Consider the following 117,126-nt stretch of genomic DNA (forward strand, 5'->3'; position numbering starts at 1 on the left):
AGGAAAGCAGGAAAATTGGACTAGGGCTACAACCTATTACTGAACTTTTGAGAGCATCCACAACCGTGCTCTTGCCAGTGGCATGGTTGTGGGCCCGACCCCACTTTTTATGTCTGCTCTTTGGCAAGAGCACAACACCCACAGCTGTGCTCTTCCGCAAGGACGGACACAATTAATTTAAAATTCAATTAAACAAAAACATTTCCATAATACTAAAATTCATTAAAAAACCACAATAAATATTACAAATTACAAATAAAATAAAAAATACATAATTAAAATCCTAAAAATTAAAAATTACATAATTAAACTCCTAAAAATTAAAAATTACATAATTATTGGCTAATATTACCCGAGGAAGACTACTCATCCGGCAGTACTAACCCCAACTATCCGGACACCGCTACGAGTAGGAGCCGGCGGAGTTTGGGAGGGGGCGGTCGGCCTAGGCTCCGGTGTCCACCCGTATCGCCCTTGGGAGGCACCTTGGTCGTCGATAGGGCATGGCCGGTAGCCACCCGGAACGGCCGAATCTTGGGTTTGAGGAGGGGCCGAATATTCCGTTTCCGGACTAGGAAACGGTTGTCCACCAAACCATTCGGGGTTCCAACCGTGAGAGGGAGGGTGGTCATCGCCTTGGCCGGACATTGTTATGTTGTAGGGTATGAGAGAATGAAGATGAAAATGGATATGGGAGAATGAAGATGAGAATGGACATTGGAGAATGAAGATGAGAATGGACATTGGAGAATGAAGATGAGAATTGTGTAGTTTGATGTGAATTTTTGGGTGTGAAAGTGGGGGTATTTATAGATGAAAGTGTGTATTTTTTGGGGAAAAGAATAAAAAAAATTAAAAAGGTGTAAAAAATGGTAATAAACGGATATATTTTTTTTGGGAATTGAATTTTTTTTAAATTTTTATCGATTTTTTTAATTAAAAACCGATTTTAAATATAAAAAAACATTTAAAGGCAATGGCTATGCCGTTGCCCAATCACCCAACGCCACGTGTCCTGCTCGCTGGCGCGGCGCTGCTCGACGCTGGCGCGAGCGCAGCAGCGGCGAGACACCACCGTGCCTGCGGCGCGGACGGACGCCGGCTCTTCCGCCACCGTTGTGGATGCTCTGAGTATCAAAAGTGAAGCAATACTATCAAGCAGAATATCATACTTAATCGTTCTTAAAAGAAATTTGACATTGTGTGAAAAAATGAATGTCACAAACAACCGAATTATTGATCTTTAGAGCATCCACAACGGTGGCGTCCGTCGCCACGGCCGTCCGCGCCGCTGGCACGGACGCTACCCGCCGCCGCTGCGCTCGCGCTGCTGGCACGGCGCTGCTCGATGCCGTGCCAGCGAGCAGCTGACGTGGCGCGCTGGGATTCGTCAACGGCATAGCCGTTGTGTTTAAATTTTTTTTAATTAAACAATCGGTTTTTAATTAAAAAAACCGATAAAAAAAATTCACTTCCCAAAAAAAATATATCCGTTTATAACCGTTTTTTTCCACTTTTTAATTTTTTTTTTCATTTTTTTACCCTAAAAATACACACTTTCATCTATAAATACCCTCAATTTCACTCCCAAAAATTCACATCAAACTACACAATTCTCATCTTCATTCTCTCATATCCATTTTCATCTTCAATCTCTCATATCCATTTTCATCTTCATTGTCTCATTTTCATTCTCTCATACCCTACAATCTCTCATATCCATTTTTAGGAGTTTAATTATGTAATTTTTAATTTTTAGTTTTCTAATTATGTAATTTTTAATTTTTATGATTTTAATTATGTAATTTTTAATTTTTAGGATTTTAATTATGTCTTTTTTATTTTATTTGTAATATTTATTGTGGGTTTTTAATGAATTTTAGTATTATGGAAATTTTTTTTTGTGTAATTGAATTTTAAATTAATTGTGCTCGTCCTTGCGGAAGAGCACAGCTGTGGGTGTTGTGCTCTTGCCAGAGAACAGGCAGAAAAAGTGGGGTCGGGCCCACAATCGTGCCGCTGGCAAGAGCACGGTTGTGGATGCTCTTAGATATCCTGGACATCTTCCATCACCACACCAGGTGAGATTTAGATTTGGTATTCACAAATCCAACCAAGATTAGTACAAAAACTACCTCGTAATCAAATTGTGCCTTCTCAATCGAATTGAATCCCTAATCTCAGTTTTTAAAAACTGAATAAAACATAAGGAAAAGGAAGGATGATCCGAGATTAATGATATATAACGTTAAACATAACTATTATCTATGACTAGGATGTTGGGAAACAAGCAAAAACAACTACTTTCTTTCTAAAGAGAGAACTGAAATTATTATATAAGAACGATGAGCTATTTAATTTATTATCACTAGATGATTAGATGGAATTTAATACAGTATCTGAGCGGATCGCAACTATAAGAGTATTCAAATATAACTGATATAACGGAGGAGGAGGGAAAAAAATAGTTGATCCAACAATATATTCGAAACTTCGAATTTGATTCATTCACCTTAAAAGATTTTAGAGGATTGGTCCAACTTTGATAAGTAATAAAAAAAGTAGTGATACCTTAGAACCATTATATAAGTTACATGGACTACTTCATTTATCAAAGACTACTGTTTGCACTAGTGGTGGGCTTAATTTATACTAATAATTTAGTTCATTAATTAGTAATTTGTCGAATTCAATCCATGAATATTATTATGTCATTAATAGCAAGCATGACAACATCACGAATTGGAGCAGATAGATGAGACAAATAAGCAAAGAAATAAATATGAATTTGATTGATGGTTAAAAACAACTAAATACAGAGAAAAAAATGTGAAGGAACAATCTGAAGAAATGGATATTGCAGCTGTCAATGAATCTTCAACTTCACTAAGTAAATCTTGTCCCATCTTCGACTTGGAGATATAATGAGAATCATGTGTAATAAAATAGGAAAATAAGAAGATGCAAATTGGTTCAACATGAACAGTGAGAAGCCTTCCACTTCATGTCGATCCTTATTGAAAAAAAATGAATCATAGATCACCATACTCCTCGAGATATCTTCTTTTATTTGGTGTTGTGGATTCGATGCTGCAAAATGATACACATTGTGTGAAATAATGGATAAGTACATATGTTAGTGATGAAAAAAATTATTATTGAGATGGTTACTTACAAGGGTGCTCGAGGGGCGTTAGTGATGATGTGGAGCTTAGTAATGTGTTGGTGGAGGCGGTGAGGCGTAAATGTATGCCGGTGGTGGAGGTGACTTCACAGGTGGTGGTGGGGACGTGTAGACGTATGGGGGTGGGGGAGATGGGGATGGGGGAGGTGGTGATTTGTAGACGTATGGGGGTGGGGGAGATGGCGATGGTGGTGGGGGAGATTTGTATATGTATGGAGGTGGGGGAGATGGCGATGGTGGTGGTGGAGATTTGTATACGTATGGAGGTGGAGGAGATGGCGATGGTGGTGGTGGTGAATTGTAGACGTATGGAGGTGGGGGTGATGGGGAAGGAGGAGGTGGTGAATTGTAGACATATGGAGGTGGGGGTGATGGGGAAGGAGGAGGTGGTGAATTGTAGACATATGGAGGTGGGGGTGATGGGGAAGGAGGAGGTGGTGACTTGTAGACGTATGGAGGTGGAGGAGACGGCGATGGTGGTGGAGGTGACTTGTAGACGTATGGAGGTGGGGGAGATGGGGATGGTGGTGGAGGTGATTTGTAGACGTAGGGAGGTGGGGGAGACGGTGAGGGTGGTGGTGGTGATTTGTATACGTATGGAGGTGGAGGAGATGGGGACGGTGGTGGTGGTGACTTGTAGACGTATGGAGGTGGAGGAGATGGCGATGGTGGTGGTGGTGATTTGTAGACGTAGGGAGGTGGGGGAGATGGGGACGGTGGTGGTGGTGATTTGTAAATGTATGGGGGTGGAGGAGACGGCGATGGTGGGGGTGGTGATTTGTAGATGTATGGAGGTGGGGGAGACGGGGAAGGTGGTGGTGGTGATTTGTAAATGTAGGGAGGTGGGGGAGATGGGGACGATGGTGGTGGTGGTGATTTGTAGACGTATGGAGGTGGAGGAGATGGTGATGGAGGAGGAGGTGATGTGTAGACGTAGGGAGGTGGAGGAGATGGGGACGGAGGAGGTGGTGATTTGTAGACGTATGGGGGTGGAGGAGATGGCGATGGTGGTGGTGGTGATTTGTAGACATACGGTGGTGGAGGAGGGGACTTGTAAACATAAGTCGGAGCCGGAGGAGGTGGGGACTTGTATACATAAGGAGGTGGAGGTGGGGATTTGTAGACATAAGTGGGAGTCGGAGGAGGTGGGGACTTGTAATAGTACGGAGCCGGAGTCGGCTTAGGCTTGGAACATTCCCCATAAGGAGTCTTGGATGCATAAGCAAAAGGCTCAACATACAACACAACTTCATAGTGATTCTTGGACTTCACTCGAAGCTCAGCACCCTTTACTCCCCAATGAGTATTAGTAGCAATGCTACACTTTGAATGCTTAGGTGCTGCATGAAGCTTAGCTATGCAAGCCTTTGCTCCATATTTGGCATATTCAAATCCTACAACTGGAATACTATATTTTCCATTTCTCTTTGTTTTGCCATATGCAACTACTTCTTTATCTCCTGCTTTGCATGTCACTTTCACCACGGCACCTGATAAATATTTATATAAATTATTAGTTCTTGAAATTGTTTCAACTGCAAAATAGGAGTATATTTTTATTTAATTCTATAGTTTCCCTATTTTGCAACCTCCTAGTATTTAATGATGCGTGTTTAATTAAATAGATCCACTATATCAAATAAAATGCTATGTTACATGTGCATATAAATGAAAGAATAAAATTTTACTTGTTAACAGTGACACACATGATAAATATTTATGAAAACTAAAAATAAGAAAATAGTAGTATTACTATGAGAAAGTAGTAGGTTTGTATATACCTTGGAGATGTTTCTTGTTATGGGATTTTTCTGGGTGAGTCCAATCGTAGCATTTGTAGCAGTAAACTTTTCCGGTCACCTTAACTACCAACTCGTGGTGGTGGTGCGGTGGGTAGTGAGGAACCGGTGCCGGCGGTGGGGGAGAGGTGTAGTGGTACGGTGGAGGAGGAGATTTTGCCGGTGGTGGTGGCGAGACGTAATGGTAGGGGGGTGGTGGTGAGGGGGAAGGAGGTGGTGGGGATTTGTAGTAGTATGGTGGTGGTGGGGATGGGGAAGGAGGTGGTGGCGATTTATAGTAGTATGGTGGTGGTGGAGATGGGGAAGGAGGTGGTGGCGACTTGTAGTAGTATGGTGGAGGAGGAGATGGAGAAGGTGGTGGCGGCGACTTGTAGACGTATGGAGGTGGTGGAGATGGGGATGGTGGTGGGGGAGACTTATAGACGTATGGAGGTGGTGGAGACGGAGATGGTGGTGGAGGAGATTTGTAGACGTATGGGGGTGGTGGAGGTGATTTGTAGATGTATGGAGGTGGTGGGGATGGGGATGGTGGAGGTGGCGACTTGTAGACATATGGAGGTGGTGGAGATGGGGAAGGTGGTGGTGGTGACTTGTAGACGTATGGTGGTGGTGGGGATGGAGATGGTGGTGGTGGAGACTTATAGACATATGGCGGTGGCGGGGAAGGGGAAGGTGGTGGGGGTGATTTGTAAACGTAAGGTGGTGGCGGGGAAGGAGAAGGTGGTGGGGGTGATTTGTACACGTAAGGTGGTGGTGGAGATGGCGATGGTGGTGGCGGAGACTTGTATACATATGGTGGTGGCGGAGATGGTGATGGTGGTGGTGGGGATGTGTAAACATAAGGAGGAGGTGGAGATGGTGACGGTGGTGGTGGAGATTTATACACATAGGGAGGTGGTGGAGACGGAGACGGTGGTGGAGGAGATTTGTAAACATAAGGCGGAGGTGGAGACGAGTACACATAAGGATCAGCGGAGACCAAACTAGAAGTTGCCAAGGTGGCCAATGCCACCAGCAGGAGCTGTGGCAGAAGCCCACCCTTGGCGGCTGAGCCGCGGCGGCGAGTAGTCATTCTGTGGCCGGAAAACCCCACCAGATCGGAAGGGGATTGGAGTGAAGATTGGGAGGAGAGATGATTGAAATGGGTTGAATGAGGTAAGTATATATAGCGAAGGATTGTTTGAATGAATCAAGATTCAATTATTTTATTTTCTTAGATGTAAGTTGGATTGATGCATGACATTATAATTAACAGCTGTTTTATTATCATATAGCATTTTTTATACCCACGATGAGACCATTTTGAAATTTCTCTCTACCTATTTCTAAAATTGGACTAATTCATTAGCTGCTATAGAAATGTGGAGTAGTATTAAATTTGATATATAATTAAGAGCATTCATCTCTGTCTCTATAAGATTCGTTCACATTAATTTATACATTATTTATGAATAAATCTATTTATGCTCTTAAATGACATTATATTTTTGTGTATTTTAATACTATATGGATTTTCAAATATCTCTGTGGTAACAGGCTGTAACTCGGAAGGAACGCAGACAGTCAACTCTATTTAAAAATTAAAATCTAATTTTTTTTCTCTATTTTTGTTATAAAACGACGTGAGTAAACTTTGAATAGTTCTTGGTTTAATCATTTCTTATTATGTATGTGTATTTTTTTCTATTTGGGACACAGCCTTCATATATAGGAATAGTACTTTTGTTACTTAACCAATTTAAGTGGTAGAAACTAGAAAATGCCCAATTTGCAAAAATATCACCATCCTTTAGTAGTAGTAATTGTTTTTAAGAGCATTTGTTCATGCATTATGTAGTAAAAATGCAAAAAATATGCTATATTACTAATTTTAATTAATTCTTATAAAGAAAGTTCTTCATTTCTGTTATATGGTAAAAGTAAGATTTCACTTTAATATTCTTAAAATCAACGCATTGCTCTATTTTGAGAGAGGGAATTAAATGTGTGCTGTATCTTACCTTGTTTACTTATTCAATGGTGTTTTTTTACCTCTATTCTCACTACTCCGAATAGAAAAGGTAGTGTTTTTATATATTTTAGGAAATATATGTAGACTTCATTTAAGTTGGTAGCACTCTTTTATTGATTACTTTTTCTAAAGCTAAAAGAATCAGATGTATTGTCTGGAATTTGAAGAAACAATCTCAACAAGCTCTTAATTCCAAAAAGTTGATGCAAAAAGTTGTTTTGATAGGAGCTATATATTCTAAATTTCAAATTTGAAATTTCTTGATAGTAATTTTGCATATTGGATGGAGCCGAAACATCTTAAGAAAAATGTGTTACATCGACGGTTGAATTAGCAATTTCACAAAGATGTGAGATCACTTATATGCCATATATTGAGTTAATAATACCAAGGAAGGTTTAAAGCATAGTGAAAATTAATTAATTAAATTTAGACAATTATATCTTTTGTCAAAAAATAGAATATGAAGTTCATATTCTCCATTTCTATATCTCTAAATTAAGAAGGAACATTGGAAAAATAAGAAAAGGAGAAGGATATTTTGTTCGGAAATATTTTACTATTTTGTATGTCTTTCTATCTTGTTGGATTTGTCGAAATGGTCCACAATAATGTTGGCGTACATATTTGATCATGGTCTATTTTTCATTAGCATTTGGTGTTACTTGATAATTATTATAGTTTCCTTAAATAAATTGTTTTCACATGGAAAAAGTGACAAGTTGTGTGCTCTATGACACACAATTGATTAGCTGCTTTAATTTAAAGTTTTAAGAGCATCTCCAATAACCGGCGTCACCACCGCGACGCCGATTTTTCGCCCTCGCCGGTTTGACGCCGAACCATTGGAACCGGCGTGGGTGAAATCGGCGTCAAAATCGGCGTCACCATGCCGATTCCCGCGCTGACGCCGGTTCCGACGCCGATCCTCACGGGCGCCATTGTGCGTCCCGGATCGGCGCCAAATCGGCGTCGGATTTAAAATTTTTTTTTTGTTTTTCGAAAACACTATATATACGCGCGTTGAACCTCATTTTCATTCGCACCACTTGTTTTAACGAGTACTCTCTCTCTACCTTACTTTCTGTACAAGATCAATAACGAGCAATGGAGAACAACTACGAAGGTACTCCAGTTAATCCCGGGGGATGGTCTCAGACTCCCCCGCCTCCCGGTGTAGGGTCTCAGACGCCCCCGACTCCCCGGGGCAGGGTCTCATACTTCCCCGGCTCCTGGGGGAGGTGGTTGGCCTCCGATGAGCGGGTACTACAACATGTACCCGTGGCAGCATATGATTCCAGGGTGGGCACCCGGCATGCAGCCCCCTATGCAGATGATGCCGGGGTGGGCACCCGGCATGCAGCCACCGGCGCAGCAGATGATGCCACCGGCGCAACAGATGATTCCCCCGGCGCAGGGGATGCACGGGGGGGGACAACGCCTATCGGCCGACTTTTGATTTTTCCACCGGTTCTTCGCACACATCGACCCCAACGGATGCACAGTATACGGAGACCTTCTCCTTAGCGGACTTGGGTTTTGATATTAACGAGGTTTCGGAAACTCTCATTCAAAGCCAGGGAGTAGGGCGGGGTAAGAAGAAGGGCAAGGCGAAGAAGGTCGGCGAGTCGTCGCAGCCCCAACCCGAAATCCGTGGCCGGAGGAAGTGGACAGACGCGGAGAACGTTGCGGTTGCCAAGGCGTGGGTGAGTGTCTGCGACGATCCTCTGGTTTCGAACAACCAGAGGATCGTCAACTTGTGGGCCAAGATAGCCGCAGCCTACAGGGCATATTGCCATGAAGGGAGACCGTGCACCGGGGAGGAGGTCCGGAAGTGCTGGGACCGAATCAGGGCTGGCGTCTCTCGATTTTCGGGTTTGTACGCCAACGTCCTCCGCATGCAGACCAGTGGCCAAACAGAGGAAGACTGCAGGAGGATTGCGGAGAGAGCCTACCCCGATCCGGATAAGAAGTACTATGAGTTCACCTACTGGAACTGCTACGTTGTGCTCAACGAGTCGGACAAATTCCGGGCAGGCGTCGACGCTGGCTGGCCGAAGAGGCAGAGACTGAACTATACCGGAGATTATAGCGGCAGCAGCGGTGGTTCGTCAGACCTCCCTGAGACGGCCCAGGAGGTCCCGACTCCTCGATCGTTCGGTCGCCGACCTCGCCCGGTTGGGCAAAGGCGGGCGCAGCAGGTTGCGAGGGGGGGCACCCCGAGTTCCCAGGACGTCCATTCGGCATCCCCCCTCGGCAGGTCTACCGAGGAGCTCAAATTCTTCGCGCGCCAACAAACGCGCGCTCAAATGGTGAAGACCTTAGCCGACTTCCAAGCGGCGGTGGACCCCGAGGTGAAGGATTTTCTTCGTGTATTGCTCCAGAGCCAGCGTGAAGAATTGGAGGCGATGAGGAGGGACACCGGCGGGAATAGCCGCGGCGTAGGTGGCGACGGAGGCGGCGGCGACGACGGTGAAGAAGCGCTGGGCGACGACGGAGACGAGGACGGCGGCGATGAGTGATTTTGTTTTACTTTTTTAAATTAATGTACTTTTTATATATTATTGTACTTTTTTTTAAAATTAATGTACTTTTTAAATTTTAATATTATTATTCGAATTTTCCGTATTTGTCTTGTAAATTAAATTCCGTATGTTGATACAAGTGTAAATTAAATTATATAATTGTTATTAGTGATGTGGATAGGTAGTGTGAAGGCTATGTGAGGGCTATTTGATGTCCAGTTGATGTGGCAAGCTGATGTGGCAGGAGAATTGTAGTGCTGATGATGTGGCAGTGTGAAGGCTATTTGATGGCTATTTGACGTCCGTGCTTATTGGAGATGCTCTAAAAGGAGAAGGTGTCAATATAATACGCGTATCAAATTCTAGTTATTTCCACGACTTTAAGAGCATCCACAACCGTGCTCTTGCCAGCGGCACGGTTGTGGGCCCGGGCGGTACTATTCATGCCTGCTCTCTGGCAAGAGCACAACACCCACAACTGTGCTCTTCCGCAAGGACGAGCACAATTAATTTAAAATTCAATTAAACAATAACATTTCCATAATATTAAAATTCATTTAAAAACCACAATAAAGATTACAAATGACAAATAAAATTAAACATTACATAATTAAAATCCTAAAAATGAAAAATTACATAATTAAAATCCTAAAAATTAAAAATTACATAATTAAAATCCTAAAAATTAAAAAAACCACTACTCGTTGCCGAATTTCGCCCACATGTGGTTGATTAGGTCTTCTTGTAGTTGATTGTGGATTCGAGTATCGCGCATTGTGTGTCTTGTCTCGATCCTCTGGCCAACCGTCGTATGCTCGCCTCGGCGTAGGGGAGACCTCGCTGTTGAGCTTCCGGCTTCGTCCTCGTCATAGAAGCTAGCCGCCCTCGGCCCTTCGTCGGCTATAATCATGTTGTGTAATATAATACACGTGAACATGATGTCGGCGATATTATTCACGTACCACAGCCGAGCCGGGGCCTTCACAATGTTGAATCGAGCTTGAAGGACCCTGAAGGCTCTTTCGACGTCCTTCCGCGCTGACTCTTGACGCTGCGCAAAAAGAACCCCGTCTCGGGTCATGCGGGTTGTGGAGCGTCTTCACGAACGTCGACCACCTTGGGTAGATACCATCGGCGAGATAGTAACCCATGCGGTATGTATTTCCGTTGATGGTGAAGTCGATCGCCGGTGCTACACCATTCATCACATCATTGAAGAGTGGTGAAGAATAGAGCACGTTCAAGTCGTTGTTGGATCCGGCAATGCCGAAATATGCATGCCAAATCCATAGGCGATAGTTGGCGACCGCCTCAAGGATAAGTGTTGGGCCGCCGCCTTTGTGACCGCATGCAGTCAATGCTGCCAAGCATTCCGGGAAAGCCATGGACTGATTCGTGAAGACGAAGCAACCGTTGGCAATCATCGGTGGTGGGTGCCCGAAGGAATTCATCCCCAAAAGCAGAACGAACGCCCTCGCAAAAATTCTTTAAACAAAGGATTCCAGTGGACTCACCGATATGCAAATACTCGTCGAAGATGTCGGCCGTTTGCCCAGTAGCGAGTTGTCGGATGGCACACGTACACTTCTGCAACGCCGTGATACTTTGCCGGCCGGCTGCATCTACACCTGTTTGAAAGTATTCAACACGTGCGGACAATGTGTTGACAATTCGCATGAACAAGCGCTTTGACATGCGAAAACGGCGCCTGAAGTAATCTGCCGGAAACCGCAGATGGTCGGCAAAGTAGTCAGCAACGAGCCTTTCGTGGGCTCCCTCCCGGTCACGATGGATGTAGCGGCGATTTGATCTAGTGCGTTGAGGAGGATGAGCGGGGGTATTCGCCGCGACATATGCTTCGTAAGCGGCACGATGTTGTTCGTAGTATTCTTGTTCTTCGCGCTCCGCTTCCGCCATGAGATGAGTGAAATCCATTTGATGTTTTGAGTGAATGTTGAATGTGTTGATAGTTTGTATAAGAATTATGAATGAGAGATGAATGAGAGATGAATTGATGTGATAAATGAGTGATGAATGTGTGTATTTATAGAAGATTTTGGGGGGAAAAAAATCAAAAAAATTTAGAAAAAACGGGAAAAAACGGCCATATTTTTGGGATTTGGAAAATATTTTTTTTTATTTTTAGCATTATTTATAATTAAATACCGATTTTTTAAAAAAAAATAAAAAATGTTTAAACACAACGGCTATGCCGTTGACGAATGGGAGCGCGCCACGTGTGCGTCCGCTGGCACGGACGTGCTCGATACATCGAGCAGCGCCGTGCCAGCGGCGCGGACGGCGGTGTCGACGGACGCCACCGCTGCGCATGCTCTAAATATTAACAATAAAAACTAGTACTATTAATTTAACATTTTTCTATAACAAAATATTGTAATTTTTACCTATAATATGTTTTTGAGTTAGCACAAGTATATTTCAAATTAATGGTGCAACCAAGTTATTTGCCAAGTATGTTGAAAACATGATAATTATCACATACAGCCTCAACTCGTAGAATTTTTGGATTTTACATTAGTTATAATTTTCCCTTATATAGACTCTTTGGAGTAGTAAAATTCATACTCCCTATTTACTATTGCTTTTTTAAATGCAGAACATGTCATAAAATATTCACGTTCTTCCTTTACAATCACAATATATATGTAGAGTTATTATAATTATAATTATTTATTACTAATAGATATCCTAGAAGATCGTGCATTTTCTATACAAAGTAACACAAATTAATAAAAACTGAAACACGAAAATTAGAATTCGAGGCAAAATTTTCGAAATCTACCCTTCCAACTAATGAGAGAGACATTAGACCAACCGCAATCCCAAAGATATAATAGTACTATAAAAATTGCAACGGCAATCAAACCTTTTGAATTGCAACGGCAATCCCGTAAGCAATTTACATAGTTCCCGTTCCAAACCGTGAACCGCTAGGTCCAGTTTGCCGGTTTTTAAACCAAACATTTTATAATGTTGTATAACTCATAATTATAACTTACAAAATTTGAACAATATAATGCATAAATTAAATTTGAAGCAAGTCAACAATCAATAAAACTACAATTTATTGGTTTGAATATACAATACGAGAATATTTACAATTTACAAATACGATTGAACAATAAATTAAATTAAATTAAATATACTCTTAGTATAAGAATAAGATATCTTAGTTGATTAAATTTCTTTTGTGATATTAGGTTTGATTGGTGCACCAAATAAGTACAAGACATATAATGTCGACTCATTTTAAGTAAATTCTCGTAATACTATTATCTAATTGGTAATTTCCTATTATTTTACTAGTTCTAAACGTAAAAAAATGAAATTGTGTTAACTTTTAATAAAGTTGCTTAAGATATCTTTAATTTGATCTTCAGTAGTTTATTAGCACATCTATGCCACTTCACTTTCAAGAAAATGATATGAGACCAACCTTGTTTGCTTTTATGAATTCTAGATTTAGATTTTCTAAACTTTTCGAGTGCATCATTGACTTCTCATTTGATTCTTTTTCTTTTTCTATATTATCTAAGTTGGTAATTTTTTTTTATTTACTTACAAAACCCAATAGGGAGAAGGCTTGAAAATGTTAAAGAAAGTTTAACTATTTAATATTAGTGGGTGTAGCTATCCCACGCATTAAATTAAGATATTAGAGTTTTGGAAGATTCCATCTAGACATTTATAAAGCTTTGTAATCAAATTCGAAACGTCTTATTTATAAAAAAAATTTAGGTCGGCTTCAAATACGGAGTTATTGGCTTTTAGATTAGAGTTTAATGTGGGATGATGATGTGAAATTGAGAAGTTTGAAATACAAAATTTTGGGTTGTTTCACAGTTTAAAATTTTGAAAGATACTTTAAAAAAAATTTCAACTGTCTCATCAGATAAAAATGGGAGAGGTTAAAGCTAAGTTGACGAAGATAAAAGTTTTCGTGAAAAGATCACCCTACAAACGAGACAACGACATATTGTCCAATGCGAAACGATATTATTTCACTTAACTTGAACCTTCATCCTCCATTCAACAACGCCAAAGCATTACTCAGATTTTCGATCCTCCAAGCCTCAGTAATCTTCTACACTCAATTTTCACCGATGAGCTATCAACTAATATTCAATTTTTTTACCAATAGCTCACTCAAACCTGCTAGGAAAAAAACTTCTAAGGATTCAAATTTTAAAATGTGCATGTTGTATTAGAATTTAATCAAACTTCATGATTTTACCAATGTGCATGTTCCACAGTAATAGAGGCATTTCATTTTAAGAAATACTATTCTCTGTCTTATTTTACTATTTCTCTACTTTAACCATTTATTATCATTTTTTTTAAAACGAGTGCTTAAAATGAAATGTCTTTATTAGTGTTGAACGAGGGAGTAATAAATAAACTCTCTTTACTAGCCTTCATTGGCTCTGAAGGGACAGTCCATATTTGATGTCGCCAAAGATATTCCCAGTTGAAAAAAAGGGGGAAATTAATGATGATAACATGTGACCACTTCATACCCATTTTGTGTTATATATGTAATATATGGTAATTCGCTATATAAATAGAAGCAATAATTCATATATCATGTGGGTTTGTCTCTCTTCATTTACATTGAGATGCATGGATTTTTTGTATAATTTTTTGTTATATTTCAAACGGTGTTATGTCGTGGATCGGATTTCACTATTTAAATCCAAATGTCTACTTTCTAAAATTATTAATTGGATAGGAAATTTGGGACTAATCTTTTTTGCTTTAATCTACCAAGTTGCTGTCGAGAACCTTCCTAATAATAATTTAACTATTTCCTGGTTGTAATTTATTCCAATCAATTTTGCCATTTTGGATTACACGGTTTGGAGCTGGAGTTCCACCGGTCAAGGTAAGAATTAGCCTAAATATTTGTATGGGTTAAAAAAGTAGTAGTATAATATTTTTGACTTTTATGTAATTAAATTTAAAATTAAAATAACATTGAATTCAATTCTAAATCACTGTGAGTAGGAATTCTTATACCTGAAAATGCTCTGTTAAATTGTGTGATGGAAATTGTGATTTATGTGATCACAATTCTTTACAAGAATGAATTATTACTAGTTTCTATGAAGCATTTTTATACTTACCTTAATGTTTTATTGTGTTATAACATACTATGTCAATTATTATTTTATGTTCACATTTTTATTAAAAATATATACTACATGCTTCTCCCAACTTTGAAAATGTAGTGTAGTGCAAATGCCATAGTACAATTTAGTCATAGACTCATAGTAGTAGTATAAAAGTTGATAATTGTAATTGGGCTGGTCAAATCACATTAATCAATTTGGGCCTCTCCAGACAGGCCCATTCTGGAATTTAGGCTTGGAGTTCAGCATCAACAAATTTCATTTAATCTGAATGATAAATTTTTGGACAGAATCTATTTTGCAACTTTTAAAATTAGCTAAAAAAATAAAAAGTTGAGTTATTCTCAATCATCGCATGGCGACTTTATTTGGTGATTTATGAAATACTACTATTTGATATGAATTAGGGGATGAGTTTTTTTGTAATTGTATTGATAATTGAAAACAAATCCAAATTTCACTATTTTTTTAAATTTATTTTAAAAATTGGGGGAGCTGATTTGAAATTAATAAAACTTGTGTTTTTTTGGCAATACGCTCTTAAAGGCATCCTAAAATAGTGGAGCCCAAGTCCAAGGCCAAGCCACCAAACTTGGCTACGGCCACAAAACTTGGCCGGGCAAAAAAAAACTTGTTCACACAATAGTGGACAAGCCCAAGCCACAAATTATTATTTTTTTCATTTTTACTTATATTTTTATTTAACTAGAATAATAGTTAATGAACTATAAAATAAAAATAAATTTTTTGTAATTTAATAAAAAAAATATTCAAACCAAATCTTCGTTGTATTATATGAAGGGGAAAATTATACAACGAAAATTTTATAAAAACACTAAAAAAAACACCGCCACCGCCGCCTACTCGGTGGCGTCATCAGAATCCGACACTTCTTCTTCACCACCTTCGTCATTGCCGCCACCACTTCCCCCGCCGCCTCCTCTTCCCGTCTCCACACGCTCGGACGTCGGGGTCTCCAGTGTCCCCATCAACTGTTCCCATGTGAATCTATCAGATTCAGACAGAGGAGATTGTGTGGATTGGAATTGAGAGGATTGGAAATGTGTGGAATGGAATTGCTGAGAAGGGGCGTTGATCGCGTCCATGTTAGGCCGGTAGTCGCCGAACCCCGATTGGGGACGACCCACGTTCCTCTGCTGATGAGAGGAGGACTGACCCCGATACTAGGGTGCATGTTGTCACAGCGGCGGCGATTACGGACTCCACATTTGGTTTGGAAGGGGGGTGGGACTCGATCTCCACGGTTGAGAAGATGGAAAGTTGTCATATCCCGAGTCTCCATAGTCGGGGGAATCATCATCTCCACCTTGCATTTTTTAGATTATAAAAATTGTAGAGAATGGAAATTAGGGTTGTCCAAATGTGCGTGAAGTGAAAAATGGGTGGAAAATGGAGTACATATAAACAATTTTCGAAAATATTAAAAAAATAAAAAAATAAAAAAAGGATTTGGGCGGGCGCCGCGGCTCGCAGCAGCTACAATAGCGTGCCGCGGCCTTGCGCCCAAACGCCCTGACCCGGCCAGCTTGGTGGCGCTGAGTTGGGTGACCCCGCCGCGGGCCTCGGTGGCTCTAGCAATAGGGAGCCACTGCCCAGCCACACCGGGCCGTGAGCCGCGACTCCCCTATTGTGGACGTCCTAAGACTATATACGCGAAATCCAAAGGTTTTACAAATTTCCTATAAATTTGAAATGACAAATTGAGATTCGACTGCTGATCATTCGTCAACCCGTTTTCTGAATTTCTATCTAATCATGAATACTTAGAAGCATAATTTGATATAGTCCTCTGCAAGTCGATTTACTGTCAACATTTGCTTTCGCTTTGATTACAAAAGGCGAAATACGCGTCCATTCCCAGCCCTCACTCTTTCAGGTATTCGCTTAATGTGTGAATTAATTTGGTGAATTCTTGCTGTTTTAAAGGTAATTTTTTGCGCATCTTGTCACAGAACAATAAATCTCGGATTAGCTAGGTTGGATTGACAGGATGGCGTATGAATTGAGCGAACAGAAAAGTGAGTGATTAATTATTTTGTGGTTAATCTCTCTAGGTTTATTCATTTGGCTTGGTGTTAAATTTGTATGTGCGTCTCTGTAATGACCAGTTGTCGAATAGTATTGGGGTTGGGATTTGAATTTTCATGAAGTCTGTTTATACTGTTCTATTTTTCATTCTCATCCATGAAATGGATATTTCTCAACTGTAGTTTAGGATAAATATGTTCTGATACTCCTACTTACATAAACTAGAGGACATAGGCAAGAAAGGCAATTTGCTAATATTTCAGAGTTAATAGGATTGTAGTTTCCTTTCTAGGTCTAATTGATACAATCCGTGAAACATGAGGTATAGATGAATAATCTATGATCGTAGCACGATGTGGGTTTTTCTGCTCCTTTTGAATACTATTTTACCCTGTTTTTTGTTTGATTTAAGCAGGGTTCAATGCTACTTGTTTTCCTGTTTTATCTGTGTCATCATCGTAATGATACTTAGACCAGTTTGCTAAGCTATCATACTATCATAGTGGGAGTTAGTTCTCTTCATGTTTGGTGATGTTGATGTTCCACAAGTTTTTTAAGGCATATAACTAAACTAAATGTTTAATTGTTTTATGTAGGAAGCAAGTCACATTTTTCAGTGCCCAAAGGGTAAATACCTAGAAATAATCAACTTGAGCGTATTATTTGTTCTGAGTTAGAAAATAAAGGGGTGTAAAGGCATAGTCACTGCCTCTGCCTTCTGTTGAATCAGTCTTCTCGAAAGATCCCATAGCATATCAGAGAGGAGATTAGAGAATATTTGGAAAAAGGAAATAAGTAAAGAAAAATAAAAGAATGGATCATATGATTATTCAATGGATTTGTGAATGATATAGAGATAAAGAGACGAAAAATGGGAAAAAGAATGTGTAAGAAAAGGCAATGAGTATAAGTAGGATAACAATGACTTATGACATGGTTATGTGATGATGATGATATATTTAAGGTTTGAGTATATTGATGAATTCAATTAGGTATTCTGTTAGTATACTTAGGTAGGCAGGCTATTAATATTAAAACAAAATGGAAATAACAATTGGTTAAGCTATCTAGGATATGGTCAGTCGACACCGTATGCAAAGGTATCTTTTGGAGTGAACTATTAGTAGCATATAACCTTTTGCATAATTCAGAGATTGGGTGTGGTAGTCAAACAGATATAAGAGAGATCCATTAGCCAATTTATGCATGCCTGAGTATTTTTACCAGCCGTTTTGTTCGAAAAATGCTTATATAATTCAAATACATTAACTGTATATTGTTGTTGACATTCTGTGATTTACTATGCATCCGTTAAGTCCAATGCAATACTGATTGATAAGCTTTTTCTTTTAATTCATAGTTGATTCTAACTGAGATCTGACGCTACATTCTAATAAAATATTCCGCAGAGATTGGTCTTGGTCTGATTGGGTTTGGTATATTCTTCACCTTTCTTGCTGTAATTCTGTTTTTCGACAGAGGTTTGCTAGCTCTTGGAAATGTAAGATACTTTTGTTTTTGTTCATTAAGCTTCCTCAAATCCCCCTCTTCCGAAGGCATCTATTTATTTATTTTTTTCTTTGTCTTTGCCATCAGATCTTTTGGCTGACTGGTGTAGCCATTTTACTAGGCTGGCGATCAACATTGCAACTCTTCACAGACCGGAAGAATTATAAGGTACATGCTTCTGGAGAATGAAGACTGAAAAATATTACTAGTGTTTTTGCTTATTTTGGTACCCCAATCCTGTAGAAATACTAGTGGATACTGATAGAGTTAGTAATTGTTTGCAGAAGATAAATTGTCGTATTTGGTTTCAGTAATCCATATATTACCTGTTTTTCTCAATATTCCCTTATGTTTATTAATATATTTATGTGGATTCTGTAAAACAGTGTAAGTCCCCATAAGATTTGGGTATCTTCAGAAGGTACAAAATATACAAAAAATAATCATCCTTGATGAAAAAATGTAGTACATTTTATATACTCCATAATAATACTATCGCTTTGAGTAATTGACTATTAAATACTATCTAACAGGGTTCAGTTTCCTTTCTTCTCGGGATATTCTTTATATTTGTCCGATGGCCAGTAGTTGGTATACTTGTGGAGATCTATGGCTGCATTGTTCTTTTCAGGTATGCAATTGTCTTGATTTTTTCCCTGTTCTCTTTGTCTGTTTTTGGAATGGAGTCATTTGTAATATTTGCTTGACCTGGTCTTGACTCAAATTTTATCGTTCACTGTCCAGTGGTTTCTGGCCCTCAATAAAGGCATTTCTTTACCAGATTCCAGTAATTGGTTGGATTTTACAGTATCCCGCACTGGTGAGTTGATACCTACTTCTAATTATTTTTTGAAAAACGGATTTTGGGTTTTCATGGGATGAATATAGTGAACATGTGAAACGTCTTGTTAGAAAATGGTAAAGCTTTTCTTTCGTGATTGGAATGCAATGCAGAACCTGGAAGCTGGTCTTGTTCAGGTCTTGTATTTATGTGTTTTGCTTATAAATACTACCTCCGTCCTCGAAAAATAGAAACTTTTAAATAGACACGAGTTTTAATGCACAATGGATAAAGTAAGAGAAATTTGGTAAAGTAAGAGAGAAGAAAAGAAAAATGGGTAAAGTAAGAAATATGAAAAGAAAAATGGGTAAAGTGAGAAATATGAAAAGAAAAAGTAGTGTAAGTAGTGTAAGTGGTGTTATGAGGTCTAAGTCTAAAATAGAAAGATTCAAAAGTTTCTATTTTAAGGGACGACCCAAAATGAAAATAGTTTCTATTTTTAAGGGACGGAGGTAGTATAACGTGAGAACGATTGCAATGTTTGAACACTTTTGGCCTTTCTATATGTTGAAGTCTTTGTTAGAATCTGAATTTCATCGTCCTAGCTGATGCAAGTATTTGAACATCTAAACTTTCTGCACAGTATGCATAAGATGTCGACAATTCAATCACCTCAGTATCTCGTGAATCATTACAAGGCCAAATTATTGTTATGTCCTGAATCTGGAAATTGCTTTCTTCGTATTTCATCTAAATTTCAAGCTCGTTCTTTCTTTCTTTCCTTCCTTATGTGATGCATTTCATCTCTGTAAATGGCTATGCTGTACATGGTCACGTTATATCACGATATCCTGATTACTGATGCCTTGTTCAACTTGATTTCAGCTTATTAATCAGTTCACAAAGAGGTCTGCTTGACGGTTTTGATCAGTCCTAAAGATTTCGAGCAGTAGGATCATTGTGCACGGTTAGGTACTTAAATCTCTTCTTTCGATCAATCTTCGGTTAAATGACTCTACACATGTTGCTTCGTCACACTGTCAAAAATATGAGCTTTTTTAGGTGACTTGAAGAAAACATAATATTCAAACATTTGTAGTGGTTATCTGGTTGTGTCGATTAATGAAATTAAATTTGGTAGTTACAAACTGTACTGCCTGCAAGAAATAATGAGGGAGTGAATGAGGTCTGTGATGTTACATTTAATGATCTACATATAAAAATTAATATCTGTTGAAATAAAATACCCCATATACATTTATATATTACAACGTTTATATGAGAGTGTCCACAATGGGAGAGCCGTGGCCCGCGGATCGGTGCGCGGCCCCCAATTGTAGAGAGCCGAGAGGCGGGGCGCATGGCCGAGAGCCGAGGGCGAGCCGCGGCCCTCCACTGCAGCAGGCCGCCGTTCGCGGCTGTGCCGCGGAATTTAATTTTTTTTTTAATTTCGAAAATTATTTATAAAATACTACACTTCCATTCCATTTTTCCAACTCCATTTTACTTCCATTTTCCTCCAATCTTTCCAATATTTCCTTCCAATTTCGATTCAACCTTGCAACTATGGATTCCGACGATGAATAATTCCAACAAGCGGTAGATCTGGAGTTCCAAAACCTTGTTGCAGCGGTGCAAGGCGAAGTCGACGATGCGGAAGATGCGGCGGAGGCGGAGGCGGCGACGGTGGTAGTCCCTCGGCCATTCTATCATCGGCGGTATTTTGACCGTGATCATGCCGGGGCTGACCACCGGTTGATGGAAGACTACTTCAACGAGAACGCCCGTTATCTGCCAGAGGTTTTCCGTAGGCGATTCAGAATGTCGCAAAATCTCTTCGTCCATATAGCGACGTGTTTGGCGCAGCGGTTCAAGTGCTTCAACTTGCGATATGATGCCACTGGTCGACCCGGCTTGTCGACATACCAGAAGTGTACGATGGCAATTAGGCAGCTTGCCTATGCCGGGCCCGCTGACATGTTCGACGAATACCTACGGATGGGCGAAACGACTGCCCTACAGACGTTGGTGCAGTTTTGCAGGGGCATTAAGGATATCTTCAAAGTGGAGTATCTACAGAAGCCATCGGCCGATGATTGCCAGAGATTGATTGATATGCACGGGACTGCACATCATTTTCCAGGGTTGTTGGGGAGCATCGATTGCATGCACTGAGAGTGGAGGAACTGTCCGGTGGCTTAGAAGGGACAGTTCACTTCTGGTTTCAAAGGCAGACATCTCACGATGATTCTGGAAGCCATTGCTGATTACCGCTTGCGAATCTGGCATGCATATTTTGGGGTCGCTGGATCGAACAACGACATCAACGTTCTACGATCGTCACACCTGTTCAATGACGAGAGCCGAGGTAAGGGTCCGCAAGTTATATTCATGGCCAACGGCACTCAGTACAACATGGGGTACTATTTGGCCGATGAGATATACCCTCGCTGGCCCGTGTTTGTGAAGACTATCCGACAACCCGTTGGGCCGAAGCAAACCTACTTCGCGAAAAAACTAGAGGGTGCTAGGAAGGATGTTGAGCGAGCTTTTTGGTGTACTCCAAGCACGATGGGCCATTATACGGTGCCCGGCTCGACAATGGCACGAAAATGATGTCGCAGACATCATGATTGCATGTATCATATTGCACAATATGATAATAGATGACGAAGGAGTTGCTGCAGAGCGATGGACACCGGAAGATGGTGCTAGTTCGAGCTCGGGTATTGCCATGGAGCCCCTGCAGATGGGTGTACCACGTAGTAATGAATACTTGATCCAGCGGTACACCGATATGCGGAGCCAAATATCACATACATCACTGCAGGCTGATATGGTTGAAGAGGTCTGGAACCGTAGAAGGGGCGCCACAGAGTGATATGGGTTTTCGGGTTGTTGTTTTTAAATTAGAAAACTTTCGTTGTATAATTTTCCTATTTTAATATAATACAACGAAGTTCTTGTTACATTTTGGTTTTAGGTTGTGAATTTTTTATTTACAATCCAAATTATTTTATTTTAATTAAATTTATAAATATCATAAATTTAAAGTCTAATAAAATTTAATATAGTTAAATTAAAAATAACATTAAAAAAAGAAAACAAATTAAATTTTTTTTATAGAGGCATATTTGGTGGCCCTTGTTAATTTTGTTAATTTTGTTACTTTATCATTGCGAAGGGCCACATGAGAGCCACGAATGTTGGCCAGGCCACATTTGATGGTCTTCAAGGGCTACCATTGTGGACACTCTGATGGTATATAGCATAAAATTTACTACTAACATTTAATAAATGGGATGCCATTCAAAACTGGGATAATAAATGCAATCACGCCACAGTGCTGAAACAAAGTAATGAAGGTGGTAGCTTCATTCCCCATGCAGTTTCTGTCATTATGGTTTAGGTTGATTTTTTATTCTTGATATCTTCTTCCCAACTAATAGTCTTGTTTTGGCACTATGGATCGACCACAAAAATTAGTCACCTTTTTCACTAATAATACTTTAAATTTATTTTTTTTTCTGTTTGTTATTTTCACCGATTACATGTGTTGATTAAAAACATGTGCTGCTCATCAAAATAAGTCACTTATGTTTATCAAACACCTTTTTAAAATTTAATGACAATAACAAAGTTTCAAAAATTCTTATTTGTTCCTTCTAATCGATTTGGGAAAATTGAAACAGAGTTGATGGAAAAAAAAGATCTAAATGATTGCGGTGGTCAAGCAACGACATCGCGAGGAGTGAAAAGAGGAATTCATTCGACATTTTTTAGAAGCTATGTTTAATCGTCAACATTGTCACATTAATACAACTATAGTACTACTATTTATCCACACTACCAAAACTTCACCTAGTGTACCAACTTAGCATCGCATTCGCCTTCAAAAAATTATCGTGGGACAATTGCAATTTTCGAAACTTGGTGATATGCATTTAAATTTTAAAAGGTGCAAAACAAACTAGAATTCAACCAAATTTTGTAATTTGTGCGATATTATTACATTATTATTATTAGTCGTCACATTATTTCAACTATTAGTAAAGGATGATTTCCTTTGAGATTTTTTTTCTTTTGTTTCCTATAAACTAGTAATTCATTTTCATATATAGTTAGTTAACTCTAAATTTATGATTCATTAAATGAAGGAATTCTTTAGTAGGCACACCTATAAATTTTGCAAGGAGTAAATGCATAAGTACCCAAAAATAACTCTCTTTTATTTCTTCCCTCTGTGGAGGGGAAATTAAATGTCACTTGGATTTTCTCGATGCTTCGCTGAGAATTTGAGCATTAATTTACCATCTCTTAGTATAAATATAATATCCATACACTCATAAATAAATGTTATGAAGCGTATTTGGATCTTTTTTCTTACTCTGATTATAATAGTATATCATGTTGTATTTATTTATTACTACGCCGTTTGCGATTTAAATGAAGGAATTTAGACAGTTTTATAATGGAATGTGAGTGCAGTGGTTTTAGTAGATTGTGTGGTTCACATATCCAAAAGAAAAAAAATGAACTTTTAATTCCCGAAGCAATGAAATGGCAAAGTGAGCATCTTATCGCGGGCAGAGGGATTATAATGTCTTCCGCGAATGAGTTGGATTACTGAACATTCAATTTTATCTGAGGTGGCCAAATCTGCTAATATTATCTACTAAAAATCGTCATTTGGGACTGAAATCGATTTCGATTTCAATACAAAGGCCGAATTTTTCCTAAAATTGATTAGCAAAAGCAGATAAAATTGAAAGTTGAGTAATTGTGCAGTAAGTATATCTAACAAAACAACTTGATGATAGCCACATTAAATTCAGAGGTTTCTGTTGCTCAATATAATGAGAAGAAGTGTTATAAATGCAGTTTTTATGAGACTCAGTTGTTGGATTTAGGCATTGAATTGACATCTACTTGTCACCATTGAATGCTTTGGCCTGCCCCTCTTTTTTGTTTTAATTAATCTTCCAATCTCAATATATATACATCATCATCAACAACACATATGTTTGCATGCTGCCCTACCATATTTCTGTTGTTTAAAATGGAATTCACTCAGCTGTCTCTAGCCGGAGGGCTGTATGAAGATGGCAAAAGTGGCGGTGGTGACGGAAGTGGCGATGGTGGAATGAAGAGGAAATGGAACACAGAAGCTTTCCCAAACACAGTTGATCTTCAGCTTAAACATCCTTTGCCTTCTGACTGGGAGCAATGCCTTGATCTTCAAGTACACTCTTTTTTTTACCCTCATTTGTTTTTTCAATTTTGATAATATTCTTGTTTGGGATGGTTATGTTTTGTTAGAATTTTTTCTGATAATAGGTAATTCGATTATTTGTCGTGAGATCGTCACTCAATATTTGGACAATTTTAACATATAAGATTTTCTAAAATGAGAAAGTGGCTTGCGGGGGCTCGAGCCCCCCCAACCATCCTGGTGTTGGTTTGTCAACGGTATTTTAGGGGTGCTAGATTAACTCCGGACAAAAACCGAGATTATATTAGTATTGGTTTGATACGTTGTTTGGTAGATAAGATTAAAAAAAGTGAAATGTTTGGTAGCCTATATTATTTCGTAGATTAAGATGTAAAATTATGATACAAAATTTCCATCGACCAATTTCCGGCCAAAAATCCACAACAATGATAAAAAAAAATATCTCGGTTATGCATCGTCCAACAGTGGACCGGGTTATCACTCGGGCTATGACGGACAACCAGAGTGACAAAATTGAACGATACTTGAATAATGGTAGAGAGTAGGGATGTCAATCGGGCCAGCCCACCGGGTTTCGGGCCAACCCTATTCGGGTTGCGGGTCAATCGGGTGCGGGCTAATCGGGTTGTTATTTTTTCGGGTTATAAAAGTTCAGCCCTAACCCTAAAAGCTCGGGTTTCGGGCTAGCCCATCGGGTTAATCGGGTTGCTACCGATAAAATTAACATGCGATCAATCCAATAAATAATGGTAAAAATTAGTTATATTTATAAAATGTAAAATATTTAATTATAATAAATTTGAGATATATTCGTAAACTCAAATATTAACATGATCAAATACTAATATTTGAGATTTATGCAACATAAAACATAAACATCAAGAAATTTTAAAGCATGTTTAGAAATTTAAATATATTTTTTTAGTGAATTTGAAGTTTCTAATTCATTTATCTATTATTATATTAATAAAAACTTAATATATAATTTATATATTTAATATATAAAATGGAAAGTTATTTTTTCAGTAATCTGTATTATAAAATAATCAATGAAGTGTCGAATTAGAGTCAAACAAATAGAACAATATAAATTTTATCGGGTTTCCGGGCCAGCCCATCGGGTTTTCGGGTCTGGCCCTAACGGGTTGCGGGTTAATCGGGTGCGGGCTAATCGGGCTGTAATTTTATCGGGCTGGAAATTTTCAGCCCTAACCCTATAAATTTGGCGGGCTATTCGGGTCAGCCCACGGGTTGCGGGCTAAATTGACATCCCTAGTAGAGAGACCGTGTCGCCTCATCATTGGTCAGGGTACCAAGGTTTCTCTCATCTTTCACTTTATTGGTCAGTCGTGCTAAAATAGAACTGCCGAAAGGGAGAGATTAATAAGCAGAAAGTGCACAATGCATTAAGCCAAAAAAATAGACACGGACCGGTTTCTAACCCGGCTCGGTTGCCTAATAAGGCAACTATCAAACATTGCTTTTGTATTGTTGGACCAAAAGTAATAATCACCCAGCCTATCACCCCCACCATGCATACCTTAGGTGTATATTTAGTAGTAATTTTTATCATATTTGTTACATTTATTCCTATAATTTTTTATATTTAGAATCGTTCCTAATACATGTGACATGTACTGATAATAAGCATTTTTTTTATAGTCGGGCAGAATGTTCTATGTGAACCGGAAGACATCAAGAAAGAGTTGGATGAGGCCAGAGGAGCAAAAGCTTGACCTTGAACTCAACATATCGACGGACCACGACATCGGGCATAAGGAAAACTCATCGTCGTCGTCATCAAGTAACAATATGATAGCATTGGCTTGTTCCAGCTGCCATCTTCTTGTGATATTATGTAAGACTTCACCCACTTGCCCTAACTGTAAGTATGTCCATTCTCTTGCATCATCTTCACCTAAAGCCAAAGCCCCTTCTAGTTGGGGTCTTTAAACTTTGATGGGCACCCCTAGGGGTAATTTCGGAATTTATGTAAATTGTATCCACCTATCCTCTTTAGGCTTTTGGTGTTTTGTGTTGGCTACTAATTTAAAATTCCGCCCATGCCCTTGTGGAACATTTACTATGTCACAACTATTGGTAATAGATGGTATTAATTTCCAATGATTTTATTAGGTGGTTCTAATTATCTTGCATTTTGGAATGTTTTCAACTTTTTATTTACTACTAATATTTTTTATTTTTTTAACATTTTTCTATAACGAAATGCCATGATATCCTATTTGTAATATGTTGTTGATTTGGTTTCAAATGAATGACGTGTTTGAGTTCATTATTAAGTGTTTCGAGAAAAATGTAGTGAAATTTGTGGGCGATCTCATCTTCGTAGATTTTTTTGGATGTCACACTAGATACAATTTCATCAAAATTAAATTCGATGAAAATTTTGAAATAAATACAAAAACATATTATTTTTACTGCTAATTTTTTTTAAAGTGCGGAACGGTCGATTTTACATTACAAATAATCGAACTCTACAAAGTAGAAAGAATAAAGAACAAAAGGTACCAACTTAAATTTTATTCGCAAATACGAGATTGAAAAAATAAATAAAATGAAATATCACCATAGTAGGCCAAAAATGCAACATCATCTATTTCAAATATGATGCCATTTCTGGATATAATAGAAAATTCAGATGAGTTAAATGTGAAATGAAGAAATATTGAAGGCCGCATAATTATATTAATTGAAGTCTGACAATGGTACACAAATTATATTTATAATTAATTTTAAATACTGCACCTTGCTATATTCTTCTTCTACTAGAGTACAATAGTTCTACTCCATAAGTTTCTTTTTTCTTTCTTCATTCATTTGTGACGTTGGATAAGCTATTGATGTGATATCATCACATCATTTAAGAATATAGTTAAAAACTGAAGATAAATAAAGTAGGAGGAGGAGAAATCACGTCATATTATAATGGAACAGATGGAATATTAAAAGAGAAGCATAAATAGTTTAGGCTGCAAATTCGCTCCTTGGCTCCTCCATTGTCGCATTCACATGGCATGCCCAGCATGTCGCGCAAGTGCATGCGCATCTACATTTTCGATTTTCCTTTTCACTTTTTCTTGATTTTCCTTTTCTTTTGGTAAAAACATTTTCATTTTAGTTTTACTTTCTAAAACAAAAAAAATTAAAGATATATACATTATGTGGATATGTTGGAAAGTAGAGTTATGATGGCGGGATGTGTAGAATAGTTAAAGGGTAAGGAATAAAAATGTGTAGTAGAAAATTGGATAGTTGTTGATATGTCATATTTGTATTAATATTGAATTAATGTATTTATAAATTAAATTAAATTTATCATACAGATTACAAAATTGATAATTAAATTGTCAGTTAATTTAGTCATGAATAATATTTTTCCATAAGAGAAGGTAATAAAAGAAGCAGTTGATCCACAAATTCAATTTCATGTAAATAACTTTATTTCAATAATTTCATTTAATATAATTAGTGGATGAATTATGGTTGAACCACTTTCATCAATTGGACGGTCCGAATTGAATAATTTTAAGCTAACTAACTTGAAAATGAAATTATGTGATGCATTTTATTTAATACACTTTTGAGTTATAATTGTAATTTCAATTTTCTTTTCTTTTCATTTCATTTCATTTCTTTTCCTCGGCATAATAAAAATTAAAATTCTTATGTACACATGCAATAATGCTGCTTTATATATATAATAACTGTACTACATGAACTTATATTTTTGGACTATACAATGATCAGAAGATCAAATTGATTTCCATTTATTATAATGGGGACGATTCAAATTGATCATGACAACAAAAATTATCAATTTGACAACAAAAATTGTGTAGTTACTATTTTTTGGGCCCCTGAATATAAGGGCTTTGACTGCCCACTCACAATCTTGTTTGAGTTTGACCTCTGCAAATGTGATTCAACCCAAATAATAATATTTTTTTTCATTTATTTTGAACAATTAAATATATTCTAATACTACATTATTATGCATATACCGTGTTGGCAAATTGTATGGGTTGAGTTGTTATTGAGTTAATCTAATAATAATACAATTGAATAAGGCATAATATGAATCTCATCTATAAAAGAACTCTTAACCTAAGCATGAATATGATTTGCTACATTCAAACTGAACCACGACCTGTACAAGTTACGAACGCGTTAACGACATGGAGTATTATTTCCTAATGGATTACCCAAACTAGATCCAAAAATATATGGTTTAGTCTGATAAGGTCAAGCTCAACCTAAATTCATTTCATACGTATTTATATCAAGTCAAAAATTATCAGCCTACCACTACTATGCTACAAAAAATTAATGTCCTCCAAAATTGAGATATTCAAAGAATTCTTTCAAAAAGCTAGACAAAAAACCCAAAAAAAAAACTTTCTTTTTAGATGTATATAATGACAACATGCATGACAGTTGATGTATAGGTTAGTTTGTATGATTAGATTATTCAACAAAGAAATAGATGACATGATACAGCTAGCCCCCAAAAAACAGAATGTCTGTTTATTTCTGAAATGTTGAGATCACTTTCAAAAGGGTGGAAATGTCTATTATGTAAATGAAAAAAACAAGTTTCACAAATATTTGCTTCAAAATAAGAAGGCTTGAATGTTAAATACAGTAAGATTTTGACCACAAATTATCTGAGTTCAGACGTATTCGCCAGTAAAGTAATTCTGTATTTTACGCGCAAATTCAGCGTTTTCCAAATAGCCGACGAAGAAAATTGATGTTTCTCAACCTGGCATTTTGCTCATAATTGGACTAATTTATCAAAGAAGAAATACATTAAAACGATATTTTGTGATTGTGATTGTGATTGTGATTGTGGATGTGAAGTTCCTAGTATGTTGGACCAATATATAGTAGGAGTATTATTCAAGGAAATAGATTTTAAATTTCATGATCATGCATAAGCGATTTTGTGAGATTGAATATTTTCATCGGCGGATAACGTTAGAATGTGTGTTAGTCCTTTTTTTCATTGTTGTGTGTCTGTCTCATACTCTCTTTTACGTGGTGGTTTTGGACAAGATGTTTATTTTCATACTCTCTTTTATGTGGTGGTTTTGGACAAGATGTTTATTTTTGTCTATACAGTAATTTCATTATTTTTTTTAATTGTTGGTACTTATATTTCGAAATGTTTCTGCATTGTTTTTTTATTGTTGGTAGTTATATTCTGAAATGCTTCTGCATTGTTATTTTGTTGTTAGGTCATCTTTTGACTTGATTGTTAAATGTAAACACATAAAAAACAATTGAATGTTCATTTTATATAAACATATAATCCGTTTGCAGTTAATATAACAATTTGAATATTAGTATTTTTTGTGTTAGGGATTCATTTTGTAATATATAAAAAAATAAAGTTTGTACATTATAATAAATTAATTTTATCAAAACACATTGCGTCACTAAATATTAGTACTAAAAGTCACGATCATAACATTTGATCTCTTCCATGTTTATTATTTGTATTCTAAATTCAACGTAAATTAGGGATAATAATTGAGCTATATTAACAATAATTTTATTTAATTCACAGAATAAAAGAAAAAAGATTAGTTGAGAAAATATTGAGAAATTAAAGAATACTATAAAAGAAACAATAGATAAAAATTAATAGAGAATTCAACACAAAATGTATAATGAAAGCCTAATAATAATAATAATAATAATAATAATAATAATAATAATAATAATAATAATAATTTATTATTATCTAGATGGGCTACTTCAGAAATCACGTCTTAAATGATTTTTTATTTTTATGTTATATGAAAACAATGAAAACTAGAAATTTCGGTTTAAGAATAAATATAAAAATACCAATTTTTTCTTTTAACAGATCAATATCTTTATCCAACTCAAATTCAATGACTATCTTATTATATTTAGTTTCACCTTATCCCAATACAATACTTCTCATTTAGCACACACTAGTAGAATGATTTTTTTTTTTAACCAAAACTCATGGCATCCGACCAAATTAAGTAAAAAAGATAGTCTCCAAAAAGCTCCTTAAACGGATAGGACAAACTTTATAAAGTAATAATTAATTAGAATTAAATGATTAATAGCATAGTTGGAGACATAAGTACGTAGGCCTAGCTAGCTAGTAGTGGTGTAACAAAAAGACCTAGTCACCTATGAAGCTTTTCATCGCATAATGTATAGTTTAGTTGTAGCTCACACATGTTCCATACATTTAATAGTATTATTACTAAATGGATAATCTTTTATTTCTATCCTTTTTAGTTTTATCTTATATGCAATGGTGTTACTTTATGACGGGATTATAGGATATAGGATGGTTTAGTTGAAATCAAACTAAAAAAATTAATCTATTACAAAATTTTACACTTGATTGGGATGATTAATTGTATCTATCCTCAAATGTAGTTGGAGTAGAAGCTTTGCCACAAGAAGTCAATAATACAATAGATCATGATTTGTGTGATATGATATGTAATTACAAAACGAGACATACATCATTAGTGAGATCTAAATGGAGATAATTACTTGAGATTGGGACGAAATAAATGACCATTTGTATCTCTTTTGGAGTGAATTTAATTTATTACTCTCCCCATTCTAAGGTAATTGAGTTTTTTTTACTTGTTTTAAAAAATTAATAATAAATAATTAAAATAAAAAAAATTAATATAACAGAGAGAATAATGTAGATAAGAGTTTTCTCTACATTATTCTCTCTTTTACATTATTCTCTCTACTTATCAAAAATTAAAAAAATATAAGTGAAATTTCAAATCACCAAATAGAATATGGTTAAGTATAATGATTTATTAATGCTATATCCGTCCGTCATTAAATGTTCCATTTTCCTTTTTCATCCGTCCACTAATAAATGTCGCATTTCATTTTTACTATATTTAGCAGGTGGTCCTATTTTCCGCTAACTCATTTCACTCACATTTTGTTATAAAATTAATACACTGCCTCTCATGTCACTTGCACTTTTCATTTTAGGCCGTAAATTTAGGATTGATTTTTTAGTATAATTAAATTAAAATTTGAAGTGTAACGAGACATCACACAATAAATGAGCTCTTAACTTAATCTAACATATTAATTAAATTCATTAATTCTAACTTCAACTAAAAATAGTGTAAGTAGTTTGTGACGAGTCGAAATTGTTAAGTGTGGATACTTAAATGAATAACCAAGGAAGATCAGGGACTGAATTGCAAAATTGAGGAGTGCAGGCTTGAAAATCAGTTATAACGGCTAGCAATGGCTATTTTCGGTTTGGAAGTGGTTGAGCTGATTTAAGAGGCGATTGAGCTGCGGGTTTCTATAGCAGATGAAGATTCAACAACTTGAGAGAGATCATACACTATCTTTGCGAGGAATTAGAGAGGATCATCTTTGTTCTTGATCTGAGTTCACGAGAAAAAAGAGTGAGCTATCAATTCTAGAGTGTATATTCGAGTTGTGAGAGTTTGATTCAATTGTGCGATTGTAATTCTTGATAGTGTGAAATAAAGGTGATTCGTGATTCTCCCGTGGACGTAGGTTCGAAAGAGCCGAACCACGTAAACTACTGTGTTCTCATTTCTTGCGATTATTCTCATTGTTTTGCTTGTGTTCGATATATTGTCCGTGAGTAGTATTCTTCATCATCGTCTTGTTTGGGAGATAATCTTACAGAAATGAAACAGTACAAGTAACATGGGACGGAAGAAGTATAAAAGTACGACTCACATTCCATTAATTTTTCTATGCATTTTACTTTATAAAGGCAAGTAATTTTTAAAATTTGTGCCGATTAAATATTGGACATTTCATTATGGACGGGGAGAGTAGTACTTAAATTTTTGTTCCTCAAATTTTTGATGGGATATGAGCCAACGAATCAGATATCTCAATCAATCATTACTTCATTAAGATAATGTCTCGTTTCTCAAAATCTGAACTCTCGATTTTTTGTTTTCAATCCTTATATAATTATGGGAATATTAATTAATGTAAGTACCGTCCAACTTATTTGGATCACTATTTCATACTCAATCTCAGGCTCCTGTATTTCATAAAATAAAATATTTTTAAATTTTGAATTGATTAAAAATGAAATATTTTTTAAAATGGTAAAAATATTATTTCTATTTTTGTCTCTCTCTTACTGTGTCTTCATTAACTCCCACCACATATATATATTGCTGAAAGTAAATGTTTACCTATTTATTAAAACGGATTCAGTACAATGATAGCTCCATAATAAATACCCCACATTGACATAAATAAAATAGTAATACTAATATAAAAACTATTTCCCTTAATAAATTGAAAATCTTCACGGCGATATCACACTATCACTCACATATATCATCAAGTCAATCTCCTTTATAAGTGCAATTACACAGAAACTACGGTAGAAGAATATAGTTATATAGTCACTCAATTAATTAATATATTAATTGGGATCTGAAAAAAGAATAGTAAATGAAAACCATGCACTAATAATTCAAAGCTGAGATTCAACACAAATCTTTTGAAGTCAACGAGGGAAAACCATGTAATGGACGGTATTCTACAAATTCATTCTTTTTTATTTTAATTCAAAGCCGCAATTAACTTAATTAATACAGATAAATACTACTTCCCCTAACCGACCAATATGCTGTAATTCTTTATATATATTTCATTTTTAATGTTTTGAATTTGTGTAGGTCAAACTCCTTGCCAAACATATGGTTTTTACTCTATAGTTATTTGTGGATCAGTGATTCTGAAATACATGTGCGTGTGTTGACCGAATAAGAAAATTATTATTGTTCAAAGGCAAAGGGTTTTGTGACATGACTTTTAAATATTATCTTTTGTTCATTCAAAGATTCAGATTTATTCATAAATATTACATGAGTTAATTATATCGTTTAATTATGATCTGAATTTTAAAGAAAGTTGTATTGATAGTCTCGACTTCAATTTATTTATTGAATAGTTTTAACTATGAGAAACTGTTGAATTATGGCTAGCAACAAAAACAATATCAAGCTTTTCGGCTGATTTATGATCATTTTATAACAAGATTTGTTCAGTTGATGCGCAAGGATTTTGGTTGAGTAACGAGTTAGAGTTTAATCGAAGCTAGTTGAGACATTAACTAGTTGTTCTTAGGTTTTTTCTGGCAAAACTTTTCCTTGTTACCTAACCAAATATGTCGAGTAATATGTCAGTATTTTCTGACAAAGTCCAGACATTAAACGATTTATCAAAGTTTAGACTATACAAAAAATCAAATTTGAGTTAATGTCGTAAATGAATAAGGAAATTTTTGTATATAATTCATATATAGTAGAGTGGTGCGTTTAAAACATTTTTTCATTAATAAGATTAGTAAAAATCAAATTGATTTGATTTGCAAGATAGTGGTGTCATAAAATTTGAACTGCCCACTTATAATTTCTTCCTATGATTTTGGGGAAATTAAGATAGCTGATGGAGGCGTCAAAACCGCGACGCCGATTTTTCGCCGACGCCGGTTCTGACGCCGAACCATTGCGACCGGCGTCGGCGAAATCGGCGTCAACTTCGGCGTGGCCATGCCGATTCGTGTGATGACGCCCGGTTCTAACGCCGATCCTCACAGCGCCATTGTAGGCCCCGGATCGGCGTCAGACCTGCGTCAGATTTTAATTTTTAATTTTTTTTTAAAACACTATATATATGCGCTTTGAACGTCATTTTCATTCGCACCACTTGTTTTAAATGTATTTTTTTTTAAAATTATTGTACATTTTGAAATTTTAATAGTATTATTCAATTTTCCTGTATTTATCTCGTAAATTAAATTCCGTATGTTGCTACAATTGTAAATTAAATTTATATAATTGTTATTAGTGATGTGGATAGGTTATATGAGGGCTATTTGATGTCCAGTTGCATGTCCAGATGATGTGGCAGGAGGATTTTAGTGCTGAATGATGTGGCAGTGGGAAGGCTATGTGAGGGCTATGTGAGGTTCTAGACCATTGTGGATGCTCTAAGTGTATTGGCTGAACGTGGGTCCTAATAGGATGAACTGTCGAACCAACCAAAAATAATATTCCGGCGTTGAAACGTTAATGTTTGCCACGTGGCCCAGAGCAACGAACAGCCTCGTACTTTGCTGATTTTGGAAAAATGATCTTCTTTTATTTTTATAAGGATCGTATTTTTATTTATTGAATACTCTAGAATTTAAATTAGATAATTTTAAATAAAAATTCAAACTTTCAACTTGTTATTATTTTATTTTTGTTTTAAAAATATCGAAATATTTAATAAAATATCTTTATTTTTGTTTATAGTGTTAAACAACTTAAATTAAAAATTCCTTTCCAATATAAGAAACTAACATAGTCAAAAGTAATAATATCTTTATTGTTACTCACTACTAAAACTCATGTTTTACAGATGAATAATTGTTGGTCAATACTAAGAATCCGCCGGTTAAATAGCTTACAAGCGGATTTACCGTGAATTTGCGTATTAATATCGTGAAATCCAATATCAAATTAACTACGGGTCAAGAAAGGCTATGAAAGAGCCGGTCTAGAGGAACTATGTGGGTCGGAGAGTCGGCTCACATAGTAACTTTTGTTCGGTGGGGTTGAGCCAGGCTAAACCCTTTAACTATTCTGGTAAATTAAATACTCTCGTATAATATACACTAATTGGCTATTTTTAAAAGTGGTGAGATTGACCAGTGTTTGATCAAATTTTATGATTTTTTCGATAATTCATCGTATGATATAAGAGACACAAATATTTCTTATATAGTAGTAGTAGTAGTAGTAATACTTAAATACTGATTACAATCACATATAGTAGTTAATTAGGTTAATTAGAAAATACTCCCTCCGTCCCACATAATTTGACCCAGTTTTCCATTTTGGGTCGTCCCACATAATTTGACTCATTTCACTTTTACTATTTTTTGTAGTGGACCCCACATTCCACTAACTCATTCCTACTCACATTTAATTATAAAACTAATATATAAAAGTATGACCCACATTCCACTAACTTTTTCAACTCATTTTTCATTACATTTCTTAAAACTCGTGCCCGGTCAAAGTGTCCCAAATGATATGGGACGGAGGGAGTAATTAAGATATAATCAAAATTTAAATACTGATTACAATATTAATTATATGATCTCATTTCAGTCATTTGGCATGGTGTGTATGGTTAAGGTAAAGCTCACACTAGATCAATTTCCAAAGCATATAGTATAAATTAATATGCTGCCTAAAGGCTAAAACAATAGATCGATGAAATAGTGGTCATAAAGTAGCTTGAAATAAACCAATAATATTTTGTCTTGATGTGCGTGCGTACTATATATTTTAATAGAGTCGCCCAATAATTTGGAGGAATATTTGATTAATAATCCACATGGGCATGGCGAATAGTATATAGTATCGTTATTCATGTCAAATATGGAAAACCCAAGACTACTCACCACATCCAAATTATTCACAAAACACCGACCGTGCGTCATCATAATAAATACTACTCCTATAATTGTTTTGAGATATATATTGGTTATTAGCATTTAGCTGATTAATTTTATTTAAATAAAATAATTTGGAAAATTTGATTATTACAAAACAAAATGAATAATGGTAGTACTAAAAAGGCATAAAGGTTAAAAAGAATGTAGGCCATCTGAGATCCCCCAAATGGTAAAAATCTGAAAAAATTGAATCCTGCTGACATATTGTAACTATTAAAATCATACCGTCTTGATCTGAGGTGACTTGATATAATGTAAAACTAGATAAAAACGATGTCGCGTTGTCAACAAAACATAAGGCCATCCACAACGCTGTTGCTATACCGTTTCTTAACCGTTCGTTAAACTACTATTTGCGGGTCTCACTGTACTTTTTAACTCCATTTCTTAACTAAGGAACGGAACCTGCAACCCTCCGTTCCTTATCCGTCCCTTAACCGTTCCTTAAATTACTATTCATTCAATTTCATTTTTTAATTTTATTTCCAATCAAATTCAATTAAAAAAAACACACTTCATTAAATAAAATAAACTTACAACATAAAATTAGTAAAAAAACATAATTTCATAATTTCATAAAAAATAAAAGTACACAATTTAATAATTTCATCCGCCAAGAGAGGATTTGAGAGGAATAGATGTGTGTTTGTGAGTGAAATGAGTATGAAATAGGAGTATTTATAGAGTAAAGAAATTTAAAAAAATAAAAAAACGGTAACATTACTGTTGCAATTTTTTTTAAAATTAAATTCGATTTAAAAAAATAAATTATTGCGTCACCGTGACGAAACCCACTTGTGGGGCAGCGAGTGGGCGTCACGCATGCGCTGGGAGCTCGCCACGTCGCCTCGGCGCGTGGCGAGACGTGTCGTGCCGCGTCTTGCGGCTACGACTCACGGCACGACATGGGCACGACATGGGGACGATACGGGCGGCTGCAACGCGTGTCTCCACGGTTTCATTCCGCAGACACGGAACGCGGCACCGTGAAGACACGCATTGCGGATGCTCTAAAAAGTCAAATTAGTAAACTAAGAGAAAAGAATTTATAAATTAGTGAACTTTTGAGAAAAGAATTGATAAATTTAAGAGAGGATAAGAGAATATGGACAAAGTAAGAAAATGGAAGTGAAAATTTAGTATTAGATGAGACCCACTTCATAAATAGACAGTTTCAAAAGTTTTTATTTATATGGGATAGACTAAAATGGAAATATTAATTTTTATTTTTAAGAGATGGAGTTAGTAAAAAAAACATCTAATTAATCAAAACGGCATCGTTTCGATGTGTTGATATGTCACTTCTACGCAAATTTTGTCATGTCATTTTTTGCGTCATTTAAAAATTGCCATTATATTTTTTTAGAATTAATATTCAAAATAAGCGATAAAGACTTTAATAGGTGTATTTTCTAACTATTAGATCTGAAAACCATAAATGTGAATATGCGGAAAACTTTGAGAAGGAAATTTACAAAACTGGATTATGATCTATGGTTTAAATCAAGAATGCATTGTGATATGCTTCCGAAGAAATTGAATACGGAAAGGGACTTAGTGCAAAGTCGTCTTAGTGATATGCGACTCTTCCGAGCCTTCAATTTTGTCCCATATTGATTTATTTCCAAATAGGGGACCCCTCAAAGACGAGTTAGCAAATTCAATTTGTACTATTTTATAGTAGAATTTAACAACTGTCAGCCTCTGACCATCGCTAATGCGTATAACAGAAAAAAATAAAACTAGAAGGATAAAGAAAATCACGAATTTAAATTGATTTTCAGGTTTAACTTAAAAAGTAGGCAAAAAATCAATATAAATTTAATACTTGTAACGAATTTTGGACAATTTTCACCTAAATCAAATCTTACATGGAATGTCAGAATCTTAACGTGGCTCAAAATTGTTTTGATAAATCGAAATGTCTACCTGACACAAAACGATGTCATTATAGTCGTGAAATATAGGGAAAAAAAATCAATTTGTAAAATTTTAATTACCAACCTCATCAATTCATACAAATTGTGCCTCTTTTTCTCACATTCTTCTTTATCATTCTCTCTCCATATCCTCTATTTCTCACTCCATTAGAGCGTCCAATCGGAGAGCAGGCTCCGTCCGTCCGTGCCGCTGGCAAGGACACGCTTGTCCGCCGCTGCGCTCTTGCCGCTGGCACGGACGTGCTCTTAGCTAATAGCACGTCCGTGCCAGCGAGCAGGGCGACGTGGCATGTTTCTATTGGCCGTTGGCATTTTTTTTTTCTTTTTTTTTTTAAAATGAAAATAATACCAAAAATAAAAAATATATATTTTCGGATTCCCAAAAATATACAGATTTTATTACCATTTTTTTAAAAAAAAATTGAATTTTTTTTAAAAAAAATTAATCCCAAAATCATATATAAATACACACATTCATCATCCATTTGGGTGAAATTTGGCCACGAGTACTGGGTTTTTTTAATTTTATGAATTTAATTATGTAATTCTTAATTTTTAGGATTTAAATTATGTAATTTTTATGTTCTAAGATTTTAATTATGTAATTTTTATTTTTTTGTAATTTGTAATATTATTTCGATTATTTTTAATGAATTTTAATTTTGTGGAAATGTTTTTATTTAAATTGAATAATGGAATGATGGGGCACTTGTGCTCGTCCTTGCGGAAGAGCACGGATGTGGGTGTTGTGCTCTTGTCTAAGAGCATGGAGTAAAAGTGGGGTCGAGCCCACATCCGTGCTCGTTGGTAAGAGCACGGATGTGGATGCTCTTACACTCGTTGGCCGTCGGTCGTCGACGTCGCGACACCGCTTGCCCTATTAACGGCCATGGGATTGACATTCCCATCCCTCTTGACTCCATAATATCCCCCTCTACAATCTCTAGTTCTGAACACACCCCCCCCAAAAAAAAATTAAATAAATAAAACAAATAATAATAATAATAATAATAATAATAATAATAATAATAATAATAATAATAATAATAATAATAATAATAATTAAAACAAATCAACCCGTTTGAAATGATTTTGAGAAATAGAATGAAACCAAAATTGAGTTTGGAATAGGGTTTAGAGAAAAGAAGGAAGCGAAGCCGTTTCATTCCTTTTGAGAAGTTGGATTTTTTTCTTTTCGGTTATATAATTTTTATATTCGAAATGACGTCCTTTTAATAAAATGAGCTGTCACGACAACTTTAATCTTTCCAAATAAGTTTATTTTTGACCGATATTATAAAACATTGGAAATTGGCTTATAAGTGAACAACCTTATATAAAAATTGTTACTAATCCGTATTATTTAGCAAATAAGAAACCACATAAGCTTAATTATTGATAAACCATTAGTTTTCACTTTAAAATTACTTCCTTCTTCATGATCTATTCCTCTAAGAAGACTCGGTACTTTCGTCACGGATTTTACTGAATCCATTAAGTATCTTACAAGTGACGAGTCCAATTTTGTAGCAATAATGTAGAGAGGGGCAATAGATTGGTGAATACATATCCCACTGAATCAAAATATTTATGATTTATTAACGAAAATTAGTAGAAGATATTTTCTATGACTATCACCCTTTGTAGCATTTATTGGCGGGAGATTGTCCATTCAGAATTAGTTGGGGATTTCGGTGCCTGGATCACATGTCATAATTACATATAACAGGGAATCGAAAAAAGTGAAATATTAGCAATCGAATCGATTAATTAGATAATAAAATACTCCCTCCGTCCCGCACTACTCGCACGTATTTCCTTTTTGGACGTCCCAAGTTACTTGCACTCTTTCCATTTTTAGTAAAAATTTTCACCTATAGCCGTCATTTTTGACTTTCCTATACACTCATTCATTAATCTCCGTGCCGAAAAGGAAATGAACGAGTAGCTCGGGACGGAGGGAGTACATAAAAAAAAAAGTGTCCGTAAGTGCACACACATAATAAAAAGAAATAAAAAATGAAGGTCATATGCATGTTTGATGTGTAAGCGCGTTCACTTTGAAGTCCTTCCTTATTCTTCTTCCATGTCAAAACTCTCCCTCTATCTTGCCTACGCGTCGTTTACGTACTTACCCATATATATATATATATATATATATATATATATATATATATATATATATTCCCCATTTCCATTCCACCAACTGATCTTAAAATTCCAACTCTCTTCTCTCTCTCTAACTCTTGAGGAATTCATTCATGGCTTCCTCACTCCTTCACTGCATGCCTAATCCAATCACAAACTCCCCCACTCTACTATCTGACCCCATCTCTCACACATCCGCTTACTCCCCTCCTCACCTCAAATCCTCAAATCCCTCCCTCCCCGTCTTGTCGCGCAGCCGGTCACGAGCTGCATCATCAGTATCGCAGCTCGCGGCCGGCTGGAGGGAGATCCAGGGGCTCAACAACTGGGAGAATCTCGTTGAGCCCCTGCACCCCCTCCTCCGCGACGAGATCGTCCGCTACGGCGAGTTCGTCGCTGCCTGCTACAAGGCCTTCGACCTCGACCCCGACTCCAAGCGCTACCTCCACTGCAAGTACGGGAAGTCGAGCATGCTCGAAAGCGTCGGCCTGGCCGAGTCAGGGTACGAGGTTACCAAGTATATCTACGCGACCGCCCCTGACATCAGCATCCCCATCCAGGCCGGCCCCTGCAGTGCAGCAGAGGCCAGGTGGATAGGGTATGTGGCCACCTCATCAGACAATGAGGTGGCCACTCTAGGGAGGAGGGACATAGTCATCACATTCCGGGGTACCGTCACGAACCCCGAGTGGATGGCTAATTTAATGAGCTCCCTCACCCCGGCCCGCCTCGACCCGCATGATCCGCGGCCCGAGGTCAAGGTCGAGGAAGGGTTTTTAAGCCTGTACACCTCTGACGAGAGGTCAGACAAATTCGGCCTTGGGAGCTGTCGCTGTCAGCTCCTCTCGGAGATTTCTAGGTTAATAAATAAATACCGGGACGAAGAGATCAGCATCACGATCGCCGGCCACAGCATGGGGAGCTCGCTAGGGCTTCTGCTGGCGTACGACGTCGCGGAGCTCGGGCTCAACGGGGCCGGGAAGATCCCGGTGACCGTGTTTTCCTTCGGCGGGCCGAGGGTGGGGAACACAGGCTTCAAGGAGAGGTGCGAGGAGCTCGGGGTGAGGGTTTTGAGGGTTGTGAACGTGAACGATCCGATAACGAAGATGCCCGGGGTCGTTTTCAATGAGAATTTCAAGAGATTTCGAGGTGGATTCGAGTTTCCGTGGAGTTGCTCATGTTATGCTCATGTAGGGGTTGAGTTGTTGGTCGATTTCTTCAAGATGCATAACCCTTCGTGCGTGCACGATTTGGGGAGCTACATCGGGTTGCTCCGGGGTCAGATGAAGAGCCCGGAGAGCCCGAATTTGGTGGATCGGGCCAAGGGATTCTTCACCGCTGGCGGCGAGTGGAGGGACGCCGCCGTTAATATGTTCAGTTTGGTGCAGTCGCAATGGACGTGATATATATATATATATAAAATGATTAAAGATGAGTTAGGGTTTTTTTGGAGTTTCTCAGGGATTAAAATTTTTGGCGGGTATGCATGATTTTTTGTATCTATTGTAGAGAGTTGATATAAATTAGAAAGTGGATCGAAGTATATATATGATCATTAGGTTATTGATGATGATCTTAATCACTTGGATGGCTTATTGTGTTAGGGGATAAACAAACAAGTAATAGTTTGATACTAAACGTATCTATACGTCTGTGGGCGATGTTAAGCCAAAATATTCCACTAAATGTCTCATTTTTCCTTTTTCGTCCGTCCACCAATAAATGTTTCATTTCACTTTTACTCTGTTTAGTAAGTGAACTAACATTTCACTAACTCATTCCACTCACATTTTATATAAAACCAAAATATAAAAATAGGTATTACATTTGACTAACTTTTTCTACCCACTTTATTTTATAAAGTCAAACAATTTCTTAAACCGCGCCAGCCAAATATGGGACATTTAATCATGGGCGGAGGGATTATTTCACTGTAATTTACGAATACAACTTACAATGAGATAGAATAACTATATATAGTCAATATAGCAATAAATTTTAAATATTACTTACAATGCGAGAACAATAAAAAAACATAGACAATAGAGTGAAAGCTGATTAATCACAGGAATCGTGTTGAGCCTAAAAATACATGTGTGGAAGCCCAAAAATGTATGGTGGTGGTTTTAGGGAATAAACACACAAGTAATCACAAATATAATCAAGATAAATACATGAATTGTTAACCCAACTTCATACGAAGTGTATCTACGACTGGAAGCAATGTCAAACCAGATATTTCACAATAATTTTCGGATACTATTTATAATGGGAGAACAAATATAAATTTGGCGACTGATTCACTTCTTTTCAGACTCCACACTCAACTTGATGTTATACATGGCGAGTGGTTCTATTACACATGTTCAGTGGCGGAGCCAGAAATTTTACGGTGGGGGGCCCAAATTACCATTAAATTTGTTGATTGTGTTCAATTGCTAACAACACGGAAACGACTCGGACGCGAACAATATAAAAAACCACACGTGAGAAATGGATGATGAAAAAATAATTAGTAAACAGATTTTTTAGAGCGTAGCACGATTTATTAGAACCAAGCTATTTTTCTAGTATTTCAGAATTTTTTTATATAAATGGCATCACATTAAAATTAATATTATTCATAACATATAATAGTATTTTAAAATATTTATAGAATCAAAGAATTATTATCTATTCTTAAATTATAAAAATTATTTTTATGATGCAATTTAAAAATGATTTATACAAAATTACTATTTAAAAAATCAATAAAAAATTTTAATGGAAAAAAATCTATTAAATATAAGTGAATATGAGAAAATCAACAAAAATTCTAATAAAATATGAATCCAAAGAAGAGGAACAGTTCACTAAAAAGTAGAATGCTTGCAAGGGATATTCGAATCCAGTATCCATCAGATAAAAGGGCGGCACCCTAACCAACTATACTAGAACGTAATATGTTAAACATACATATATTATATACAGGTATTATCCAAATGGCTGAGGGGCCCAAGGGCCCCCCTGGCCCCATCGTGGCTCCGCCCCTGCACATGTTTACCAAGTATTGGAACAAGAAACCGTAGTAGTACTAACGTAGGCACGTAGATTTTGTTCGATACAGACAAGAAAATGATGTGGCTATATATTTAAGATTTTGTGTTCAGCTTCTTCAACGTCGTGTTTTATGTGATGTTGAAAAGCTTAAACCAATTTAAGCTGGGCAGCATATCTCTGCGTTAATTTGCTAATTTTAAAGAGTTTGCTTTGTTTCGGTGGTCAAAAAACCTAGTACAATTAAGCATTTTCCAAAATAATTTATATCCTAGCTAGTAGTTCTTTTCTTTTTTATACTGATATAAGGAAAATAAATTAACCGATATTAGGCGATTCAAATTGGTGTCAAGTCACATTAAATGCATTACATGAGTTAAAGTAAAAGCTCACTTTTATTATGAAAACTAAAACATCTATAAATTTTCACTAAACCTATAAAGTCATTGCAGTCATAGTTAAATTAACTACATTTAAAAAGTAAATTAAATTATTGCCTTTATGTAATTCGAACCATGATACTATTACATTCGATCAGCAAATTGTTGCATCAGCCGTAGATCTGCTTTCCGATCGAAAGGCTGAAAATTGTTCTTTATTCTAATTTTAAATATGAGTTCCCGTTTAAACATCATGTTATAATTATATGTAAATGCAGTATTACTGTATTATGTAGTATTGAATGTACTGATGGGATTAGATAAACTCACAAACAACCCCCTTTAAAGAGAAATATTAAGACTAAAAACAAGATAGGTCAACAAAAACTTCCAATAATTACAAACAATTAATTAAAGAAATTTGCCAAACATTTTGAAATATACAACCAGTTCAGTTCAGATGTATAGTAAATATAATAGTATAAGAAAGTGAACAAAAACTGGAAAACCCTACTGAATAGGTTTGGCGAGAGAGAATAAAGGAGAGAAGGGTCTCTTTTCATTATTGTCTCTCTTATTTTACTTTTTCTCAACCTTAATTATTTATTATCATTTTTTCAAAACGAGTGCAAAAATGAAGTGTGACATCTGTTATGAGACGGAGGGAGTACTATTTTTACTCGAAATTTATTTACAGTTGTTTTAAAATTTTAGCAATAAACAACTAATATTGAAGATATATGTGAATTACATCTATTATATGATAAGGTTAAAGTTGTTGTGGCTACCAAAAAGGTAAAGTACACTAGTCACGTCAAATTTAATTTTTTTCTAATTTCGATTAATGTTATACATATATATATATATATATATATATATATAGAATTGTAATTGGCATATTTACGATATCAATGTTTAAAAGTTAAATAAACGTGTAGGAAATTAATGAGTTCAAAAGCATTCAAAACAGTGAAACGATGGGGATTGATATATTAAAAAAACGAAATCAACCAGGCGACTATAGTACACTACAATGTCAAGCTCAATCGTCTTCTTTAGCATCGGTATTGATCTTTGTTAAACTATGTAATTTTAATATTTTATATAATTTCGCTATTATATATGGTGAAGATTCTTTTCTAAAAGGAAAAAGGTAAAATCTAATTATTTAAACCATTAAATTGTACTAGGAGTATTAAATTAGTAGTAACAAGTAGGTGGACGTATCTTGAACATCAATATTATAAACATATAGTGGTATATTATATGATCTTATTCTAATATCATGTTAAAAAAATAGGATTAGCACGTGGCTTCAAATTAAGCACTTTGGTAAATGAATAACGAAAAATTGTTAAAGGTTATTATTTGTTTTAAAACTATACTATTATGTAATTTAATTGAGGAAACTTTATGGGAGTAATTGCCAACTGAATTCAAACGTGGCATTTTCAACTCAAATAAATTTACAAATGAAGTAAACTTTTCAGATATATAGTACTAGTCACTAATTAATTCATCATTTATGTAACCTCTTGAATAAACTTAAAAAAATAATAAAATCGATAAACTTGAATAATGCCTATATTTATTTTGCCAAGGTCAATTTACATGATAGATTATTGTTTCAGTTTTTTTTAATTGTCTCATTTATGTATAAAATATCCCCTTTTGAGGATATTAAAAATGAAATTATTTCATTAAAATAAGAAAGGTAAAAGGAAGGAAAACAAATGAAAAATTACTCCATATTTTCGACCAATTGAAGCTGATGTCTAATGTTAAAATTTTATGCTTTGTCTTGGTTCATTTAATAGTCTACTAATATTTTTCGATCAATTGAAGATGCCTAATGTCGAAAGTTGATTTGACATAGGAAGACTAAATGTGATCATGAAGCTTATCTGTTGAAAACAATGATACTCAATTTGTCCCGTCATAAGCGAGACACTTCTTTTGGACACAGAATTTAATAAATTAATATTTACATAGTTAAGTGCAGAGAGTAAAGCACGAAAGAGAAAAAAGTTGATGAGTGAAGAGAAAATAAAGCATGTGTGTTACGGACGTCCTCCGTAACGTGACCGGATGGCGATCTTCTCGGACGGATAGGATGATCAATCCTTCGACAAGCTCGAAGGAAGGCTCACGATTTGCCGGTTCTCGGACGTTCTCCGATGAGCAGCAAATAAGGAACGAAAATTATACTTGATACTCAAGCCAAGTTGGACGAAATACTAATTTCATTAATTGATTGAATGAATAAAGTGATAACAATAACTCATATTTATAATGCTACTAACTTAATGAACAAGAAACAAATATCTAAACAAATATGGAAAAGATATGGTAAATCAAATATGCAACTAAATAATTGGGATATGGATATGATCGTATCAACTCCCCCACGGTTGAAATCCACCTTGTCCTCAAGGTGGGAACCACGAAGCAATAGAGAGAGTTGAAAGCCGACTTTGGCGAGACATCTCCTCCTGGATCAAACACATATCGAACAACTAAATATCTCCCTTTATCACCTTTGGCAAAAATCAACAAAGGAGACCCAATGTGGTCAGAAAAATTCCATGCCAACACAAAAAGCTTGCCAACGCTTCCAAGAATGCTCAAACATGACGTGTCATTGCGCGGAGGGATCAACCTCGCATCGGTGTCGAGCGATGTTGATCGAGGATTCCGACGTTTAGCACCCCTAACATGCAAATCCCCACAGATAAAGGCAATCTCCTTCAATTGTATTGGAAAGGACGGTGCAACTTTATTTCCAACTAATGCACATAGATAAGCACCACCATTTTCACTAAAACAATTCTCAACAACATCGTGAGATGTCATTCGAGCAGCATCGAGTGATGCGACGACCTTCTTAACTTCATCAGTGGAATCGTCCTCCTCTACATCGTCTAACAATGCCTCTTCCTCCTTCTCTTTACTCATATCGGGGCTGCGCTGTGGGTAGATTTCCGCAAAAGATGAAACTTGTTGGTCTTCGAGTCTACCATCTCTACCTTCCCTAGATCCCCGATTCTCACTAGGCAAGCAACGATCCATGAGTTTCCTTGCTACCGTCTCTAATATGGAGTTCTCTGAATCACAATGCTCCTCCTCTAATATGGAGTCCTCTAAATCACAAGGCTCTGCATCTAATATGGAGTCCTTTGAATCACAAAGCCTCTCGTCGCCGTCTAGTGTTGGCGAATGCGTGTAAGTAACGACCTCTCCATAACATCTGCCATCATCTACCTCACTCCACAAGCGATGCGGCAGTGGTGGCTGTGGCAAAGGTCGGAAGTTTACAAACCCACGGTCAAGGGGATCCACATGTGTCGGTGGTTCATGTGACGAGTATTCCTGCTGTTTCGGCGGGTCCCAACAGGTGGGCTGACCGTAAGTCGGCGCCCCGTAGGATGTGGTTGATTCCCGCTGCGGCTGCCACCTTCTCGGTGGATCCCAGCAATTAGGCAGGGGCTGGTCATATGCCGAGTACCCACGGAGAGTGTGTTGTCCCTGTGTCTCCCGACAGGTAGGCTGAATGGACGCACATGTGTTGTATTGTCGTCGGTAGGGATCCGGCTGTTCATAGGGGGGAAATCTCATTGGGTTTCGGCGACCAGAGTGGTGCGACATCCGACGAGCAGGAAGCGGCTCATATGCGGCCCGGCCGAACTGTTGCTGATGGCGCGGAGGGTCCCAGGGAAGCAGCGAATAGTACGGCAGGTCTTGAGCTAGCTGTGGCGGTGGCTCCGGCCGCGGACGAGTGCGAATTTCTCTGCGAAAATCGTAGGACGCCTGCTGTGCATACGTTGCTTTAGACGCAAGCAAGTTTGTCCTACGCCGTTCGATTTTGTCACAACGTGTTTCCAACCTGGTGATAGCGGCATCCAATTGATCGAATAGGTGTTCATAACGCCCCAATCCGGTGTAGTTGCGTGACATGATGACGTTGAGCGACGGCGGTGAAGCTCGGTAGTGGGAGGTGATCGGGACAGGTCCTGTGACTGTTGTTTTTTTTTTTTTTTTTTTTGGGAATATGGATGAACGAAGACGGGGGATGAGCACGGGATGAAAGCACCAGTTGTTACGGACGTCCTCCGTAACGTGACCGGATGGCGATCTTCTCGGACGGATAGGATGATCAATCCTTCGACAAGCTCGAAGGAAGGCTCACGATTTGCCGGTTCTCGGACGTTCTCCGATGAGCAGCAAATAAGGAACGAAAATTATACTTGATACTCAAGTCAAGTTGGACGAAATACTAATTTCATTAATTGATTGAATGAATAAAGTGATAACAATAACTCATATTTATAATGCTACTAACTTAATGAACAAGAAACAAATATCTAAACAAATATGGAAAAGATATGGTAAATCAAATATGCAACTAAATAATTGGGATATGGATATGATCGTATCAATGTGAGAAATTAAAATAAGAGAGAACGAGAGAGAGAAAAAAATGTACTCCCTCCGTCCCAAGGAAGATGACTCATTCCTTCGGCGGTACAAGAATTTAAGCAACTTTATTTTATGTATGAAGTGGAGAGAGTAAAGTAATAGAAAAAGTTGTTTCCATTTTTAGTAATGTGTCATCTTGGTTGTGACAAGCCAAAATGGAAAGTGTGTCATTTTTAATGGGACGGGGGAGTAGTATTTATTACTAAAAAGAGAAATGACTATTTATAGTGAGACAGAGCCAGAGGGAGTAGTTTTTTAAATCAGCTCCCAAATGATGTATCAACATCGAGATAAAAAGTACTCCAACTGATTCAATCGTTCAAGGATATATTGACGTTAGAGCATCCACTATAGGGTGGAAACTTCCACCCGCCCCACCCCCTCCGAAGCGTCCATCCCAGGGCGGCCACAAATAAAAGTTTCCGCAGCAATAGTGGACACTTTCGCCCAAAAGTTTTCGGCCCAAAAAGTTTCCGGATGGCCGCGCAATAGGCCGGCGCGTCTATCGCCGCCTTCGGGGCGGCCGACGCGTCCTAGGCGAATACCCGCCGATGCCACTACCGCCCCCGAAAATGCGTCCGCCTCCGGGGCGGACACTTCTCCCACTATAGATAGCCGCGTCCTCGGCGTTTCCGGGGCGGCCGGCGCGCCGCCCCTATAGTGGAGGCTCTTATTGTTTGTTACTTGATTTTTTGTTAAGACTTTTCTATTATTTATTTAGTATATCTATTTGTTTGTTTTACTAGTGTTATCACTCTTGATGAACCCTATTCTCACTTATCCTCATATTTTTTCCATTTCTATATTCTTTCATAGAATTTATGGAATAAAAGATCAACAAATGTCACAAAATCACAATGGTGAGCACTAGTAATATAACTTATTTTGTGACTTACTGTCTCCCTATATGTTCTAGTTAGTCTGGCGTGATTAGGCATAGATAGAAAATTAAAATAATTATACTCCTTCAATGAACAGATTAGTCGAAAATCATTCAATTTGGAAAGAAATGTTAACGAAAAACGTCTGTCTCCCACATGTATAGAATTATGTAAGAGTCAAACTATTACAAATGTAAATCTAAGTTATTTCTTTTCTTTATTATTTGATGTTTGAATATAAGGGAGCAAAAGTTTGCTCACCGACCCCAAAAAAGGCCAAAGTCTCATCATAGCAAACGACTTTATCATAATATCACACAACTATTCATATTATTGGACTTTTTTTGCAAAAAGCAGTCAATTATTAATTGTCAATCACTACTTCATTTGAGTTTTTTTATGAATATACTCCCTCCGTCCCATAATAATTGTCCCACCTCTTTTTTTACCATAAATGGTAAGTAGGTCTCACATTCCACTAACCCACTTCACTCATATTTTATTATAAAATTAATATAAAAAGTGGATCTCACATTCCACTAACTTTTCCAACCAACGTTTCTTTACATTTTCTTAAAACACGTACTCACAATAAGAGTGACAATTATTATGGGACAAAGAGAGTGTGATTTTAAAAGTTATAAAAACTATAGTACTATGTATTAGGAAAAAAATAGTTCAAATTATAGGGATTATCAAGAATATTGGGATATCAAGTAAATAAGTATACTACTATTTCTATTATCTATTTAGACTAATGCTTCCCTTAATTGTAAAGCTGGTAGCTAGAAACAAGTACCCCTCCGTCATTTAAGATGACTCACTTTCCGTTTTTATTTGTCCCAACTAAGATAACTCATTGCTAAAAATGGAAATATCTTTCTTTCTACTTTATTCTCTATCTTACTTTACTCTCTCCACTTCACACACAAAATAAAGTATAGATAATTATGAGGAAAGTACTGAATAAAGGAAGTGTGAAATTAAACCTTGATTGTTGTTAAAAATGAATGTGCTTCAATAATGTAATAGGAATTACAAGTGTGAAAAAGTTGAAAGAATCGAAAAAGTTATGATATTATTCTGGTAAAAAAAGAAGATAGAATACTGGGTATGTAACAAAGTCCATTATTAGTTTTAGAGCTATCAATTCAAGCAGTACTAAAGACTTTTTGTTATAAGTTCAACAATTTAACTTAGACACATTAATGTTATTTAAGATGTTAATGGAATTAATGATTAGTATAAATTGTCACGCGACAAAATTTACATTTTAATTTAAATAAAAGGTATCATCATCACCTAAGGTATCAAATAAAAAATCAATAAATTAAATATAATGAGAATAAAAGTACCGCAGCTTACAATGTTATTAGGGTGTCCACTATAATGAGGCGCGGCTATAGCTGCGCTGGGGAAAAAGCGGGGCGGAAGCGGGGCGGGTTATAGTGGGAAGGGTGTCCGCCGCGGGGGTGGACGCGGCGAGTGGGGCGAGATGCGGCGGACGCGCGATAGCCGTGTGCGCGGCGAGGACGCGGCGGGGGTGCAATAGCCGCGCCTATAGGCGCGGCGCCTATAGTGGAGACATTAGCCGCGGCGGTTGCATGCGATTTTTTTTTTTTTTTCACTTCAATTCACCTATAAATACACCCCACTCCATTCATTATTTTCACACCATTCAAACACAACATCTATACAAATTTCTCTCACTACAATTTGGGGTCGGAAATGAACAATTTGTGGAGAGACAACTGGAATGCTCTGATTCAACAGGTGCAACACCAGGCCGCCCAGGAGGTAGCGGCCCGTTTGGCGGAGGAGGCGGAGGATGCGGAGGATCCGATCCCTCGCACCATTACTCATCGGCGGACAATCCCACGAGACCACGTCGGTGCTCACCAACGTTTAATGGATGATTACTTCGTGGATAACCCCCGTTATCCACCCGAGATATTCCGCCGGAGATTCAGGATGTCGCAGCGGCTGTTCAATTATATAGCGACGAATTTGGCGGAGCGTTACCGGTGCTTCACCCTCCGGCGTGATGCGGCTGGCCGGATCGGGCTGTCCACACAACAGAAGTGCACCGCTGCAATCCGATAGCTTGCCTACGCCGGACCAGCGGACATGTTCGATGAATACCTACAGATGGGTGAGACTACTGGCCTCACGGTGCTTAGGCAGTTCTGTAAGGGGATCCGGGAAATTTTCGGTGGGGAGTTTCTACGGAAGCCCAACCCGGATGAGTGTCAGCGCCTACTTGATATGCACGGGTCGGTGCACGGCTTCCCAGGAATGTTAGGAAGCATCGATTGCATGCATTGGGAGTGGAGGAACTGCCCCGTGGCATGGAAAGGCCAGTTCACTACTGGATTCAAAAGCAAACATCCAACGATGATACTGGAAGCCGTTGCGGACTACCGACTGAAGATCTGGCATGCGTATTTCGGCGTGGCAGGTTCGAACAACGACATCAATGTTCTTCAGTCGTCGCCTCTCTTCAACGAGGAGTGCCGGGGGGAGGGGCCAGAAATCAGCTTCGTAGCCAACGGTACGCAGTACAGTAGGGGCTACTATTTGGCAGATGGAATATATCCGCGGTGGCCCGTATTCGTGAAGACTGTCCGCCAACCGGTAGGACCGAAGAAACAATATTTTGCGCACAAACAAGAGAGTGCTAGGAAGGACGTTGAGCGGGCTTTTGGTGTCCTCCAATCGCGGTGGGCTATTATACGGTGTCCGGCACGAGTTTGGCACGAAGATGATGTCGCGAATATTATGTTAGCCTGCATCATATTGCATAATATGATAATAGAAGATGAAGGATTTGCGGCAGAGCGATGGGCGCCGGAAGAGGGTGCAAGTACAAGTCACGGTGTCGCCTCCGCGCCGATCCAGATGGGCGTACCACGGAGCAATGAATATTTGATCCAACGCTTCGCTGATATGCGCAGGACCACATCACATAACACAATGCAGGCCGATTTGATTGAAGAAGTGTGGGCACGTAGGGGAGGTGGTGGCGTTGTGTAAACTTGATAGTGATTTGTACTAGATTCAATGTAGTGTGTGATTTTAATTTTAAATATAATTTAGTGTGTAATCCTAATTTTAATTTTAATTTGTATTTTATTTTTATTTTTATTTTTTATTTTTATTTTTATTTTTAATTCGTATAGTCGGCTTCTTCTAATTACGTATAGCCCGATAAAGTTGTTCATAATTACTTGAAATATTATAAAATAAAAGTTGATTATAAAATTTTGGGGCTATTGGAGGTGTCCACCATAGTGGCGGACACAAAATTTTGGGGCTATGGACAACAAAATTGGGGCTATTGACAAAAACTGGGGCGGGGCTATTGGGCATGTCCGCCTTATAGTGGACACTCTTACATTTGCTGGCTAAAAGGTTCAAAGTTTATGGGTCAAAGATGAAATCATACTTTTAAATTTTAATATTCATAAAATCATATACACATATGTAGGTCACAAAGCAGCCGCAAAATCTCTTTGATGTAACCTTTTTGATTCAATTATTGATTTTCTTCTCCATAGAGCAAAGTGACCTCATTGATATGGTTGACCACGTAATGCTTGTGTTTGAATTTTGAAATAATCTTTTGTCCTTTTCCAATTGTGTGTATCTTTTATACGTGAAAAATACTCGAATCACAGGTGATGACACAACATGAAAACATCAATCATAAATAAAAGGTCATTGTTTTGGAGCTCAACTGATGAGAACATAGTATCATTAACCGGTCCCTATTTCAGGCCCCAAGTCTCCTTCTTGTCATCATTCCTATACAGTTGCGGCATAGGCCTCAACTGCTCTAATCCTGCAGGCTCCAACTCGAGCCGCAACTAATAAATGACATTATTCACAACTTCAACATATTTTACTCGTAAATGCAATACGTTGAACAATTCAAGCCGGGAAAATACATTGTTCAGTCAAAAAAAGAAAATTACAAATCCTAAAAAAAAATTACAAATCCTAGAAAAAAAAATTATTAAACCCTAGAAAATAAAAATTACAATTCTTAGAAAAAAATATTGAAATAATTTAGAGGATAGAAATGGAGAAATTGGTGGAAGAATGTTGAAGAAATGGGTAAAAATAGGCAAAAAAAAAAAGAAAAATAATTTTTTGGGGGTTTGCGGCCCGTCCCGAAGCAATTAACCCTAGGTCTGGGCCGGAACTTCCGCCCCTCCAATGCTTAGGACGGGTCGGGACTCGCGCTTTGCGGCCCGGCCCAGTGCGTTAACGATAGTATGAGTAAAGAAGAGGTGATTGACCTTTTCTACTTTCTCTATGCAAAAGGTACATCTTTAATTACTTTCAATCGTATATATTGAGTAAAAGAAAATTTTATTTACGAATGCAACGAATTATTCGCTTGTATTATACAATATCTTATACTATCAAAATATTGTTTTAGTAATGCTCGTGTTCTCAATTTTTGGTGTGTAATGGATAATTGAACTTATATTCGTGTATACTAACGAAAAATCTAGCTTTTCTTGTGAAGACCTTCACAATTTATTGATATCGTTTTCACAATAAGATGGACTTAGGTGCACAAAATTTTGGGCTTCTAATATTTGAAATCAGAAATGACAGAGCTATTTGGGCTTAAGAGAGTAGCATAAAACTTTGGGTGATTCTTTTATATCCTTATTTGAATTTTAATGAATGCACTATTTTATACTAGTGAATAAAATATTATTTATTATAAATTTCACTATATTATGAATGCTATTTTAAATTAAGTGCTATTGTGATGGAAAACGGTGGACTACGTATAAAATTACCTTAAAATTTTAAAGCTATATAAAAAGAAGACATTGGGCCTCAGTAAATTGTTTTCAATCACAATGTCCAATTCGAACCCATTCTAAACGTCAATGAAGACAACAACAACGAGATTGAATGATTCAGTCTAACCAAATTTGAATTAAGTATTCATTGGAACATGGAGGAAACAAAGGCAATAAACCCCTACATTCCGACTCGATATTATTGTAGATTCGCGAGTAGGAGTGTCTCGACGACTTACCATATTGTACCTCTCGATATGTTCTTCACAAAAAAGCTAAAGCATTTTAGGGGGTTGGCCTCAATCGGATTTTTTTGTAGATAACCACGTATACTTCAAAGTTCAAACATTATTTAGGTTTTATCCATAAAAAACATTATTTACTTTAATTTTTTTTACTTGATACTAAAAAATACAGTATAAAATTTCTTGAAAAGAAAATTTGTTCTAGAAGTGTTTGTCTCAGATCAGAAGAAACCTCTAGTAAGTCTAGTACTTCCCAGATGCCCCTAATCTCTCATTGATTTCACCTTCAAATTAGGGGAGATAGTCTTTTCCTACTCATTCACAACATTCGATTAATGATTCTTTGATTTCTGAGGAGTCGCGTTTATTCTCTACATTTGAGGGTACAGATTCGACTCTGTCCATTGTCGGTGAGATCGGCCTTCTATTATTTGGTTTCTTTGGGCTGAATTTGTGAAATCTTGGAATCGAATTCTGTTTGTTCTCACAGTCAATTCATCAAACACTTGGTCCGAGCATATGAATCAGATGCTATAGAGTCTCAGTGTCGTGTCAATAACTTCAATTTGGTGTAGATGGGGAAACCCTTAATCTACGAGATTTGGGAAAAACCAGCAACGAGCTGTATAATTGGGATATGCAGTTTAATTTGGTTCTACATTCAGAAAAAGGGGATTGGGTATTCACATGTGGGGTTGAGCTACGACACTGCATTAGAAGGCCATCATTGGCGGATCATTACATCTGCATTTTCACACATTAGCATCCTTCATCTTGTTTTTAACATGAGTGCACTTTGGAGCCTTGGGGTGATAGAGCAGTTAGGGCACGTAGGGCTCGGTGTCGAATACTATCTTCATTATACGATGCTGTTGGTCGTACTGTCGGGGCTACTGGTTCTCGGAATCTACCACATTTTGATCAAAAGGTTCAGTCTTGATTACTTCCGGGGAGTGACTGCTGTTGGATACTCTTGTGTAGTTTTCGGGTGGATGACTATACTGTCGACGAAGCAGCCCTCTTCGAAGCTGGAGCTTTTTGGGCTCCTCTCCCTTCCTATCAGTTTTGCACCTTTTGAGTCTCTCATCTTCACGTCCATAATTGTGCCCCAAGCTAGTTTTATTGGTCATTTGTCAGGGATAATCGTTGGCTACGCCATTGCCTGGGGTGTGATACACGGAATGAACAATTACTGGGCTGTGTCGATGCTGGGATGGATGGTTCTTGTTTTCATTCTCAGTTTGAAGAAGTCTGGTACATACGATTTCAGCTTTCTTGAGATTGAATCCGTGGAAGAGTCTTCCTTGCCATCTGTGCGGTTTCTTTCTCCTGAAAACGGGAGAACCCTGCAGATGAGTGCGTCTGATGTTGGTCTGAATCTTGTGTAGCTTCTTAAAGGGATTTGGCTCTGCTTGTTCGTTTAGTCGAATGCGCAACTATGAGGATGTCACAGAATATTGGATTGAGAATAAGCTTTTCTTGAAAAGCAACACTTATTTCTTTGATCTTAGTCCTCACTTGCAGTAGCCATCGTATTCTTGTATCATGGTTTTTTGCTTCTCTTGCTAGTGTGATATCAGATTTTAAACTGACTTTCTATGTATCATATCAGTTGTGACAATTGGGAATGGATGAATAGATCGATTGACTTTCATTCTTATTCAGAGTTTCATTCTTATTGAGTAAAACACTTACAAATGAGCTTTTCATGTATTGAAAATTTGTCTCTTTCATTGGTAGGAAGGTAGTGCATAGTAAATTGGATTTTCAGGCTTATGTGAAAAGTCTTTAAAGATGTTTCTTTTTTTGAAGATAAATAATAAAATGAACTGTTATTCTAATACTGAACAATGACTGTCATGATATAGCAGAATCTGCCTTGATGTGATTAATGCTCGTTCTTTATGATTTGTCTCTTCATATTTGGTGCATTCGATCTCTTCCATCTACTATATTCACAATAAATTTTGTTAGTGTTTGGCTGCTTTTCTTTCAGCAATGAGCTTCTATTGTTTGTGATACATCACTCTGACATGAATGCCTATTTTCTGTTTCGGTTTTGGTTGTTTTCAGTGAAGAATGCATCAAGTTTAGTACTTTCACACTCCATTTGCTTTGAGCATTATTTATTGAAGGGGTTATTGATTGATGGTCGCACCGAGACAGAGAGCAGCAGGCGAATCGATGTGTAACAGTGTAAGTGAAGTAATAATGTCCTCATCAACTTCTTTACGTATTCTTGTCGTGTGGGATGGGCGTGATGAATTGCTGTCTGCAACCCTTTTACGTTGATATTCCTGACTATGAAGGCCGGTGCACGATAGCAGTTAAACTTGTACCCTGCCAGCGATCTATCTAAACTTTAATCAGACAACTTTGGATAGTTTGTTCAGGTTTAGGATTTGTGTAGTTTTGCTGCTGTTGTTGTATGCCTTAGGAAGCAAGAATAGCAAGTAGATGAAAATATTGATATACATTTTTTTTATCAATCTATTCATTGTAGTCTTTCCCTCGCAACGCACAGGATTTATAACTAAGATTTTGAAAAATAAAAGAGAGAAGAATAAGATTGGGATGTTAATTCTAACTATGTGTTTTCTTCATCTTTGGTAGTAGTAGTATGTGGATGTGTTGGCACATTGGCATGAACTAGGTTGGTAAACCCTTGCCCCAATGATTTCCAAAGTCTTGTAGGTAACGGCGACTGCGAATTCCCATAACATCTGGAGTCAATCTGCAGCGCCCGAGCAACATCGAGCCCAGAGAATCGAACAGCTCCCAAGATCCGCTCTGGTAGCTCCAACTCGGTCTGGCCCTCAATAACGAAAGCTAGGTCTACTGTGAGTGTAGACAAGTATCCGAACGCGAGGTGTACGATCGCACTCGCAACCATAGAAGATCCAACGTCGATGTCAACTTGCACAAGGCTCTCACCCACTGAGTATCTACAGCTAAGCGCCCGCCCAATTATGCAGATTGCCTGCTCCCCGACTGCTTTCTTCACCATCCACGGCCCTTCCACTACATTGGCTATCAACTTCAGCCTCGAGTTTCTAAACCCATCGTCTCCCTTTAGGAAGTGGCGGATCAGAGGATCTTGATGGCTGGCTTCCGTCCCCACGAAATACGCGACTATGCTATGGTTGTCTTTGGTTGGGAGCTGGAAATTGAAAGCCCAGACGAAATGTGATCGGCCCTTGGCGTTTTCATCATCGAGAGCTTGCCTAACACGGCCGTTAGGGTTGTTTAAAACATCGGAGATCTTGGATGGAGATTTGATCCAGTCGAGGCCGAGAGGGTGTAGGAGATAGTCGCCTCCGGGGATCTTCTCCCTCGTCGCTGGATAGTTTGCTCCTCGTACCTTGAATGCGTCTCCAGGGGGAGAAGCCCAGCCGTTCGGGGAATTGTGTGGAACACTGCCTCCGGTTTTCACTCTCTCAACCCATTCTTGATCTTGTTTTTGCTCAAGCATTGCCATTCTGCAAAATGACCAAAGAGATTACTAAACAGTATATTACACGTAGATGTTTGGACTTTTTAGTCTAGTGATAATTGCAAATACATTAGAACTTTATAATTTTTGTGACTGATTTTTAAAATTGTGTGACGGGTCTAAAATTTGACAAATTTTCATAGTTTTATTTGGTAATTTGCCCACTAAGATGACTGAACTTCAAAACTCAGTGAGAAATTAGCTCACAAATTAATATGTAATGCTTCATCCATGAACGATCATGGCATAATAAAGAACAATAAATATGATCAGTTTAATTAAAAATGTTGAGAAAATAAAAATTCGAGGGAAGAAAACCATAGAATAACTCACATACACTTCATGACTTTCAATAACCGTGAACATGAAATCTTGAAGACAAAAATAGTGCTGAAATCCACAATATTTTTTGAAAATGTTTACATATATTTCTTTCAATATTTTCCTCAAATAAGATTAAAAAACTTACTGTTACATGTTACAATAATGAAGAAAAACAGCTGAAGACAATCAGAAATAAAATAAATCTCAAGAAAGAGAGAAAATTAACATAATGTAGAAAATGAGTGATCACCTTGGAAAGAAGAGTGACGAAAGGTCTGAATAAGATGTGATTATGTTTATGAACAGAAAAAAGAAGAAACAATATTTATGTTGGAAGATTCTTGAGATATGTGGTGAAGAAAACTCATTGGGAATATTTTATTCATATAATCATATATAAATAATTACATATGCAATCTACAAATCATAAATGTTTCATATGGATAACCGATTGTCCTTCTCTTTACTCTTTGGGCATTATTAGTAAATTTTTAATTAAAATTTTCACTATTATGATTCTTATTTTGAAATTTAAAGCCAATATTAGAAATGCAATAATATCACTACATTTTTATTCGTTGTAAAATTAATATTTCTAAACTTTTGAAGATAACTAAGAGAAAATGTGAACGTTTTTCCAAAAAGGGTCAGTATATTTGATACCAATAATAATAAAAAATAAGATATATGTAATATTAAATCCTGATTATAGTCTATGTAATATCAACACAAAATTCATGTGAAATTGTTGCCTCAACTGCACGTAACTAAGTATGTTCAATTATCTTACTACACGTAATATTTTTATTATGAATCAAATTGCTCAATTATTAGAAATATAATTAAAATTAATAAAGACAAATGAAATAACTTATTAATATATGTAATAAAATTGAAATTAAGCTTTAAGTATTTTTTAGTACCACTAGTAATTTTTAAGGACTTTGACTAAGGAAATTATATATTTATTCGACTCATTAAATTTTAATAGACCGTCCAATGTTGTTATTATGGTTCTTATTTTTTATTCATAACGTCATAAATTATGAGTTTTGAATTTAACTTCCCATACTACTTTGTTTGTTTGTAATTATAGAATCTGAATTAATAACATAAAATTCAACCTAGGAAAATGATATTGCTTTATTGCCTCTGGGACTTGGATTTTCCTGAAAGAAAAAAATTATAGACATAAACACAAAATTATTTTTCTTACACTTAAGTAGTGTTCAGTTTCCTAGATAAAATAATACCAAAATATAATTTAAGATTAAATTGTGAAATTAATTTAGTTGGAGCGAATTAGTTATGACTAATTATTATATAATTATTTATCTAGAATTAAATTATAAAATTGAATATCATGAACCAAACACTATATATTTAATTCCAAGATATAATCGTCGGAACTCCAAACCCAACACAAATGCTTGGATTAAATATCGTATTGGCCCACAGTCGACCTGCCTCTATTTCAGAGGTTACATTGATGCACAGCCATTATCTGGAAGTTGTACATCAATTTGTAATTAATTATTAACGTATTATATGTAAAGACACGTGTTAGGTTCTCTAGTGGAGATTTTGATATTACACAAAACAAGAAATTGATAGCAATCATATGAGGGGTTGAGGTGTCCTTTTAAAATGATGCATAATATTTTTCCATTTACTTGATTTTATACGCAATATTTTTGTACTCACCCTCCAACCCTATCTTATCAACTTAACCGCAGTTCATTATATATTTATTCTTTACTGAAAAACAAGTGGAAAAAAATAGTCTGTATTATATTGCCAAAAGTCTAAAGGAAATGCAATAAATAAGCAACAATTACCTCAAACAACATAACTTTTTATGTTTCTTATATGCAATAATATATATTTGCATAAACAATGAAACAAAATTGGTTTGTCAAAAGACTTAAAGCTACTTAGATAAGAGCCGTCCACAAAGTTCAAGGGACGTCGACAAACAATCTAAGAGCTGAACAAATGCAACAAATTATAAGGCTAAACGTAGCAAAAATAAGCCTACAAAACCCAGCTATCCAGCAACGAATATATACGAACATTCCATTTCCGACACGCCAAAAGCAATGCCTGCACTCGATTAGTGTTTAGTACCGAAACTAATGGAGCATCAGTTGACGCGGCTGAAACTGGTCCAGCTGATGCTGTCGGAACTGATGCTGCAACGGCTGAGCATGGCTGTTGTGGTGGTGGTTTTGGTTAGCTCCATATGGTGTAGGATTATGGCCATTCGGCATTGCCTGGCCGGTCAGCACCTTTAGATGCCGGATCTCATCCCTCATCGCCTCATTTAGAGCTGTGTTCCAAGTAAATATGAGGAGAATGTATAACAATAAGCATCTTTTTCAGCTGTAAAAACTATTGTGTGTGTGTGTGTTTGCAAGTTAACTTTTCTTCGCAGCTCAAGTTTGAAACCTTTTGTTTAGATATCTTGCGACCGAGTAGTATGACATTAGCAAAAAAGAAATGGATCGATATTTTTCTTGTATAAGTAGTGAAGAGTGAATCATTACCATCTTGCAGTTGCCCTTGCAGTTCAAGGGATTGCAACTGAAGTTTGAGTTCAACATTTTCAGATGCAGCACAATTGGTATTCTCCTGTAAGGAAAGGCAAGAAAAAAGATGAAACAGTAACTAATGTTGCATAGGAAGAATCACAATCATTTCAGTTTTCCAACTTATTTCATTCCTTTGTTTAATTTATGGGGTTTTATTTTATGAAATTTAGGCTAGTTAGAATAAGTAGACTAGGTTTGAGATAACCTGCATTAAGGCAAACTGCATGGACAAGGATGCTTTATCTGTTTGCAATGACTGGACTTTTTTTTGAAGCTCAGCGATATACCTCATCTTCCGTTCCTTCGACCTTGCAGCTGACTGCCTATTCGCCCAGATCCTGTACCAAGACATGGATTTGGAGGAAAAAAATGACTTACCATTCCATTTTTCCCTAAAGCCTTCTAAGGGCAAACAGGATGGCACCATGCACCCAACAAGGCACCAAAACAGAGTTATATGCATATAGATTCTCAAAAAAAATAAACAACATACTGCATAAATTTTATTGATAGAAAGTTGTGAGCTGTTGAGAGATGCAAGTGGCAAGAACATGAGGTGTGAATCATGATTTGCCTTGATAAAATAGCACTAATTGCAATGTGGAAACATGAGAAGTTAACAGCTATTTAAAATATTTGCATATTCAACAAAAGACCGACACGAAGGAATTTACGTAATTAGAGTTTGTCAACAACCTTTTAGCGCGCTTTGGGTCAGTAAGAGCAAGCTCAGCGAGCTTGGCAGCAGAAATTGATTTATCAGACTCAGCTGAAGATGGTTTTTCTAAGCGTGGCTTTAGCATCTCTGTTTCTACATAAGTATTTAAATCCATGGATCGGCTGTGCTGAAGCCGGTATGAAGAAGCTGCCTCTGCTGCAGAAGTAGACAGTTTTTCCATTGGCAAAGCACAATTCTCAGATATCAAATTGGAACCTCCATCCAAATCAAGATATTCTGGCAGCAGATCCTCCTCAGTCTCATCAAAACAAGAAAATCCATCTAATCCACCTACAGGTCCTAGATCACCATCTAAGCTAACATCATTCAGGAGGGTGAGGACATCAGAATGGGTACGTCGATGGGCCAAATTCTTCGGGGGATTGTCAGACATCCGACTTATCTCTGAACTAAACGGACTAGCATAAGATGACATCCTATGATCCTGTTTGGATGAACACTCCGGCCCTATTGGACCGATATTTGGGGATGCTGGTTGCTCGGGCTTTGTGCTATAGCTACGATTGGGTTGGAAGGGAAGAACCGAGCTTCTTCCCGACGGAGGTAGAGAACTCCTAGTGTTCATATTCATCAATCAATCCTACAAAAGGTGAAAACTAATTAACACAATACCTAACTTCTCCACACCAAGCCAATATAAAATCCCCAAATATCACGCAAATTGCTTGAAACGAGATTCAACTGGCGTCTCATAACGATAGAAATTAAGATTCTCGAGTTCCATTTTCAATATAAAGCCCTAAATTTATACTCAACACAAACAGAATCAGAAATCCAAATTCAATCATTCTATAAAAGGTAAAAGCTAGTACTAATAAACACCATGTTTTACTACTTCTACACACCAATCTAATATAAAAACCCCAAAAATTAATCCAATTAAGATTCTGGAGTTCAATTTTCTCTGCACGGATTTTGTTTCGATCCAATACCAGAACCTCGCAATATACAGCCCTAGAAATCAATATTCAACGCAAACAGAATCCAAATTTCAAATTCAATTATTCTAGATTCATACACGGTAATGAAACAACAAAGAGATGAGTAAGAATACGAAAAACAAGATGGAAAATGAGAAATTAACCACACGAAAGTGCTTACGGAGAAAAAATTGAAGTTTGTTTTTCAATCGAAGAGCTGATCAATCGTACGCATGTGACGATCGGAGCAGTATTCGAAGCTCGAGAGAGATGATGATGTGCATGCACATGTAAATACGTGCACATATATTCACACATGCACGCACGCATGAGAGAGAGATTAGTGTGTGAAATGGAATGAAGGAGAGGCTTATATAGGTGTGAAGAAGGTGACGTGTGTCGTCAGCTGATTGTGGGTGGATCCGAGACCGAGACTTTTTCTGTGGATTACCAACTTTCTTAACTGCTTAATTTTTTTATTTATTTTTTTTAAATTTAACTAATTAGATTATTCAAAAGTTCGAGAAATTAAGTACACTGTGACTTGTTTGAAACACTAACATATATACCAAAATAGTTTTTCTGCTAATACTATCATTGGCTTGTAATTGTTTATATTATCAGACTCATGTTAGTTCATCTTTTTTTAATTGTTTTGATTGGGTTAAAGCCAAAACTCATATAATGGGCTGAAAGTCCATTACATATAGTAGAGGCCCATCTAACAAACCGGCGCAGACGAAACAAGGGAGGTTTTAAGATAATCATATAGAGTAAATCATAATTTGTAATTAAGTTATAATTAATTTTATACTGATAATTTTACTACAATTAACAATTGTTACCAACTTACAATTTCTTTTAAAACATCAAATTTTCAAAAAGTTATACTCTTTCGCTTGATATAATCTGGTAGGCTTTCTAAATTCTTAGATGATTGCGTATAATTTATACTATGTTCTCTCTGTTTTCGATTAGAAGTTCCGATTTATTTTTATGATAAATAATAATAGGCTTTATATTTTCATTTTGTATGATTATGTAAAATATGAGTAGAATTAATTGGTGTAATATGAGATTTTATTGAAGTAAAATGTGATTTTGGAGAGGAAGTACTGCTATAGTAGACTTTATAACTGGAATTCTATTGTTATTAAATTTTATTAGGCTTCAATCAATAAAATCTCGGCCACAAACAAAGAGCCTGATTGGCCCAAATTCAAACTTTTCAAAATCATTTTCACTAACTTTTTTAAAAGTGATTTCTTCTGCAGCAGACCCGCGGAAAACCCAGAGCATCAGCCTCTGAAAACCTCAATTTCTTGCGGCGATTTTGTGATTATTACTTGACGACGTTCACACTGAACTAGTCCAGCACTCACCGCGTCGATTTTGAGACCGGACCGCCGTTTTATTTCCAGAATTCCGACGGTGTTGGGGCGGACGGTGATTTATTTGAAAATTTTGAATTGTGATGAGGTGAGCGGTGAAATTTGAGCGAGGAAAATGGATGACTGGGAATTGAGCTTGGAGGAAATGGATTCCCTAGAAAGAGACGCGTATAAGCAATTGGCCGAGCGCAATCAGCCGTGTGCTGCTGCTACAACCAGTCATAGTAGTAGGAATATGCCCGCTGTGTCTCCTCTGCAAGGAACTGTGCCGTCTTCTCGCTCCCCAGCCAAGCCTCCCTTCCTCTCACGTCCTCATCTCAACAATGATAAGGTTGCTTTATTTCCTTATGTTATACCAATTCTGATTAGTACACTTTTTGTTGTTGTGTGAGGTAGTCAAACTTTTTTAACGCTTGGATTTGAGATTTTGTAGCAAATGTTCAGTTACTGTGTTTGTGAAACCTCTTCTGGTCTGGTCACATGTTATCAAGTATTCCCTCCGTTCCAAGATAATAGAGGCATTTCTTTTCATTACAGAGATTAAGAAATTGATGTTTAGTGTGTTAATTGGAGAGAAAATGAATTAGGAGGGAGAATAAAGTAAGAGATGAATAGAGAATAAAGTATGAGATAGAAAATGTACTTTTTGCCAAAAATAACAAATGACTCTATTATGTTAGAACGTCTCGAAAAGAAATATGACTCTATTAACGCTTAACATAGGGAGTACATTTCATGTTACTTGTCTCGTTTTGCTTCTAATACAACTTTCGAAAGCTAATGGGTGTGCACATGACTTCTTATACTAGCACTGCGTACATAGTTACTTCAATCACTCTGCATTTGCTAAAATCATGAGATCAGTGAGTCATTCTAACTGCACGTGCTACGTAGCAAAATTTTCATTAAGTCGGATAAACCTTTTAAACTGTGACTCATGCCTTTAGCTTGCACCTTCTGATTTGAATCGATTAAGCAGACTAATATCTCACAACAAGCCAGAACAATGCCTTCACCAGCAGTGCCGAAGATGACTGGTGGGTTCTTTTATTCTGTTACAACCTTTTTTGCGCGTGTCTTATGTTTATGATTGCTGTGCCCTTATATTCCCCCCTTCTCCTGGTGTTTGTTTTGTCTTTTGTTCCAGTTAATGATAATCCTCCAATGCTACAGCAAGCGAAGGTAACAGTTAAATTTTTCCTACATGCCACTGGTAACATAGCTGCAAAGTTTCCCTACGACAAGGTATGATGTCCCTTATTAATTGAGAACTGCGATTTAATTGGACATAAATGTCCGTTTTCACTTACCACCGTTCTCTTATATAGTTACTTGTAGGAGCTTTCCACAATATCCCGAGAGCTAATTGGAATGCAAAAGAAAGGTACAGTCTCTTTTCATGAACTTCCCCAATCCAGTCACATGAGATGTTGAATATCTTCTGGGTCAATCTTATCTGAGTTTTATTTCTTTGATTTCTTTCACTATCTTTTTGTTTGTTTTACCCTTGGACTTTGTTGCCAAATATTAGAATTATTCAGTTTGTAATTTTTTTTGCAGATTATGGATGTTCCCTTTGTCATCATTACCCTATGCAGAAAGTGTTCTTCAAAATCTCCCTGGCTCTAATGTTGAGGTGATCTCTGAGAATAAGGGATTATTAAATGTTAAATTTTCATGTTCACCTAAGCTTCAAATATGTTTTCTCTAATGAAAATTAAAAATTATGTTGTCATGATAGTAATATCAAAACCATATTCAAAACTAATAGTGCATGTAACTGAAAAGATGGATGGTTAGCTTGATCTTGATGAGATTATTTTCTTATTTACTTTCCAGATAGATAACTTGGATCCTTTGGTAAGGCATGCTATTGCTGCTGCCACCGCTGTTCCTGATCTTCAAGGTAGATTTTATTCTTCAGATATTCTTAATCCATTCATCTTATACGTTTTACATTTACTTATTTAGTTGGTGCTATACCACTGTTCTTGTGTGTTATCATGTCACATACAAGTGTACTCATTTCATGTTTTTAACAGACAAATATGATAAGATGCCCAGTTATATTGAATCAAAGCTCCTATCCTTTCAACGTGAAGGTATCAGGTAAGTGAGATTACTTCTCCTAAATTTGTTTATCCATGCATTCTTGAAGACTGCAGGTTGTGTTAATCTGTAGTTACATCGACATTCATTAATCAGGTCCATCTGAATCTCATTTAAGTATAGGTAATCTTCACCTTTTCAGGTTCATATTGCGGCATGGGGTGCGGGTCCTTTTGGCTGATGAAATGGGGCTAGGAAAGACTCTTCAGGTAGTGGGCAATTTCATAAGTGTGCTTTGTTCCTTATATAATTCTCTTAATCTGGCTCGTGGTCATGTTGTCAAGGACAGACTTGCACCAGTGTATTACTAAAGTCAAAAGATGATGGTATATTTTTAAGGTGCAGCTTAGTAAATAAGAACTTCTCCACATCTGAGTCTCTAACAAACTGGGAATCCGGTATTGCCTTCCAGTATTCTTCCTTAGTGAAATTTCTGTCAGAGACCTATGCCATATTTCACCTTTAGTGTTTGACAACTGGTTACTCGTGCTTGAGTAGCAATGTATATAACTTGTGAATTGCCTTTTGGACTTTATCAGTTTGACGTGGACCTATCATACTTTTGCTGCATAGTTTTCCTGTAAAAGCTTTTGTAGAGCTGTGGAACTATTTATTCTCACATTGGCTTTCCGTGCAGTATAGAGAATATAGTGCTCTACTCTCAACATGTTTTTGTCTTTTGGTTACAAAATATTTCTGGAAGTACTTGTTTGCTGTGACACTTAAGTGCTCCATACTCAATTATCAATAAGGGCAATTTGAGACTTGTCAGCAACTGCTGTTTTAATGATTAAACCATTAGTTTGAAGATTGAAATGACTACAGGTATTAGACTGAATTAAACATGACCTATATAGTACCACCCCATATGATGGTAAATTAGTAGTAACACTTCATTCTGGAATCAACTCAGTTAACTGAGTAAATTGAAGCAATTTGATTATATTCACAGGCCATTGCTGTAACCTCTTGCATTCAAGAAGCATGGCCTGTTCTTATTCTGGCTCCGTCTTCTTTACGTCTCCATTGGGCTTCTGTAAGTGATATGGTATATGCTTTTGCATAAAAATATTGTGTATTTGCACTAATCTTTTAGGTGTATTGCAGATGATACAACATTGGCTTAATATTGCACCTTCAGATATATTGGTATGTCTTTCCTACACGTTCTGATCACCATTACCTTGTTTTAATTATGATGATATGATCTAGAAGACTTGTGCTTCTAATTTTGTGAAGTTCTAAAACATAGTATCCTTTGTGTCCTTCACAACGGAAGCTGTATTTCATGGAAATGCAAGTATGCCTCGTAACTCTGTAAGGTTTAAGATACGAGTTACAATTGAAAAGCCATTTATATATCAGAATGATACCTTTTGAGCATGTGCAGTATTATAAGATTGCTTGAAAACTTTATTTTTGTTTATTTTTTATTCACGTACTACTATTTATTAGCATAGCATGTTTTCTATCCATGTAAGTGTAGTATCTCAGTATATTTATCTGATAGTATTGTTTGTTGCCTGAATGGGTGTTAGCAAATCAGGAGTCAAGTTGTTCCTCTCTCCTGTGAGATCATGCAAATTGTGTGTTTGGGTAATTTTCATGGGAGCATTTCAATTACCTCTCCCAAATTTGAAAAATGAAAATAGCTGCATGCTTTAATCTTTAGTTCTTACTATGCAACCAAGTTCTCATATCAATAGTTGCTTCATCTATACAATATGGGAATACCTTCAGATTGTGGTCCTGACTAGATTATTTTGGATGTTTGAAGTATGTCCTCAAACATTAGGACTAAATGCTGTAAGCATAGATCGTCACAGTATATTCCTTCAATTATGAAATATTATCGTAAACATGTGATGCCATTTAATTTAGCCTGACAAAGAGTCATGGACAGGTGGTTTTGTCTCAGTCGAATGGTTCAAATAAAGCTGGATTTAACGTAGTGCCCTCAAATTCCAAGATGCCTATTATTCTTGATGGCATCTTCAATATTATATCCTACGACATTGTGCCTAAGTTACAGAACACACTTTTGGCTTCAGCCTTCAAGGTAATAGTTTCGTACTCTGTACTTTTTGTGCTACACAGGCACACATTCGTCTTGTCACGTAATTTGAATGTTAGAGGTTCCTGCACCTTATGTTTTGATTTCCTTGTTACGCTAGTTAACATTTCTACAGCAGGGAAATGTATAACTGGCAGCAATGTATCTTTAAGTTTGTCTTTTGCCAAAGCTTGTTTTATCCTTGAACAACCCAGAATGCCATCAGATGGGTCTTCTTAGATGCATGAAAGCCTAAGTACTGCTCATTTTTCTTGAAAATGCATAGTTTGAGAAAACACTATAGCATGCATTCATCCAATATCCATTATTAAGATTGTCACTTTTACTCGATAAATTTGTATGGACTATTTTAAGGATTATTACTATTGGTTATGCTGTAGCTAAGGATTTTGATCAGTCACAATACATTCCTCAGGTTGTAATTGCAGATGAATCACACTTCCTGAAGAATGCCCAAGCAAAAAGAACAACCTCCTCCCTTCCCATATTGCAGGTTTACTAATATTCTGTTTATGTGAAAACTTTCTCCCCTTGAATGATTTGACTTGACAGCAGTTACAAATATAAACACTTTGTTATCACTATAATGGTCCTGTTGCATTAAAGAATTCTTCTGCACAATCTCCTTGTAAAGTACAATAGTAGAAAAGAGTTGTTTTATTTGTTGTTAAGTCCTCAAATCTCCTGTAATCTTTTTTTTGTGACAATCCATGTTCAGTAATATATGTTTGTTGTAGCTCATTTTTATTGATCTATGGATCTCTCTCTCTCTCTCTCTCTCTCTCTCCCCATTCCTATCTATATCTATCTCTCTATCCCCTCTTTCTCATTCTCATGTCACTTTTCTGAGGATCTTCAGAAAGCCCAGTACACAATCTTGCTCAGTGGAACACCAGCTTTATCAAGGCCAATAGAACTTTTCAAACAGGTATATTGTTAAGCATACCCTTAAGGAGTTGCATAGTTTATGCTTCAAATTGACACTTGGCACCTGAATTACAGTTGGAAGCGTTGTATCCTGACGTGTATAAGAATGTCCATGAATATGGTAGCCGCTACTGCAAGGGCGTAAGTGAAAATTCCTATGAGTAGTCTTCTATGTTTTAACCTATACATATTTTGACAGACATTTCATTTTTCTGTACCTTTTAGGGCGTATTTGGAATATATCAAGGTGCAAGTAATCACGAAGAGCTTCATAATTTGATGAAGGCTACATTGATGATTCGCAGACTTAAGAAAGATGTTCTCTCTGAGCTTCCGAAGAAACGCAGGCAACAAGTGCGTTACTTTTCCTTCAATCATAATTGAAATATTTTTTAGTTGTTAGAATACTTGAAAGCAAGCATAAATTTTTGTTGAAGAGTATATATGGTGTTCGATGTCTCGTATATCCTCTAATACAGTTATTGTGGACATTAAGCTTGGTTAAGGTTCCCTCTCCACTCTGTTTTGTTTTAATCATATTACACACTCTTCTTTTCCCACTTTCTTGAAAATCTATGACAATTATCGAGGATTGGATAGATTGAATTCTGATAATTAAGAAAAAATACGTGACTCTGTTTTATTTCTTACAGGTGTTCTTAGAGCTGGGTGACACGGAAATGAGACAAATTAACGCACTGTTTCGTGAGGTAAGTTATTTCTTGTGCCATTTCAGTTTCCCATTAAATATGGTTTCTTTTTGTGATTTATCATACTATTATATTGAAACATCAGTTGCTGAACCTTCTTAACTTAAACCTGCTCTTTCTCCGTAAAAAGGAAGGCGCTTTGTAAATAGTAGGAGTAGTTTTTTTTTTCTTTTAATAACATAAGGCATTTTGTAAATGCTTATTCTGGATGCTCAACAAATATTTGTCTGTTCACAAAAAGCTTTAGATGAATGGAGAAACCTATTAATGATTTTTCGTTTTCAGCTGGAGGTTGTGAAAGGGAAGATCAAATCATGCAAGTCCAAGGAAGAAGCTGAATCGTTGAAGTTCACAGAGAAAAATCTTATTAATAAGGTAAGCTGGTCAAACTGAGGACATCTTAGTATAGATTAACAAATATGTTCCAGACTTCCAGTTTGGTATAACCGTATAAGAGAGACCTCTAGAACCCCCTACTGTAGAGGTGTTCACATATGGTGATCTTTATATTTTATTGCTGACTAGACATGTTGAGGTGTCCAGAGTGAGCATTAACCTTGGAAAATTGGATGTATCAATAATCAAGTGGAAATTGATGCAGTGATGCTTTAGATTCTGTTTGGGTTAAAACATTTAGCCTAGTGGAAATGATGCAAATTAGTGTTGACCTACTGCCTATAACCTGGATCAATGCCTTTGGGGCTTGATCTTGGAGGATATGACACAGTATTAGCTGTCGATATTTTGATGGAATGGTTGTAGATATAAGCAATAATCTCGTGCTTGCAAGTTCAAGCAGAACAATTCTTTTGCACAACTTATTGATATCCTATATCCAAATTTGGTGTGATCCTTCAGTTCAGTTTTACTTGACCAGTTCTGTTTCACCATTTTGTTACATCAAGCACACTAAATGCTTGCATGACCTTTTGATTTATTTAATTAAATACTTCCAGATTTACACTGATTCTGCTGCAGTCAAGATTCCAGCTGTTCTGGACTACCTAGGAACCATAATTCAGGTATCATGTTATCAACTTTAATTTCACATATCTTACTTCCCCTCTTGCTGAAAATGCACTGATGTCAAACTGAATGAAGAAAAAGCTGATGCAATCATTTGGTTGACTTAAATTTCTTACCAGTACTTCTCAACATGGGTAGGGGTGACCATCGTAAATTCATAATACCATCAAACTTTCCTTTTAATGTATGATATTGTTGATATTGATTATTGAGCGGCATGTTTTTTTATAAAAATTAATAAATTCATAGGAGTTACTTAGGAAGCTTTACTAGAAGCTGGCTTGAAGCCTATAACAGGGGCCTAGTGCTATCTAGAGGGAATATGTTAGAAATTGTTGAGTGTGAAGTGTTACTCCATTTTGTAGCCAGGTTTATTATAATGATCCGCATTACTTATCAAATATCAAGTCTCAATTGTAATATCCATTTTGTAATCGGGAGTAACATTTGCACTGAATGCTTTTATGCACTGTAATATTAGAATGTATTTAGAATTTTTCTCTTCAATCTCCTGATTTGTTGTGAGTAGTCCTTTTTTTGGTTTTTTGTAATAATCCTAATAAGCAAGCATTCCACATTTCTAACATTTCCACTATCTTCACATATATTCTTATCACTACGGTTTATTTGGCAGGAAGGTTGTAAGTTTCTAATATTTGCACATCATCAGCCAATGATTGATGCAGTCCACAAATTTCTTTTGGTAAGATCCTGGCTCTTTTTTGAGAATGTTATGCACATGCTTAATTGATAGTATCATATTTTCAGAAGAAAAAGGTGGAATGCATAAGGATTGACGGCAGCACACCAGTAGCATCAAGACAAGCTTTAGTGACAGACTTTCAGGAAAAAGATTCTGTGAAGGCTGCAGTGGTATTTCCTCTATTTATTGGTTTTGCTAATATTGTTTGCTATTTTACTTATTATTCGTTTATTGTTGTCAGTTGTCCATCAAAGCTGGAGGTGTTGGTTTAACATTAACTGCCGCAAGCACAGTAATATTTGCAGAATTATCTTGGACTCCTGGTGATATCATTCAAGCAGAAGATCGTGCTCATAGGATTGGTCAGGTAGATTTTTAGGTTCATAGTGATGATATATGCTAATTTGGGGTTTGAAGTCTACTCTTTTAGTGATGGGCACTGAGAGATTTATAAGCTTTGCTTCAGGAATCATGTCAGTTAAATATTCTTGATCAATTGAAGATTTTGTGATCATAGGTCCTCCGTTGAACAATTTGTGCGGTTTCTCTTTTTATATTTCGTTTATCTGATGAGCAGTATTTTCTTTTTAGGTTTCGTCGGTCAATGTGCAATACTTGCTTGCAAATGACACAGTGGACGATATAATCTGGTATTTCTTAATGCTCTCCCCATCCTTACAGAATCACCAATGAGCACTTGGTCATTAGAATTTTCACGTGTGCTCAGTTACTATTTATCACAGTCACAAAAACTATCTTTGAATGGGACTCGGCGGTATCTAACTTGGCTCACTTGTATAGGGATGTTATTCAGCACAAACTGGAAAATCTCGGGCAGGTATTTGTCCTTTATTTTTTGCTCTTTTCTTATTCTTTGCCAGTGGCTCTAGAAATGTTTTTCATGAATTCAAAGGTGACAATATGTCCTAAGCCTGCCATAGTATCACGAAGGAAAACATGATCTCTTATAAAAATATTCAGTCAGTGTCCTACGTATATTTGCAAGTTGCAACAAATGTTATGTTTGTTCCTAACAGGAACATGTTTTGATTCCTTTCCTTTTTAAAAAAAAAAATCAAACATGCAAACTGTGAAATAAATTTCTTCGAATTATCGTCTCCATGGTGGTCTACTGGATCCACCTTTTACTTGTGCTGTGCATGTATGACCTGATGGCTTGTACTTTTCTGGATAGATGCTCGATGGTCACGAAAATTCACTAGAAGTTTCCGTTAATCGACATGGAACCAGCCCTTTGAAAGCTTCCGGCAGTCAACCTGGAAGTAGCCCCTTGAAAGCTACAGGCAGTCTACCAGGAACCAGCCCGATGAAGCAGACTAAACTGGACTTCTTCCTGAAGCGCTGTAATAGCTCCGAGCCTGATGATGAACGCAAGCAAAAACAGCCAAGGAACTGATCCTAGTAACGTATACGAGTCTTCAGTTCTGCAGAGATAACTACGGTACGGATGGTTGAACTATTAGAGAAAATCAGCACCGCGTAGAACCTGAAGTCCATAATGTCTAGCCATTCGTAATTTTCGGGGTGTCTGAGATTCTTTCCATCTTCTCTCCTTCACAATTGGGATTGGAGGTGACTGTTATGTGGAGTAACGAATGTCTTTTGAATGAAAGTCGTTTTCTTGTATTCATTGTATCATTTGATTTTCTTGTTTTTTGTTAGAATTGGGAGGGTAGGATTGAGAATTCCTTGACAGTGAAAAAAATGTGAATATATGAAATTCTGTCAAGTTATGATATGCATCCGATATATAATTAGCAACGACATGCATATTAAAAAAGACAATTTGAAGCCTATATACTATTCGCGTGCTTTTTTGCATTATCCATAGCCATATAATTGCAAAAGTACTTAAATCTTAATTATATGAACTCCATATTAATTATTATTTCTCTTTTTGGTAATAAAATGGAAATTAATAATATCATTAAACAATTAAATAAGTTACTCATTTGAAAAGAATACATAAACTAAAAAAAAAGTATATGAAAACAGTCATAATTCAATAAAAAAAACAAACAAAACGCACACCTAAACGACCATTTTAGCTTTTTAGGGTTTAAACAATCATTTTATTAATTATACTAAATGATTTGTTATGGTTTAATTAAACTATTTACTAGTAATTCATTTTGTAAATCTAAAATCGGAACTTTTTTAAAAATAGACAATTCATTTTGAGAGAAGCTGGAGCAGAAGAAGCTCGAGAAATTTGAAGGTAGCTAGCTCATTTCATTCACTCTCCCTCCAATTGAACTCTTTTCCCCAAATTGCTTGCATTATACGAATCTTTCATATCCATATTTCAATTCAGAAAGGGCGAGTGGGGATGGAAGGCTTTGAAGAAGCGAATACGTCAAAATCGACGGACCCGAATTTTGTAAGTTGTTTTATCCAACAAATTTCATAATTATCTAATCTAGGTTTTCGTAATTTCCGTTTTACTTCGCTGTTTATTGTCAATTTTGGGGCGTTTGTTTTGGGCGAACTGACTTCAGTTTAGTTTCAGAACTTCCAATCTGTCAGATATTCTTAGTGTTGATGGTTGATTTCACTGCGTTGAGAATTGGGGGTTTTTTTTTTATTCAATTCAATTTTCTGTTGGTCTTGTAGCTCATGCAGTATGAATTCCTTTCATTTCCTGCATTTCATGTGTTACAGAAGCTAGATTATTAAACAATTTCTACTAATCTACTGTATTTGATACTCAACTGACAGGCTGTTATTGTTTTGAAGGACCTAGAGAGTGAGGGACTTCCGCCCTTTGTGCTTATTAGACAGAATGATTTTTGGGGAAGAAAGTACGTCTTCATTTTTCCTATTTCACTCGAGCCAAGATTTGCATTCAGTTATTTTTTTCAGGCCACGATAGTCTTGTGATTAAGTGTGTGACTCATTTTCATGGCATTACTTGCTATTGAGTGAAATATTGATAACCAATCAGAATGTATCGATTAAAGAACTGATAATTTGTATTGATATGACATACGCAGAAAAATTCCTCTCCTTCGCTCATGCGAGGACCTAGCAACCAAGCACATCCTTGTACTTCCTTACATTTACTGGCTACTTGTTCTAGTATAAAGCTAATCCATTTTTTATTCAACAGGGAAAATTTCTGGATATACTTGGTGCTAGTGACTGAAGGAGAGGGATCATCTTATGTATGTTACAAATGAATATGCAAAAACTTTAATTTAATTGTCTGCATCATAATTTTATTACGTTTCGGAACACTTAGTAGCAGCTTCTATTGACAAACAACCTGTCATATACCTTGCAATCACCATTTTTATTACTAGATTACCAGCCAACCATTTGTTCCACTTCCACCTCTTGGTTTTGAAATATAAATTGCATGTTAATTGTGTCACGTGTAGTGCTGCAATGTTATTTTAATCTATCATGTCTTAGTTTATGGAAATAAATAAATTTATTTATATATAATCTCAGGCACAAAAAATTGAAAGAAGAGGATATTGCTATTTGTGAGTGCAAGTATGATCCTTGTAATCCTGAAAGTGCATGTGGGGAAAGCTGTCTGAATGCGTTAACCAACACAGAGTGCACACCCGGATACTGTCGTTGTGATCAGCACTGCATGAATCAGGTGAGAGAAAGCATAGGATGCATACATCTTTTACAATAAATATAAGAAGTAAGCAGTAATTTAATTGAGCTGCTCCTTGTCGCCTACAGGGATTCTGGATATATTCTTATTCATCCTCCTTAAGTTGTATCAGTACTTTTACCATGTTTATCTTTTTTGGATTGTGATATTTGCAAATATACTGAGAACAGAAACGTCAGTAAAGGATGATTAATGTGAATGAAAGGAGCTCATTTATCTTCTTGATTAGAGAGTGATTCATTTCCTCGTTGTAGCTCAAACAGTTCTATTTAACTATTACTCCATATTTAAGGATGTTCTGCTAAACCTTTAAACCTTTATTTTAAAAAATAGATGAATAAATAGTTGTAACATGTTTCATTAATCAAGAAATTTCGTATGCTTAACCTAGGTCAACATAGGAGGTTATTAAGATTGTTCATCCCAATGAATCTGGTGAATCTCGCATGCTTAGTTTGTTCTTGTTGCTTTTTTATTTCTTGGTGTGCCTCGTAGAAGACTATATAATTCCTTGGGGGAAGTAGTTTCTCATGATTAACTTGCACTAGTGGGATAATTTGAAGATCTCATTTCATTTTTACCCTGCCATTCTTCAGAAATTTCAGAAATGTGAATATGCGAAGACAAAGTTATTCAAAACTGAAGGGCGTGGTTGGGGTCTTCAAGCTGATCAGAACATTAAGGTAATCCATCTGAACATGCCTTCATACGGTGATTTGTAAATATCAGATATATTTATTTAATTGATGAAATAATCCTTTTTATCCACAATGGCATTTGGTGCTGGAGCCAAGATTACTCGTAGATGTAGGTTAGCAAAACAATATAGCCCTTGCTTTCTTGTCACTAGCAACTTGTGCTTCTGCCTATGATCAGGCTGGAGAATTCATTATTGAGTATTGCGGGGAGGTAATATCATCAGACGTAGCAAAGCGAAGATCTCATGCTTATGAAGCTCAAGGTCGAGTATTATTTGAAATAAACATGACATCTTCTCTTCGATTGATATTTCTGATGTCTCCATCGGTCCATCCTTGACGTGTTGCAGGTCTTAAGGATGCATATATTATCTCACTGAATTCGAACTATTTTATCGATGCCACAAAAAAAGGAAGCATTGCGAGATTTATTAACCATTCGTGGTAAGTCCAGCAGACAACAAGATTGTTGAAATTCGGTTTGGCTCAGCTCTAGATGACCTACTAAAACATAAAAAATGTCAAAAAGCACTCACATTTTTCTGAATTTGTAGCGAACCAAATTGTGAAACGAGAAAGTGGACAGTGTTGGGAGAGACGAGAGTTGGGATATTTGCAAAGATTGATATTGCTGTTGGAACTGAACTGGCATATGACTATAACTTCGAATGGTATGGTGGGGTCACTGTCCGGTGTCTTTGTGGTGCAGCTAACTGTTCTTTATTCCTTGGTGCCAAGTCTCAGGGTTTCCAGGTAATCAAAATTTTTAATAATGCTATATTTAAACTTAATGTTGACTTCTGTACGGCCTTTTGATGAGATTAGATTTTTAGAGAGCCTTTATGTTAGGTGGCCAAATCTTGAGTTATACTTGAGTAACTAGCTAAACTAATAGTATTAGTTGCTTTGCATTTGTGGATTATTTCCATACTTGAGTTACTACCTGTACTGGCCTTGCATGTTGATTCGGGCCCAAAACAAGTTTAATTGCCATTTATAATGCACTTCTAAGTTCTAACAAGCTCACCCTAGCGGCCACCAAAGGTATCAATTTGTTACCACCTCTACAAGGACCTTTAGTAATTGAGGGAAATCTTTATAGAAACAGGATTTATATGCCCAGATACTTTGAAACATAGTTCTTACATCAATGGCCACATCCCTTATGTTTTCCTGTAACACAGTTTTTTTTAAACTCTTACTCTATACCATTTTCTCATAAAACATTACTTCTCAAACAGCTACTGTTGTTGCTTCTACTACAAATTGCGATGTGCTTTGATTTTTTCCATTCCATGACTATGTTATTTTCCCATGATGTCCTGCAGGATTATTACCATGTCTGGGAAGATGGAGATGAACGGTAAATGTTCCTGGGCTCATTGTTGGTTTTCAGAAGGATTGAGATTTGTTAAATGCTAAAAAAAATGTTTTCTTTCTCTCATTTTTCCTTTTATTTTGTATATATTTTATGCTTGAAAAGAATCTTATTGTGTTTGCTCTTGTACGCAGATACACAGTTGAAAATATCCCTCTCTATGACTCTGCGGAGGATGAGCCTTTTCCAAAACCTGCTTCTACAGAAGTCCCTGTCAAAGACGAATCATTAGTAAATGATCCGGCAGCAGGGCAAAAAAGTTTGGCATCTGACGTTAAATTGGAGCAAGATGTAACAGGAAAATCAGTGGCAACTGACAATAACAAGGAGATGGAATTTGGTTTAGAAGAAAGTGGACAAGTGTTTCCGCAAACAAATGCTATGATATCTCGTATTAGAAGCAACAGTACATGCCGGAATTATAACATTGGTCCAAGTCCTTCCTCGAAGAAAAGACCACAGCATACTGTAAACCAAAAATCAAAAACTTCTAGCAAGAAATATGTCAGCTCGAAACCAGTTGCTGAACTATTTGCGTCAAAGCAAGCACAAGAAGAAATAAGGAGATATGAGGTGAATACACTTATTATGTTGTTGACTCATTTAAATTCGTGTGCATAACTCCATATGACCCTTTAACAATTCTGGGAAGGATACTTAAAAATCATATCAGATGATAAGTATGTTCATTTTGTCTATATTCCATTTGAAAGAGTTTGTTTGTGTAGAATCATATGGTTGGCTTGAATATGTGCAGGAACTTAAAAACAAAGCTGTTTCGGAGCTCAACTTATTGTATGATGAGATTCGTCCGGCAATTGAAGAACACGAGAGGGATAGCCAAGACAGTGTGTCTACGAGTGTAGCAGAGAAGTGGATACAAGCCACCTGCTCTAAGTGGAAAGCAGAGTTTGACTTTAGTTTTTCAATCATCAAGAATGTGATGTGCCCCTCGAATGCTGCTGCTCAAGAGCGACTCAACCCTTCTTCTGTAGACGATGCTCACAACGAGATCAAGTATTTGATGAATTAAACTCTTTTAACAGTGGATTTTGATTTCAAGTTGTTAGTTGGGCTGTTTAGCAGGGGCATAACACTTCAAATTTTAGGCTTGGTTTCTCCATTAATGCATCTTTCTGGATTCTTGATAACTTCATTGGTACTCAGAGTGCGCGTGCGCGCTCATTTTATGATATATTCCCTCCGTCCGCGAATAAGAGTCCCGTTTTTCTATTTTAATCCGTCCGCGAATAGGAGTTCTGGTTCACTTTTACCATAAATGGTAATAGGGTCCCACCTTCCATTAATTCATTTCACTCACATTTCATTTAAAACTAATATATACAAGTCGGACATCTATTTCATTTAACTTTTTTCCACCCACTTTTCTTAACATTTCTTAAAATCCCTGCCGCCAATTAATATATACAAGCGGATGGAGGGAGTCCTATGTAAATATACACACACAAATTCCAAATTCCAAATTCCAAATTCCAATTCACTGTAAAAGAAGACTGTTCAGAAACAATTCCTTAGAAGAAAAATAAAAGGAAAGCCCCTCTCACCCCTAAAGTAAAAAGAAATAAGAACAAAAAAAAAGAGGATGGTAAAATTCATCAATGGCTGCTTCACTTCCACTTGCCTTTCTCAATCTGTAATCCATTGCTAAAAATTATATACATCAAATATATGATATGTGCCATCTTCTTTAACACCTTGGCAGTATATGAGGAGAGAGGAATTACACATTTGAGATCATCTTCTTCCTTTTGCTTCTTTTGTTGGAGAGCCCTGTGTGCTACCACCACCCAGTGCCGCAGCTGCAGACTCTACATGAGTGAGGAGATACTCATATATCTTTTTTCGTATCCGATCAATCGTCTCTGTGGGTATGGGAGGCGGTTGTTCTTCCTCCTTACTTGCTCCTATTTCATCCAGCCAGTCATTCACACTCTTGAGCTGACTCAGCATTCCAGCTATCTGACCGTTATCTGACAGAGACGACGTGTCTACATCAGCATCCAAGAATCTCTCCACGAATCCCAAAAACCAATCCTGAGACTCCAGCCGCAACTTTTCAGAGAGCTCTGCAGCCTCATCGAGGCCATCTCCTTTAGCCCACTCTATCGGAGGGGAGCTTCTCGTGCTCTGGCCGACAGCCGCTCCGTCGTTCGGCTTGCGCAGTGTCCCGACTGAAACATTCTTGGAATTTGCTGTCTTCCGGGGTTTTGAAAGTGCCTTAGGAGCTGCTGCTGTGTTCTTGGCAGAGTTTTCAAGGACTATTATGGGTTGGTTGCCAGTGCTCATCTTTGAAACTGGAGAGGGAGTTGATGATGCAGCCGGGCTGAGCGTGCCTGATTTGCTGTACAATGCGAAGGAAGCCAAATTGGTGGCTAATGCAGCATTAACCCAAGAAGCAGCTTGTTTACACCCTTCTGAGGTCACCTTCAATGCCTCTTCTGACGGACTTTCTTCGTTATCTGAATCACGAGAGAGAGTTTTCGATAAAGAATCTGCAAGAAGGTGCGCTTTGCTCAACCGTGTATGGAAATGTAAGAACTGCTCAACCGCAGGCTGTGGGTTATCTTCTTTTGCAGTTAAACTCAACTCAGAATATGTGCTGCGAATCAAAATTCAAACGATGAGTTCGCTATTATTACAATATCTCAACACTCTCCATGATTGCGAAAAACGGTGGCTGCATATAATAATCTGTATATTATATCTCGATGAGTCTTTTAATATCTATTGTAGCAAAAACCAATTGCAGGATTTCAAGTTAAGTCTCATAGATCACACTAATAAGCTTCGTTTATATTGTGTTAATCTCGAACACTGCAAAATATGAAGTGTGCTTTAGGCACCTGGGGATCGACTGCTGAAACATAAAAGTCGCATATGTGGGTTCAATGAGACCTAACCACGGAGGAACTTAATAATTTACTATTAGTCTATAATCTGCTCAAAGAAAAAATCATAATGATGCAGAATTAGTCTCTGCTTACCTTTTCATGCTTCTAAGTCCTTAAACTTTCCTAAATTCTGACCTAGTAAATAAAACCGCATAATTTAACACTTCAAGTTTCTAAAAATATCCGTTGAGCAGTCGCAAAAAATCTCCAGATTTCTCAAGAACGATCCGTTTGTCCGGGAAGAGCTATGAACTTGTACTCAGCTTAAGGGGCAAGTAGTAATAGAAAGTTATAGCATTTAAAACCGACAAAGTTGCCAGATTTAGGATCAAAGTTCATAATGCCACTTCCTAAATCTAAACAACAGCCTTCGATACTTAAGATTGAAAAGGGCAAGATATAAAATTTCCTAAATGCACAAGGCCATAACAACGTCGAATTCCATACTTGGCATGTAATATATGTTGTCTCAAAATCCACAGTTTGATGTAGAAGTTGGGTTTTCTTTTATATAAGAAATACCTTAAGCATCGAAGCAGAGTCTCAGCAATTGAAGCCTCTTGCATTGCTTCTACAGCAGCTGTCTGTGCTGAATCCCTGTGCTTCAATACTTCCTGTTATTCGGGTCAGAGAGTTTTACAATCAGAAATCAAACAAGTATAAACTCACAAAGAAGTTCATCAAATTGCAAGTGAATTAGCCGATAAGGACAATATTACATCTCATGTATTCTCTCATGTGTTATAAAATATTGAAACGAAAAAATACGACACCTTCCCAAGCTTTGCAAGAGAAGATGGCAGTGAGGCCCACGAGACATTTGCGTCTGTCAGTCGCCTATTACTAACAGAAACCTTCACCAAATTTCCTGGAAATCCATTACTAGAAACTTCTCCAGATAACTTTTTTCCTACAGAAGTTCGTGTAGATGCCTTGACAATCTCGGGTGCATCCCCATTGGTGGGAGCCTTCTTGACAGATGCATTAACTTTGCTTTCATCTCTGGTAGATTTTGAAGGCTTCCTATCTTCTTCTTTAGATGGCAATCTCTCGCTCACTGATTTTCTCGGTGCCTACACAGTGAAGAATAAATGGCAGATCAATGCATATGAATGAATGAATCAACTTATCTCTGAATAATTAGGAGAGACAATAACTATCCATTAATGGCAAAGATTATGTCAATCAAAGGAAACCTAACAATATAGTACAGTAGCAATCCATCATTTACTGTCAATAATTCTCTTTAATTCTTACTTTGACACTACAACTGATCTATGGATGTCGACACCTGCACATAACAAGGAAAAGCTGCTTTAAGGATACGAGAAGAAAGAAAGAGCGAAAGACTCACAGAGTTACTTCTTCCGTCTGGCTTAATCTCCTGTCTGTGAACTTTCAATCTGGGGCTTTCCCGATTCTTGGCATCCATATTTCCTTCCCAGCTCTTCCTCAACGCTTTCGGCCCCAATTCAAGCCCTTGAACAATATTCTTCATCAAGTTCCCACTCGAGACCTTCTTCCCAGTCGAACTCCCCCCACGAACAGGGCTAGGCTTCTCCTTTGACCCCGACACACCACTTGCCTTCTCCAACCTCTCCAGCCCCTTGATCTTCGCCTGATTCCTAACGCCAGTCGAGAACTTCTCAAAAGAAGTCGGCAGCGAGTAACAGCTAGTCGGAGACGAGGGTATCGACCTAGACCCCGAGGACTTCATCCTCCCACCACCAGCAGAGTAGTCCTTCTTCACATCCACAGACAAAGACAGCTTCGACAGCTGGGACTTGGATCGAGTCAATCCCGGAGCCTTCCTATCCTCCTTCAAACCACCCGAATGATTCGATTTCCCATCCCTCACCTCCCTCACCCCCACATTGCCTCCCAACTTAGACCCTGATCTACTTTTACTAGCAGGGGATGATGGATTGCCATTATTGTTCAAGAACCCTAAGGAGTGAGTGGCAACTATATCCTCAGGGGTTCCCACACACGGGTGGCGGCCCGGGACCGGTCTCACGCCCCTCAAGATGGGCACGGGGGAGGCGGCCTCGAGCCTCTCGACGTGAACAAACTGACCCAATTGAATCTTATCACTGAGAATCAGATCATCATGCTCATCAGGCAAAGACACGTAGGTAGCGTGGGAGGAGTCGGATACCTTGAGGTAAAACCCTTGATTCGGGAAGAGCTCGCCGGCGGCCAGCGCCGGCACGATGCTCACCACCTGCAGCAGCGACGAGCGGTGCTCTCCGGCGACCTTCACGTCCGTGTTCATGTGCTGCAGCAGCTTCAGCAAAACCCCCGGGACTAAAGCTGCCATTATTTCTCACCTCTGTTTCTTCAATCCCCAATTGCATTTAAGGCGGTTAACAACCACACTCCGAATTTCATACGGATCAAGCCAAAATCTGCGGTGATCGTCAAAATTAGAAAACCTAATTTTATGCGTTGATGGAAAAAAAATCAAATTGGTGAATTTCTACTGAAGAAGGTGTGATTTTGTGGAGAGCCCGGATTTGAGAAATTGATTAATTGAGAAAATGTGATGGGTACAGCTAAACAAGAGACCAAAGAAAAAGTACATGAGTTTGTGTGTGTATTTAATGCTCAGAAAAAAGGTGGCTTTTTTTTAACAGGAATATTGCTTCAGCAGTAGGGAAGATGAATTGCAGAGAGAGAAATAGAAAAAGGGGGAAAACAGAGTGTTAATTGTATTGTATGTATAATGTGTGTGTATTATTGATGACAGAGAAGGGAAGAGTGAAAGTGCAATCTATGATTGAAGAAGACACCTTTTTTTTTTGTTTCAATTAGGGTATCTGACACACAACTCACTGCGTGTTGTGTGTGTATGAATATAATGAATTTATTTATTTACATGTAAAAAATGAAATGCAATGAAATGAAATTATACAGTATGATATTGATAGGGACACATCTGACTTGAGCTTTGGATCAATTCTTGGGCTTATGTTTTTCACGTAATTAATTAGTGATTTTGTGTAATGAAATTGAGTTTGGTTCGAGTGTCGTTGTCACCTAAATCGAATTAGATTAGATATAAATACACAATATTATTATGTGTGTATATTTGACTGTGTGTGATTGTGTGTGAATAGACTGATTCTGGTTGTTATAGTATAGGAGTATATGTGAGGTGAGGCATGATTTTAGGGAATAGTTTATCATACAGCAAATATTGTTATAAACATGGCTCACAAATAATCAAAAAAGAACTTTGAATTATTATATACTACTAGTATTTTAGAAATGACTGCATTGTGCCATTTATATATTGTGTGTTATATGTGATGAACGACTCTTATCCAACTCATTAATAATTTTGAATAAAATACCAAATTTGGTTAAAGAGTAGATAAAATTTTGCTAACCACTCGTATCCCGCATTTATTAGAGGTTTCCAATCATTTTTTTACCTTATAGTTTCAGAAAATTTATAGATAATTTTAATAAAATACTATATTTGGATAAAGACACAACTTCCATTTTCAGGGCACCCGCAACGCGTGCCTTCGCGGTGCCGCGTTTCGTTCCGAAAGAACGAAACCGCGGAGACTGCGTTGCAACCGTCCATTCCGTGCCCATGCCGTGCCTATGGCGTGCCGTGTGTCGTAGCCGCTAGACGCGGCACGACACGTCTCGCCATACGCCGAGGCGACGTGGCGAGCTCCCAGCGCATGCGTGACCCCCACTCGCTGCCCCGCGAGTGGGTTTCGTCACGGTGAGGCAATAATTCTTTTTTTTTTAATTCGAATTTAATTAAATTTTTTTCTTTTTTTGCAACGGTAATGTTACCGTTTTTTATCCGTTTTTTTAATTTTGTTTTATTTTTTAAATTTATTTACTCTATAAATACTCCTATTTCATACTCATTTCACTCACAAACACACATCTATTCCTCTCAAATCCTCTCTATTTCCACCCCAATTTTCATTTCAAATCAAATCTGTTTTTCTTCTCCCAAATTTAATCAAACTAATGGATCCTTTTGAACAAATGCGTCAAATAATGGAACATGGTCGACATCATGTATACGTGCATAATCTTGCACAACATGATTGTCTAAGACGAATGACCCGAGGTGGGAAATTGGTTCTACCCTGAATCCCCCGGAAGTTCAACCGCAAGTAGTCCGCCTCGAAGTGGAGCGCATCCGTCTATACAAGAACGGTTATCTATTCGTGCAAGGACACGCGACTCTAGCGCCACACCGCACATTTGGACAAACTTTGACGGATGAAATTATTAAATTGTGTACTTTTATTTTTTAGGAAATTATTAAATTATGTTTTTTTTACGAATTTTATGTTGTAAGTTTATTTTATTTAATGAAGTGTGTTTGTTTTAATTGAATTGGGTTGGAAATAAAAATAAAAAATGAAATTGAATGAATAGTAATTTAAGGAACAGTTAAGGAACGAATAAGAAATGGAGGGTTGCAGGTTCCGTTCCTTAGTTAAGTAATGGAGTAAAAAAGTACAGTGGAACCCGTAAATAGTAATTAAGGAACGGTGGGAAAACAGAATTGTGGATGGCCTCATGCACACAAAAGAGTAGATAAAAATATTTTATCTATGAATGTTAATCTTTAGTTATCACTAAAGTGACGCCTTGGTGTTATTTTATTATTTATTTGGGGTAACAATTAAAATAATATGGTTTTCGTACTCATATTTATAAGTACTTTCTATTTTACCAAATCAGTTTGATTTTGAGTAGTTATTGAGAGTTTATTTATAAATTATTTTATTACAGTATTTTTTTAATTCATTCAATAAATCAAAATACGGTAATAGGATGTGGTTATTCCTTTTAAGGAATCTCACTTTTGTTGTTGTTAATGAAATGGCAATTTGGACCTACAATACATCTGTGATTGGACGTCCTTCATTCATAGGCCATAGGCCCTTAGCCAAGTAATTCAATGTAATAATTCATTATTCAAAATATAATTAGTTACTATTATACTTTGTAAAATTAAAATAGGGATATTATGCCATGAAAATGTTACGTCAACAAATCATTTCTAATAGTAGTTGGTTAAATGTAAAATAAAATGTTTAGACTTGTTTAATTGAATTTGTTGGAAAAACCGAGAATTTATGTTTCGGACGCCTCACTTAGGAAAAATAAAAATTAAATGAAAAATTGAAAAGATACTATATTAATTAAGGGATAATTGTCTTAAAAGTCACAAACTTTGCCCGAATTCCGGTTTTTCCCACGACCTTTAAAATTGGCGTATAAAGTCACCAACTTTGCATTTAGTCGCCGATTTCCCATGATGGTTTTTCCGGCGAAAGAGCGAGCTGGAGTGTCGTATTTTGTTGATGTGGCGTCTCGTGGCGGTGACATGGGAAACAATTACTGACTGTGCAACATAAAAAAAACTTAAAAAATAAAATTAAAAAATACGACATGTCGTCCCTCATCTCCCACCAATACCCCCTCCCCACCCTAAAAAACATCCTCTCCCTCCACGTCTTCGCCGACTACTTCGGCTCCAAAAAACTCCACCAAATCACTAAGGGCTCCACCACCACCTCCACCTCCACCCTCTTCCAAGCCTCCGGCGAGGCCGTCGGCACCTCCGACTACTTCAACATCACCGATTTCAAAGGAGGAAAAGTCGGATTTACCCCCGTTGACTCCGATTTTGACCCTCCTATGGCCACATTCCTCAAATCCATCCACGAATCGCCCTACAACATCTCCGTCATCCAGATCAGCAACGTCCTCGCCTCGCCGGAGGCCGAGGCCCCCGTCTCCGCCCCCCACCGATCTCAACCTCCTCTCTCTCCTCGCCGACGTCTTCACGGAGTCCGTCGAGGCCGGCCTCACCGTGTTCTGCCCCTCCGACGCAGCGATCAAGTCGTTCTAGGCGGCGTACAAAAACCTAACCGCCGCCGGGAAAAACTCGCTGCTGCTGTACCACGGCGTGCTGGAGTACAATTCGCTGGGGATGCTGCGGGTGAGCAACGGACTGATGCGGACGCTGGCGACGGAGGGGGAGAAGAAGGTTCGATTTCACGGTGGCGAACGACGGCGTCACCGGGCTGGAAGGTGGAGGAGGTGAAAGCCCTGGCGGTGTGCTGGAGGACGATGGCGGCGGCGGTGGTGGCGTTGTCGACGATGGAGACTTCGTCGACGTGATCGGCGTTGATGAGATTTTGGTTAGGAGGCGCGTTTGGAGAATGGAAGGCTTGAGAGTGTTGTAGTAGAAATGATCGGGCTGGCGGAGGAAGAAGAGCTGGTGGCGGTGCTAGGCGGCGATGATGGAGGCAGGGCAGCAACTTCGTAAAATGACGTCGTTTTAGGTGTTAGAAACGACGTCGTTTTACAATTTTCCGATGCCATCCACGTCAACATTCAGGCATGCCACGTAGGACACTCAGTTGCCGGAAAACACAGGGTCGGGTCAATTTGGGAGATACCAGCGACCCGGCAAAGTTGGTGACTTTATACGCCAATTTTAAAGGTCGTGGGAAAAACCGAAATTCGGGCAAAGTTAGTGACTTTTAAGGCAGTTATCCCATTAATTAATTATAAGACTGGCTTGTCCATTTGTGGCGTGACAGTTGCATAAAATGTTGCATGTGCATGTGCATGGAGATGCCATTGTCGGTTACATATAATTTATTATGTGCATATAGATATCTTTACCATTTATTTTATTTAATAAAAAATATATATCTCGACAACTCCTAACTGGCTTTTATTTTTTATGCTGCCAGTGTGTAATTGTTATTTTTGAGAAAATTCTCTATTTACACTCCTCAATTAGTGGACTTTTACTATTGTCATATTCATGAATCAGTCGATAGGAATATTAAAAACTCTTTAATTAAGTTAATTTTAATAAAAATACACGTTACATATTTATATTAGATATAATTATGAGAATTGGCTACAAATATGTGGCTCGTGGGTCTCGTGACCATATAGATCAAGAACCACTAATTTATATATCCACAATTTTCACACCAAAAAGGTATTTTGATTAAAGTGAGCCAAAGAAAATGAGAGGACAAGGAGCAATCGAATGCTTACAAATTTCAATTACAAATTGTAATATCAAATTATCATTCAATCGAATACAAGAAGTGCTTGAATATTTTTAAAGAATTAAATTGAAATGAATTTCCATTTTTCGAAAAATTATGATCTTTAATTTGTACTCCTTAATATTACTGGCATGTAAGAATTTCGAAGTTTTTGTAATTCAATTATTGTTAATAATTTATGGTCAAAATTTGATGAACATATTGATATCGACATCCTGCAAGGCCCCAATTAATTAATGCTTAGGTATTACACCAAACCAAATGAGATTAGTGTAACTTTGTCGTTTTTAAATGCAATAATAATAATAATAATAATAATAATAATAATAATAATAATAATTATTATTATTATTATTATTATTATTATTATTATTATTATTATTATACCAATAAAATCAAAATTGGTATACAAAGGTGAATAACACCAATTCCGCATCTGATTAGTGATGTACAGGCATTCGTTTCGTTAAATTAAACGAGAAAAAAAATGTAAGACAGGTATTAACAAGATTAAAGTGTAGAAGTTTCACGATTTTGTTGGTTTAAGACAATAATTAAATATCTAAAAGTCATTGAAGAATTAATCAAATAAAATCAATTTAACAGTTTAAAAAAGTCCATAGCTAAGAAGTCGTTTGATTGGTTTTAATAAGTAGTGATTAGTTGAATTAGGTTATGTGCGCCTTGTTGTTAATTAGTGCACTCACCTAAAATATTATACAAAATTAGGGCCCAGTTAATTTGATATTTTTTGTTAATTGAAGTATTGATGCTTCCTTGTACATTAAGCTAACTCTACAAACATGCTTATGCTTATACCTGTATCTTTAGGTCTCGTTTGGTTGTACTGATAGGCCTTGATAGGGCCGCCTATCGGAGGTATATCAACCGTTTGGTTGTACTGATATACTATCTCGCGACCCGGTAAACAAATCAAGATTCGGATGAAATTTACGATTGCTAACTGCATTTCATCTATAACACTGTCCAGGTCCTCCCCTCCGATATTGCTCAATCTCGCGAAGCCCGTTTGGTGAAATTCGGCCAAGTCACCATTATACCCCTTCACTCCACCGTTTCAAGCCACAATCTGCAGTTTGAGAGAGGTCGGCCATCGATTTTAGGTATGCATTCAATTTTGTATGAAATTTTGTTAGTCTGTTTGGTAATCATCGTTTTAGGTAATCTGTGATTGATTTACAGATTCGTCGACCAATCTTGGTGATATCGTAACCTGGGCTCGATTTTGAAGCGATTACCCATGGCTAATAAAGAGGAATCTCGCAAGGTACGCAAAATTCCCAACTACACAACAATTACATCGATGCTTGAAAATTTAAATCGTCTGCATCGCCGATTTGGACTGTGTTTCAATTGTTTGTGCATGTGTGCTTGGGAATTACATACTTTTCTAGATTGATATGACTTCCTTCCAGATTTGCATTTCTCAATTTGTATGTAGAGCTTGCTAAAATATACTTCTTCCCATTTCAGATGTTTTTGTTTGTTTTTTTGGTAATAGCATCATCTATATGTAGTTAACTTGCCATTCTTTCCTTACCGTGGCTTGATGATATTCGATTCGATAAAGAGTGTGTTGTGATTGATATTTCAGAAGCTCTGATGGAGGGTTTTTTGCATGATACACTGCTTCAGTTTTATAGGAGAACAACACAAGACGTACCTGAGTAGGTCACGACGAAATGGCGGATGGCTGTCAATCTTGCCCGACACAGTAGCTGCAATCGGCGAAGTGGAATGTTGGAGAGATGCGTGAAATCAATGTAGGCAGCAGGCGGGTGTTTCTGCAGTGCCAAAATTGAAATAGGGTTTGCAAGGATAAAAATGTCACTACAATAATCTTAGAAGGATAAATTTGTCCATGTATTTTTGTATCAGCAGTTTCTGTAGTCCAAACCAAACATAATATAAGCTATCATGGGGTTGCTGTCGGTACAACCAAACATCGAAGTGAGATACATATCTTACCACAATATCCTGTAAAATCAATGTGAGGAGGCTATCTCATATAACACTGTCAGTGCAACCAAACGAGGCCTTAAATTATATATTCCGCAAATTCCTAATATTAGCTAAATTATGTTTTACATACCAACTTTAATAATTACCGAGACATTGATTTATTTCAATTTTGCAATCAATCGAAATTCGCCACTTAGTGGCTTGAAGACTAATTTTCATGCATTATATACATCACTCAAAATAATGCTCCGTATCATATTATATTCAACGAAAAAATATCATACTATAGTATTATTTATTGTACTTTATGCCATCTCACTTTTCTTTATCACTTCCATCACATTGTTTCTTAATACAAACTCCAAACCAACAAATGAAATTATTTACTATTTTAGTATAATATGACATTATTTTCACTTTTTACAATGAATCATCATATTGATTGAAGTCCGAATAAAATTCATAGAGTTACGTAAAACCTTCATTAAGCTAGGTTAAGGTCGGAATTTTGTGGTTGCAAAACTTGAACAAATTAATACTTCGATACTTTACATGCAATCGTTGAAGTTGATATGCAAATCTACAATTTGATGAAAATGTATAAATTTACGGGAAAATAACCCTTATATTAATGTTATACTCTAAAGAATACATAATTATTTAAAATATTAACTGTGCCTTGATTTTTTTTTATTTTTTTAATAAAAAAAGCTTCAAACTTACTACGGTATAAAACTTTAAGCATCAATAATGAGAAAATTGATTCAATGATTGATATGATTACAAATTTACAATGTTATAGAGAGGACATGCAATAAGTTAATTAAAAAAATGATTAAGTCAAGTTTTGGATTCTCCAGCATCATGGTAGTTGTAATAGGGCTGACTAAATGAAAATTAATAAGCTACATATCACCTAATTTGTTGCTTAACCACATAGTTAATTGGACATCGACAATCAGTATACATTAAGATAGTTTTAATTAATTTATTGGGCATAGGTTAAGGACCATTCAATATGCTACTTTAGTTGAGAATGTCAAACTCAATCTGTTAAAGAACTTCTAGGTAGCTTTAAATATTAATTAAAGAATAAATTAGAGTCATTTATCACAACTTTTATTGGACATGTACTAAAAAAGAAATAATCAATGTAACAATAAATTAATGAACGAAATATAATTTATTGCTTGAACACATTGTTAATAGGATATTGGCTCTCAGTATGCATTATAGGCATAGGTTAGTTTAAGGACTAGTAGAGTTTATTACTATGAAATTAGACATTTTTATATCAAATTGTTAGTTTATGATTTTTTCAACATGTGAGAAAAAAAACTTGTGTATTTTTCATTAGGTGGCAATAACAATTTCCAATCTCAATAAATTATATTCTTTTTTTCCATAGTTAATGATTATATGTATATTTTTAAATGTTTATTTATCCATAAATATTAGTCTCCTTTCATTTTTTATAACACAATTCTCCATTTCCTTCTCTCCACTATTTTTCTCTCTCATATTTATTCAGTATCAATAAACTATATTTAAAGTTTCAACCAATTTTTTCTATTTATTTTACTTTTACAATTTATATTAAAATTAAGCCATCTGATTAAAAAACAAATACATTATAAAAAGAGATTTATGAATATCCACAATTCTCTAAATCACAAAAGATGGTGTACTATGGATTTTGTCGAGCCAAAATTAATTGCTAATTTGGGCCTTGCCTTTATAATTGATACGTAAGAATTAAAATGAAAATTATTATGGGCCTGATCCGTAGTTAGGCCCATTAGGGCTTTATATCTCAATTGGCCTACATATAAAATATCAGAAAAGAAGAGCCTTCTGAGAAGATTATCGACGCCACGGTTTTGCAGAATTCAATTTGCTAAAATGGTGAGTTATTTCTGAACATCTAATCATTTTGAATCGTTAATTAGCTAATTTGTTCATAGATATATGTGTTGCTATTGCTACTAATCAAGCTAGAGCTGTATCATATATGTTGATTGATGGTTTAGTGTTTGATTTGTTCCTCTGTTCTAATTCATGCGAAAATAAATCCTGATAATTTCCTTTATGTTTATTGTACGAATTGTGTTGGTTGTATGCGTTTTACGCTTATTTTTATGATTTCCTTGTAATCATCGATCTGATTCTGGTATGTCATTTTTGACTGAAATTGATCAATTACAATTTGTTAATCAGCAGTACTTTTTTAAAAATATGATGTGGTATGAACAAATCAAATTTCATCAATTTCAGTGTTTTAGGCTTTAATGGCATTCACCATATGTATTTTCCACTCATATTTGTTTCTTATTGATCTAAGATAAGATCATTTCTGTTTCACCAGTTTCTATTTCATCAATTTCTGTTTTTAGGATTTCTAATCCTGGCTACAGTAGTTAAGAGTTTTCCTCGGATGCTTTGAAGTTTTTATTTCTATTGCATTGTATCTCAATGCACTTTTAGTGATTATTTCGATAAAATTGTACTCCCTCCGTCCCATGCTACTCGCACTTTTCATTTTAGGCCGTAAATTTGAGATTGATTTTTTTGTGTAATTAAAAAAGAATTTTAGGTGTAATGAGACATCACTTAATAAAAGAGCTCTTAACTTAAACTAACATATTAATTAAATGCATTAATTCTAACTTAAATTATAAATAGTGTAAGGACTTTGTGACGAGCCGAAAAGCAAACGTGCGAATAGCACGGGACGGAGGGAGTATACCTTAAGCCACAATAGCACTGTGTTAATTTCTACTGTTAGGAGTGAAGTGTTATGTTCGATGGCTGATTAGGTTTGTGCAGCGAACTTTTGTTCTAACTCTTGTTGTCTATTATGTTATTTGCAGCCGAAGCAGATTCATGAGATAAAGGACTTCCTTCTGACAGCTAGAAGGCCGGATGCAACTTCTGTGAGGATCAAGAAGAGCAAAGATGTGGTTAAGTTCAAGGTCAGGTGCTCGAAGTACCTGTACACCCTCTGCGTGTTTGATCTTCAGAAGGCTGACAAACTGAAGCAGTCCCTTCCACCTGGTATGTGTTTCAACTTCGTTAAAATATATGATTTATATTCTTTGTATCTATAGGAGATAATTCAATTTTCTAGTAGAAGTATGTGACTAGCATCAGTACAATATACTACATTATATGCTTCTTTATGAAACTTGATTCATTATCAATGCACATTGGCTGTGTACTGTCTTTTTCATTCATAGGAACAGTTTGTGAAATAGAAATTTCATGATTTATATACTTGGAAGTGATAAAAACTTAAACTGTTTATGTTGATCATCCTATTTTATTCGCATACTAAAAAATGAATTCTTCATTTTGTTTCCAGGTTTGAGTGTTCAAGATCTTTGAGCATGCCACCCTGAAGAATTTTCGTTATTTATTTTTCTCTAGAAAATTGGATGAAAGATTTGTTTGAATGGAATTTTGGACATCTTCTGTAGTAATTCAGATTTTGGAATTTTGGTGATATTTATTCTCCCTTGCCTCTTTTGTTTAAGCCTTGTCTTGCTGCATTCAGTATTTTACATAAAGAGTTGATTTTTATATTCTGAAGTGTTTCTGTAATGCTGCTATGTTGCTCGGCAAAAATATATTTTTGGCTTAAGCATTTTGTAATACAAAAGGAGGCCAGGGGTTTGTCCCCGTTGGCTTTATATCGTATTGGTATGGTTCTATGGCGTGTATAGTTTAAATCACCTAAACTAGGCTGATTTTTCTCCGTATAATCTGTGTATACCTGTACAAAATCGGATACCGTCGTCTAGATACTGTCTTTAGTCTGAGCTGCCCCAGATTCCAGCACGTCAGGTGTGATAAAAACCGAGTCTGGTTTCACAGAAACACCAAAAGAATGTTGAGTCCGTCGATGGTGTGCTCCGACGACCGAAACGAGGACTAACGCAACCATGGTTAACGATAGGAAGAGCAGCGAAGCCCACACCATTTTAGCATGCCTCTTGAGGGGCCCACACTCTTTTCCGAGTATCTCAGCGAAGGCATCCTCCACTGTTTGGCACTCGACCAGTGCTTCCATGCTGGGGTAGACGTCTAGAAGCTTCTGTATCGAGGAGGTGTAGGCTTCAATGGTGTTGTACTCGGCTGCAGGGACCAGGATCCCTCCGTTGCATGCCTGCCCCTCCGAGTCGGGACACACCAGCAGCCGCAGCACCCGAGGGATGTCGCCTATTTGGATGGATCCTGAGGGGCAGCTCCACGGCTGGTATTCGTGCAGAGGTGGCGGAGAAAAAGGGTTGCAGATCTGCACGATGTTTCCAAATGATGTCGATATGTTGTTGTTCACCTGCATTTTTCGTTGCTTTCAGTTATCATCTTTTTTGTCGAAAGGCATGTCAATGTAGATAGATTCCTCGTATCATACCTCGTTCACTAGGTCGTAGATTCCCGCACTCACGTCATCCAAGACCGATTTCGCAGAGAGTAGCTCATCGCACGGTAGGATGGAGCTCAGGCTGTTGTTGTATGGATCCTTCTGGAAGCTTTCGAGTGCGGTACACGTGTCTCCGGAGAAGCTGGATAACAAAACATGTTAGATCAGTATCAAGTGTGTTTTTCATAGTTTGGTATAGTAGAGGAATCTGAGAACATACTTTTCTAGGAAGAAATAGATTCCAAAGAACAACCAGCTTAGGACAGTCAATATCCAGCATATTGCAATTAGCCTGCAAATGCCAAGTTAATCTGTGAGAAAAAGTAATACTCCTATTTCATAACGAAATTGGGTTTTACCCCTAAATTCCAAACTTTCGTCAAATTATGATTATGCAAAACCGAAATTTGACGAAAGTTTAAGAATTTACAGTCTGAATTACCCAAAGAAATAAGATTAGTAAATAAGTATTTACATTTGAACAATCTTCTGAAATTTCAGGATGCCTAATGCTGCATAACAAAGAAAACTCAATTAGTTGATATTTATTGTGAATGAAATTAAGGTAGTACTATAGTGTAATAGACTATTAGCGTTACCTAGAAGAGAAATCACAGCAACCAAAGTCAAAGAAATTGTGACGGTTGTTATTATATAACTGCAATTATCAGCAAGAATTAGTCATTCCTCAGCATTGTCGACGTAAGATATGGATATGGATATGGATATGGAGAGAAGAAGACATACACAATCTTAAGGCCATTGTCGATGAGACGCCGGTTCTTGGAGGCTTGTCTAGCGATATCATCGGCCTGGACATCGAGCCTCAGGGATGTTGAGGTGAGGAAGCGCGTCGTCTCAGGATCCGCATTGACGGATTCTAAGGTTACACTCATCTCCCTCATGGCCCCGGTCGTGTTGTAGATTGTGTCCGAGGCGTCGTCTGCTGTGTCGATTATGATGTCTATCACGGTCTTCGCCCTCGAATGGAACTTGGCATTCCCTCCAAGAACTAGCCCAATCCCCAGTCTGAGATAAACAAACATTGAATTTTAAAGGTTGAATCATGATGGACTCGAACCCGAGAATAGCAAGCTTTTACTTACATGGCAAGAAGGGTAAAAACAATTGATAAGAGGATAGGTAGGACATAGCAATTTTTGTGACAAAGTGCTCTCTTTTTCTCGAGTTTTCTGCTTTTGAAACAACAGCTTCTCACAAGAAGAAATCCTCCATATGCAACACCACATAGAAGCCACACAACTGCAATGCTGTATCCATATATGCCTGTGAATGCAGTCGACTGCACCCGAAAAAACGATAGATATAAGACTAAGGGTCTGTTTGGTAGCATAGAATCGGAGACTGGAGTCTTCAATTCCAAATTCACTATTCTACAATCTGAATACCATAACTACAGTAAATATTTGAAATTCGGAATAGTTGTAAAATTATACATCTCTCGAACTCCCACACACAAGGCACTCAACACATGATACATACACTTGCACAACCAATAAAATATAAAAACATATATTCAAGTCAGTGTCAAATTCTTTTACGTGCAAAACAGAAGATTTGGAATTGAATTAGATGCTTACGCTCCAGTAGTTTTTGTCCGTTATATCGTAGCCTCCTCTGTATTTCTTGAAACCATCCAAAGGGTCTACTCTCACCGTATCATCCAAGTAACTACTCGAATCTGATCAAATATAACACTATGTTTAATGATCAAATTTAACTATAGACTTATACACATAACACCAAAACAAAATTGATGAATTACCTGATTGTGAGGTGCTTGACAAGATCAGGAAAGCCATGTTAATGGTGATGATGAATATGATTTGGGCTGTGCCGAAAGAGGCCATTTCTTGAACCTTAATGAAGTTGGGATTGTGAGAAATAATTAGTACCTAATCTACAACTTGAGATTAGATCACTTCCTCCACCAACATGCACCTTGTTTAATTAACTAAGCACAATCTATAACAAACTAGGGATGGAGATGTTTTTCTAATCATCTAGAGGAGTAGCTAAGGGAAAAATGGGAGTGGGGGAAATGTATGTGGTTTTGAAGTGTGAAAGAAATGGTGGGAAAAGAATGCAATTTGGCAAAAAAGATTTAATCTTTATCTTGAAAAAGATAGTGGGAGAGAGGCTTATAGCTTTTCAAAAATAGGTGGGCAAGTAAAGTATATTTATTTTGGTCATGCATCCACCAACATAAAGCAGAGAAACAAGAAGAAGATTCAAGGAAAAACAACTTCAAGAAAAGCTAAAATCCCAACTTTAAGCTTCTAGTTCTTGATGCTTTGACGTCGGGTTTAGGTTGATCTTAAACGTCGTCGTTTACACAGGTTCATGCACAAGAATAAACTTACTGTGTAAAGCAAAACCCTTTTCCTTCTTTTTCTCTTTCAGATGTTGTGATGCATCAAGGTTTTGATTGCTTTGGAGTAATGAACAAAAATATGTGAAATAATGTAAATGGTATAATTTGTAGTGTTTTTTGAGAAATGAATTGAATCAATTTTGGTTCTCATAGGAAAGCACTATATATATATATGTATATATGGAAATCAAAGATGGGGTGATGGGATGATAGTTTCCATCTAGAGGGTTTAGTTTTTTCAAATATTGATTCAAGTCAAACGACCAATCCCATGCGAATTGGACTTTTTTCAACAAACAAATGCTGGGTGTTAAATGATTTCAGACAAAAGATTTGTGAAAAATCAGAAAATATCAAACTCTGGAAAAATTCTAGACAATCTCAAAATTTTTATAAAAAAGTTAACTTCAATTTGGAGAAAATTAATTTATGAGAAAAATACGAAAATGTAAAATTTCTTCTATTTAGATTTTAAAAATAGGAAACATTTAAAAATTTTGTATTTACATATAAATAACTTAATTATTTGGCGGCTGAATTAAATTTTTCGCGCTAGGGAAAGATGTAGGGAGTTGACCACTATTTAACTAATAGACATGAAATTAAAATGTTTTGACTTGTCTTAATTGTGTATATAGGGGTGTCATATTAATTGTTACCTATACTAAATTTAGGTTTGTTATTAATTATTTCATTTGGGATCACCGGTGTTTAAAGAATATATGGTGAAAAAATATGAGTGGATAAAATTAGAATATAAGTCTCATTTTAATACATTTGCTAATTTATGTTAGTGGAATATGAGATTTATTTATTAATAAATAAGATTTATAATGATGAATATTCTAAAATGATAAAATAAGACATTTAATGATGGACGTGAGAATTAATGGAAAGATGAAATACTCGTAATATATAATGCAATATGTGGAGTAGTAATCTTATTTAGACTAAAGTTACTTCAATTTTTTATTGTTACAAAAGGGGCTTATATATAAATTTTTTATTTGTGGGAAAATCTGCATTTATAAACTTTTGCCTTTTTTTCTTTTTTTATTTTCTTTATGCATGAGTGAATAGAATTTATAGTCGTTTATAACAGGACCCCGTTTATATATGTCCTTTTTTTATTGGGGAAAGAGAAAGATGAGATTCACACCATTAAATTTCTTACAAAGTTAATTATGTTTGTAGAAATAAAATAAAATAAAAAAGTCTTTTACCCCATAATTCACGCATATATTTGTAGGGCAGAAAAGAAAAAAGATAATTAATGGTTTTACGTGTAGTGTTTTTAAACCAGTTAGTAACGACGGTCCATTTTTTATGTGTAGAAGTCTGTCCATCATAAATTTCAACCATATGATAGTATATAACTAAAAAAATATGAGTCATTCAAATTGTTGAGTTTGATTAAATTCTGATTAGTATATTTAAAATTCAAATATTCAATCACAATATTTTATTTTTTTGAATTTTCCACGTATAATGCTATAAAGTATAAACGATGTTGTTTTAACTAAAATAAGAAAAGAAAGAAAAATATTGATTTCAATAAAGTCCGTTGTTTTGAATATCATAAAAAAATGACATCTTGTAGATAAGTTATAGATTGAGAAAAAACTAAAACTCCGTAATTTAAAATTTTGATGAATTTAAATCACATGAAATTCAGGATTATAATTTGACCAAGCTTCATGATTTAAATAACAACTAACTCTATAATTATACGTAATAGCATGTTATAATTATATATAGTAGTATGTCATATTTTTAGAAAGAACAAATATTTGATTATTAGTCTAAGAAGTACATCTAAGCATAATCTTCACAAGATAGCCTAGTCAAAGATTGTACTCTTACCAAAAATAGAGTGTAATTATAAATCTTTAATTACTATTATTAAGCATACTAATAATTAAAGAAAATTTTATTTTTGTCAATATTTCGCTTTAATTAAGATGAAGACTTCTGTGCGCGCTACTATATCCCCAAACTCTGCAACCGATTTCTCGCTCCAACATCCCATCGATTCATCTCCCAATCACCTCCGCTTTAATTTCTATCTCACCGTACACGCGCACACGGGATAAAGTTAAAGCCTCATGCTCCATCATTTTTAACCTAGCCACGTGACATAAAAGAGTTGAAAAATTAAAGAAAGGGCATATATATGGCCATGGATCTACAAAACAACACCCCACATGACAACCTAAACATTAGAAGCAACTCCTTCAAAGTAGACAAAATAGAAACTCATTTAGTTTAATTTAATACTATAATATAATTATGAGGAGGTAGAAATGCAATGAATGCGATTCCTCTTTCCAACTGAATTCCCAAAATTAGTCAAGTCAGAGTTGGATGAAATGAGATTGTAGTCAATATTATAGCCTCAAAAAAAACCATTCAATTATTAAGATAAAAACCCTCAAAATACTCCCTCCGTCCCGGACTACTTACACTTATTTCCTTTCTGGGCGTCCCAAGTTATTTGCACTCTTTCCATTTTTAGTAAAAATTATCACCTACAGCCGCAATTGTTGACTTTGCTATACACTCATTCCTTAATCTCCGTGCCGAAAAGGAAATGTGCGAGTAGTCCGGAACGGAGGGAGTATTATTTTATCCTCAATAGGGAGTAGTATACTATATAATTCCAAAAAAACGTGTGAAAAGCGCTTTTCGTAAAATGATTACGGAACTGATTACGTCATTTAAAATCTTGACGTTTTCACCTACGCGAGAGCTGATTCATTTTGTCGACTAATTTTCAAAGTAATGAAAATAAATGAAAACAAACGAAATACTGTGACGAGTAAATATGTATTTTGCAGAATGGTTATTATTCTTTTCTCTTGGTTCAATTTTATTAATAATTTTTAGATGTTTTGTTAGTCCGAAACTAAGTATTACTCCTATTTTAATTTGGATTAAATTATTATACTAGTATAAATTACTAAAGATGGTCAAACTCAGGTCCATCCCACATTTTAAAAAAACTGAATTATAAATTACGAATTTTGCTGCAATTATTTCATCTTTCTTATTTACGACAATGATGAGATTACTGTTTTTAAACAATAAAAATGTTATGACTATGCTAAGTTAACACCCTCTATCAAAGGTGATAAACGTGTGTTTAAAACCATTTATTACATCATTAGTATTTCGCTAGAAATATAATTGATGCGATAACTGCGAAAATTGAAAACTCGGTGATGTACATGACAATTTGTCCTTTAATTTGAAGAAATATACATAAATTATATATATTGCGTCACAATTATTATATGATTAATATTATAAACTTACAGAAACTCTATTAATTTTTGGAAACTTCATTTAATTTTGTATGGTACTATGAGATTATCTTTACAGCCAAAATAGACTTTTTAGGTTGGGTGATAATTAAAAAGAAATTGAGCAATCGGAAGATATTTTTTTCATGGATAACTTGCAGCCGTAATAAAAGACATTCAATTAGTGGTCTAAATCGAATTTGAAAAGTAAAATTTTAAATTATCTAACTGGTTGATTATTCAATATTCAATAATATACTTACGATTACTAGCCAATCACAAATTTTAAATACAAGTTTCATTGTGCGTGAGAAAGAAGCCTTGGGCCTGAACTAGAATTGGGCTACTTGTTGGTATGGAAGCCCAATGCCCATTTATATACTACTAAATAGTCCATTTAAAAATAGGACCTCATATCTTTATTTATTTTCGAGGTTTTCCTTTTGTTTTCATTACAATGTTTTTTTTGAAAGAAAGTTTATTACAATGTTAATGTTATTATCTTTAGTTCATGAGTTTGATGTGTGCAATTTCCAATTTTGCACCTTGTGGTGTATCTCTCTTATTCATTTATATTTATAATTTTACGAGGTGTTAGATGATACTCCTTTCGTTCCATTATGATCAATTTTTTATTTTTGGTTGTTTCACCATAATCCATTGATTTCCTTTTCTTTAGCAAAAAATAATGCATTTCTTGTCTATTACTTTGATATCTTTCTTATTTTATGCTCTCATCATCCTAATTTATTCTCTCCGGCCACTTAACTTATTAAATATCATTTTCTTAAATTTCATATCCAAAATAAATCAATCACATGCAGCGAGCCAGAGGGAAAAATTATTTTTGACATACGTCAAAGAATAATGTCAATTCATGCGTAAAGATATTTATACTCGTAGAAATTTATTGTAGCGGTAAACATACATGCGTAATACTAATTGAATTGTAGTATATAGTTTGTAAATTATAGATTAATTATTTGGAAATTTATAGTTTGTAAAGTCATCATGCATAAGCCAAAAACATGATAAATATGATATGAGAAATTTATTTTTCTATGGTCGGCAATCACAGCTGTATAATACTCGTTTACCCGTTCCACGCACTTTGTATTTTACTTGAAGGCACATTAATCACCTTTTCTAAGCAAATACAATTTTCATTTATTTTAATATTACTTTGTATATATTATATATAGACCATCAAAAAAAATTACAACTTGTTGAGAAGCTTGTGGCTGGGTTTAAGGAATTATATCTTTTTTATAAACTTAAAACTTCCCATTTCAATTTTGATAAGAAATTACAATTTGATTAGTAAGATGTTTCATCACCAAGTAATAGATTGAGAGTTCAAGTCATCATAAAGAAATTACAATTAGCCTCTTACAATAAAATTTGTGATTTCAATTACTGAAAATGCTTCAAATTAAATCAGAAATTTGGGCGAGCCAAAAACAAAATTAATAAGGCTTAGCAATTACATACAATTATAAGAATGATATTAATCTTGTTGATAAACAGAATTTAAATCTTATGTATGTTAATTCTTTTAATTTATTGAAGTGCAGCTAGTATAAAGTTTTCAGTAGTTGACAAAAATCATAATCTCAAAACTCGATAAAAACACCACATGTTGCTTAGCCATAAGAAAGATGAGAACAACTTGGTTGTCAAAGATTTTTAAGAGTTGACACAGACTAAATTTAAGTCTTGCAACACACTACATTTGATGGTTGGAAATGTTTCAAATTGACATGAAATCTACTCACTTCCTTCTTGCAAACGCGTGACCAAATTTTTGTATAATTGGTACCTAAGTATGACTTAATAAACGTCTATTTTAATTTTTACATATACGAGCTAAACAATACTCCATTTAATTCTGAATAAAACTATTCAATAATACATAGCATACGAAGAGTATGTAGAGTTACAATTTCTTATAATGTGATACAAACGCTCAGGCAAAAAAGATAGCAGTCTAGAAATAGATAAACAATTAAGAATATAAATAGCAACACAAAATATAGTAAACCAAGCATTATATCTCTAAACTCATTAATGAAACAATAAAACAAAAGCAAATGAGCAACACACATTAGAATGTTTCCATCAGTCCTCATCCAATAATAAATTCAAAACAAGTATTGGTTGTTGCCTACTATAAAAAAGTAGATCACACATATTGGACGTCGGTCTATCAAAACAAAAAGGTGGTCTTAGAACTAGAAAAATATAAGTATAACATCAAAAGCTAAATCAAAGCCCTAGACACATGGTAAATAAAGTCTTCATATTCCATTGATTTATTTCACTCGTATTTCATTATAAAACCAATTTTATATAAAACTCATGCCAGGAAAAAGTAAGACTCCTATTGTTCAACAAAGCTAGTAGTATTAGGTGGTGTTCAGTTTCCAAGATAAAATAATACCAAGATACAATCTGGGATTGAGTTCTGAGATTATTTTAGTCATAGGGGGTTAGCTATGACTAATTATCTCATGATTATCTATCTAATATTGAGTTGAGAGTTTGAATCTCATGAACCAAACACACTACTAATTTAATCACGGATATAATCTTTCAAACCGAACACCCCCTTAGTATATCAAAGAAATTACAATGGTACAGTATTAAATTATGCATGGCAACGTAAACATGTCACCATCCAAAATACTAAGAAAGTTGCATTAAATTATTCGTGGGCTGCTGGCAACGTAAACTTAGTAACATTGGAAAATAATAGTACTAATAAAAAATCATCTAACTGAGGAAGCTAATTAATGAAGCAAACATTAGAAACATATATTAATACCATTATTTGCAGCTTGGCATTCCGATGTGTTCCCACGCCCTATGCTTCACTATATATTCACACTCATTATTTCATTGTTTTCAACACAATACCAATAAGTAAGCTTCATACCTACTTTTGTAATTCGAGATTGATAGTTTTCATATTGGAAAGATAAAATGAGGAGTGAAGGCGGGTTCGATTTGGTAGCGATATCGTTGGTGGTAGCGCTCGGGCTGAGCTTGTACGCAGGGAGGATGCAGGCGGCTATCACTCTGACGCCGGGGTCGAAGCTGCTGCAGCGGCATTTCTACAAAAAGCTCAACACGTGCGCGAACGTGGAGCCGTTCGTGAGGCATCAAGTTACGTTGTGGTGGAATCGAGAGAACAACATCACCGCCAAGCTGCTTAAACTACTCTATGCCGACTGCATGGTTAATGTGAGTTTTCATGTTTTAGCAGGTCTTACGTTTCATTAACTCATTTCACTCATATTTTATTGTAAAAACAGGGGTGCGATGCATCGATTCTATTGGACGGGCCAAAGACGGAGAAAGAATCTGACAAGAACTCGGGACTGGATGGGTTCGTGCTGATCGACAAGATCAAGAAGGTTCTAGAAATACGATGCTTCCAAGCTGTTTCTTGTTCGGACATCCTCCACCTTGCTGCTCGAGATGCTGTTTACTTGTCGGGAGGACCTTCGTATCCGGTGTACTTAGGCAGAAGAGATGGGATGGAATCTAAAGCATCATGGGTGGATCTCCCCTCCCCGGCCATCTCCATCGAACAAGGAATCGCCTACTTCAAATCGAAGGGGCTAGACGATATGGACTACGCTACTCTTCTAGGAGCGCACACCATGGGAAAGACACACTGTGCTAACCTTAACGATCGTCTCTACAACTTCGACAAAACGGGAAAACCTGACCCCTCCATGGCCAAGTCCGAACTGGAGAAGCTGCGAAAGCAATGCCCCAAAACCCTCAAGAAAGGCCAGAGAGACCCAACCGTGTTCTTGACTGACAGAAACGGAGAGCAGTACAAGTTCAGCAACAACTACTACAGCAACGTGGTGTCGAACAAGGCAGTTTTGAAGGTGGATCAAGACCTGCTCCGGAGCTACAACACCACACAGCTGGCGCTTGAATACGCTGGCATGTTGGGGCACTTCAAGCAGCAGTTTGCGCTGTCAATCAGCAGGTTGGGAGGCCTTAATCTGCTCACCGGGAAGCAAGGGGAGATTCGACTCAACTGCCGTTTCACCAACAAGAACAACCCCTACATCAATCATCACGCCAAATAAATTCTTCAATAAATCTCTTCTAATTTTTTCTTTTTCTTTTTAAAATTTTTACTTTGATGGAAGGAGATGGAATGTGTTCAAGTGTTTTTTAACTAGTGTGTCACTACACTAGTTTATTTGTGCACGGATGCACTTAATAAAGTTTATAAGCTTTCAGAATACTTCATCATGAAGCCTATGAGTTTATCTTCATTGTCCATCGAGAGTTCCAAGCGCCTCTGTGAGAAGCCTTTGTGCTTCTTCTCTTCTCCTGTCACCGGATATACAAACATGAATGTAGTGAAAGCATATAACAACTTAACGAGAAGCAATGCAATGCAAGAACGAAACGTGGATAAGAATCCGTGTTACTAGACATGCTACAGATTCTAATGTTATGATATTTGACTACACATGCACCGAGCCACATGCCTCATTTGCAGATTCTGCCAACTACCCATTGAAATTTACAGCATCAATCTCAAAAAACTTAAAGCTCTTGTTTACTCCCATTACAAAATATATTTAAATCTTAAATCATATTTCAATAAAAGCTAATTTCTAAGTACAAAAAGACGAGTATAATGTCCTTGACTCAGAATCAATTTAAGAGCTGCCAATAACAGAGAGAACCTGTAACGAGCAAAAACCTTATCTTTGCTAGATTGGAAACAACATGTTACACAATAATCTTATCTTCAGATTGCCAACTATACTTGTTTAGTGAAAAGTGGAAACTGAAATTTAATAAGTCTCATTCAGAATACAACAGACACATTCCAAGTCCACTGGAGATCTTAACAAAGGTGACATACCTTTTAATGTCTTCCACAGCTTGTTTACGCCGCTGTATCTGGAGTTCTAGAATATGTATCAATGTTGCTCTAGCCTGAGAAAATAAAGGGACGATGTGAATAATGCAGAAGCCAAAAGCCTAATGTTGTTTCTTTAATCAACAACTAAATCAATGCAGCCTAAGTTACTTTACCTGGTGTGGACGCAGAGAATTCAGAAGGTGATATACATTCTTGAAAATTAAAGAGATGTCTTCTACTCTCCTAGCATACTGCGATGGACGCTCTACAAGGACGTCAGCAAGCTCCAAAATATTTAGCTGCAATTCCCTGTTAAGAGACCTCAGCTCTTTCTTGAAATCTAATGAAGAATCAAATGACCAGATTTCAGTTATGGACTGCATTCTTGAAATACACGCGATTTTGCTAGGTTAAGCATGAGAGCACGGATAGTTCAACAAGAACAACAATACTACTACCGGAAGAACACTTTTAACCTTTGTATCGTACCTTAATAATAGAAACTATATGCTTGATCGATTAGTGGACTGAAATTCAATTTCCTGGTACAGGATAAAATTATCCTTGCAGCTCAATGCTAGATACTATGTCTAGTGTTTTAACTTTTAATCAAACAAACAAGGTCAAAAAGCTAAATTCTACAATCAGTATCATTTCCAGATAACATCTACATTGCATGTGATATGATTCATGACAAATGTAACTATTTACTATTCAATCTTAATTCCCAGGATTCTCTTCTCTTCATGCCCAACCTCAATCTCCGTGATGCTTACAGTAATTTCCATTGTCGATTCGGTTATTTTCCACTGATAAAATAGTCTTATGGGAACTAAATGGTGTACCAAGGAGTACATCTTTCAGAAACGGGCTTGGAGTGGTAAGTGTCAATATGGCATTGAGTTATAGACTAAGGTTCATTCGAATACTAATGTTCGGCAAATGTATGAGACTTCCGCCTATTTAAAATGGACATTCAAATCTAGGCTACAAAATTACTGATTAACTGAAAGCCATAGTATTCCTCATCCAAATTTTGAATCTTTTTAGTACCTAAGTTCTCAAAGCTATTAGATAGATCATCATCTCCTTGCTACATATCTATAACTCACTCACACCAAGACAGTAGACACATAGGATTCTAACCATTTTATACGCATCCAAAGAGATGCAAAGCATTGGAATTACACTATCGCTCAGTCTCATAAGCAACCTAAGCTATAAAACAGTGCTAGTTTAAAAGTGCAGACAAAACAACAAAGTAATTAACAGTTTAAGAGTACACATTAACTCAATCACGTTTTGAAATCAACTTTAGTGTTTTCTGTAGTCTGAAAAGTACAAACTGAAGGCACATACCAATATCCCCTTTAGGGTACAATTGACGAACACCCTGTTCTTCTAGCCCGGGAAGGACATCATCCGTCTACAGAATTGTTTGAAGACGAGACCAGAGAAACATAGAATCAATGGTGATTCAATTCTATAGCTGCAGTGTATAGTAATTGAGGTCTAGAAAGATAATTGTTGGAAATTGAGGGATACCGTGTAGCTGGCGCCGTAGAGGAAGTAAGGGCCTCCAATAGGAGGCGGTGGCGCGGGACAGGAATCGGGGTCGTCAGAGTAGTTTTTGTAGAGCCTGTAATACGGCGGCGGCGGTGGATAAGTCGCCGTCGCCATCGAAAAAACTGAGCTAAATGTTTCTCTACAGAGAAAAGCCAAAAATAAATGAAAAGAAATATAAAAGGCGACGTCGTTTTAACAAACCACGCAAGGGAAAAGTAACCCAAAATTGATTTCAGCCCCAATTCACTCAATTCTCCAATTGAGGGTCTGAGCTTGCTGTAATGGGCAGCTTCAAGCTCCAATTTTCTCAACTGGGACTTCAACAAAAGCCTCAGATTCCGGCCGTTATCATCACACTGAGAATTAGTTGCGGAGGTCTTAGAAATGGGCCCAGAAAGCCTATGTGGAGGACGCGAGTGCTCTCCTCTGAAGCCATTCAAGCAGTTCAATCTTTGAAACTGGCGCAAAAGTCGCCTTCTAAATTGGAACACGTTCTCACCACTAAGCTAGGAAGGCTTTTGAAGGCCGATTTAGAGGATGCATTGGCCGAGTTGCAGAGGCAAAATGAATTGGATTTAGCCCTCAAGGTATGCTTATTTTGATTAATAAATCATAATTAGAGATTAGTAAATTTCAATAGGGGATTAGTGAACCCTAATTGGGGTGGATTCAAGCTGAGCTTCATGGGATTGCTGACAGTTGCTTATGATGAGTTAGAATCTGCAGATTTGTAAATTTGTTTGTTTTCACATGCTCTCTTATGGTTTGTGAAAAACATTAAGAATTGAGTTTTTAGGCCTTTTCTCTTGCTTAGAGCATCAACAATAGGAAGGACTTCCCCACGGACTAGCACTAGGACTTTCCCAAGACACCTTCTGTCACGTCACTTGGACATCCCGCTACACAATAGTGGACAAGCACTAGGACATCCCGGCGGACAAGTACAATAATAAAAATTCACAAATTCGCAAATAAGCAATTACGGAATTAAAATTTCGACACGAATACGAGCGGAGAAAATGCAATAATAATTTTATTAAATAAAAATAAAATAAAATAATTCATTGCAACAAAAAAAAAACAACAATTTAAACAAAGTTTAGTATGCCTTGAATCTTTATAGTTTGCCGCTAGCCGAATGGGGTATCGTTGTGCATGATATGAAATGCAAATGAAATGAAGTGCAACGAGCCGGACATATAGAGTTGAAATAAATAAAAAAATCGAAAAATGCTCTCATCCGTCGGGTGCCCGCAATAGCGGACGAGCCGACAAACGAGCGGCAAACCCGACGGACGAGGGGTCGTCCACGACGCGCTCGCCGGTTGCAATAGTGGACGAGCGCGACGGACGAGCGGCTCACCGGTTGCTCGTCCAGTATTGTGGATGCTCTTATGTTATTTGTAATTACTCTTTTCGAATGAACTTACGATGTGAAATCACTAGGTTTCAGGTGTTTGATTTTGTGAGGAAAGAGACGTGGTATGTGCCCGATCTATCTCTGTACAACAACATGATATTAATGGTGGGTAAGCGCAGGATGATTGAGTCGGTTGAGCAGCTCGTTGTACAACTGCGGAGTGAAGGCCTGCAACCAGATGCGAGAACCTATACTGAACTGATGGGAGCATATTTAAAAGTTGAAATGGTGAGTAAAGCAATGGAAACGTATGACCAGATGAAGGCTTCTGGCTATGTCCCGGATAAGTTAACACTGACTATTTTGATAAGAAACCTCGAAAAGGCTGGTGAGAATGCCCTTTCGGAAGCTATAAGGAAAGAATGTGCTGAGTATTTTGATTACCCGAACAAGTTTCTTGAAGAAGTTGAAAGGAAGCATGTGAGTATCCATTACCTTCAATCTCTCTCTCTCTCTCTCTCTCTCCTTTCGTAGGTGTTTCTACATTCTCATTTGCTTCAATCAGATATTGTTTCCATCCATATGATTTTTTTACCACTATACATGATCTTGATTATTGAGGTTCAGCATGCAATACTTGAATTTTATCACTAATATTCATGTTTAGAAGCGTCCTTAGCATATTAACCTTATCCGTTTCTAGTTTAGATTCCAAGTGATGGTCGGAACAGATCTTCTTTTACCCCATCAACCTAGGATGGTTTCATCTAGTGAGATATATTGTTGATTGGATACTGAGATGCACTCGCTTTGTATCTAGCTACATAGTTGGAGTTTTCATATAAGTATGCTATATTATGCCAGAGGATTGATTATATGATCCATGAATTAATAAACTTTGTTCATTTTTTTTCAAGTGAAAATCCTGATTTATACGTGAACCGTAGTAGAACTTAAAGAGGGTTCTCAGAAATTTGGATATAGAACTTAAAGAGGGTTCTCAGAAATTTGGATATCGTTTATTGTTGCAGATGTTTATCAGAAATTGTTGCAGATGTTTATCAGAAATTGTTGCAGAATAAGTTTTCATACATACATGTTTACAACGTTTTAAGTTTTCTATTTAGTGAACTTTGCCATTTGAGCTATATCCAACTCACTTTCTCATATGATTTGTCTGTCTTTTGCAGCCAAAGAGGAAGAAACTTGTCATCATCTGAAGATGTCTGTCATTGCTTATTGTGATCATCCAATTTTGATGTGTGTCCCTTTGAAAAAATTCAGTTGATTTACAGTATAATGTAAATATAAATTCTTCTTGCTCATTGGAAAGTAGAATTTCTTAAATTTTGGATCTTTAGTTCGGAACTTTGGTGATATGATGAATAAACAAATACAGTATATCTGTTCAATTTGTAGATTTAACTAAAAACTACACAAAATCATCATTAGTGGATTCAAAAGTTATTTCTTTTGCAAGTGTTTTTAATAACTGTATCAAAAAGCGAAATTAGAGCCAAATTACAAGATAATACAGCAACCAGCAACAATCATGGTAGAGTAAAAATCAGTTAAAAAATCACAAAAAGTATAACAGATGATGATTCAGCCAGCTAAATGACTAGGTGAGTTGTTGAACATGGTGTGCCACATATACGCTTGAGAGAGCACCATCTCTAGCTCGACATCGGTCCAGTTGTGCGTAGGAACATGCTGAAGAAACATCACCATCTCCTGAAAATCCAGCTTCCGTAGCTTATCCGACCACTGCACACATACAAATGCACTCAAACACGCAAAAAACTCGAATACTGAGTTCGTACAAGAATGTAGAAATAACATGTCTGGTTCTAATGCTATGAGTTTAAATTTTCAATTCTAGTCTTTTCATCAACAAAAATAGCGATACACAGACTACACAAAGTGATCTTACCGTCAAAAGAAAACTGGCGGATATGTAGACAAGAAACTCCGGTAGTGCGTCCCCTTCAGCAAGATATGTGTCCCACAAACGACTAACGAGACCAAATGGAATCTGAAAATAACATTAAATCATTCACAGTTAATACAAACGTTATGCAGGCAATGGCAAAGCTTGAATAGCATGATTATGTCCAAACCTCTCGTATAAGAAGGCAATTGAACCAGCGGAAAGCAAATTGAAGAAACTCGAGCCCCTGCTCCTCTATGTGCTTTGAAACGGGTTCTATTTCATTTGGAATCAAACGAGTTAATCGGCTAGTCAATGATCTTGATATGTGGCAGATTGACAAAACTAAATATATCATCTAATAATCACACTTAAGATCATACCATCAATTCTTCTAACCAATTCCTTCAGCTTAAACACAAGACGTTGAATTCCTGGCTGGGCAAAGGTGTAATGGTCTTGCATCCCGTCAAGCAACTTCGATAGACACCAATAACTATCGGCTTCAACGTTTAATATTTTCTCACGAGACAGATCAGCCATTGACCAAGTGTCAATACTACCCTCCAGGTATTCTGATAAGAAAACAACTATGAAAGGTGTTGCAAGATCATTTATTCCTTGCACGTAACCACTCGCAGGATGTCGTATAGCCCTTGAATCGGAAAAGAAGAGCACTATTTACTACAGAATTTGATATGAAGAATGATAAAAAAAGGTATCAAAGAAACAGCACAATGATTAATGAGACGCCCATAGATGAAAGAACGGGATCACCAATATAATCCAAAAAGCTGAAAAATTAGACCAAGAAACAGCATCTAACCATGTATAAAGTATTCGCTCCAATGACTTTTGAACTTCAGCTTGTTGAAAGAAAGATAGATCAGGTGCCGTTCTAGGACAATCAACACCAATCTGACAAGTTCATAAGAAATAATAAAAATTACGCATGTGAGTGATAATGCACCAAAGGATGCAAGAACCATAAAAATGATCTAGGATTATAAAACCTGACGAAGCATGCTAATCTCTTCATCTGTGCGCTGTGTATCCGGAATCTCATAATATTGTGCAACGTGATCGAGATACTCCATGCGCTTCCTTCTTAGAACTCCCTCCCTTCTATCTGAATTAGAGGGTGCATATCCCTGTTGTCAGTGCATCTTTAAAGTTCAAGAATCGAATAAATATACTAAAACTTGGTATCATAAGCCTTAACAATCACATGATAAGAATAAGGTCAATGCAAAAGCTTCTTTGAAAATAATTTATTATGATTTATGCAGCATTACCATAGGATTATAGCCCCATAATCTACTCTTAGAAGTTAGAATATCAATAAACAAGCTAGACAACTGGACTCTTTTATCTCATAACACTTTGATACATGCATACGGAAGCTGTAAATAAACATTCCTGGTCAGCGACTTATGCAAGTGGACATTTTCATACATGTTTTGTAACTTTTACTCAATTTTCTGGTTGGGAGCTGGGATCTAGTACCATTCGCTTACTCGATATCCATGAGCTATTATTTTTGTATATTCTGTTTTCATCATGAAAGCCTTTACTTTTTAACCTCTTGCTGTACTTACTTTCACATAGAGATAGAAGTGTAACAAGAAAGGTACAAGTTAATCAAATCTTCTGCATAACAATGTTCCAAAGAAACCCAAGAAGAAAACTCTATAAATGAAAATGATCTAAATTACTAAAACTTCACAGTAATTCTTTGATGATGAAAAAAGATCAATTATAATTGCCCATACCAAGAGAAGTCTCCACACAGTTGGACGCAAATGGGGAGGCACACCGCTCCATGCTAATTCACGTAGTTTTTCTGTATTATATGAGAAAATAAAGAGAAGCACTAAGAGAGTGGGGGAAGATAGCCAAGAGAGTCGTTCAGATTAAACCCCAAAATAGGAGATGAGAAAAAAACTGCAATGCATACCATAAAGCTATTCACAACGTATATAAATAAAAAGCTGAAATATAATTATCTCTACCTAACTGCAGAAAACGAGGAACATATCATACCTAAGATGACAGAGGACCCAGATAATTCTTTTGTGAACTTCATTAGCCTAGCAGAATCCGTAGCTCTAGCTCCCACATTGGCCTTAGGAATCTCTATTGATGTGCTTTGACTACTCGTGCTTGAAGATTTTGTACCGTTAACTGAGGAACTAGCATTTGCGCTACTTCTGTTTTGAAGTTCATCCTAGAAAGATGACGAACATCATTCAGTAAGTCAAAGGTTTGGCTTTCAGGCTTCCACGGATCTGATTGCATATTTTGGCAAAAAAAATGGATACCTCGGTCGATTTGTCCAGGTGCTCACTACGATCTCTATCACTCTCTGGAGATCTCCGGTCAATGTTTGGTGAATGCAGAGTTGATGGGTCCAACGGGTCTGATCTCTGAGTTATCAATATCTTTCCCGGGAAGCTGCGGCCCTTGAGCAAACTGTACATAAGAATCTGTGTTAAGTCACTCTTTTGATAAAGGAATCAACTCCAAGGGCCTATTTTATGCAATTGCATACAGCAAGTTAATAAAGCAAAAACAGATACCTAATCAATTACTCAGAGAGATTACGAAAATACCGGATAGCCAAGTCACACCACCACTATGATTTAGCAGACATTTTGTATTACAAAGAATAAAAAAAACCAACTAAAGCTTACCAAATTCAGTCACACTGTATTATATCGTATAACCGAAAAGGCCCAAAAAAAAGAAGCATAAAAAGCACTGAATCCATCAGATCAGATCTTATAAACTTTGAGCTTCCAGTTCAATCGAGTTGCAGCATCAACTATCAGCACAGTTTGACACACTGAGAACTTCACACTTTATAGATCTTTTTGTACACAGAATCACACAATAGAAAGCTGTATCATCATTAGCTAACAGATGGAATCAATTGACTAAAACCAACACTAACTAGTCACAAAATCGAACAATTTTGTGGGTTGAAAAGAAACCGCAAAATGGGAGTTACATACACATTCAAATTATGGGTACTGCGAGAAATGGGATGCTCTGAAAATCTAGAAGAGTGAAAATGTTAAGCGCACATACCCTTGAACATTTCTAAGAGTTTGATTGAATCTGGAATCGGTAGGTGGAGGTGAAGAAGAAGTTTCTTTGCTTCTGCTCTCATCTCTGCTGTTGCCGCTGTTGTTCCTCATGATTTTGGGTCTACTAGATTTCTGCTAAAATCATCATAAATTTGCCGCTGTTGCCGAAAAAAAATCAATCTTGCGATTTAGCGCTGCTCCTACGCAGTTTGATCGCCGTAGTGATGACTAATTAGTGTTTTTGCTAAATTCGATTTAATTTTTTCTTTTTACTTGCTTTCTGATTTTCCCATATAATTTAATTGTTTATGACTTTATGCATACTCGGTTTTGGAAAATTAGCTAGCGAGTTTAAGATGTTTTTATACATAAAAAATTTATTTTATCTTTTGGTATATACGTCAATTTAACGATATCGGTTGGAGCAGCGTAATTCGTATCGCAAAAAATAGATTTTCATCTATTCGACTTATAGTTTGTTGTGCTTTTTATTTATTTATTTTGTTATTTTCTTAAAGCTTAAGAGCATCCATAATAGCAAAGACTTTCCACACCACTGTCACATCCTTCCCAGTGCACAATAGTGGATTGGCATTAGGACAAGTACTAGGACTTCCCAACAACACAATTTCACATTTTTATACGAAATTCAAAATTCGACACGAATACGAGGAAAATGCAATCATAATTTCATTATAAATTAAAAAATTTAAAAATACAATTAAAAAAAACAATTACATCATAAATATCAACGTGCATTCTTTCGCGCCCACAACTCTTCAATTATATCCTGCTGGAGTCGAATATGAGCTTCTTGTTGGCGCATGTCGGCATGGGCTTGGAGTCGCCCGACGTCATCATGAGGTATCCCCATGCGTACATTGGCGGTGACCACGCCGTGGGTTGGCCCGACTGCATCTTCATTGGTCCAATCAGTCAGTTCTGGACCTTCTTGTTCGAAAATCATGTTGTGCATGATAATACACGCGTACATGATATCAGCAATGCAGTAGTCATACCATAAACGGGTTGGACCCTTCATCGCCGCTCATTGAGCATGGAGCACACCAAATGCCTGCTCCACATCCTTGCGCGCTGCCTCATGTCAGCTCGCAAAGTAGACCTTCTTATCTTCGAGCGGACATCTGATCGTCTTCACAAAGCTGGTTACCGTTGGCAACAAAACTGATGGACGGACCAATGCCCTGGCACTGCTCATTGAAAAGGGGCGACGACTGGAGGACGTTAACGTCGTTGTTCCCTTCGGCTATCCCAAAATATGCATGCCAAATCCAAAGCCGGTAGTCAGCTACGGCTTCGAGGATCATCGTCGGATTCTTGCCTTTGAAGTCGGTCGTGCAGTGACCGTTCCAGGCGGTAGGGCAGTTCTTCCACTCCCAATGCATGCAATCTATACTGTCCAACATACCAGAAAACCCGTGCACCGTCCCGTGCATATCCATCAGTTCCTGACAGTCTTGGGGGATAGGCTTTCGCAGGTACGTCTCCCCGAATATTTGAATGACGGCCTGACAAAAATACTGGAGACATTCGCGGGCAGTGGTCTCGCCGATATGAAGGTACTCGTCGAACATGTCGGCCGCGCCTCCGTAAGCCAACTGCCTAATTGCAGCAGTGCACTTCTGTATAGGCGTGTGTCTGGGTCTGTCACTCGCATCCCCCCTGAACCGGAAGTACTTGTACCGACGCTCTAAAGCGTTCACGATACGCATAAATAGATCTCGGTGCGTCTTAAAACGCCACCGGAAGAAGTTGTCCCCAAACCGCGGCTGCTCGCTGAAATAGTCCTCAAACAACCGTTGGTGTGCAGCGACGTGGTCCCGGGGTACTACATCTCGATGCTGGATGGGGCGAGGTATTGCCGGCTACTGCTGCTGCTGCTGCGAGATCGCCCTCATCATGCGGTTTATCTCAGCGGAAGTATACGCCCGTATCTGTTCGTGGATTTGCCGCGATGCTTCACTATCCCAGCCACCACCGCCCGCACCACTACCACTGCCACCCGCACCACTACCATCCGTACCACCACTATCACTAGCCATTTCGAGAGTTGAAGAAGAGAAACTCGTTAATACAAGTGGTGCGAATGAAAAAGAACCGAAACGAACCATATATACAGAGTTTTTTAAAAAAAATTCAAAAAACCGCTCGTCCGTCGGGTGCCCGCAATAGCGGACGAGCTGACGGACGAGCGGGATATACGACGGACGAGGGGTCGTCCGCCCAGCTCGTCCGCGAGCCTCTCGCCCGTCACAATAGTGGACGAGCGCGACGGACGAGCGGCTCGCCGGTCGCTCGTCCGCCGGCTCGTCCACTATTGTGGATGCTCTAAAAGCTAGAGTATATCTTGTCCACATTTTGTAGTTTTCTCTTGTCAAGCTTAGTTGTATTATCGGAATCTCAAGTTTATTACTCTATTAGTATTTTATTCGGTATCCAATTTCACATACTATATGACATTATATTTCATGCCAAAAAATTATTTGAATAAGATCGATTAAGTAATACGAAAAGATATTCGAGTTCAAACTATGGTTATTAACAAAATGAAAGTGATCATGATTCATGAATTATACTCCGTAGATGATAAAAAGCTATGTATGGCTGATGTAAAATATGAGATTCATGATATTAACAAATGCAAACAGACAACAAATTTTTTAAGCAGCCCGATCCACAATCCCAAACATTTATTTCAAATGACTAATATGTTATTGAGATAAGCAAGAAAAAGTTAGATTAAATTGTTTTCTTGCACAATATTCTATCCTGATAAAACGTTGTATTATTATTTTAGATACAAGTTACATAGTATGGTAGTATGATTTTAATATGTTACAAAGATCATTCTCACAATAATTGATAGTGGTACAAAATGGATCAATGTCAAGTTAAATAAAAACCACAACCCATATTTTCCGAAAGATATGTTATGAAAGTATGCAAAAGATCGATGATGACAACAACCATGCGAAAAAGAAAGAACACTAGAGTTTTACGTGGTTCGATCGTAAGATCTACGTCCACGGCCAAAGGCAATATGATTCAGTATATTGAGAAATATGCAGAGATTTACAATTACTCAAGAACTCTCTCCAAGAACTCAACACCTCTAATCTAATTCTAAACCAAGAACTAATCAAGTGATAGTTTGGAGACTCTTTTCTTGAATATCGAAGTAGCTGATTAACTATTTCAGATGCAGCCTTCGTCTGCTTTATATCAGTCCCTTCATCCTCCAACGGCTCTCTTGAGATGTTAGTTAACAAACCAGTTATAACTGTTCCAACGGCTACTTCCCGTTTCTTGGTTTGCATCAACATGCCGAAGTGCTGCATGATGCCGAGCTCAATAAAATGCCGAGCTCAATAAAACGCCGAGCTCAATAAAACGCCGAGCTCAATAAAATGCCGAGCTCAATAAAATGCCGAGCTCAATAAAATCTTGAACGAGCTCAACCTCTAACAAATCTGCAGCTGTTGAGAATGACATTGATTTTAGCTTGCTGCATCCAACGGTGATTGTGAGATTATACTCCAACAAACTCCACCTTAATCTCAGAGTCAACAATGAATCATAATCCTCTGACAAAACCTCAAACTCATCACTCCACAAGTCCCACCAGCCCCAAGCAGTATTTAAACTTCATGGCTGGCAACGGCTTTGTCAACATATCAGCCGCATTATGCTCAGTAGATATTTTCACCATCTTGACTTCACCTCTCTGTATTTCATCCCTTATGAAGTGCATCCGCACATCTATGTGCTTACTTCTTTCGTGAAACACCTGGTGTTTGGCAAGGCATAAGGCGCTGCTGCTGTCACAGTTTATCTCCACTGTGTCTTGCTTCTCCCCAAAATCTTCTAGGATTCCCTTCAGCCATATTGCTTCTTTCACAGCCTCTGTCATTGCCATGTACTCAGCTTCCGTAGTAGATAAAGCAACCACATGTTGTAATCCAGATTTCCAGCTTATAGCAGTGCCATTTAGGGTGAACACATATCCAGTTTGAGATCTCCTATTATCTCTATTTGATGCATAATCAGAATCGCAAAACCCCACCAGTGCTCCACCTTGATCCTTACAATCTGCCTTGTACAACAGACCATAATCTGAAGCACCCTTCAAGTATCTGAGCAACCACTTCAATGCTATCCAATGCTCTCTCCCATGGTCTGACATAAATCGGCTAGTAACACTTATAGCCTGAGCCAAATCTGGTCTTGTGCATAGCATTGTGTACATTATGCTTCCTATGATGTTTGCATAAGGTATCTTGCTCAGCTCTTTCCTCTCTGAGTCATTCTTTGGTTTCTGATCCATGCTCAACTTAAAGTGAGCAGCCAATGGTGTAGAGACAGGTTTGAAGTCATCAGCCTGAAATTTCTTCAAAACTCTCTGGATGTAATTCCTCTGCAACAACCTGAGCTCTCTCTTTGGCCTATCCCTCAGTATATCCATGCCAAGGATTCTCCTTGCATTTCCAAGATCCTTCATTTCAAACTTGGATTCCAGTTCAGCCTTGATTCTCTCAATCACTCCCAGATCTGCTCCTGCCACAAGCATATCATCAACATACAAAAGTAGAAAAGCAATTGGTACACCATTCCTTTCTCTGATGTAAACACAGCTATCATACTGCGATTTTCTGAAACCAATACTCATCATATGCTCATCAAACTTGAGATACCACTGCCTACTACTTTGCTTCAATCCATACAAACTTCTCTTGAGCAAACACACTTTGTCTTCATTCCCAGCCTCCATGAACCCCTCGGGTTGATGCATATATATTGTTTCTTCAAGTTCACCATGCAAGAAGGCTGTCTTGACATCGAGTTGGTGTAACTCCCAATCATACTTTGCAACAAGAGCAAGCAATATCCTGATGGAACTGTGTTTTACAACCGGAGAGAACACATCATTATAATCAATCCCCTCTTCTTGAGTGAATCCTCTAGCAACAAGCCGTGCCTTAAATCTGACACTCTCAACTTCACCAACTTCAATCTTCATCTTGAAGATCCATTTGCAGCTAATAAGCTTTTGGGTCCCTGGATTCTTCACCAAAATCCAAGTATGGTTTTTGAGTAGTGACTGGATCTCTTCTCTCATAGCTGCAAGCCATTTCTCCTTTTCCTTACTCGACATAGCTTCAGCATAGGTGGATGGCTCTAAGCACTCCAATACCTCAGCAACACAGAGAGCAAAAAAACTCATCTCATAATCACTGAACCTGGCTGGCTTTCTGATCTCTCTTCTGTTTCTGTCCCTGGCTATAATATGTGATCTCTGATCATCATCAATCTGATCTCGTTGCTGGGGTTGCTGTGGACTTGAAGCTTTATGGGAGCTTGAAGCTCCACCTCCATTCTGATCATCTGGATCACTAGGTGGTGGCTGGCCATGCTGAACTTCTTGATCAATAGATACTCTTTCACCCATCTGATCCTCAGTCTTCAAGAATGGCATATGATGCTCATGGAAGACCACATCTCGGCTCACAATTATCTTCTTGTTCCCCTCTTCAGTGCACCACAACCTGTACCCTTTTACTCCATGTTGGTACCCAACCATCACACATTTCTGAGCCCTTGCATCAAGCTTTCCCTGCTTGCAGTGGGCATATGCTCTACAACCGAACACCTTGAACTGATTGTACTCTCTATCTCCACCATACCA

General features: G+C 36.9%; 13 protein-coding genes and 1 pseudogene across 20 annotated transcripts; 7 read left to right on the top strand and 7 right to left on the bottom strand.

Moving 5' to 3' along the window:
- Nucleotides 1–2,765: 2,765 nt before the first annotated feature.
- Nucleotides 2,766–6,157, bottom strand: LOC121808400 (extensin-2-like). Its single transcript, XM_042208872.1, has 3 exons — nt 4,966–6,157; nt 3,176–4,674; nt 2,766–3,090 (listed from the first exon to the last, which is right to left on the bottom strand). The coding sequence occupies exons 1-2, from the start codon at nt 6,053–6,055 to the stop codon at nt 3,212–3,214; spliced, it is 2,553 nt and encodes an 850-aa protein (XP_042064806.1). The 5' UTR covers nt 6,056–6,157; the 3' UTR covers nt 2,766–3,090; nt 3,176–3,211.
- A 10,194-nt stretch (nt 6,158–16,351) lies between these two features.
- On the top strand, nt 16,352–26,376 carry LOC121807173 (vesicle transport protein GOT1-like). Of its 4 annotated transcripts, XR_006051767.1 has the most exons (9): nt 16,352–16,566; nt 16,643–16,708; nt 18,128–18,219; nt 18,315–18,395; nt 18,761–18,858; nt 18,972–19,047; nt 19,894–19,980; nt 24,083–24,250; nt 25,904–26,376. XR_006051767.1 is itself a non-coding variant. In XM_042207381.1 (7 exons), the coding sequence occupies exons 2-7, from the start codon at nt 16,681–16,683 to the stop codon at nt 19,924–19,926; spliced, it is 408 nt and encodes a 135-aa protein (XP_042063315.1). In that variant the 5' UTR covers nt 16,358–16,566; nt 16,643–16,680; the 3' UTR covers nt 19,927–20,156. The 4 variants fall into 4 exon arrangements, 2 of the variants coding, with proteins under 2 accessions (XP_042063315.1, XP_042063313.1); XR_006051768.1 differs by lacking the exons at nt 24,083–24,250; nt 25,904–26,376 and adding an exon at nt 22,701–22,930; XM_042207381.1 differs by lacking the exons at nt 24,083–24,250; nt 25,904–26,376 and having other exon boundaries at nt 16,358–16,566; nt 19,894–20,156.
- A 13,635-nt stretch (nt 26,377–40,011) lies between these two features.
- On the top strand, nt 40,012–41,301 carry LOC121807892 (phospholipase A1-Ialpha2, chloroplastic-like). Its single transcript, XM_042208232.1, has one exon. It carries the CDS (start codon nt 40,012–40,014, stop codon nt 41,299–41,301), a length of 1,290 nt encoding a protein of 429 aa, XP_042064166.1.
- A 12,653-nt stretch (nt 41,302–53,954) lies between these two features.
- On the top strand, nt 53,955–55,399 carry LOC121806214 (RHOMBOID-like protein 13). Its single transcript, XM_042206177.1, has one exon. The coding sequence runs from the start codon at nt 54,315–54,317 to the stop codon at nt 55,125–55,127; it is 813 nt and encodes a 270-aa protein (XP_042062111.1). The 5' UTR covers nt 53,955–54,314; the 3' UTR covers nt 55,128–55,399.
- Nucleotides 55,400–56,193: 794 nt separating this feature from the next.
- LOC121806213 (protein ENHANCED DISEASE RESISTANCE 2-like) lies at nt 56,194–57,898 on the bottom strand. Its single transcript, XM_042206176.1, has 2 exons — nt 57,807–57,898; nt 56,194–57,218 (listed from the first exon to the last, which is right to left on the bottom strand). The coding sequence occupies exon 2, from the start codon at nt 57,215–57,217 to the stop codon at nt 56,327–56,329; it is 891 nt and encodes a 296-aa protein (XP_042062110.1). The 5' UTR covers nt 57,218; nt 57,807–57,898; the 3' UTR covers nt 56,194–56,326.
- Nucleotides 57,899–59,390: 1,492 nt separating this feature from the next.
- On the bottom strand, nt 59,391–62,131 carry LOC121807236 (probable transcription factor PosF21). The gene is made up of 5 exons (XM_042207454.1): nt 61,988–62,131; nt 60,844–61,466; nt 60,353–60,485; nt 60,103–60,187; nt 59,391–59,885 (listed from the first exon to the last, which is right to left on the bottom strand). Exons 2-5 carry the CDS (start codon nt 61,455–61,457, stop codon nt 59,689–59,691), a joined length of 1,029 nt encoding a protein of 342 aa, XP_042063388.1. The 5' UTR covers nt 61,458–61,466; nt 61,988–62,131; the 3' UTR covers nt 59,391–59,688.
- Nucleotides 62,132–63,025: 894 nt separating this feature from the next.
- LOC121807152 (histone-lysine N-methyltransferase ASHH1) lies at nt 63,026–77,713 on the top strand. 4 transcript variants are annotated; one of them, XR_006051759.1, is made up of 24 exons: nt 63,026–63,528; nt 64,177–64,234; nt 64,345–64,442; nt 64,526–64,581; nt 64,758–64,833; nt 65,037–65,103; nt 65,240–65,306; nt 65,449–65,515; nt 66,259–66,342; nt 66,414–66,455; nt 67,210–67,365; nt 67,796–67,873; nt 68,240–68,308; nt 68,383–68,448; nt 68,533–68,661; nt 68,961–69,017; nt 69,303–69,392; nt 69,974–70,039; nt 70,678–70,746; nt 70,812–70,916; nt 70,988–71,113; nt 71,338–71,396; nt 71,490–71,584; nt 71,942–72,053. XR_006051759.1 is itself a non-coding variant. In XM_042207358.1 (24 exons), exons 1-24 carry the CDS (start codon nt 63,313–63,315, stop codon nt 72,161–72,163), a joined length of 2,160 nt encoding a protein of 719 aa, XP_042063292.1. In that variant the 5' UTR covers nt 63,026–63,312; the 3' UTR covers nt 72,164–72,563. The 4 variants fall into 4 exon arrangements, 3 of the variants coding, with proteins under 3 accessions (XP_042063292.1, XP_042063294.1, XP_042063293.1); XM_042207358.1 differs by having other exon boundaries at nt 71,548–71,584; nt 71,942–72,563; XM_042207360.1 differs by having other exon boundaries at nt 71,474–71,584; nt 71,942–72,113.
- Nucleotides 77,714–77,944: 231 nt separating this feature from the next.
- Nucleotides 77,945–82,173, bottom strand: LOC121809735. Its single transcript, XM_042210508.1, has 4 exons — nt 80,741–82,173; nt 80,160–80,459; nt 79,909–80,000; nt 77,945–79,094 (listed from the first exon to the last, which is right to left on the bottom strand). The coding sequence occupies exons 1-4, from the start codon at nt 81,704–81,706 to the stop codon at nt 78,230–78,232; spliced, it is 2,223 nt and encodes a 740-aa protein (XP_042066442.1). The 5' UTR covers nt 81,707–82,173; the 3' UTR covers nt 77,945–78,229.
- A 2,652-nt stretch (nt 82,174–84,825) lies between these two features.
- On the top strand, nt 84,826–85,625 carry LOC121807897 (annotated as a pseudogene).
- A 6,439-nt stretch (nt 85,626–92,064) lies between these two features.
- On the bottom strand, nt 92,065–95,390 carry LOC121807813. Of its 2 annotated transcripts, XM_042208152.1 has the most exons (10): nt 95,262–95,390; nt 94,664–94,757; nt 94,479–94,579; nt 93,984–94,180; nt 93,625–93,906; nt 93,477–93,535; nt 93,353–93,389; nt 93,098–93,169; nt 92,869–93,019; nt 92,065–92,790 (listed from the first exon to the last, which is right to left on the bottom strand). In XM_042208152.1, the coding sequence occupies exons 2-10, from the start codon at nt 94,746–94,748 to the stop codon at nt 92,251–92,253; spliced, it is 1,524 nt and encodes a 507-aa protein (XP_042064086.1). In that variant the 5' UTR covers nt 94,749–94,757; nt 95,262–95,390; the 3' UTR covers nt 92,065–92,250. The 2 variants fall into 2 exon arrangements, with proteins under 2 accessions (XP_042064086.1, XP_042064085.1); XM_042208151.1 differs by lacking the exon at nt 95,262–95,390 and having other exon boundaries at nt 94,664–95,229.
- A 5,141-nt stretch (nt 95,391–100,531) lies between these two features.
- LOC121807900 (probable peroxidase 26) lies at nt 100,532–102,683 on the top strand. Its single transcript, XM_042208239.1, has 2 exons — nt 100,532–101,817; nt 101,889–102,683. Exons 1-2 carry the CDS (start codon nt 101,557–101,559, stop codon nt 102,681–102,683), a joined length of 1,056 nt encoding a protein of 351 aa, XP_042064173.1. The 5' UTR covers nt 100,532–101,556.
- Nucleotide 102,684: 1 nt separating this feature from the next.
- On the bottom strand, nt 102,685–105,215 carry LOC121808427 (mediator of RNA polymerase II transcription subunit 7a-like). The gene is made up of 5 exons (XM_042208911.1): nt 105,023–105,215; nt 104,837–104,903; nt 103,651–103,817; nt 103,478–103,551; nt 102,685–102,933 (listed from the first exon to the last, which is right to left on the bottom strand). The coding sequence occupies exons 1-5, from the start codon at nt 105,155–105,157 to the stop codon at nt 102,873–102,875; spliced, it is 504 nt and encodes a 167-aa protein (XP_042064845.1). The 5' UTR covers nt 105,158–105,215; the 3' UTR covers nt 102,685–102,872.
- A 34-nt stretch (nt 105,216–105,249) lies between these two features.
- LOC121808426 (pentatricopeptide repeat-containing protein At1g62350-like) lies at nt 105,250–107,750 on the top strand. The gene is made up of 3 exons (XM_042208910.1): nt 105,250–105,630; nt 106,497–106,883; nt 107,594–107,750. The coding sequence occupies exons 1-3, from the start codon at nt 105,325–105,327 to the stop codon at nt 107,621–107,623; spliced, it is 723 nt and encodes a 240-aa protein (XP_042064844.1). The 5' UTR covers nt 105,250–105,324; the 3' UTR covers nt 107,624–107,750.
- A 101-nt stretch (nt 107,751–107,851) lies between these two features.
- Nucleotides 107,852–111,706, bottom strand: LOC121808425 (TBC1 domain family member 22B-like). Its single transcript, XM_042208909.1, has 10 exons — nt 111,424–111,706; nt 110,655–110,805; nt 110,377–110,560; nt 110,106–110,176; nt 109,347–109,484; nt 109,160–109,251; nt 108,717–108,988; nt 108,524–108,609; nt 108,337–108,438; nt 107,852–108,170 (listed from the first exon to the last, which is right to left on the bottom strand). Exons 1-10 carry the CDS (start codon nt 111,531–111,533, stop codon nt 108,009–108,011), a joined length of 1,368 nt encoding a protein of 455 aa, XP_042064843.1. The 5' UTR covers nt 111,534–111,706; the 3' UTR covers nt 107,852–108,008.
- Between the last annotated feature and the right edge of the window lie 5,420 nt (nt 111,707–117,126).

Source organism: Salvia splendens, chromosome 6 (genome assembly GCF_004379255.2).
Source record: "Salvia splendens isolate huo1 chromosome 6, SspV2, whole genome shotgun sequence".
Classification (NCBI taxonomy): Eukaryota; Viridiplantae; Streptophyta; class Magnoliopsida; order Lamiales; family Lamiaceae; genus Salvia; species Salvia splendens.

Bases quoted from the DNA above. Each gene is read 5' to 3' on its own strand.
- LOC121808426 (XM_042208910.1), top strand. From the start codon at position 105,325: ATGGGCAGCTTCAAGCTCCAATTTTCTCAACTGGGACTTCAACAAAAG. The intron at 105,631-106,496 runs GTATGCTTATTT...ACTAGGTTTCAG, and splicing joins AATTGGATTTAGCCCTCAAG to GTGTTTGATTTTGTGAGGAA. The intron at 106,884-107,593 runs GTGAGTATCCAT...TGTCTTTTGCAG, and splicing joins AAGAAGTTGAAAGGAAGCAT to CCAAAGAGGAAGAAACTTGT.
- LOC121808425 (XM_042208909.1), bottom strand. From the start codon at position 111,533: ATGAGGAACAACAGCGGCAACAGCAGAGATGAGAGCAGAAGCAAAGAA. The intron at 110,806-111,423 runs GTATGTGCGCTT...TCTTATGTACAG, and splicing joins ACTCTTAGAAATGTTCAAGG to TTTGCTCAAGGGCCGCAGCT. The intron at 108,171-108,336 runs GTAAGATCACTT...GTATGTGTGCAG, and splicing joins CCGCCAGTTTTCTTTTGACG to TGGTCGGATAAGCTACGGAA.
- LOC121807892 (XM_042208232.1), top strand. From the start codon at position 40,012: ATGGCTTCCTCACTCCTTCACTGCATGCCTAATCCAATCACAAACTCC.
- LOC121808400 (XM_042208872.1), bottom strand. From the start codon at position 6,055: ATGACTACTCGCCGCCGCGGCTCAGCCGCCAAGGGTGGGCTTCTGCCA. The intron at 4,675-4,965 runs GTATATACAAAC...AATATTTATCAG, and splicing joins TAACAAGAAACATCTCCAAG to GTGCCGTGGTGAAAGTGACA.
- LOC121807152 (XM_042207358.1), top strand. From the start codon at position 63,313: ATGGATGACTGGGAATTGAGCTTGGAGGAAATGGATTCCCTAGAAAGA. The intron at 64,834-65,036 runs GTGATCTCTGAG...TTTACTTTCCAG, and splicing joins TCCCTGGCTCTAATGTTGAG to ATAGATAACTTGGATCCTTT. The intron at 66,343-66,413 runs GTAAGTGATATG...GGTGTATTGCAG, and splicing joins TACGTCTCCATTGGGCTTCT to ATGATACAACATTGGCTTAA.
- LOC121806214 (XM_042206177.1), top strand. From the start codon at position 54,315: ATGGGGAAACCCTTAATCTACGAGATTTGGGAAAAACCAGCAACGAGC.
- LOC121807813 (XM_042208152.1), bottom strand. From the start codon at position 94,748: ATGGCCTCTTTCGGCACAGCCCAAATCATATTCATCATCACCATTAAC. The intron at 93,020-93,097 runs GTATGTTCTCAG...TTTGTTATCCAG, and splicing joins ATCTATTTCTTCCTAGAAAA to CTTCTCCGGAGACACGTGTA. The intron at 92,791-92,868 runs GTATGATACGAG...CGAAAAATGCAG, and splicing joins TCTACGACCTAGTGAACGAG to GTGAACAACAACATATCGAC.
- LOC121807236 (XM_042207454.1), bottom strand. From the start codon at position 61,457: ATGAATATGAACACTAGGAGTTCTCTACCTCCGTCGGGAAGAAGCTCG. The intron at 60,486-60,843 runs GTTGTTGACAAA...GTCTTGGTACAG, and splicing joins GACCCAAAGCGCGCTAAAAG to GATCTGGGCGAATAGGCAGT. The intron at 59,886-60,102 runs GTAATGATTCAC...CTTGGAACACAG, and splicing joins GCAAGGGCAACTGCAAGATG to CTCTAAATGAGGCGATGAGG.
- LOC121809735 (XM_042210508.1), bottom strand. From the start codon at position 81,706: ATGGCAGCTTTAGTCCCGGGGGTTTTGCTGAAGCTGCTGCAGCACATG. The intron at 80,001-80,159 runs GTGTCGTATTTT...CCCGAATAACAG, and splicing joins CTCTTGCAAAGCTTGGGAAG to GAAGTATTGAAGCACAGGGA. The intron at 79,095-79,908 runs GTATTTCTTATA...TTTGATTCGCAG, and splicing joins ACTCTGCTTCGATGCTTAAG to CACATATTCTGAGTTGAGTT.
- LOC121808427 (XM_042208911.1), bottom strand. From the start codon at position 105,157: ATGGCGACGGCGACTTATCCACCGCCGCCGCCGTATTACAGGCTCTAC. The intron at 103,818-104,836 runs GTATGTGCCTTC...ATTCTTCATTAG, and splicing joins GTACCCTAAAGGGGATATTG to ATTTCAAGAAAGAGCTGAGG. The intron at 103,552-103,650 runs GTAAAGTAACTT...TTATTTTCTCAG, and splicing joins ATTCTCTGCGTCCACACCAG to GCTAGAGCAACATTGATACA.
- LOC121807900 (XM_042208239.1), top strand. From the start codon at position 101,557: ATGAGGAGTGAAGGCGGGTTCGATTTGGTAGCGATATCGTTGGTGGTA. The intron at 101,818-101,888 runs GTGAGTTTTCAT...TTGTAAAAACAG, and splicing joins ATGCCGACTGCATGGTTAAT to GGGTGCGATGCATCGATTCT.
- LOC121807173 (XM_042207379.1), top strand. From the start codon at position 24,029: ATGTTTGCATGCTGCCCTACCATATTTCTGTTGTTTAAAATGGAATTC. The intron at 24,251-25,903 runs GTACACTCTTTT...TTTTTTTTATAG, and splicing joins AGCAATGCCTTGATCTTCAA to TCGGGCAGAATGTTCTATGT.
- LOC121806213 (XM_042206176.1), bottom strand. From the start codon at position 57,217: ATGGCAATGCTTGAGCAAAAACAAGATCAAGAATGGGTTGAGAGAGTG.